The sequence below is a fragment of the Littorina saxatilis genome, linkage group LG4 (assembly GCF_037325665.1).
Source record: "Littorina saxatilis isolate snail1 linkage group LG4, US_GU_Lsax_2.0, whole genome shotgun sequence".
Taxonomy (NCBI): domain Eukaryota; kingdom Metazoa; phylum Mollusca; class Gastropoda; order Littorinimorpha; family Littorinidae; genus Littorina; species Littorina saxatilis.
Genome location: NC_090248.1, coordinates 44,541,756 through 44,681,435, shown reverse-complemented (window position 1 = coordinate 44,681,435; position 139,680 = coordinate 44,541,756). Strand labels below are relative to the sequence as shown.

The window sequence follows — 139,680 nt, the reverse complement described above, 5'->3', positions numbered from 1 at the left end:
CGTTCTTCCTACCAGTTTGAACAACGGAAGAAAGACGAGGAAAGAAGGCCACAAGACGCTGCTCGTAACAGAGCCAGCATGCAGAATCGGCAACACTGACTGGTATGTGATTACTATTGTTGTCGCTATCTTCTGCATGCTAGATCAAAAGTCATGTGCGTTTTCCACTCATCAGTTCTTGTGCTTCTGTTGGTATGTTAGCATGACAGGATTATGCTAAGCTGAGCTTTTCAAGCGTCTTGTTTTCTTACCACTTGGATATTTTACTTGGGACTGACAGTTCAGAATAAATGTATCTGCAGTGTTGCCTACACTTGACGATCTCTTTCCCCTCTGGGAATTCTAAGCACGGTTTTTTTTCCGTTTACACAACAAAACATGTTGATAGTAAGTCAAATTGCGTAATGCCATTTTCTCGTACAGAATGACATTGATGTTGATGATATTTTCACTGATTCGTGACAGTAAGACACAGTGTTTCGTTTTAGGTAATGCATGGAACCACAAAACAGTAAAAGGGAGCTTTCTGAAATGGCGGCGGTGATTTCAATATTCAGAGATCTATCTCAGGAATATTGCCTTACATGTGCCTATTCCCCTGTAACCTTTTTATGTATTTTAGATCTGCCATGATACGATTTGTAAAACGACGGAAGGACATGAGTTATGGTCTAAAAGTGGTGATTTTGTGTATTTATTTTAGGAAGGAAATCGTGCCAGAGATGTTGTTTGGTCAGTAGGGAGGTTGGGAAATAGTTTTTTCAAAGGTAGAAGGACATTTCGAGTAGGCATTGAAAATGAACGAAAGGCAATTCTGGGACGATACCAAGGATTGTTGTGAATGATGCAGATCTCTGATGCAGACAAAGCGTTTTTTTTTGTTTTTTTTATAAATCAGTGCAGAATTTAATCTTGAGTGAAGCGGTATGTTTTTGAAGAACTCTTCAAAACAATCTTCGTTCTGTTGAATAGGAGGATGTGTGTGTGTGTGTGGGGGGGGGGGGGGGGGGGTCATAATGGCGTGTGCCCGATTTCAACAGAAAAACTAGGAAGATCTATCGTAGATCTGAAAATAAATAATTCAGTGATGAACAAAGATTAATTTGTTTGTGCGTGTGTGTGTGTGTGTGTCTGTGTGTGTGTGTGTGTGTGTGTGTGTGTGTGTGTGTGTGCGCACGCGCGATACCCGTGATGAGGCGACCATTGTGTAGTGGCTATGTTCCCCAGGCTCCAACAGAAGCAGGCTGAAATCGAATTCTGTGAATGTGATCGTTTATCGTGTGATGGAGTGATACCGCTAGTCGTTTTAACAAAAGAAGCTTTCTCAGAAATATCCAAAAATGCATACACAACAGTCCCCTTCTTTTGATTGATGTTTGGTCTGATTTGTTTCGCAACATGGGACACTGTTCAAAAGACAGTGCAGGAGTATTTTCAAACACCTTGAGGAGACAGGACATTGTTTCTGTTTTACAGTGGCCAGGTCAGTCACGATGTGTGGTCAGTGTTAAAAAGCGACCCTGTTAGATTCACTCGAAGGGTACTAACACTGCATGCATTGTGAAACCGCGACTAATGGTACTGTTCGTGTTGTTTCTGTAAAGCATGGTAAGTTTTGTGCATACATAAGAATCACCCGGTTTTTTTGTGTGTCTCCTATGTGAACGGGGCATGCTGTTATGATTACAGAGTGATCCACTGTTTCAGGTGTCAGTGCGGACATTGCTGCCGGATGCCAACTTCTGTTGAGTGTGTGTGTTGCCACGACGTCAGACAAATCAAACAGAAGGTAGAAGGCATGGAAGAGCAGGTAGGCTGCATCACAGCACATCTTGGCTTTCGTACCGTGTGTCTGGACATCTACTGCCTGGAGACCGCATACTATGCGTACAAGCAGGACTACGGGCGTCTAAACTTCGATCTGCATGAGTATGTAACACAACACAAATCAGAAGATTATCATTCGGATATATTTGCATATTCTTACACTGAAAAGAGAGTGAAATACGTAGTACATTGTATTACACAAATAAACAGATCGGATACGTAAACTAGACACAAATACATCGAATCTAATTAAATCTTCATTATAAACATTAACAGTGGAAAATAACAGCAACTGGGAAACAATAGCATTTGTGTGAAATAAATACAAAACCTATTGTAAGACTGAACACCCACCCACAAACTTTTCAAGATACAATTTAATTGATGTGGGATTTTTCAGTATGTACACTTCTTACTTGCCGGTGTAGCACGATATTAATCCTACGAGATTTTTACTCCGGAGTAAAAAAATTCGTACGAATATGTTACTCTACTCATACGTGAGAAAGTTACTCCCCACGACAGGTGTACTCCGATTAAAAAAAATGACGAACAAAATTGTAACTCCCCTGACAAATAATTAACTAATACATTAATCCACCCTATCCACATAATTATCAGTATGATTAGAGCTTGTTAATTTTTCTTAAGTTTTGACATCGGAAATGTACCTCATTGCTTAGAATGGGTGTGTAGCTGATGATCGTTGGTGAAAGCCTACAGTAATAGAACTTGGCGGACATTGGTCATAGTCCGATAACTGCCTGCATACAGTATACCTACATAACAGATTCCAACACAAATTTCTAAAGTGAACATGTCATATCTTTATTTTTATGGATGAAGAAGAAAAGGAGGTTTCCGCCTGACATTTATCGAAAAAAAGGAAGACATCTTCTGGAAGGTTTTAGATGCAAAGTTTCATGAAGATCTCAGCAATCATTTTCAAGGAATCGCTCCACACGCTTTCTATACGATTTTCGTATGAAATTGTAATCTATTTTCTTGCTACGCAGGGGCGGACCTAGTTGTGGATAAGGGGGGGGGGGGGGGGTTCCAATTTGGAGCAGGGGTCCATGGGCCGCTTAGGCCCCGGTGGGGTCCAGGGGCAAAGCCCTGGGGGGCTTCGCCCCCCAGATGCTGAAGGAATTTTATTTTTTTTAGGTCAATCGGAGGCCTCTCCTTTGAGTTTTTCGTCAGTTTCAAGCATGTTGCATTTGGAAGGAAGGAAAGCACAAACCCTTTGGGGGGGGGGGGGGGGGGTCCGGGCACCCAGGAACCCCCCCCCCCCCCCCCCCCCTAGGTCCGCCCCTGCTACGGGTTATTGATATATAGATTTTAAATATTTGCCTATATTATATTTGTGACAAAAATGCAGTGCGTTCAATGTTATTCTGGGATTGCTTTACACCACTTGTTTCTTTCTTGCTTTCGCAGGAAATACAGATATGTCGCCTACAGGCAGCTGGTGCGATGGTGTTGGGGTTTTCTAGGCAAAAGCATCAGGGTGCCTCTACCAGCTTGTGCCGTGAAAACGATCAGGGACACTTTTCCAGACGGAGGAAGAGTGGGGTTCAAACTCCCCCCAGCTGGATGGAATCGTGTGACCCTGTGTTGAACAGCTTCCTGCATGGTGGGAAAATGGTACTGGGATGCCAGGTGGTCTGGTACATGGTCCACATGATCCCACAAACTTAGTTCCAGGTTCCTGGGGCTGTTGGTGTACTCCCGCATCAGATACTCTGTGAGCCGGTCAGCATAACCTGTGCCCCGCAAATAGAAATACAAATTAAATCGATGAATTTGACTCAAGAAATAACTGTTTGTGGTGATATGCATCGGTATGAATGTATAACGGGTTCATTAAATATACCCCCCCCCCCCCCCCCCCCCTCTTGTGTTACAACGTTCACTACCTTTCTTGGTTAAATGAACTGCTTGAAGTTAAACTTTTAGAAATTTACCCTCACTATTATATATTTTTCTAATTTCTAAGATTTGATTTTGTTACATATCCTTTTTGAGGACGTAGAGTGGGAGTTCCACTAAACTCAGGTCTGTCAAAACTTTTGCATCAGATAGTGAATTTATGACTCAGAAACATACTCATAAGGGAGAGATCATTGAAACTGAAAGCAGAGGTTATTTGTGGAATTCCCCAAGTCTTCGTGCATGCGAGTGTCCGACAAACAAAACTGTAGCACGTTCAACCATCTTGACAGAAGGAACAAATACCCACGCTTCCAAAGTAGGTCAGAACTGTTGCAGAGTAGTACAGGAAGGGTTTTCACACTATAACTACCACTCTCATGAAGTTTTTCACTTCAATTGAAAGCCCATGATAGTGGTACGATATCAAAACAGAAAAGCTTAAAAAACAATGATACTCGCCGGGATTATTGTCGCTTTTCTACTCCTCAAAAACTCAGCTAATATTTCGGCTGTCACTGTTTACAGTCAGGATGATTGTGGGCTATATTTATAATGTACCCATCATCCTCTGTTTTACCCCACCCCGTGTCATCCGGGTTGCTCCAAAACAACATTGTCTGCTTCAGGAGCAGACGACATAGAAATAGTATACGTCACAATCACATACGGACATGATCTGTTGCATAAATTCCCTTTTCTTTCTTTTGATTTTTTTTTTTTCTTTCGTGGGGGGTGGGAATGTTTACAACAATGTACATGAGATATAGCGAAATTCGTGATTAAGCGTGAAACGGGACATTGGGCATTTCCCCATGTTCAACTAAGAAACAGCGACAGAAGATTCATGACAAAAGCTTGTACCTTCCAGTGATGTCACAGCTCTCCTCGGATTGGTTACCGAGTTCCCAGTCCTCGTTTTCTCGGTCTGTCACCATTCCCTCCTCCTCGTCTGACTCGCTGACGGGCTCTTCCTCCATAACTTTGAAAAGATGTTCATGCACTGCTAGCGGTTGTCGGTTTCCTTTGGGTTCTTCAGGATCCGTCTGCTGGCAGAAATCAACCTTTTTCATGTGAACAAGAGGTGCTGGGTGTACCTTATCATCAGTTTGTGACCCTTTAAAACAGAAAGAACACTTCATCCTTTGCAACTTTCATGCTCATAATAAAAACATGAAATTCTATATTTAGCGCGCATGTGTGTGTGTGTGTGTGTATGTGTGTGTTTGTGTGTGTGTGTGTACATGTGTGTGTGTGTGTGTGTGTGTAATGTGTGTGTGTGTGTGTGTGTGTGTGTGTGTGTGTGTGTGTACGTACACCTTTCACATTGCTGTGGGTTGACTGTCTGTGCACAGGCAAATATTTTGATGACTGGCGGTTTTTCGTGACAGCGGCAAGTACAGCAGGGCTTGTTATGGAGTGTCCTCAGAGACTATAGAGTATACAGAGACGCTTCATTCGGCGCTGAAAATTGAAACAGGAAGCCCTGTGGCGCCACCACGCGGAAACATGTAAAAACCTACTTTCCCTTTCCACAGCAGTAGCGATATCGTGCAGCACAACCATGGCCGCACCAAAAAGAAAACACAGCGGGGCATGGTCTTTGGCCATCAATTGCTCAAACTCACATGCCAAAGGCTTCAGGATGTTCAAATTTCCTGAGGAAGAGAGCAAGTGAGGGTTGTTTTTTTGTTTTTTTTCTCTCGTTAAATGTCGGAAAATCAGTAAAAAGTGTAGCGTCGAACTGCGTGTATTCTACCAGAACAGAGAAAACACACACTGTACACAAGCTCAACAATGTGATTGCGCAGTTGTTTAATTAACATCAGGCTTAATTTTGTTTTGAAGGACAACTGAACAATTGATTCTATTCTTCGTCCAAGCGCAAAAGTCGAAAACTTCTCAAACTAGAATACTTGTGACGATGCTGTTCAAAGTGTCATCCAGTCGGTCCGTACGTACCTCGTTAATTCATCTCAATTCATGTGTGTGTGTGTGTGTGTGTGTGTGTGTGTGTGTGTGTGTGTGTGCGTGTGTGTGTGTGCGTGTGTGTGTGTGTGTGTGTGTGTGCGTGCGTGCGTGTGTGTGTGTGTGTAACTGACTCAGAGAGAGAGAGAGAGAGAGAGAGAGAGGGAGAGAGAGAGAGAGAGAGAGAGAGAGAGAGAGAGAGAGAGAGAGAGAGAGAGAGCTTTCTGAACAAGAAAGAAGCAACCGATAAGAAATAAGACAATCATCGATCGATCAAGATTCTTTAATTAAAGTCAGCTAGGTCACAATAATGTTGTTTAAGTTGCTGTATTTTACAGTTTTCCTTACATGATAATTTCTTAGCACCGTGCAATTGACTACCCATTTCACTTTAGAGGTGCTGGGACGACGCCAAGTTGACTAAATCAGTGCCTTAGTTACCGATTTGACCGGGAACTATTTCGTTAACGATTTATTCCTGACATATTTTCTCAGGCTTAAGTGACCATGTATACAGTATGTTTGTGTATTTGACTAAAACACACAAAAATAACGACGGTTAGTTCGTGAAAAGACACTGACTTGAATCATGTTTACATAACTACAGCGATGCAGCGGGTATTGCCTTAGTAAATTTGATTTAATTTTAATCTACACCATTTTCTGCGGTGTTTTTATGGTCATTTAAAAAGGATGTTCACAAACAAACATATTTTTTCGTTCAGTTACTTTTTGCAGCACTGTCAGCCGGACAGAACAGACAGTATGTTAATATAAACGTGATATAAACACAGCCGACAGCAGCCGCTATACGCGAACTTCCTTGTGCGGCAGGGAGTGGCTCTTTTCCCGCGCGCTGGCGGCCGGTCTCACTTTCGCACCGCAGCGCAAAGAAGGATGAAGCGTCTCTGTATACTCTATAGTCTCTGGTGTCCTTTTGTTCTCATCGTTTGCCGTTGGGAATCGTGACAGTTCCCTTTTCCTCTGGAAGTAAAAGAAGAAAGACACTTAGTCTAATGATAATTTGATTTGAAAGTATGCTTGGTCTGGTATTGTCTATTAACCTATTCAGAACATTGAAAATTGAAATACCCACTGAAAGACGTATGGATATTATCATGTGTGTATCCATGCGTAAGTTTCAACACATAAGCTGGTTTTACGTGTCTCAGTCAATGCAGACAAATCACATGCACGATTCTCACATCTCTCGTCTTTCAGTAGCAAAAACTGCACGCTTACAGTAGATATTTTATACATAGTGAATTATAATTCAAGCAAACACTGTCAATGTCATGGATTTACATTTGGAGTTTGCGATCATATTTACCCCACGCTTGACACATATATTGTGTAATGTCTCCACACAAAAAACTGACAACGTGTTACTCTTAATCTGCCGCACCACCCCCCACCCCTATCACCCCCACCCGCTCTTGTTCCTGCCCAGCCCCAATTTTCCACAGCTCGGCTCAGACCGTTATGCAACAGTGTTGCCTGTGGCGCTTCGACGTCAATACCTCATCTTTGTAATCCAGCAGTAATAGCCGGACCAAGACACACTAATCTGCACCAATTCACATTTGCTGCGCACCAATAAGTGGGTGCATGGTCAAAACAAAAAACATCTACTACATCTACAATCAAAGTACACTGACCTTCAAGCAGCTTTGAACGGAGGGTACTGCCAATCGCGACAATACTCTTTTCGGTTGAAACCCCAACCTGTTTTGCTCAAAGTTGATGAAGTCGGTTTGCACGAAATGTTCACTGCAAATGAACCTGCTTAGTGCTTTTGCCAGACACTTTTAAATGCGCACGCTTTAGCTGTGGAAACATCTCCCATTTCGATAACAAACTTAGGTTTTTGGTAGGAAATCTGTGGAAGGAAATGCCGCTTGTTGTTTGCGTGTTTTTGCAGTTTGCGGCTGCACACCTACGAGGCATTCTTCCGGACCCAGTTAACACTTTTACACATGTATGCATGAACACCACGCTGGTTGAACCAAAACAAACACTGTGACGTCACAGTGAACCGACGTCACAATGAACCAAAAATCACGTGACCACAACATGACCCCAGGCGGCTTGTCTTGGTTAGCCCACCAATAATAAATGTTCAATTACAACAACAACAAAATTTTTAATAATTTTTAAAATATTTTTCCTGAGATGTTTATAACATTTGGCATCCGATATTCAAGCTTTTGGAGATATTTCAAAACCTTGGACTTGTCCTTTAAAACATTTAGTCAAAACTTGACTAAATGTAAAAAGGTGTAACAGTTGATTGAAAATGAAATAAAACACCAGTTAATACAACAACAACAACAAACAAGTCGCGTAAGGCGAAAATACTACATTTAGTCAAGCTGTGGAACTCACAGAATGAAACTGAACCGTAGTCCGCCGCTTGTGCAAAACGGAGTGAAACTGACGAGCCTGTTTAGCGCGGTAGTGGTTTCGCTGTGCTGCATAGCACGCAGGCTTTTCTGTGCCTCTCTTCGTTTTAACTTTCTGAGCGTGTTTTTAATCCAAACATATCATATCTATATGTTTTTGGAATCAGGAACAGACAAGGAATAAGATGAAATTATTTTTAAATCGATTTCGGAAATTTAATTTTGATCATAATTTTTATATTTTTAATTTTCAGAGCTTGTTTTTAATCCAAATATAACATATTTATATGTTTTTGGAATCAGGAAATGATTTAGAATAAGATGATTGTAAATTTGGATCGTTCTATGTCATAAAACAAAATATATATATTACAATTTTCAGATTTGTAATGACCAAAGTCATTAATTATTTTTAAGCCACCAAGCTGAAATGCAATACCGAAGTCCGGCCTTCGTCGAAGATTGCTTTACAAAAATTTCAATCAATTTGATTGAAAAATGAGGGTGTGACAGTGCCGCCTCAACTTTTACAAAAAGCCGGATATGACGTCATCAAAGACATTCATCGAAAAAAGGGAAAAAAACGTCTGGGGATATCATACCCAGGAACTCTCATGTAAAATGTCATAAAGATCAGTCCAGTAGTTTACTCTGAATCGCTCTATACACACACACACACACACACACACACACACACACACACACACACACACACACACACCACAACCCTCGTCTCGATTCCCCCTCTATGTTAAAACATTTAGTCAAAACTTGACTAAATGTAACAAGTCGCGTAAGGCGAAAATACATCATTTAGTCAAGTAGCTGTCGAACTCACAGAATGAAACTGAACGCAACGCAACGCAGCAAGACCGTATACTCGTAGCATCGTCACTCCACCGCCCGTGGCAAAGGCAGTGCCAGTGGAATTGACAAGAAGAGCGGGGTAGTACTTGCGCTGAGAAGGATAGCACGCTTTTCTGTACCTCTCTTCGTTTTAACTTTCTGAGCGTGTTTTTAATCGAAACATATCATATCTATATGTTTTTGGAATCAGGAACCGACAAGGAATAAGATGAAGGTGTTTTTAAATTGATTTGGACAACTTAATTTTGATAATAATTTTTATATTTTTAATTTTCAGAGCTTGTTTTTAATCCAAATATAACATATTTATATGTTTTTGGAATCAGAAAATGATAAAGAATAAGATGTACGTAAATTTGGATCGTTTTATAAAAAAAATATTTATTTTACAATTTTCAGATTTGTAATGACCAAACTCACTCATTAGTTTTTAAGCCACCAAGCTGAAATGCAATACCAAACCCCGGCCTTCGTCGAAGATTACTTGACCAAAATTTCAACCAATTTGGTTGAAAAATGAGAGCGTGACAGTGCCGCCTCAACTTTCTTGAAAAGCCGGATATGACGTCATCAAAGACATTTATCAAAAAAATGAAAAAAACGTCTGGGGATTTCATACCCAGGAACTCTCATGTCAAATTTCATAAAGATCGGTCCAGTAGTTTAGTCTGAATCGCTCTACACACACACACACACAGACAGACAGACACACACACACACACACACACACACACACACACACACACACGCACATACACCACGACCCTCGTCTCGATTCCCCCCTCTACGTTAAAACATTTAGTCAAAACTTGACTAAATGTAACAAGTCGCGTAAGGCGAAAATACAATATTTAGTCAAGTAGCTGTCGAACTCACAGAATGAAACTGAACGCAATGCAACGCAGCAAGACCGTATACTCGTAGTCCACCGCTCACGGCATAGGCAGTGAAATTGACAAGAAGAGCGGGGTAGTAGTTGCGCTAAGAAGGATAGCACGCTTTTCTGTACCTCTCTTTGTTTTAACTTTCTGAGCGTGTTTTTAATCCAAACATATCATATCTATATGTTTTTGGAATCAGGAACCGACAAGGAATAAGATGAAAGTGTTTTTAAATTGATTTCGACAATTTAATTTTGATAATAATTTTTATATATTTAATTTTCAGAGCTTGTTTTTAATCCGAATATAACATATTTATATTTTTTTGGAATCAGCAAATGATGGAGAATAAGATAAACGTAAATTTGAATCGTTTTATAAATTTTTATTTTTTTTTACAATTTTCAGATTTTTAATGACGAAAGTCATTAATTAATTTTTAAGCCACCAAGCTGAAATGCAATACCGAAGTCCGGGCTTCGTCGAACATTACTTGACCAAAATTTCAACCAATTTGGTTGAACAATGAGGGCGTGACAGTGCCGCCTCAACTTTCACGAAAAGCCGGATATGACGTCATCAAAGACATTTATCAAAAAAATGAAAAAAACGTTCGGGGATTTCATACCCAGGAACTCTCATGTCAAATTTCATAAAGATCGGTCCAGTAGTTTAGTCTGAATCGCTCTACACACACACACACACACACACACGCACAGACAGACAGACAGACACACATACACCACGACCCTCGTCTCGATTCCCCCTCGATGTTAAAATATTTAGTCAAAACTTGACTAAATATAAAAAGAAGAAAAGAAGAAGAAGAAAAAAAAACACTAACTACTCCTGTTTCTTCATCTTCCTCTTCTGTTTTCTCTTTTTATTCTTCCTCTTTTTTTGCTCTTAGTAAATGTTTCGCCTTTTTCACTATCTTTTTTTTTCTCCTCTTCTTCTGTTTCATTTTTATATTTAGTCAAGTTTTGACTAAATATTTTAACATCGAGGGGGAATCGAAACGAGGGTCGTGGTGTATGTGCGTGTGTCTGTGTGTGTGTCTGTGTGTGTGTGTGTGTGTGTAGAGCGATTCAGACTAAACTACTGGACCGATCTTTATGAAATTTGACATGAGAGTTCCTGGGTATGAAATCCCCGAACGTGTTTTTCATTTTTTTGATAAATGTCTTTGATGACGTCATATCCGGCTTTTCGTGAAAGTTGAGGCGGCACTGTCACGCCCTCATTTTTCAACCAAATTGGTTGAAATTTTGGTCAAGTAATCTTCGACGAAGCCCGAACTTCGGTATTGCATTTCAGCTTGGTGGCTTAAAAATTAATTAATGACTTTGGTCATTAAAAATCTGAAAATTGTAAAAAAAAAAAAAAATTTATAAAACGATCCAAATTTACGTTTATCTTATTCTCCATCATTTGCTAATTCCAAAAACATATAAATATGTTATATTCGGATTAAAAACAAGCTCTGAAAATTAAATATATAAAAATTATTATCAAATTTTTTTTTCGAAATCAATTTAAAAAGACTTTCATCTTATTCCTTGTTGGTTCCTGATTCCAAAAACATATAGATATGATATGTTTGGATTAAAAACACGCTCAGAAAGTTAAAACGAAGAGAGGTACAGAAAAGCGTGCTATCCTTCTCGGCGCAACGAATACCCCGCTCTTCTTGTCAATTCCACGGGCACTGCCTTTGCCACGGGCGGTGGAGTGACGATGCTACGAGTATACGGTCTTGCTGCGTTGCGTTGCGTTCAGTTTCATTCTGTGAGTTCGACAGCTACTTGACTAAATATTGTATTTTCGCCTTACGCGACTTGTTTGTCTTCTTACAATGAGAAACGTGGCGGAAACGTCTTCGTCCTCATCCCCCTCCCCTTGCCCTCCTTATCTTTCTTTCTTATCTTTCTGTTTGTCTTTCTTCCTTTCTTTTCGTCTTTCTTTCTTCCGTTCTCTTTCTCATTCTTCATCGACCGGCACGGTTGGCCTAGTGGTAAGGCGTCCGCCCCGTGATCGGGAGGTCGTGGGTTCGAACCCCGGCCGGGTCATACCTAAGACTTTAAAATTGGCAATCGAGTGGCTGCTCCGCCTGGCGTCTGGCATTATGGGGTTAGTGCTAGGACCGGTTGGTCCGGTGTCAGAATAATGTGACTGGGTGAGACATGAAGCCCTTTTAGTGTATCACCAACTCATGTCCCTAAAAGGAAAATTTCCTGTGAGGACGTTAAGGACCCCCATTTCAAACATGAAGCCTGTGCTGCGACTTCTGTCTTGTGTGTGGCGCACGTTAAATGTCAAAGCAGCACCGCACTAACCCCATAATGCCAGACGCCAGGCGGAGCAGCCACTAGATTGCCAATTTTAAAGCAGCACCGCCCTGATATGGCCCTTCGTGGTCGGCTGGGCGTTAAGCAAACAAACAAACAAATCATTCTTCATCACAACAAAAATCTCTATTGAGATATTAAAGTCTTCTATGTCTATGTCCATGTTCTTTCTTTCTGGTTTTTCCTTCTTCTTCTGTTTCTTCTTCTCATAAACCCTAAAACTCTCCAATGTAATGCTTATAGTTATAAGTTATACATGTACCTAAACCCACTATATCCTCCTCTCTCTCTCTCATGCGCACGATAAAGAACCCAAGTTCACAGCGAAAGTCTCAGGGCTTGGAAACATGAATACACGCATGCAGGAAAAAACAGTAGCGCCGTATACTGTACTAGATGATTACCCGCTTCGCCGGGAAGAGGTAGAGCCGAATACCCGGCCGTCGCCGGGGACCCGGCTTTGCCGGGTGTACGCCGGCATCGCCGGCGCACGAAGGAAGGGAGATCTAAAAATAGTAACGTGCAGTGACCTTCTAAATATAAACGTACAAACGGGAATATCGATTGACGCCGGCGCACGAAGGAAGGGAGATCTAAAAATAGTAACGTGCAGTGAAAAACGAAAATCGGTTCAGCGCTGCGCGCTGAGAGCACCTGTTGAAATATCTCATCGATCAGGTTGTGTCCGGGGTCTCTGTCAATAAGCCCACCAAATTTGAAGCAGATCCATCGAGAACTTTGGCCGTGCATGGCGATCAATCACACACACACACACACACACACACACACACAGACACAAGTCGTATATATATATAGATGGCAGCTCTCTTTCCCCAGAGAGAAAGCAGCCCGAATTTCCATGAGGGTAACCTCACAGGACTATATCAATCGTATCCTTATCCTTATCCTTATATCTCAGTCTTTCTATCCTCACCAGAAATACCTCGACCTGCAGGGCGTGACACGCCCCTCCCTCAGCGGCATCACCACGCCCACAGGGGACGTCCCCAAGTACCAGAACAGCTCCTCCCCCTTCCTGGGTCAGCGGGCACACGGTGGCCTTCACCCGGAGACCTTCGTCATCACCTCCGTCTCTCCCCACTCCTCCCGCCTCTCCTTGAAGAGGTCGCACAGAGCGGACTACTCACACTCACACACGGGCTTGGCCCAGCTGAACTACCTGACCCTAGCCAGCGAAGACGACGAGGATGAGAGGGAGAGGGACAGCGGGGGAGAGATGGGGCTGGATGAGGAAGGGGGGATAGAGCTCAAGCCAATGCTTATGTCCAGTCATCTGTGTTCGGAGGAGTGGAGTGAGGCGGGTAGCACCCTTGTGTCACACTGCGGGGAGTGGGACGACAGCAAGGACGGGAACAGGGAGCAGAACTACACTTCGGGATATTCGTCGTCTCGCTCCATCCTGGCCTGACGTCACAGCGAGAAGGAGTCGGACCACTGCAAGAGCGACTAGAGTTATGTCTCTTGGTTTGGTGTCGTCGTCTTCTTCTCGCTCAGCTTTTCTATGATGAAGATAAATTTAAACAAATTCAAACCTGAGTCGGAGCACTGCGAGAGCGACTGGAATGTTGTCGTCGTCTTTTTCTTGCTCGGCTTTTCTATGATGAAGATAAATTTTAACCTGAGTCGGAACACTGCAAGAGCGACTACAGTGTTATTGTCTCTCGGTACGGTGTCGTTGACTTCTTCCAGCTTGGCTTTTCTGTGATCAAGATAAAGGTCAACCTGACTATGATAACCCCAATGACCGGATCATGTCCGGAGCCAGACGAACTATGTCGGTGAGTGCTTTTGTTTTGCACAACCTCCCCCGAAAGCGGCATATGACTGCCTAAATGGCGGGATAAAAACGGTCATACAAGTAAAATCCCACTCGTGCAAAAAAAATCCACGAGTGTACGTGGGAGTTTCAGCGCATGAACGAAGAAGAAGAAGTTTTGCACAACCCAGCTTCTGATTTTCCCAATTAGGAGAAGCTGGAAGAAAACAAAAAACTGTACAAGAATGATTATATTCATTGGCGTCACTGACCAGGATTTCGTGGTCAAAAAAAGATATATAGATAGAAGTCTGCAGCGAGAGTGGATAGAGAATTACCCCCAGCCTGACCTCGCCTACTCCCTGGCATATGACAAGCTAGAGGATTCTACAATAAAGGAAGTTCTACAAAAACAACAATTGAAAGGGGAGAAGTACTATATATCTCGTGGACTCTGGAGACACCAGTCTGATTGAAAGAAGCAAGGGAATAGCAATCTGCGTAACGGTGTGTAAAACTGTTCTTGCCGTGTAAAGATAGTTCCAGAGTCTACATGTAATCGCGCGTTAAGAGGGCAGGTTTTCTCCAAACCCAGGGCATCTGCTCTGCTCATTACTCATTCCGTTGACCAAGATATCTGTGCTATTTCAATTGTACTCATTGTATTGGAATCATTGTACAGACACGTACTTGAATGGTGGGACAGTTATTGCAGCAGAAGATTAACTCTAATGTTGGCCTACCCCCCGGTGATTCAGTCGTAGACATTGGTCAAATATCGACAGCAAAATGTTCACGAACCTCCTGGACTAGAACAAAATGAATGTATCAGTGAAAAACAGCTGTGATTCATACGCCTAAGAGGTACGATAGAGGGCAGAATTCAACTTTGATGTTTGTCTCCCCCTAGTGCTTAAAGACATTTAGCATCCACAAACGATTGTGCACGAACCTCCTAGCGCAGAGTTCATGTAACGGTGGAAAACAGCTGTGATTCATACGCCGAACAGTATGGGCTTGATAAAGCGCAGCATTCAACTTTGATGTTGGCCTCCCCATAGTGCCTGAATACATCAACCATCGACAAACGATTGTTTGCAAACTTCCTAGAACAGAATATATCGGTGAAAAAGAGATGAGATTCATACAAGCAGGCACGAGGAGACAATGAGGATAAAAGTTATTACAACAGACGGCCAGCAGTAAGTTTGGCCTCCCGTTGGTGCTTGTATAGAAATCAATTATCTACAAACGATCGTTCACGAACCTCCAAGAACAGAATGTATCAGCGGAAACAGCTGTGATTCATACAAGCAGGCACGAGGAGACAATGAGGAGAACAGTTATTGCAACAGACGACCAGCAGTAAGTTTGGCCTCCCACTGTAGACATCAACCATCGACAAACGATTTTTCACGAACATCCTATAGAACACAATGTATCGGTGGAAAACATTCAGAAGTGATTCATTCTGTAACCTGACTGGCGCCTTCTCAGAGCTTAATGAGATACGATACCGATATTTGCACAGCCTGGCAGTGACCTTACGAATATTTTCTTTTGCTGAGTCACCGAGACGAATTTTGTCTCGACATGTTTTGTCATTAACTGCGGAGACTTACGTAAGAAGTGCCAGAATGTTTTGCGTGACGGCATTATTCGCATTTGTCGTCGCTGGTTTGACCTCTCTTTATCCCAAACGTGGCAATAATGGTCCTTGTGGACTGTGGCTACCAACCAAAAGATGAAGAATGACGTCTTCTCAAACTTCACTTAACTACTTTTGACGTCGGAGATTTCCCTGTAGATCAGAGGGTGAAGAAAAGATGTCTTTGTTTGTTCAATCGATGTCGTATGTCATTAAGATTTGCTTCTGTGGACAAGCTAGATATAGGCATTGTGTGTATTGACTGTGGGCGTTCAACCGTAAAGTGCATCTCATGGCGGAGGGAGGTGCAGGGAAGGGCAGCAATAGATGGTATGCCAGTGAACTGAGTAGAGCCATCGTTAGACAGGTGCAAACCTGGACTATTAAACTTACATGAAAACGTCGTTGCACAAAGTAATTTGAATCGATTGTGTCATTGACAGGATAGTTCACATCTCGCATATACAATCAACAGTTACATTTTGTTGTGCAAAGTAAACTTACTCATTTCTGTGCTTTATTTTCATTCAGAATACAGAATATTTGATTGCCCAAGTTTGGGAATTCGTTTTGACAATTGCGGTTTTTACTCCATTCCCTTGAGCCAAGCACACCCAACATACGTACGCAGCTATAAAATAAAAAATCAACGACATCAATTACATTTTTAACGACATAATCACTATATAACAACTCACAGCCATTGACATTCATATGATATTGGGCCTTACAGGTGTCAACGACGAGGACCATCGACTAACGGTTCCATCCCGAGATTTTGAAATGACTGTATTCTATTCTTATCTTTTATTGGGCGCATGACAGGTTTGTATGAGTAAGACCATGTCTGACAGGTGCAAACACCAGATAGCAGTTAAAACGTTGTTGTACGAAGTAGATTTAATCGTTTGTTTATTTGTACTGTTGTTTTATAATAATTGGACACATGGAAGTTTGGGCTTATTCACAACCGAATGGTAGTTTTCAAACATAGAATTATTGAACTACAATTTAAACTTTGTTTTGTACAGTAATGTGAATGATTTGTGTGTTAAACAGTTTTATTATTAGTGTTATTATTTGTTTGTTTGTGTGTTTTTGTTGCGATGCGCACAGCTCACAGGTTTTGGTAAGTTGGACCGTCGATGTGTTACAAGTCATGTTTGTTTTACGAAGTGAATTGATTTATTTGGATGTTGTGTTTTCAGTGTTGTTTTTATAACGTTGGACGGCTACAACAACTACAACGGGCTTTTTTTTATGTGAGGTACGCCTGAAAGATGTGAATACCAAACACTGTGTGAAATCGTGAATCTTATCAACAATGTGTGAAAAACAAAATAACAAACAAACATGTTACTACCGTTACGTTTATGTCGTGATTGCATTCCTGCTGTTATTATTTCACTCATTTATCCGGGGATATAGCTCAGTTGGTAGCGCGCTGGATTTGTATTCAGTTGGCCGCTGTCAGCGTGAGTTCGATCCCAGGTTCGGCGGAAATTTATTTCACAGAGTCAACTTTGTGTGCAGACTCTCTTCGGTGTCCGAACCTCCCCCCGTGTACACTACATTGGGTGTGCACGTTAAAGATCCCACGATTGACAAAAGGGTCTTTCCTGGCAAAATTGCTTAGGCACAGTTAATAATTGTCTACCTATACCCGTGTGACTTGGAATAATAGGCCGTGAAAGGTAATTTATATGCGCCGAAATGGCTGCGATCTACTGGCCGTATAAAATTTCATATCACACGGCATCACTGCAGAGCGCCTAGAACTGTACCCATGGAATATGCGCGATATAAGACTCATTGATTGATTGATTGATTTAAATATCCTAACCATTTTACTCTGGTGACACTTTCTAATTGTCACTGACTGTGATCATGGAACTGCTGTGGTTAATTTCTCTTCTTCTTTTATTGTTGAAGATTGAACACTCTGCTTGTGTGCCTCTAGCATTGTCTTCTGATTCGGAGAATCTGCATTGTGGTCAAACTTTGTTCAGTGACAGACTGCTCACTGCTAGCGTAGAAAAAGCTGTGGTCTGGATACATTAAAATATGTTAACAAAGTGCTGCACAAGGACACATAATGAAAATTACACTGTGCTTAAGTGTAAACCAACGTAAGTGTCTGCAAATCCTGTGTGTCGTTTGCACAAACATTGGTAGTGTGAGCGAACTGTATTATTTCGGAAGAAAAAACATTGCAAGGGATCTGCTGTGGTGAAGATGAACTGTAGGAAGACGTATTGTCACCGAATATTTTTAGCTGAATCTTTGGAAAGAATCTTATGTGAATTTATCATGTATTGTCATGTCATGCCATCCGTCATTCCATGCCATGTCATGCCAATATCATGTGTGTTGTTCTGTTCTGTTCCATACGATATGGAATGTGTATTATAAGTGTACCTCCCCCAGCGTTAATGTTGTGTGTGTAAGACAATCTTTGTAAAGATGCGGGTAATATAGAAGTCACGAGGATGTATTGATTGCTTTGTATGCTCTTTATCGGTATACTTTTATCTTAATTCAGATGTATCTTCTTGGCAGGAGGCTGCATACATTCTTGTTACATACAGATAAATATAGATAAGATTCATATGGTCCTATGAGGTAACCCTCATGGATATTCGGGCTGTTTTCTCACTGGAAAAAGCGAGCTGCCCTACAATTCGGCGCTACCCATTTTTGTTTTTCCGGCATGTGTGTATTCGTGTTTCCAAGCCCTAAGACTTTCGTTGTGAACTTGGGTTTTTTATCGTGCACATGCGTGCACACGGGGGTGTTTGGCTACCGAAGAGAGTTTGCACAAAGTTGACTCTGGGAAATAAATCCCTCGCCCAAAAGTTGGGATCGAACTCACGCCGATAGCGACGACTGGTTTGATATGTCACATCTGTATACCAGAGATCTGTTTTCACTTGTTGTATTTTAATGGTTGTTTTGTTTCTTTATTCAAAGCATGATAGTTATGTTGCTTGTATCGTGTTTGGTAATGGTGACATGGTAAGATCACTACTGTTAAGTTACTCGAATGTAGTGTTCGTTGTTAAATGCACATTTTAAGTGCAGTCGACGGTTTTACTGTCAGATATGAATATCACTGAACAGACAATGTGAAGCATGGTCTTAATTTTTAATGCACTGTTATTAAAATATTTAAATTTAAAAAATTTAAAACGTTTCAAATCAAGAATTAAAAAAGCCCACAGGAAATGTTAAATTATTGGAACGTTTAAATCAGAGGGCTGCAACCGATGTATGTGCCATTAGTGGTAACTATGTAGAAATTATAACTGAACTGACTGATATTTCCGTGTTTTATTCCGGACATGCTTCAAGAAATCTTTACATACGAAAATTATCTTTGATGTGCCACCTCTTATACTTTAAAGAAAGCCATAATTTGTATATTATAAGCATGGCATCCTTTTCCCCAGTTGCTTTTTATTAATGTGCATTCTTATCTTTGAAAGTAAGTCGACAAAACACGTACTGCAACTAATCGGCGATTTGAAAAGCTGCCTCATCTTTATTAGACAAGTTTAACCTGTGAATAAATGCCTTCTTTACAAAACAAAGACGAAAAAAGTTATGCTTTTCCACGTTTTATTCCGGACATGTTTGAAGAACACTTTACATAACAAATTCAAATCTGATGTACCACTCCTTAGAAAGAGATCATGTGTAGCTTCAAGTATGGCATTCCTTTCCTATGTTGCCTTTTATTAATACATTTATACGCTTCTTATTTTGTGTAAGTAAATCAGCGATTTGAAAACCTGCCACATCTGAGTAATAACCTGTCAATAAATGGCTTCATCACAAAGCAAAGACAACAAAAAGTATGCTTTTGTGAAAGGATTTGATGTCGCGCTTGTCTGTTGTGGCTCCCAGTTTTACAAAATAACAATATAAATGTACTGACATAGAAACATGGACATTTAAATATAAACACGACCATGTCAGAGCCAACGTGCCAAACGGAGAGTCATTTTTCTACCCCTAACTGCACCCTCTCCGTCTCATACCCCCAGAAATAAGTTAACTCGGAAATGTGTGTTCCTTTCTTTGCACAGTGGAATCTTACTTTTCCGTATGGAATATAGACTTCCAGCGTTAATTTCTTGAAAGTCTTACCTCTGACACCGGTCCTCTGCTTGCGAGTCTTCCCAGCATGCTCCATCTTAAACCAGCATGGTCCCAAAGTGTATTTGCTGGACCATAGGACTAGCTGACAGAACTCGTTTTATTGTTGAAAAATGTGGCACACAATTTTTATGTACATGTCTGTGTGGAATGCTAGGTATAGTCTCGCTAAACTGGAGTTGATAGTCTGCACGTATAGAAAGCAGCGACTAAAACCTTGCGTTAGATGGTGCATTATGTCTGAAAAATCATGATATGAAATAGGTGACACATAGTTTTTAGACACTGCAGGTCTATTATGATCAGTATATTATATACGTAGCATGCTAGGTATAGTCTCGCTAAACTGGAGTTGATAGTCAGCGACTGAGACCTTGCAACAAATATGCATTATGCCTGACAACTCATGATATGAAATATGTGGCACATAATTTTTAGTCACAGTTCTATATTGATCAGTGTATTATAGAATCCTAGATATTCCTTCGCTAAACTGACTGGAGTTGGTGGTTAGTACTTTTCTATCTATGTCTCTGGTACTTGTAAAAATCAGCGACGTGCATACTTGCATTAGATAGTGCATTACATTATGTCCGGAAATCATGATATGAAATATGTGGCACACAGCGGTCTTATTCACAGGTCTATATGATTATTATATTATGGACTGCTTGGTATAGTCTCGCTAAACAGGAGTTGATAGTCAGTACTTCTGACACGCAGATCCAAAACCTTGCAACAGATGCGCATTATGTCCCGGCGGAAAATCATTCACGATATAAAATAGCCTATACTGAACACAGTTTGTATTCAGATATTTATGGAATGCTCGGTATAGCCCCGCTAAACTTGAATTGAAAAGCAACGACTGAAATCTAGCATCCGATGCCCACTACGTCCGGAAAATCATGATATGAAATATGTGGCACACAATTTTTATGCATAGGTCTAAATGGAGTGGTAGGTAAAGCCGCACTAAATATCTTGATAGCTTCATACCTCATAATTATGTACACACATTTTAGTGCATGAAACTGACCTGATATTATCACATGTAGTGCTACTCGTTCTCTGATTCACACGGTTTTGTAATGATTTTGTACGTTTTCATATAATTACAGATCAGTTATACCTTCAGGAATTTTTTACCCCAGGCATATTTAGCTTTTCTTGGGCTACAATTGTAATTTCAATGCCATCCTATCGCACAGCTATGTTCAGCGTATGACGTTGACTAACATTTAAAGTGGATGTCATTGTGCGCACGCGCGAGTGGATGTGCATGCGTGTGTGCATGCGTGCGCCAGGCTATTTGTGTGTGTGAGTGTGTGTGTGTGTGTGTGTATGTGAGCGTGCGTACGTGCGTGTGTGTGTCTTTTAACTTTATCGACATTCCAATCAATCCATTTTCCCCGCTAGGCTACATATGAATTTATTTTCCATACAAGGGTAACGATTTTAGAGCTTTGGTTAAGTAGATTTCCCTAAAGTAAATAGGAGTGTATTATCAACACAATTTATCAGAAAAGTGTCTGTGTACGCAAAGTTTCTATTGTCATATTGAAAATGATTTAAGTTTTGGGGATATGGGCAGTTTGCGTGAAGTTTCGGTGTGTTGCCTCTCTCGACCGACGAACACTAAGCTCATAATCAGCATTGTAGCCTGCATGCTATCATTTCTCTCGTACCCAGTGCTCAGCCTCGATCCCACACTGAACTACTCATACAACAAGCATTATTTTGCCCTTCTTGCCATGAAGAATGCTGTATCACTATACCTTTTGGTAATTTATTTGTGCCTGTATGAATAAGAATAATGAAAAACCTGTGGTACATATATATATATATGACCTCTTTCTTGTGCCCATCAGTAGACCTCAAGCGTTCGGCGAATGATTAATGCCTTTGTTAATGATGTTGCATTTGTTATTGTTGCTCAAAACTGTAAACCCAAACAACGAAAGTGCGCTAAACGCACTGCGAAAAGGGGTACGGCATGTCAATTGCTGTGTTGCTTTGTATTATTATTATTTCATAATTAAGAAAAAAAACGTGCGTCAATTTGTGAATACCCCCCGCGGGTTAGGGGGAAGAATTTACCCGATGCTCCCCAGCATGTCGTAAGAGGCGACTAACGGATTCTGTTTCTCCTTTTACCCTTGTTAAGTGTTTTCCCCCCGCGGGTTAGGGGGAAAAATTTACCCGATGCTCCCCAGCATGTCGTACGTAAGAGGCGACTAACGGATTCTGTTTCTCCTTTTACCCCTGTTAAGTGTTACTTGTATAGAATATAGTCAATGTTTGTAAAGATTTTATTCAAGCAGTATGTAAGAAATGTTAAGTCCTTTGTACTGGAAACTTGCATTATCCCAGTAAGGTCATATATTGTACTACGTTGCAAGCCCCTGGAGCAATTTTTTGATTAGTGCTTTTGTGAACAAGAAACAATTAACAAGTGGCTCTATCCCATCTCCCCCCTTTCCCCGTCGCGATATAACCTTGAACGGTTGAAAACGACGTTAAACACTAAATAAAGAAAGTTGTTAAGTGTTTCATGTATAGAATATAGTCAATTTTTGTAAAGATTTTAGTCAAGCAGTATGTAAGAAACGTTAAGTCCTTTGTACTGGAAACTTGCATTCTCCCAGTAAGGTAATATATATTGTACTACGTTGCAAGCCCCTGGAGCAAATTTTTGATTAGTGCTTTTGTGAACAAGAAACAATTGACGAGTGGCTCTATCCCATCTCCCCTCTTTCCCCGTCGCGATATAACCTTCGTGGTTGAAAACGACGTTAAACACCAAATAAAGAAAGACATTTGTGAATGCCAATTTTACACACACACACACACAAACACACATACACACGCACGTACGCACACAAGCACGCACGCATGCACGCTCACACACACACGCACACACACACACACACACACACACACACACACACTCATTCAACCGCGCGCGCGTTACTTCAATTTGTAAAATTAATTCTGTGAAACTTGTTGGGAGCGTGAAAATTCCATTTATAATACTATTACAACAAGCAGGTTCAATTTACTTTGCAAATGAAAGACTAAGGTTGCAAAATAAAAAAAATAAAAAAAGGGCCATTTGGTCACAGAGAGAGAGAGAGAGGGGGGGACAGAGAGAGAGAGGGGGGGGGCAGAGAGAGAGAGAGAGAGAGAGAGAGAGAGAGATTATTCCGGGAATAGTATGCCTCTTTCGCACACAGTGATGTTTCAGTTTTATTCGGATTATTTTCAAAGTTTGCCAGTGAAATATATAGGTACTGCAATGGCTGAAATCACACCTCAGAGACGGAATATGAAATCGAAAAACGATATAAGCAGAAGAATACAAAACCAATTTTAAAAATCGTGTTGACTGACACCCTTTACTCCTTAACATCTGCTTTGTGTCATATGAACCGCAGACGGGTGTGTTTTGCTGTCAATTTCGCATCAGCAGGTGTGGATGACTTGCACTCAATAAAACAGTATTTTTTGCGGAGATTAGATCTTACTTCAGGAATAGCTTTCAATCAGATGTGTCCCTGGACTACCACAATATCCTCCAATTACCTAGATGTACCAGAATGATATTGAATTACGTGTACATCTTTTTCTCTAGTTTTGTCATGATACAGTTAGTGATTGAGTGAGTGAGTGTCTGTGTGTGTGCGTGTGTGTGTGACCACAGGAGCTTAATTGTATCCAACCGCCTGTCGATCATTATTTACTCCTGCATGCTTACCCTTGCTACTACTATTCACAGGAATAAATAATGATCGACCGGCGCTTTGATAAAAGCTCCTGTGTGTGTGACGGTGTGCGTGTTTGTGTGTATGACGGTGTCCGTGCGTGCGTGCGTGTATTGAGACTATATGTCCAATCCGTATGTGCATGTGGAGCATGAGCAAATGTAAATATATCTTACTGTGCTCCAGCAGGCTTGTGAAATATTGTTTCTTTTGAAGAGCCCATCGTTTTCCATTTCTGTTATTTTTCCCAGTACCTTCTCAACTGATGTAAAACGCGCATTTTATTTCTGAAGAAGACATTCAGGTACACATTGGCGCAGACAGTGTAATGAAGTGTGGGTAAGAATAAGGGTACCTGCGAAAAGAGTCAATTAATTGTTCGTCATTATGAACTATGCCTGATGAATCTTTCTTGCAGGCATCTCGTGGTTATTATACATGAACCTTGATTTTCTTTGTCTCCATGTTCATTTCATTTCTTAATAAATCATCAATTGCTCTGAAAGTGCCGTCTTATCTTCGATGCGACAATTTTTACTGTCTAATGTGCTGTTGAATAAAACCTTCAGTATAACTATCAAATATGTGTGTTGGTAAGTGTGTGTGTTTGTTTGTTTATTTGTTGCTTAACGTCCAGCCGACTACGCAGAGCCATATCAGGACGAGGAAGGGGGGGATGAAGGGGGCCACTTGTCAAGCGATTCCTGTTTACAAATGCACTAACCCATTACTTGTGTCCCAGCAGGCTTTAGTAAAACTAAATTAATACCTACTGGAAGATTACCAGTTTCCAGTATGTTAAAATAGGCTTAACCTATCTACTGCTGGACTTACATCAGAACACTAACAGATTAAACTATACATGAATCGCGAGACAAGCGGCAAGAGAAGAGATTTTTGGAAAAAATACAGGTGAATGAGCAAGAAGGCAGAAAAAAGAAAAGAATTCATGAAGAAAAAGAGAGCATGACAGGAAAGAGGAACCAAAAATCTACCTAACAGTAAACTAGAAAGCTCCTGCGGTTCCAAAAACAGGAGGGGCTTTTAATTTCATAACCGCAGTGCCCCACTGCGGGAAAGTGTGTGTGTGTGTGAGAGACAGACAGACAAACGGACATATAAATTCTTAGGAGAAAGAGTCTGCCTATGTGTGGCTCATATCACAAGTACCAAAAAAAATAAAACAATTTGCAAACATACAATTATTTTTACTTACAGAAAATCAGAGACAACAAATTTTGATCCTTGCTTTTATTCCTGTACCAATCATCATAGAATGAGCAAAAGCCAAGTGTTTAGGATTTACCCCCAAAACATTTATATACAAAATATCATGAAGTGCTAGCAGAAATTCACGGCGGAGTAAAAAGGAACATCTGATATAACACAGCAGTACTGAATAACAATTGCTGGAGACTTCTGAGTATGTACAAAAAGTTAAATGTATATTACACACATGAGAAAACTTTTTTTTCTAAAACATACTCTTTTTCAGCTAATTGATGGAAGGCAGTGTCTAAATTGGATTCTCAAGAACAGAACTCCAACTGAAGTCGTAAAACAGCTGAATGTACCCTTTTGATCATGAACAAATACTTGGCCAAAAAATAGAATTGCATCAAAACCATTTGATGTATATTCTTTGACCTCCTTAGTTAAATTCACCCTAGATATTGGATCACAGTATTCTCCTTCTTCCAAATGATAGATTAATCAAAATTTAACAAAAGTAAATTTTTATCAAATCTTCTGACAAAAAAGCACAGCTACTTTTAAAGAAAAATAATCAATGCATGATGCCTCTGTTTCAAATCCAAGATTCAATAACTCTGTGTCAAGTGTAGATGTATCCGAAACCAGGAAATCAGAACATGAACAACTTGACAAACAGGTGTCTATAGTTAGGTATCATAAAGTTTGAACACAACTTGTACCAACGTGTTCTTCAGACATCAACCACAAGTAAGAGAAATAATCCAGTCGCTTTATTTCAGTATAAAAGGCATCCTCTTTTTTACAGTCTGGTCATGAAAGAAAAAACCCACTGGCACGCATTATAGCTGTGTTTCAAGAAGAAGAAATATGTAAAGCAACGCAACAAATATGTCCCCTCTGCATCAGGTAAAGGGAGAATACTGGGACCCCTCAGCAATCACCAGTATGCTTGCACGGTGAACTCCCCTGATAAAATCTGTATTTCTGATGCTGCATTTTCTCCCATGAGCAAAGACAGATTTATGAATTTAGCCGTGTCCAGGAGTTATACAACTGCCTATAATACACTACACACACACACAAACACTCCCTTAAAAGGTGTGCTGGTGGAAGCAATGGAAGTTTCAGTGAAGATAAACTGAGGAGGTAATTAGGAGCTAAATATATACATTTCATACTCTGTCTTTATGTAATTAGATCCATCAAAGAAAATAAAGTATAACTCTCTACCCGATTGCCAGCTATGGATAAATAAAATCAAAAGGGCAAAATAAACCATTCCACTAGCATTCACTTTATCAACAGAAAGGAATCCAAAACAAAACAAAATGTGTCAGAAAACAAAGTCAGATTTCTATGACACTATCACTTTAAATCGAAACATGTCACAATTGTATCAAGTCTAAAAGTGCAGTACAAATGTCCACAGCAGCACATGACAGCTCTTCAGCATTTTAAGCAGTTTCTGATCTACCTGAAGACATTTTAGGAGTCAAAAATACTTCTGGTAAGTAAATTTAATTCAGCCACTTATTTGGTTGTCTGTTCTTATGTAATTGTAAGTTAAATTCCTCTCCAACAACTAATACTGCATGAACAGAATTTTCCCTTGTAAATAAATAAATAATAAATAAATTAATTAATTAATAATCAAATACTCGAACCCTTGAAAAACAATACTTGAGTATGATCACATTGATTAAAGTATCCCTTCACCGTAAGTCAGAAATATATTGAACATGTATCACCATACCTAGTGTTCCCCTCCTTATCTTGTCTGCACCTTTGGAAAACGAAATAATAAACTTGTTTCATCTCTGCCGTTTGCAGCATAGAAAAGTGTCCTCATTATCTCTGCACATTTCTAAGAGAGAAGATATTTACTGTGTATTCTACTTTGCATTGCATGCATTGCTGCACACACTATTTAAATAAATAAAAATCTTGACATATACTTACTCATAACATTCCACAACACTGTATATATACCCACAGTACAAACCTAACAAGAATCAGTTTCAGGCAGGAAATCCAGCTGGGCTGAAAATGCTGCAAGCATTATAAGTTAGTGCAGCAAGCTTCCCGAGAGATGAGTTTCAAACTTGAACAAAGTTTACCAAGATCCCTTTTAAAAGCGGTATCGGGAAGTAAACACTAGCTTATGATACCTGTCTTCATGTGATTTTTTGTTTAACAATAAGCAAATAAGTCATCCCATTCATTGTCAGACAGCGCATCTTCACCATCATCAGCCTCGTCACAAAAAAACCAACACAAGCGTTTTTCCAGTCCCGGGGGGTCCTATTTCCTCTCTCCCAGTAGCCTGAGGATGTGGAGGAAGAGGTTGAGGATGTCAAGGTAGAGGTTGATGGCGGCCATGATGTATTCCTCTGGGGACAGCTTGTGCAGCATCATCTGGGTGTCCACGATGATGAAGAAGGAGAAGAGAACTGCACCTCCGATGGCGATGCCTCGATCCAGGAAGGGACCCGGGAAGAGGATCTGCATGACGCCAAACAGAGAAGATTTTGTTCTAAGTTATAGTAAAAACGATGAGGTAAAATAACCGCTGAACTAGTTTTCTTGGAAACATAAAAGAGAGGAAGGCAAAAGTACACACAGCATGCCTTTGACATCATATTAATTTTATTTCCCTTGACTGCTTTGACAGCAAAAAGCTGTTCACAACAAAGACTGTTTATGAACTGATTCATGCTATGACCACTCAGAAAACAAAGGTAACAGCTTACAGTTCATGTCCTGGCTACTCCTGAAGACTTCATGCAGTTGCCATTTTACTTTGAAGAATTCAACACACATTACAATCAAAACCAATTAAAAATAGATGAAGGTAACAATTGTTCATTCTGGACATATTTTTGGTATCAACGCGAACAACTTCTTGTCTATAAGAGTTAAATGTTTATCTAATGAAGATTTATAAGTAAATACCTGAAGAAAGCCAGCCAGGATAAGGATCCACAGGAAGGAGAATAGGCTGAAACAAACATGAAATACACTTTACTTTGAACATGCATTCTCACATCTTAAATCAAACACATGCAGGTTCACCCCCCCCCCCCCCCCCCCACACACACACACACTCACACACACCAACACACAGATCGACCGCCCCACAACACACAGATGGAAACAATCGCACAGCAACTAACACACACCTCTCTCTCTCCCTCTCTCTCTCACACACACCAAACACATACACCCGTTCTGTTCCAGCACACACACTCCCTCCCTCCTTCAAGGCTATCAGTTTATAATCTCACCAGCCATAGTGGACAGTGAAATCTCTTTTGGTCTGAAACGTGTAGATAGTCAGTCCTGCCGTCACAGCCAGTGTTAAGACAAAGGCTTCCAAAACTGATGACACTTCATACATGGTTACTGCAATAAAAGAAACAATACAAATCTTGTGGCATAAGAGAGATTAAAAAAAAAAACCACAAAAAACATCTTGAACAGTGGTAGAAATAAGGTAGGACTAGAAGGTTAAAACTTTGTGATTAACCTCTTCACTGCCACAGTATAACAGCATTTTGGTATTGCTGTGTGCCAGGGCAAAATTTCGCTTTCTTCGGTAGGTTCACTAATCTGTTCACTGCTCGATCATTTATTGAGATATCTCTTAGATCTTTGGCATGTGGTTTGCTTATACCCTTGGCTATTATAGGATGACATGATCATTGGACTTTGTTTGTGATTGTTATAGTAAAAATTGATATAATGACCATTTTCGTCAAAAATTACAGTTTCCGGACTTACACACACATAGTGACACACATTGCAGCACGTAAAACCACACAAAACACTGCTAAAACTGGTGTCAAACATCAGGTACTCACATTACAGCCCATAAAAGTATTCTTCTGTGTGGTAATCCATAAATCACTTCTTGTAGAGCTTCCAGAACACTGTATCGCTTGAAAACAGGTCTACGAGTTGAGGTCGGACTTTCGGCCGCCATTGTGAATGGCGAGAATGCTAACACAGTTTTCAACACGTGGTAGAACGTGGTAGCAACTTTAGTAACTTATCCGAACGGTCTATGGGAAAGAACTGTGTTTAGAACCCCTACAAGTACTTGGACAGTGGTTACCTCCCATTTAATTTTCAGAAATGTCCTGAAATGTTGGTGACACAAATCCCACGTAGTCGCGTAAGGCGAAAATACAACATTTAGTCAAGTAGCTGTCGAACTCACAGAATGAAACTGAACGCAATGCAATTTTTCAGCAAGACCGTATACTCGTAGCATCGTCAGTCCACCGCTCAGGCAGTGAAATTGACAAGAAGAGCGGTTTAGTAGTTGCGCTGAGAAGGATAGCACGCTTTTCTATACCTCTCTTCGTTAACTTTCTGAGCGTGTTTTTAATCCAAACATATCATATCTATATGTTTTTGGAATCAGGAACCGACAAGGAATAAGATAAAAGTGTTTTTAAATTGATTTGGAAAATTTTATTTTGATAATAATTTTTATATTTTTAATTTTCAGAGCTTGTTTTTAATCCAAATATAACATATTTACATGTTTTTGGAATAAAAAAATAATGGAGAATAAGATAAACGTAAATTTGGATCGTTTTATAATTTTTTATTTTTTTTTACAATTTTCAGATTTTTGATGACCAAAGTCATTAATTAATTTTTAAGCCATCACGCTGAAATGCAATACCGAAGTCCGGGCTTCGTCGAAGACTACTTGACCAAAATTTCAACCAATTTGGTTGAAAAATGAGAGCGTGACAGTGCCGCCTCAACTTTCACGAAAAGCCGGATATGACGTCATCAAAGACATTTATCGAAAAAAGGAAAAAAACGTTCGGGGATATCAATCCCAGGAACTCTCATGTAAAATTTCATAAAGATCGGCCCAGTAGTTTGGTCTGAATCGCTCTACACACACACAGGCACGCACGCACGCACGCACGCACACACACACACACACACACACACACATACACCACGACCCTCGTTTCGATTCCCCCTCTATGTTAAAACATTTAGTCAAAACTTGACTAAATGTAATGACCACGTATTACATCGGGGTGGGCAGTGAAGGGGTTAATTAAGCTGCACAAAAGATCTAAACACCTCCTGTGAAAACAGGCTTGCTTGTTGCAGTTCAATGGCTGATGCATTTTCATGTGTGTTCATATGTGTGATTTTATCAAGAGAAGATTAGAGCAATTTAGCTACTTGATTTACTTTACTCAAACTCATCACATATTTATACCAAAACAAACACTTACCAATCACACCAATTGCATAGGCCTCCATTAATGTCTGCAATAAAAGAAAGAAAATGCATTTACTGTACAATGCAATAGCTAGCTGACAAATTAATAGACGATGTTCAGAAATAAGTCTCACGGAATGAAAGTTTACTCAAACTCAAAGAAATGTTAGTGTACGTGTGGAAGTTGTATAATAACCTGCAAACGCAGAATAAGAAGAAGAAAGAATGCACCAATCAACTAAGCATCAGAACATGCCTGACTATTTAAGTTTAACATTCCTCTAAAACCAGTTGGCCTATATCTGGACAGGTATTGGTAATACACTGAGGATATGGTGTGATATTTGAGTCGATTAAGCCCACTAAGGTTTTCTTTTTTGACACGCCAACATTAGACTGGTATCCTCAAAGTATCGAGGTACGATCATGATAATGAGAGATGATGATGAAGCCCAGAGACTTTCGGTGTGAGCTTGGGATTTTTTTCGTGCGCATGTGTGCACACAGGGCCGGGGGTGTGCGTACACTGACGAGAGTCGGCACAAAGTTGACCCTGAGAAATAAATCTCTCGCCAAACCTGGGATTCGAACCCAAGCCGATAGCGACAGACTGGTTCTTAAGAAAGTGCCCCACGGACTGAGCTACGTCCCTACCCCTACCACAACTTACAAAGACAGCCAGCAGTATGTAGTTGGTGGGAGTTTCCTTTCGTTTCCACATCAGTCCGAAGAGAGACGCGAACGTCCCGATCAGAGACACCAGCATCATCCAGTTGCTGGAATCAACAACATCACACATCAATAAATCAATCCATTGTGGAGGTCAGTCACGATTTCAAGTACCCCTTTATTGTACAGTACGTTTTAGTTAAATCTACAGTATACATTTCGTCCCTTAAACACTCTACAGGCACAATGATCCACATATATTTATAAACTTTACAATTTGTTTTACATACAAGTTTTCATGGTTTACGTCACTTGTAAGTATGCCAACCATCGCAAGTCCATATATCATGCGTGCATGCTGTTTTATTAACTTAGATGAGACACACAAAAATAAAAAAAACTATTAAAAAAACACACAAACACACACAATCCTAATCAGTGTTGTTATTGGGATCCTGTCTTCGATCACTGCCTGATGCATACTTCTTTCTTTTTGCATTTAGTCAAGTTTTGACTAAATGTTTTAACATAGAGGGGGAATCGAGACGAGGGTCGTGGTGTATGTGTGTGTGTGTGTGTGTCTGTCTGTGTGTGTGTGTGTGTGTAGAGCGATTCAGACTAAACTACTGGACTGATCTTTATGAAATTTTACATGAGAGTTCCTGGGAATGATATACCCGGATATTTTTTCGATAAATGTCTTAGATGACGTCATATCCGGCTTTTTGTAAAAGTTGAGGCGGCACTGTCACACCCTCATTTTTCAATCAAATTGATTGAAATTTTGGCCAAGCAATCTTCAACGAAGGCCGGACTTCGGTATTGCATTTCAGCTTGGTGGCTTAAAAATTAATTAATGACTTGGGTCATTAAAAATCTGAAAATTGTAAAAAAAAATTTTTTTTTATAAAACGATCCAAATTTACGTTCATCTTATTCTTCATCATTTTCTGATTCCAAAAACATATAAATATGTTATATTTGGATTAAAAACAAGCTCTGAAAATTAAAAATATAAAAATTATGATCAAAATTAAATTTTCGAAATCAATTTAAAAACACTTTCATCTTATTCCTTGTCGGTTCCTGATTCCAAAAACATATAGATCTATGATATGTTTGGATTAAAAACAACGCTCAGAAAGTTAAAACGAAGAGAGGTACAGAAAAGCGTGATATCCTTCTCAGCTCAACTACTACCCCGCTCTTCTTGTCAATTTCACAGCCTTTGCCACGAGCGGTGGACTGACGATGCTACGAGTATACGGTCTTGCTGAAAAATTGCAGTGCGTTCAGTTTCATTCTGTGAGTTCGACAGCTTGACTAAATGTTGTATTTTCACCTTACGCTACTTGTTTTTATATAGCATTCGTCTGACCCCTGCCCAGTCAAGTGTCTGATAGTTTTGGTCTTTTGACCATCACTTTTCCAAACATACGGACAAAGCGCAGACATTTGGAGCCTATACATATTTTCAATCCAGGTCTAACAGACCCATTGTCTTCAGAGGCTGGGAACAACACTACTCATTGCTCAATTAAACAGACCAAAACATAATAAGCCCATGCATTCACACTGCCTTTAGAAATTGGAGCACTCACTTCTGCTGGACAAAAAGTTTGGCGGAGTCATTGAGGAGAAAGACTGATGCCACGAGTGTTGTGGCCAGGATCTGTGCTGACAGGATGCCATACACCTTGCGCAGGAAGCCTGTGAAAAATATATCCTCACAGTAACAATTACAAGAAGCAATGATGACATGTATGCAGAGTGAAATAACACCCAGTACAGAAATGTTTATACTCCATGCGGGTGTATAAACACTTCAGTCTTGCTTGAAATATAAAACCTGATCAAGCAGTGTTTAAAAGTCAAATTAAAATAACAACCCAACCCTGATCCGCCTGTTTCTCCATTATTCTGTGATGTATAACTATAAACCTTTTCGGAATCTGAGCAGCTCTCGCGAGATATCCGCGAGACACGCTCTTTCAGTCTTTGTTATGCTTTGAACGTCGCGAGAACTTCGAACCTCGGCTTTTGCAGCTTGTGCGAGATCGCTGTACCATGTACATGCTTTGCTATATGCTCTGAAGTTTGCGAGAGCTTAACTGGAATACCGATAGGGTCTATTGGGACAAAGTCTGATTTCTTTGATAGAATAATTATCCCCGAGTACGCTAGTACAAGGGCTCAGCAGACTTTAATTGTGTGTCTGTGTGTCTGTGTGTCTTTCTCCACTTAACAGCTTATTGCTGGGAAACTACTGGGCGCAGTTCGTTCAAAAGTTGATACACTAACTTGATAATAGGTCCGATTGATCGTATTAAAACTTCATAATGTTACCTGGGACCTAAATGCGAAATAAACCACAAAAACGACTTGGCCGTAGGAGGAGTTTACACCGGCGGGGCAACACGCAGCCATTGACCTGATAGAACAGCCGAACGCGTCACACAAAAATACGTCATGACAAAGTTACACGCAAAGCGAAAGAGACTTTGACGTCATTTACTTTTGTTCGGAATTTTCCGTCTGTTCCTAGCTTGTCAGTGAAGACCTGACGTGAGTAAGCTTACCCAAAACGTCTTTGTTCTCTATTCTCATTGCAGCTGTGAAATAATCAGTCTTGTGTCTCGGTCGTGTAGGTACAGAGTTTACTTCTGCAATCATTGTGTCCGTGTTGATGACGGCTTCATAAGACAAAATAATAAGCGAATCTATCGCGAGGAAGACGTTTATGTACAAATCACCGAACCCAACCCATTTTTTGTGTGCATTTTTCTGAAGAATAAACTGCATGTGGTTAATTTCATCCGTTTAATGCTTGTCGAAACATATCTGATCACAGATAAGGTCGCAGTTTGTAGGTTGAATCTATGAATCGGCCAGAGATAGATCTGCATTTCTGGTCAGAAACCAACATTCACACCACAGACATTCCAAACATTTATATTTATTGAGCGAGCCAGTCTGAAGAGTACTCGGGTCCAGCGCGAGCGTTTTTGATTTAATCATATATTTGCTCTGCTTAATCTAGGGTAGATATATCGCATGCAAGCTAGCACACACACACACACACACACACACTGATTAAATGATTCCCACACAAGATACACACACACACACAGGCACACCGACAGGTTTACCAGTACATTCAAGTGTTTTACTGGATTCAATATATATATTTACATATGTTTTAGTACAGCCTATGAACATCAACCAGCTTTTTCCACCTTTTCGGCAAAATACCGGAATCGTCTAGAACACTATCACTGTCAACAGCGTACGTATACATGTCATGCTGATCACTACTGCCAGTACAGGCATATCCTGTTGTTTTGAAACAGCCATGGGTCACATGTATACTATCCTGGTTTGAACTGAACCTGCCAAAATGTACATATGATATGAAACTTACCGAGACGAATGTAAACATGTGCTGTAGCGACGTTGGTACCGTACATGAAGTCATCGACGATGCCACCTGTACCCTTCGCTGTTTTGTTTGGGTTTTCTGTGTGAGCTTTTGAGTCTGCCATTTTGGTCGTCTGCTTCAACTCCCTTGTGTGTGGAAAATATGTTCTGTCAGAACGAAAATGATGAATCAGCCACCTTAGCTTTGAAATGGAGACTATGGACACGCAATACGAGTTCTAGATTAAACTAGGGCGAGCTTATCTTAGCCTTTATCCGGAGAACATGTAAAATAGTAGACCGAACAACAGACTGTTACCTGTCGTCGACTTCCGGTTGATGAGAAGCTAAGATTAGCATAGAGTAACGTGTCGTTGTCATGTGATCATGGTGACGCAAGCCATGCTACTTTCGGTTTCTCGAACGACGGCTCGCGCAAGTCACAAGTGCACAATAATGGTGTGTCACTTTCCACTTGCTGTGTTGTGTGTGCGTTCTCTGTACTCCCGAACAAACATCTTTGTGTGGTGATGTAGGGAACTGAGTTTAACTGTTTCACACTCACAACCAACACTGCACATACAAAGCATATATATAATATGTCAACCAAAATGAAGTGTGTGAAGAGTCATAAACACATGCAACAAAAACAAGTCGCGTAAGGCGAAAATACAATATTTAGTCAAGTAGCTGTCGAACTCACAGAATGAAACTGAACGCAATGCCATTTTTCAGCAAGACCGTATACTCGTAGCATCGTCAGTCCACCGCTCATGGCAAAGGCAGTGAAATTGACAAGAAGAGCGGGGTAGTAGTTGCGCTAAGAAGGATAGCACGCTTTTCTGTACCTCTCTTTGTTTTAACTTTCTGAGCGTGTTTTTAATCCAAACATATCATATCTATATGTTTTTGGAATCAGGAACCGACAAGGAATAAGATGAAAGTGTTTTTAAATTGATTTGGACAATTTAATTTTGATAATAATTTTTATATATTTAATTTTCAGAGCTTGTTTTTAATCCGAATATAACATATTTATATGTTTTTGGAATCAGCAAATGATGGAGAATAAAATAAACGTAAAGTTGGATCGTTTTATAATTTTTATTTTTTATTTTACAATTTTCTGATTTTTAATGACCAAAGTCATTAATTAATTTTTAAGCCACCAAGCTGAAATGCAATACCGAAGTCCGGGCTTCGTCGAAGATTACTTGACCAAAATTTCAACCAATTTGGTTGAAAAATGAGGGCGTGACAGTGCCGCCTCAACTTTCACGAAAAGCCGGATATGACGTCATCAAAGACATTTATCAAAAAAATGAAAAAAACGTATTGGGATTTCATACCCAGAAACTCTCATGTCAAATTTCATAAAGATCGGTCCAGTAGTTTAGTCTGAATCGCTCTACACACACACACACACACACAGACACACAGACACACGCACATACACCACGACCCTCGTTTCGATTCCCCCTCGATGTTAAAATATTTAGTCAAGGTCAAGGTCATCCAAGGTCATGCAACACAAAGCTGTTAATTCAAGACATAGGAAGTACAATGGTGCTTATTGGCCCTTTCTACCATGAGATATGGTCACTTTTAGTGGTTCACTACCTTATTTTGGTCACATTTCATAAGGGTCAAAGTGACCTTGACCTTGATCATATGTGACCAAATGTGTCTCATGATGAAAGCATAACATGTGCCCCACATAATTTTTAAGTTTGAAACAGTTATCTTCCATAGTTCAGGGTCAAGGTCACTTCAAAATATGTATACAATCCAACTTTGAAGAGCTCCTGTGACCTTGACCTTGAAGCAAGGTAAACCAAACTGGTATCAAAAGATGGGGCTTACTTTGCCCTATATATCATATATAGGTGAGGTATTGAATCTCAAAAACTTCAGAGAAAATGTGAAAAATGTGAAAAATAGCTGTTTTTTAGACAACATTTATGGCCCCTGCGACCTTGACCTTGAAGCAAGGTCAAGATGCTATGTATGTTTTTTGGGGCCTTGTCATCATACACCATCTTGCCAAATTTGGTACTGATAGACTGAATAGTGTCCAAGAAATATCCAACGTTAAAGTTTTCCGGACGGACGGACGACTTGGGTGAGTACATAGACTCACTTTTGCTTCGCATGTGAGTCAAAAAAACATTCAGGAGGATTTTGATTTAGAAACAATGTTGTTCAGTTCAAGTTCATTTCAACAATGCTGAATCGGTTAGGCAAAAGTAAACTTAATCTGATTGCTTGCAAGTATATATGTGTGCATGCCTGCATTAGATCCGTTGTGTGTTTGCGTGTCGGTGTGTCTTCACAAAATACATGAATGATTTAAATTAAAAGCATCTGTTTATAAGTTTATTTTAGACTAGTTTTGGTTTTGGTTCCAATGTCACTTTTTCATTATCACCATACAGACTACTTACTACCAGTACCAAATCTTTAGAAATTAGAATGTAGCATTTCACAATAATTTCAAAATATGAGTTTGATTGTGTTGTACATGTACTGTATCCTTACTTTCAACAAACATGCACGTGATCATTTCATTTTCTTTGTCATTGATATGCAACCTCTTTCTTTGAATCAAAACGTGAAGAACAACTGTCTACTCCACTTACTGTGCATCTCCCAAGTGGAAAACAACAAAAATTACTGAACCAGATTTAAGACACAAATAAGAATAAGACACCAACATGAAACAGCCTAGAGTAATTACATTACAATTGCACTTTAAAGTTCATTAACATAATACTTTCAGTGTTAAAGCTGTGTGCACAAGTCAAGTAACCAGCACTGCTTGATCATGACTAGCTCTTTTATTTTTCTATTGGAAAAAATACAATAATACTGTTTGTGTTAAAAAAAAAAGCAGTGTGCGCCGCGCCAGTCAAATAACCGTGGTGACTGTGTGATTATCACTCAAATAAATTACACCCGTAATATAATCGCCATGCAATAAATATGCGTACATGTGGCAAGCAGTCATTTAAAATCCAAAACAAAAATTGTGCGTGCAAAGGAATACAAAGTAGATGCTGCATTGATCTTAATTGGGTTGCAGAGAAAGAGAAAGACAGGGAGAGTGTGTGTATGACTGTGTGTGTGTGAGAGAGAGAGAGAGAGAGAGAGAGAGAGAGAGAGAGAGAGAGAGAGAGAGAGAGAGAGAGAGAGAGGGGAGGGGGAGAGAGAGAGCGAGAGAGAGAGAGAGAGAGAGAGAGAGAGGGAGGGGGAGAGAGAGAGAGAGAGAGTGTGTGTGCTTGCATGTGTGAGTGTGTGTGTGTGTGTGTGTGTGTGTGTGTGTGTGTGTGTGTGTGTGTGTGTTTTGACAGCTTTAAAATGTACAGTAAAATATTTGACAGCAGTATGTAATATATATATATATTATATATTAATATGGCATAATATGCAATAGTAAAGTTTATTATCCAATCTCGCTCAGAAATATATATATTTCATAAGCAGAGTTCACCTTCCAGCAAAAGATCAGACACATCTATGTTTACTTGCGGATAAATTTCATGTTAAACAAAAGTTGGACTTAAGACTTGACTAAAGCAACTGCTATAATGTGTAGATCTAAATTTGATTTTTAGTAACTTTCTTATTCAAACATTTTTTTCCTGAAAATCAATTTTGTAACACTTTTTGCACATATATTTTATTCACTGTTTATTTTATATATATATATGCAAGCAATCCATCTTTCTTTCTTTCTTTCTTTATTTGGTGTTTAACGTCGTTTTCAACCACGAAGGTTATATCGCGACGGGGAAAGGGGGGGAGATGGGATAGAGCCACTTGTTTCTTGTTCACAAAAGCACTAATCAAAAATTTGCTCCAGGGGCTTGCAACGTAGTACAATATATTACCTTACTGGGAGAATGCAAGTTTCCAGTACAAAGGACTTAACATTTCTTACATACTGCTTGACTAAAATCTTTACAAAAATTGACTATATTCTATACAAGAAACACTTCACAAGGGCAAAAGGAGAAACAGAATCTGTTAGTCGCCTCTTACGACATGCTGGGGAGCATCGGGTAAATTCTTCCCCCTAACCCATGGGGGGTAGCAATCCATCAAAAGATACCAAGGAAATGACAGTACACGACACTGATAATAATGTACAGGAGATGCCCTAAACAGCACTCATCCGTAAGGCAGTAAATACACCTTGAAAAAAAGGAACTCACATTGTAAAACATGTTGTATGTTTCTTTTATACCCAATTTCATTTTACTTTATTTGTTATATATATCATAACAATCCCAGGACCCAGAAAAAAAATGGAAGTACATGTATATATAACATACATCTTCAATTAAAAGTAAGAGTAAGTTAGTAAGACACATGTAAGTGTATTGACATACATTTAAAATATCAATGTATCATTTATTTCCCACTATGTGAATTGATGCTGCACAATAAAATAGCATGATCTGTAACATACATGTATCATGTTCAAATGCATATGAATTGTTGAATAAACACTGTTTAAACCAAAATAGCATAGTCATATACTGTTGTATGCCTTTGTCACAGAAAAGCTAAAAGATTGTAAATTAAAGTCCAAAATGTAAATTAAGTGTCTTGGAAATGAATTTGAAAGAATAAATAAATGGGCAATGATTTATGTACAATCATGTAGACATGCACATGGGTCTAAAAAGTCACACCTATGAAAGAAAAAATTAAACACACACACACACACACATAAAGTGTCAACTCTACAGATGTAGGCTAAACTAGTCTATAGATTATGTCCAAAGCCAGACACGATGATAATGATATGCAGACTCCATGCATACTTGAGCAGGTACATCAGTAGACCAATGCACAGAGCACATTTTTAAAATGAACCCTTTCATGTAAACAAAACAAAAATATTTTTTCCAAAAGTATACAATATAAAGTACACTCTAACTTAAGGACAAATTTTAAAAAAAAGACCAATTATAACTCAAATGAGGTAATAAACTGGTTTGAAGATCTGCTGGTCCTTTAAAAAAAAAACCCACATTAAGGAGCAAGCCTACGGTCTATATTCTCCATATCGGTCATGCCCTGTTTTCAAGGCATGCTGCTGCGCTTCGCTCTGGCCTTTGAATGGAGCACGACAGACTAGGCACCTTAACGCAAACTCTGCCATGTTGGTGAACTGTCCACTAGACTGGGCCTCGCGGGCAATGTCCATAGCCTGAAGCATGACGGTATCATCTGTGGAAGAAAAGCGAAGTTCTAGTATGGCACCACTTCCATCTGGAGCCTCCAATACCAGAGGGTCATAGTGAACACCATCATACAAAAGAAAGACACGCTTGGGAAAATTCTTGTCCTCTCCGAACCGGTCAATACGGGCGGACTGGCAGTCCACAACGGCTATTTCTGTTTCATAGTAGTTCGAAAGGATGGCAACCTCGATCCCACCACCCCAAGAATCTGTGTTCATAATCCACATGACATAGTCTTGGTTTGGACGACCCAGGTATCCTTCGGAGTAGGTCTCCGGGTCGCTGCTCACAACACCAGCAATCAACTGTCGCAGTTCTCCGGCACTCTCCAGGCTGATGGAGCCATCCGTCATGACAGCATGGATGGAGGTGAAGAGGCACGAGTTGTCGGCAGGCACCACTTTTCTCTGTAAGACCCCTTTCAATCCAGTGGCTAGCTGCTGCTGTAGAAGACGATCAGCTTCAGCTGCTCCAACCCTAGCCTGGGGTTGTGAAGGAGAATCGCCCCCAGATATGGAGGTTTCTTCATCGACGGTGATCTTGTCACCTGACCTGACCTGGAGGTCGGTCAAGCTGCGGTGAATGTCCGTGGTGTCAATGGCTTTTGGAGGAAATCCCACCTTGATCTTAAGGCGGGCGGAAGGGATGGCTGTGGCCTTTGATATAGCTAGCACTAGGTCAGCTATGGTTGAATTCGGCTCCAAACCTTCTAAAGATTTCAGTCCAGCTTTTGTTTGACATCGTAGCCTCAATGCAGCAGCCATACTGTGTGGAGTTGTCGTGGTTACAGCTTTGTGTGAAGACTGTTGATCGCTTTGCTTCTGGCCAGGGGGGGTGATCCTGAAACATCAGATCCCATCTTTAACGATTAATACAGCTTTGCTTGTTCCTAGTACATCACAGCAACTTTTAAGAAAAAAAGAAAGAAAACAAAAAATGAAAAAATTAAATAAATGTTGGAATTATAAATAATGTATGAAAAATAATCTTCAATGTTGTACGTAAGACCACTTCATACTCATAGTCATTTAACATTTTACACAGTTTCTATTAGTTATAATTGTTTATATAACCAGTAAATATATACAGTAGTATGTCTTTACTTTCTTTCTTTCTTTCTTTATTTGGTGTTTAACGTCATTTTCAACCACGAAGGTTATATCGTGACGGGGGGAGGGGGAAGATGGGATAGAGCCACTTGTCAATTGATTCTTGTTCACAAAAGCACTAATCAAAAATTTGCTCCAGGGGCTTGCAACGTAGTATATATATATATATACGACTAGTGTCTGTGTGTCTGTCTGTCTGTGCGCGATGCACGGCCAAAGTTCTCGATGGATCTGCTTCAAATTTGGTGGGCTTATTCAGAGAGACCCCACAAAACCTCATCGATGAGATATTTCAACACGTGCTCTCAGCGCTGAACCGATTTTGGTTTTTCTCTGTTTTTCTCTGGATCCATTCCCAGTAACTCTTCCTTATCTTCTCCAGTGTTTTCAGCGTTTATCTCCCTTCCTTCGTGTGGTTTCAATCCATATTCCCGTTACTACCTTACTCTTTTTAGAATGTCACGATTGCACCCGTAAGTTGTTCTTACTGTAAAAGTAAAAAGGTCGAATCAATTTATAGCCACGCGAAAAATACACTGTCATCTATCTCTATATATTTATAGATATAGATATATATACGGCTTCTCTGTGTGTGTGTTTGTGTGTGTGTGTGGGCAACACCTGTGGATTGTAGAGTTCTGTTTGTGATGTGGTCTAGCGGCATTGGTGTGTCAGTAAGTTCAAGCCTTCCTTCGAGAAGCCATAACAGTTAATCTCAATCCCGTTTGAGTGGACTTCGCCTTCAAAGGTGATTGTGGTGTTTAGGCACTCAGTTACAATTGGCGTCGTCGACAGCGATGGGCCACTGAATCATTTTCGTGCTGTTCCCATTCCACCTGGGAGTGACCTAAGTTGAAACAGAATCCGTTAGTCGCCTCTTACGACATGCTGGGGAGCATCGGGTAAATTCTTTCTCGTCCCAACCAATATGGGACTCCCCCTAACCCGCAGGGGGGTGTATGTCTTTACTGGTAATCTTGTTTTAAGACAGGTATAATAAATTTATGTGCTCCGGTCCAGGTGTTTCCGACAGACCCCTTGCTAATGATTGGTCCATCCTTTGTTTGTCCGAGGTTTTGCAAGAAAAGGTCACTCTTCCACAACATGCACAGGTCTACAAACCTAAACGTTCGAGTTATTCAAAAATCGTCTATTGAATTTGAAATAACATGATCAATTTAGCCCTGTGTAAGGTTCACGTAGAACTTTCACTTTCAGTATGTACGTGGTGTCACTTCCAAGGAGTTAATTCGGTAAGTAACCCCAGGAAATCACTATTTCTTGATATTTTGGTGAACAGGGGCGGATTTAGGGGGGTGTTACACTTATAGGGGTTCCGGACCCCCCCCCGCTGTCAAAAAAGAAGAAAGATTTAATACTAACTTTAAACGAAATAATGAGTGGCTGCTGACACCAGTTGAGGGTCCTGCTAATTACCGTCAACTGCCGTTACGGAACTACCGCCAACATTTTGTGTGTCCTGAACTTCTTTTTTTTTTCCTAAATGCAGGTGGCTCACGAGTTCAAAACTTGCGAAGGTAGCCGAATCGCCATTTGGGGCGATAAGCACCGGATTTTTGTGATTCACGAAGTAGAAGTGGATGACTATAAGGCAGATTTTGATCTCACGAATGTGAGCGACGCTGGGATTTTATACTGGAGCGGCATCATTTGTCTTGCTGTCCGGGCTGACAACTAGTGTGAGCGACAAGAAGAAGAAGACTGTGAGCAACGCTGGGATTTTTAAATCAGTAATTAGCAGGACCAATCGCACGGCTCGCCTGAAAAAATCACGAGCTCGCTCCCGCCTAGTCATCCACTTCTACTTCGTGAATCACAAAAATCCCATGCTTATTTAACCAAATGGCGATTCTGCTACCTTCGCAAGTTTCGAACTCAGCCACCTGCATTTAGGGGAAAAAAAGAAGTTCAAGACACACAAAAAGTTGACGGTAGTTCCGTAACGGCAGTTGACGGTAGTTGATGGTAATTAGCAGGACCGCCAGTTGATCATGTTTAAAATCAAGGATAAACCACAAATTGTTTATAAAATAGCTAAAATTCTTCAGCTTCAGGGGGGCTATGCCCCCCCAATAGCCCCCCCACCCTCAGACCCCCCATAGAGGCGTTTTCTACCGACCCCGGACCCCAGGTTGTAACCCCCCCCCCCCCCCTCACCTCTGGCTTAACTGCTCCGCCCCTGGTGAAATTTCATTACCATGCAGTCATGATCTTTCACTTTCACTGAAAATTTCCCAATTATCATGATAGTTCCTTCTCAATACATGTTTAATCTGATTTGAGTTAGCTAAATTGAGCAAACCACTCATCAATTAGATTACTCCAGAAAGGTACCTGTCCTGTGGTTCAAAACATACATAAGTCATGATCTATCAAGCATGTATTGTACATGATGTAGTGCCTGTTGGGTTAGCATTCCATGTTGACCGATATTAATTTTGTCGAAATTACAACAAAAGTCACAATTTTACGATCAAAACCAGCCTTTAAACATAAAAACATTGCGAAAAAGTATACCTGGTTCAAGAAAAACTTTACTGTACCTTTGGTTTCTACACAAACTGAGGTGACTTCACGTTACCTGACATAATCAGCCGTCTCCCTCTCAACTTGACTCTTGAGACTCAAGCCACACTGCATAGAAAACGTTATCTCCCTTGGACCGAGAACAAAGGGGCAAAGCTAGGCCCCCAAAAAACTTTCGGAATAAGCTTTATCGTCAAAAATTATGGATTAATATTGTTGCTGCTGCGAAACGAACTGTTCCAAATTTATTCAATAAAATGTACCCTAACACTGGATATATCGCGCCATCTGAAATGTGGTTAAAATGGGAAAAAGAACGTTGAAAGTTTTTGAGTGCTGTCCCTTGTTGAGACTTTCTTGCATTGAAAACGCATAGAGTGCCTTCAGTTCTCGCAATGGAAGACCTCAGTTTGTCGTTTGGCGGCCCAAAAATCGCTACAAAGATTTACATCGACGCTCGTTCTTGAATGGTGTACCCGCCGTTTCTACTGAAAATGAACAAGGGCTGGCTTGAACTTGAGAGTGACCCTGGTATGCTGTACAGTTTTTATAAAATCCCTACTGAGGGTTGTGTTGTTCATGTGTTGTTGACAATTGACAGCTGATGAACGTATAGTATACATCATTACATGTTATAAGTTATGAAGCGTCTTTTTAGCGCAGTGTTTGTGATTCGGCACGTCTCCAAATTTAAAATGGGTGTCAGATTTGCTGTTTTGATACACCATTTTCTTTTGTTTTGTCCGAGTCATTTACTGATTCAGAATATAACCATCACCCTATCACTAGTATCAGTATCGCTATCAGAACTTATTACCAATAGACCCTATCGGTATTCCAAGCTCTCGTAAGCTCTCGCAAACTTTAGAGCATAGCAAAGCATGTGGTACAGCGATCTCGCGCCAGCTGCAAAAGCCGAGGTTCGAAGTTCTCGCGACGTTCAACGCATAACAAAGAACGTGTCTCGCGAGAGCTGCTCAGAATCAGATACCGAAAAGGTCTATTCAGTGCCCCATATGGGTTTTTGACCAATCAGGACGGATTCTAGGTGACCTGTTAAATGTTATAACGTTCAGGCAGGGACCCTTTTTGTATATCAAGCTAAAAATTGACAAAACGAAGTAAAAATGTAAATCAACAATATCAATGATTTATTCTACAGAATGACACTTCAAATGCTGTCAGATGATACTCTCTTTATCTAAAAAAAAAATACCGATAAGCGAATTTTGTCGGTGGGTGCTTTACGGAATAGCAAGGTGCCGCCCATCCTCTGAGTGTGAAATGCCGACCCGCTCACTTGAAATCTAAATTACCTAAGTTTGGAAAATCAAGTGAAATTGCGTCACTCGCGTTACGTCAAATGTATCTTTACGTCATTTCCCATCCGTCTTGAGTCGGTTCTAAATCTGTCGCTCTCTATTCAACAAGAAAAAGCGAAGCAACCGAAACGCATGGTTTATCATGTGAGATTGTTGTGTGTCAAACGCATTTGATCTGTGAATATTCATCACGTCAGGAGTAATTACTCTGATTGGCTGACCCAGGTCACGAGAATTCTTTGACTGAAGGCATAATCAGGTAGGAGCGCTCAAGTTGCCATTGCGGCTGTTCTGTCTAATTCACGGGGTCGCTTCGAAATTTGTTTTGGTCGAATTAAACGGTAATAAAACCGTTATTTCTATATGCGGACTGTTAGCAAATGACAACAGTCATGTCTCACAAACGATATCAGCATTCGCCTAAAAGGCTCATGCTTGATATCTTTTTTCTCGACATGCCTGTTATCATTTGCTAACAAACAGTCAGCATATTAGAAATAACTCATAATATTAATAATGATAATGTAACCGAATTACTGGTAGCTATGTCCCCTGGATACTAAAAATAATACCAACATGTCAGCGATTATCTCAGAAAAACTCCAGTTTAACAAGGTTTTAATGTACTGGCAAGACCTAAATTTCATCCTCTACTATTTCAGTGTTTGTACTTGACCGCTAGAACAAACCAAAAATAATGATCAATCAAAAAATACAACACAAGGCTGAATTTCGCACAACATTTTGGAGTTGGATGTCTCATGCGGTCAATGTCAAACTGAGAATAGAGAAAACGAGACAGAGCTTCATTATTTGAGTTTGATTGAGCAAGTAGAAAAAATAGCCTTTTAGTTCATAATGCCAGAAATGCCTCAATCTGTGGATTTTACATCCACCACAAGCGAAATATTAATTTTCAAAAATGATAAGGCAGGTCCCCGGTTTCTTTGAGAATTGGCGAGTGGGACGAGTAGCATTTCTCGGTCCATATAGTCGCTGCAAGGAAAGCTAGGATTTGGCGAGAGTAGGCTTTGACTTTGAGGTGTTTGCTTAGTGAGAAAAAATGGCTGCCGCACGGCTGCCAATCCGATCGGCTGTTCATGGCTGTTTACCGACTAGTGCAGACAACCTTTTTGGTATCAACCAATTGTGTTCTATTCTTGCGTACCGAGCCATCAAACCATTTCAAACTTTCATACACTCTGACTCTCGCCTTCTAGTCCTACTACTCCTAGCTCAGCAAGCAGCTATAGTCACAAGCAACTCGCGTTTAACTTTAAGAAACCTTGTAAGGTGTAACCTTTAAGTGATCTGAATTAATTGAGTGCACAACTGTTTCGCGGATGTATTTGTGCGCAATCTGGCAAAACAAGAACAAAGATGGTTGTCACAATGTTAGAAGGCTAAAAATGTCCTGTATCTGAAAAGTTATAATGAAGATAGGCTGGATTGACGGAAAATGGCTAAGCCAGATTGCCCCGTGACAAAAAGGCATGACCATGGCCACCGCGTATTGCATTTGATTTTATGTTAAGGCCACACACAAAATTATGTTGGGTTAGGGTAACCCGACCGACCCTAAAACTGTTCTGTTTTTCAAAAAATTAATTAATAAAAAAATTGGCACAATTTGCGAACCATACCAAGACTAAGGGAAGTAACTTCCTTTGAGCTTGTGAGTTGCAATGGCGGCTTCGACTTAGAGCACCTGAAGAAAAAAAAGCCTACCTACCAACCCTATTTTTTTTGGTCATGTTGCCCTAAACTAACTTTTTGGGGGGGTGGCCTTGATGGTTTGTATAGAGTCCTGTAGGCTGTACCTTGACTGATCATTTTTCTTTCTTTTTCAGGACTATTCACCCTCCTCCTGGAAGACTTTGGTAATATCTATAATTATTTGTTAATAACATTTAATCACAATCGCATGAAAACTTCCCTACTTTTGTTGTTGATTTTTCCCCTTTTCACAAGGGTGTTAGGAGATTGACCAATCTGATCAGTAGTGTTTCAAAATCAATTTTTGTACAACACTTTTCCCATGATTTCTTTGTTTCCATAGTCATGATTTATGCACTGCAGTTTGTCGATAAATGCTGTTTCTAGACTTTTGACTTAAGTGGTGATAACCGTCATCTCAGACCAAAAAAAAACTATTTTTAGAGCTAGTCATTCAGTTGTGGTTCTGTAACCAACTCATTGCTTCCAGAGCCACTTCATTGTTTTTAATTTGGAGGGTATTGATGATATAATTTGCAGGTGTTGAAAATAATTTGTGTGTGTGTGCATACATGTGTGTGAAAATTGTTTTTAAAAAAAACGGAAGCGTTCGGTCAGTCACTCTGTGCAGTGAAAATGAAGCAAGATTTCTGAAAAGCTAGGCATCAGATCTTCTAAAATGATGTTTGATTTGTGTACAGTACATGCGTGTATGCATGTTAATTCTCTCAACATTTACTTTTATTTTCAGGAGTGAAAGGGGTCCAGGTGGAAGAGATCTATGACTTGACGAAGTCCATGGAAGGGTCAGTACTTTGAGTTTGTCTTTGACTTGAGCAGAATGACTTGTAAATTTATGTAATTTAACTTAAGTTGGAAAGGATGGAAGTCACATAATGTTTAACATAATTCTCATTTGAGTCAAATGCTAATGAGTTTATGTTCATGAATTTTATTTTGGTTCATGACCCCATCACAGACAATTACTTTTTCAATACAAAAAATTCTATGTTTATAATGTTTAACTTAATTATGTTACGAAAAAGAAGGTAGGACTATGTGGCAGTAAAAAACTAAACTCTTTTCTACTTCAACTTGTTCAAGTATGTGTTGAACTAAACGTAAAATGATAAAGGCTTACGATAGCACCAGCAGGTTGCTGCCTGCCCCCATGCTGTCAGTATTACATTGAGAGTGACTGAAGGTGACAGTTGCAAATTTGACTGAAGTATGTAAAGAAGTCGATCTCTTGAATGCTAATTGCATCAAAGCTCTGGTTCTGTTTAATGTGATGCAGACTGCTTGATGGTATTATGAATGTATAATAAACATGTGTGTCAGGAGAAAATAAAGCAATAGTCTGAAGCAAGACACTTTTGAAAGAATATTGATCATCCAAGGATCTGAAAAACGTTCAGGTCGAGTTTTCATTCTGCACATGCGCCCACAATTATATGAGAGGAAAGTTGGACTTGGAGTTTGTTGCCGAAATTTAAATCCTATAATTAACATATTAAATTTAAAAGTTATTTTAAATACCCATTACCAATCTTGATTTATTTCTATCAGGCCAGTCTATGGCTTCATCTTCCTGTTCCGTTGGATTGAGGAACGCCGCAGTAGAAGAAAGGCGAACCCAGAGGTGGACTCTTTCGTCACAGATGATGATGCTGTCAACAGTATTTTCTTTGCTCAGCAGGTATGTCAACTTGTCGGCTTTGTGCCAGTTACTGTTTGTGAATTTGAAGTAAGTTCATGGATGAATGGAGCAGGTATTGAATCTTTCATAATAAATGTAGGATGAATGTTTGCCAGTCTGGTGAGAATGGGGTCAGGTATGGTATCTCCCTGTAATCGTAAGTGTAGCATAAATTGTTGCAAGCCTGCTGAGAATGAGCTTCAAAAACTTAAATTTGAAGTCTGCACCCAAAATTAAGTTACTAAGCAGGGTTCCACACAGGCTCTGAGGTCAAGGGTATTCATACCCTTTCACCAAAAAAGTAAAGGGTTTTCATACCCTTTCCTGATTGATCAAAGGGTATGGCATGTTGTCGGCGACTCGGTGTATTGCTTTGCTGTTTTACCAGGTTCTTGCATGTGCATGATGTCAATGTGTGCAAATTGCATTGTCAATTTTGAGAGTGCTTTGAATAAAGGAAATAATTTATGACCATTGTGAAATGTCAATGTGTAAATTCTTGCTTGTAGCATTACAATAAGTGAATAACACTTACACATTTACAGCAATTACCGGGGTATCAAAACACTAGTCAGAGGCTGAGAGCTTTCACAAAATGAACAAGTAAACTGGCTTGAAATTCTGAACAGTAAACTTTTATTAATAACCCAGAACCCAGCCACCAACTGACAATTATGAGTTCAACAGTGCAGTGCCACACAGTTTTTTACCCCACAAATTCAGGGTAATGCTATGAAAAGTCAGTTCAGTTCCACAACAACAAAAACATTATTATGAGTGTCAATAAGTTTGAAATTATTTGCCTGTTCAGTTGTTGGTTACAAATTAACAACACACCTATCAAGTGCCTGTTGAAATTCACATCTGCAACACACTTGTGACTGTGTCTCGACTCCACAACAACAGTTCAATCTAAGTTCCAACACACTAAAGCGTGGCATCATTGAAAGGGCGTTGCAACTGTATGGCTCTAATATTACTCAGTCTTTGGGTGAAGTGGTGTTTTGCTTTGCAAGTCACAGCCACTGTCAACAGATTTCCTTTTCCTCATGGCTCCGTGCACTTGCAATGCCCTTCCAGTGATGTCACGCTTTAGGTCAGTGCCTACGTGTTTAATCATCATTTTTTTGGCCAGTCTCTCCACTGAGAGTCGGTTCCTTAGCTTTGACTTCACCCGGTTCTGTTGACTAAAGCCTTTTCATTGTTGTAATTCATGCGATTTAAAATCTGACATGATGAGAGAGAGAGAGAGAGAGAATTAATTAGTTACCATGTGTTCGACAAGTTTGGGGAATTTGATATCTGGGATTTCTTCATTAATCATGAACTGTACGGTCTCCATCAACACACGTCTTGCTGACACGTTTCCGTCGTCTGCATGGCTTTTGTTTCCGGCAGTCTGACTGGCTTAGGCTTTGTGTATTGTTTGTCTTTTGCCATCACTGTTTGTGAATGTCCCTGTTGATATGCGATGTTGGTCACTCTCGTTATGTCTAACAAGAGCAGATCGTTGAAAATTGCTTGAGCCGTCCCTTCCAAAAATGTTTGAAGCCTTGGTGGCTCGGCAATCTTTGCACAGCATGGCCCCGGTGTCATGGTCTCTCCTCAGCCATGGAAACTCAATTTTCCACTTCTCCTGAAAAGTCAGATCATTTGAACTGGTTTGAGCACTTTCAGCAGGATCAGGTATCGCAAACGTCAAAGTTCGTTGTTTTGGATCAACTGCAGCAGGCTTTCTTGGTCGTGGCATTTTCAAACACAAAGTCAGTGACAAAACTGATCGTCTGCAAACTTGCACACTCGCGGTCTTCGCGGAACCAACAGAACCGAAAATAGCGGAGGGGAAGTAACTCTGGTCACGCTGACAGCGCCAACTTCCTGGAGACAGTAAACACGTGTCGAGATCGCCAGTGAAGCTTTCCAAAATTAGTCTCCCGCGAAAAACAAAAAAAAAATCGAGCGTCGCATAACCAGTTGTACCGTTTGTAAAACGATCAAAGTCATACCCTTTTGCCTTTCAAGTCGTACGTTATTATACCTCTTGGCAAAATAATTGTTACTTACTGACACCCTTTCAAAGAGCGTCTCGTACGTGATTTGGGGGGTCAGAGGGTATAATACCTCCAATTTTACGTGATGTGGAACCCTGTACTAAGTAAATGTGTTTTTTGTTTTTTTTCTCCCCCCAATGCAGTATTGTCAGCTGTGCTACTTGTATCTGTTGACATGTGCACATAAATGTAGTAAGCTGAAGGAAACATTAATTGTGAAGGTGGTCGGTCAACCCTATACATGCATATTATTGTATTGTATGGGGAGATTTATATAGCGCTTGACGTTCTCTAAGCGCTTTACATATTAATTTCTGCCATGTGAGATGGAATTTTTTACACAATATATCACGCATTCACATCGGCCAGCAAACCTCAAGCCTATTAGGGCGAGCATTCACCTTTCACAGCCTTTATTCCAAGTCACACGGGTATTTGGTGGACATTTTTATCTATGCCTATACAATTTTGCCAGGAAAGACCCTTTTGTCAATGCCTAGTGGTAAGGCGTCCGCCCCGTGATCGGGAGGTGGTGGGTTCGAACCCCGGCCGGGTCATACCTAAGACTTTAAAATTGGCAATCTAGTGGCTGCTCCGCCTGGCGTCTGGCATTATGGGGTTAGTGCTAGGACTGGTTGGTCCGGTGTCAGAATAATGTGACTGGGTGAGACATGAAGCCTGTGCTGCGACTTCTGTCTTGTGTGTGGCGCACGTTATATGTCAAAGCAGCACCGCCCTGATATGGCCCTTCGTGGTCGGCTGGGCGTTAAGCAAACAAACAAACAAACAAACCCTTTTGTCAATCGTGGGATCTTTAACGTGCACACCCCAATGTAGTGTACACAAAGGGACCTCGGTTTTTCGTCTCATCCGAAAGACTAGCACTTGAACCCACCACCTAGGTTAGGAAAGGGGGGAGAAAATTGCTAACGGCCTGACCCAGGGTCGAACTCGCAACCTCTCGCTTCCGAGGCAAGTGCGTTTACCACTCGACCACCCATCAAAGGTTGTAGTGCTTGGCATCTGATGAAAGTAAACTATTTTTTTGCCTGAGATACTGCAGGGATCTGACTAAAATTTTATTTGTAAGTTTATGCTGCAAAAATGCCATCAAATATGTACACAGATACATAGTACTTGCAGTCAAATGTTGAAAAGTCGATTATGCGGAACAAAATGATAAACCACTGAAAACATTACCTGGAAAGTGTTAGGGACCTGTAGTGTTGATCATTTTATGCAATAATTGGCAATACGATGAAATAGACGAACCCCTGGACAACCCTCACTAGTACCAATCTGTTGGGAATCTTCAGTGTTTGTGAAAACTGAACACATACTTTAGGTTTGCCTAACGTTCTTTCAGATTATCCCCAACTCATGTGCAACCCATGCCCTGCTGAGCGTGCTACTCAACTCCAACAAGGTGCATCTTGGTGACACACTGACAAGGGTCAAGGACTTTACCAAGCACATGAACCCTGAGGACAAAGGCTATGCCATCGGCAACATGCCGGACCTCGCTCGGGCCCACAACAGTCATGCAAGGTAGCTAAGTTTGGCAGCTGTGCAAGTCATGTAGTTGTAACAGTTCAACATCATGAAGCACATTATTATTCGTTTGTTTCTGTATTTGATAAAGGTACAAGCTTACTTGGTCTTGGGTCGTTTTCTTTAGGAAAATTTGTTGCAGTAAATTTTTACATTTCATCAGTTTCACTTTCAGCTGCTGGGGAAATCTTACATCTTCAGTGGTGCAAACAAAATGTGTACTTGCTGGCTTCAGTTTTGTTGTGTCCATTCTTTCATGTTTATATCTCATGTCATCTTGTTAAATTAAGTCATCCATTCTGCATGAAGACTGATGTCTTTCTGTGGGTTGCAGACCTGAACCAAAGCAGTTACCAGAGAAGCAGTCTGGGATTTCCACAGTGCGGACCATGGATTCAGAGTCATTCCATTTTGTCAGCTACGTGCCCATCAACGGCCACCTATTTGAGCTGGATGGCTTGAAACCATACCCTATCGATCATGGTAGGCTTCAGTTTTATCTTTGTAAATAACAGTAGTAGCTTGCAATTTCTCAAATGATTTTCATTATACACCAGGTTTTTTAACCTTTTTCCCCCCCATGCTTGTAGGTGAATCAAAAGACAAGAAGATCCGTTATTTGAACGTTTAATCATAAACAAATCATTCACTAGTACCTCAAGCTTGTGGTCTTTATTGTGGACAGACTTAGAAATAAAAGAAATTAAAACCTTAGCTCAGTAAAGCATTGACTCTTCGACATTTCATGCTTGTCAATGTTAGTGTTCCCTGATGTAGTGATAATGATATCCATTATGTGCATGTTGGGGTATTATAATGTAAATTTCATGCAAAAGAAGTCAACACTGAGTTGAAAGTGGTAAACTTGTTCTCTTGTCTGTGATCAGGTCCTTGGGAAAAGACTGAGGACTGGACAGAAAAGTTTAGACGAGTAATCACTGAACGGCTGGGCATTGCAACAAGCGGGTAAGTTCAGTTATTTGCCCTTGGTCTGCAACAAACTTTCACTCAACACTGTGAGCAGGCTTGGTTTAAAAACCTGTCTTAAACAAACTAAGATTTTCATTGTTTCAAGAGAGTTATGTACTGTGGTATGCAGCTCGCTTGTTTGGTTAACTGGTGTATGATAAACTTATGAAACTGACCTACCACGTGGCCATGCAGTTTAAGACTTGATCTTAGCGAATGAGAAGAAGACTTGATCTTCAGCTTTCACACTTCCCCATTCCATGCACACACACACACACACACACACACACACACACACCCACGCACAAACACACACCTTCTCTCTCTCTCTCTCTCTCTCTCTCTCTCTCTCTCTCTCTCTCTCTCTCTCTCTCTCTCTCTCTCTCTCTCTCTCTCGCGACTCTCCCTTTCTCTCTCTCTCTGACAGGTTGTTAGACAAGGCAATGTGCCTTAAGCCTTTATCCTTGTAAAATAAAGTTCATTCAGACGTTCTTTCTCTCTCTCTCTCTCTCTCTCTCTCTCTCTCTCTCTCTCTCTCTCTCTCTCTCTCTCTCTCTCTCTCTCTCTCTCTCTCTCTCTCTCTCTCTCTCTCTCTCTTTCTCTCTTGTTTATACATAATGATTTGTTCACAGGGAGCCATACCATGACATCCACTTCAACTTGATGGTGGTGGTCCCAGACAAGCGCCAGTTGTATGAGCAGAAGTTGTCAACGTTACGCACTAATCACAAGATTGTCCTGGAGGCCATGCAGCAGGTAGAGGCTATAGCTATTGTCTGCTTGCACTTTCATTGTTTGTTTAATTTAATTGTGCATGTGTCTTATCTTGTGAACGCCATGTCCACACAGTAGTAGTGTGTTTGTCCTGCAAGAGTGTTGATTCTAGTTTTATTTGAAATATCCATTTGCTTGATCAGATAGAGGACGTGGTTATTTATCGAGGGATTGTGTTTGGAGCAATTGACCTTGAATCTATTTGTGGACGTGTGTGTATGTGCGTCCGTGTGTGTGTGCAGGCACACCTCTCGAGGAGGTTCTGAGTGACTTATAAACAAGATGTTTCTTATTTGCTACAGAATCCACCTACATTTTATTTGTACAGTGAAACCCCCATTTTATGACCTTCAAAGGTGTAAATAAAATCAGGTTTTGAAAGGGAGGGAGTCTTAAAATGCAGGTACATTTTTAGAAGCTTCTTCTTCGTTCATGGGCTCAGACTCCCATGTTCACTCATGTTTTTAGCATGAGTGGATTTTTACGTGTATGACTGTTTTTACCCCGCCATTCAGGCAGCATACGCCGATTTCGGGGGAGGCATGCTGGGTATTTTTGTGTTTCTATAACCCACCGAACTCTGACATGGATTACAGGATCTTTTCCGTGCGCACTTGGTCTTGTGCTTGCGTATACACACGAAGGGGTTTAAGTCACTAGCAGGTCTGCACATAAGTTGACCTGGGAGATCGGAAAAATCTCCACTCTTAACCCATCAGGCGGCAGCGACTGGGATTCGAACTCACGACCTCCCAATTAAGAGGCCGACGTCTTACCACCACGCCTCTGCGCCCGTCAGAGGCCATGAACAGAACGTCTGAGAAAGGAGGGTATTTAAAAGGAGGAAGTCTTAAATTGGGGGATCTGAAAGGGTGCTTCTACTACATTTAATTGTAACATTCTTTCATGATGACCAGAGCTTGCAGCAGCAGTCGTCACAAGAATCCAGCCCAGCAAGTATCCCGGAGTGCATGGTGCTCTCTGCCAAAGGCAAAGACAGTAAAAGCGATGACAAAAGCCTAAGCGCTTCTTCTGTAGACACTCTGTCCTTGAAAACAGAAAGCGACTCCTCTTCCACAGAGGCTTCGCAGGTCTCCAGCCTGGACAAAGCAGAGGTCGGGGATACAGCATTGGTGGTAGAAAAAATAAAGCGGGAGTTTATACCTGATGTGACCACTCCCTTGACCATCGAGACCAAGTTCATTGGGACGTCGTCATCTGGTCCAAGCAGTGAGAGCACAGACACAGCATCTGAAGTGGGAAGCGGGTTCAGTTCTCCCGGCAGCAGTCAGAGCAGTCCTCACTTACAAGGGGAAGGTTAGTGTTGACAGTGATATGATATAACCATAGTTTGCTCACCATTAGGTGGAGAGAGAAAAAGGTTTCTAGTTCCAAGACTTTTTTTCCAACTTTAAAAAATAAAAAATGTATTAATTTTAATTACCAAACTATCTATCTCATTTGTTGGCCTTGTCACTGGAAACTAAAAATTATTTTCTTTTGGCCTTTAACAATGGTGATGGTAATCATAAAGTGACAGCAATGTGTGTTGTATTTACGAGTAAGTGACATAAATGGATGAAAATGTTTGTACCATTCTCTGTATTAGTAACTAGATGATTACCCGCTTCGCCGGGTACCGGCTTCGCCGGGAAGAAGTAGAGCCGAATACCAGGCTGTGCCTGGGACCCAGCCGCCGGCTTTGCCGGCGCACGCAGGAAAGGAGATAAACGCGCAAAACACTGGAGACCTTCTAAAAATAGTAACGTGCAGTGACCTTCTAAAAATAGTAACGGGAATATGGATTGACGCCACACGGAGGAAGGGAGATAATCGCGGCTGAAAACACTGGAGAAGATAAGGAAGAGTTACTGGTAGTGGATCCCGACAACAACAACAACAAAAAATCGGTTCAGCGCTCACAGCGCTGCGCGCTGAGAGCACATGTTGAAATATCTCATCGATGAGGTGTCCGGGGTGTAGCTGAATACGGTGTCCAAATTTGAAAAAGATCCACCGAGAACTTTGGCCGTGCATCGCGAACAGACAGACAGACAGACAGACAGACAGACACTAGTCGTATATATATATAGATGTTAAAGTACATAGAATTCAAGGTGATCTAGAGCATGTGGTCTTTTGTTGAAAGTGGAAGAAGACAGTACTAAGGTTTTATGTTTTTGGTTGTCTTTATTATGAACTGGGCCCATGGTAACTGCAATATCTTTTGTTTTCAGGAGATGAGTCGTGCAACAAAGATGGTGGTGAAAGAAAAAGAAAACACAAATCTAGTCATGGTGCATTTACTCCCAAGGTAATGGAAATTTTGATAGATTCAGCATTACAAATGTCTGATATTTGTGTACAATTTTATTTCAAGTATCATTGTGTTAGTGTTGACATGGTACACACAGTGTAGTGAATACCATGTAGGCCGGAAGGTAGTGTAGACAGCAAACAGCAACTGCTGCGAAAATGATAGATTTAAGACAAATTACATAGAGTTGAGTGGAGTACTAACTGCATTGTAATCATACCATTTGGTTGGTAATATCTGAAGCTTGAAAACACACACACACATGCAGTTTAGACATTTTCTTACTACGTGCAATAATTTTTATTTTTTTCAAATTATGCTAATTCCCAAAATTAATCGAAAAATAAAGTGCAGACATTTTTAACGTAATTAAAAAGAGGCATTTTGGGACACAATTGTGATAATGTTGCAATTAAAGAGACCTTCCTGCTAGTGTAAAAGATAATGTACACCACCAGACGCTTACATGGGATCAGACTTGGGATTCTTCCGTAAAATTACGGAATTCCGTAAATTTTTAGGCTCCAGGGATCATTCTTGAGATTCGTGCAAATCCGCTGAGAAAATGTTGGGGTATATGTAGGTAAAGACCCAAGTTTTTCGGCCGGTCCGCTGATCGCGACGCTCCATTCCATACTATTCTTGAACGGTTGGTTCCTAAAACGGTCAGACTGTTGCTGGTCGATCCGTATGGGAACGCGCTCTGTGTCTTTGTCTCCTACAGTCACCGTTTCAACGTAGCTATCGGGGATTCAGTATAAGCTAAAGCATACCGTATGAGAATGATTCGGCGCCATTTTTACATCGCTTCGAGCCACTTGCCAAAATGATGAGGAAGCTAAAGCGAGACGAAACCGTTCTATCCCGGGAAATTGACCAGCAGAAGTACAAGAAAAATCTCTGGAGATTCGACTGGCTCGATGAAGTTGTATCATTGAGCTGGAAATACGAGAAAGGCCAGAAGACACAAGACGTGAAACTGAAAGTTGGCGATGCTTTTGCTAAAATCAACTTGCCGGGAAAAGCTTAGTGCACTTTGTGCAACGATGTTAATGTTATCAACTACGGTTCCAATGGAAAGACTGCCCTCAAAAGCCACTTGAAAAGCAACAAGCACCTGACTATCCTGAAAACCCAGTCGTGTAATCAGTCACTGGGGTCGTTTGGCACCGACAAGGTAAGAACATTGAAACCACACCGTCACACGCCACCACCACCCCCCCCCATCCCCGCCTCTCTCTCTCTCTCTCTCTCTCTCTCTCTCTCTCTCTCTCTCTCTCTCTCTCTCTCTCTCTCTCTCTCTCTCTCTTTCTCCTCCTTATTTTGAGTCTTAGCGTAAAATTAATTTGAGAAACATGGGAAGGAAGAGAAAGGGAGGGGGGGGGGGGCTATGATTAAGCTGAAATATGCATTTCAGGGCCATTTTTGTGTGTCTAAAATACTAAAAACCTTCAGCTTCTGGGGGCTTTGCCCCCAGATCCCGACCAGGGGCGTTGCCCCTGGACCCTACTGGGGGCCTTCTGCGGCCCCCAGACCCCCACTTTTTTTTTCCTTAATTATCACTTTTTCTGAATCCCATGTCTGATGGGATAAAGCTAGACAGATCTGTTGTGATTTACAAAATATCCGTCTATGTGGGCAAGAAGATACCTGAAAGGTTTTGCATGTGGCAATGCAAGTGTGTAATAACTAATATTGTTTGACAGAACCTGCTTGAGTTGCTGAAGAATGTGGAGAATGAGATTGAGCTGTGTGAAGCCAACCTGAAGGAGGAGATAGAGAAGAGGAAAAAGTACAAGGTAAGTCTGTTTTTATCACCTTGCAGGACAAAAGTTGGAAAAGAGGACATCAGGGAAATATAGCAGGGTTAGCAATATAAGGCTTTATAATCATCGTGTTTTCTGGCATTGTTTTGAACTTTTATGTTTTAGAACCATTGCGGTTTGTCTGTGGAAGTGTTCATGGACTGCTGGGTTTGTAGAAAAGTTACAAGTATAGACTGCCATTGACAGAATATTTTTGCCTGATCATTTCCGATGGCAGCTACTCCGCAGACAGAGTAAAAGCTTTACCGTATTTGACGGATTACAAGACACACCGTTTTATAAGCCGCACCCCCGACTTTTAAAAAAAAAATTGGGACGAGCCACGTATAGGCCGCGTCACTATATTAGCCGCCGTTGAAAAAAATATAATCAGATCGTGTCAATCAATCAAAACAACCAGGCAAACGAAAATACGGCCGTTATTTGGCGAAATCGGCTCCGAGAATAAACAAGTGAAACAAAGAAGAAAAGTGAAAAAGTTTGAAGAAAAATATCACACACACAATTTGTAACCAACACACACATGTAGTCCCGCCCGGAATAAGCTTTTTTGGGATGATTTACGACTTTTGCGCACATTTTGAGCAGACGAAAACACAACATGGCGGCTCTCGCTCCTCCAACTATCGCGAGACACAAAAAACCGAAATCTTGCGCGCGCGAGATCCTGATACATCCGGTGTTTCTCTGTACGCTATCTTGTCACGACGACTTGTTCACAAACGAAGATTCGCGAAAGAAAGAGAAAAGCGCCGAGTCTTGAGTAGAGAGCTAATAAAGTACCGGTAATCGCTAATCGAGCGAAATGAAAATCTGCGGCGACTTCCATTAGGTGAATGCTATTCAAGTTTAGGTAACGTTTTAGCCGCATCTTTTTATAAGCCGCAATGCGATTTTTTTTTTTTTAAAGTCGCGGTTTGTAGTCCGTCAAATACGGTACATACACACCACGATCATCCTCCCCCCTCCCACCCCACCTTCATTTACATGGGAGAAGGAGTGGTGTATAAATGTACAAAGTAGTAATGCAACAAACAGTGATAATGCATCTATACTTTGGCACCTATTAATTTGAAACTGAGCATGATAATTGAGATAATGATTATGTTTATCTGCTTGATGTCAACATTTGTTTCTATGCTGTGTAAATGCATTGTGAATCAACTTGTATTCTGTCCAAAATGAGTTAAAAGTTTATTGCCATTCTTTTTCTAAGAATTTTGAATTCGCCTGTCTTTTTCAGATTGATGACTGCAGGCGCACCCACAACTATGATGACTTCATCACCACTTTCTTGACCATGCTGGCTGAACAGGGTCACCTGGCAGAACTTGTCAACGACAACCTGATGATCCAACGCAAGCCGAGCAACACTCCAGCTCGTGCCAAACACACTTCACCCTCCTCAAACTCTACGTCCAGGTCCATCACCAAGACCACCACTCCCCCTGCCGCGGCCAGGAGAAGACCAAAGCCCAAGCGAAGGCGCTGATATTGTGAACTCTGTGTCCGTCTGCAGGTGTGGGTGGGAGTCTGTCGGTTGGTGCTCATGTTCTGTTGCAGTATTAACTCTTGTCAATCAGTTTTGTTTTATTCCTTCAGTTTAAGCCTGTCCTTAATTGAGCCCGAAGTGGACTTCATCAGTTCATGAAGACTTTGCGAAGTCCTTTTACAGAAAACTCAGTGTTAAAGCTTTGTGCGGCCAGCTTCACGCAGTATCTTCACGTAGTCGACTTCGCCAAGTTAAGGACAGGCTTTAATCATTTGTTACTGTTCGGTTGATACTATCCTTTATGCAGACTGAAAGCAAAGCTTGGTGCTAAGAAGTTTGATCAATCACGTTTTATGCAGATGCAGACTTCAAAAATGCTCATTAATTCCTTCATGTTCCTATTTGTCAGAAGACACTCATCAAATTGTTGCAACTTTGTTTGGTGTTATCATGTACTTTCTTAAAATGTTCCTGCCCAGTGTAGTGTGTAAACTTTGAATGATCTGCTACATTAGTATAGTTGTGGAAAAATGACTACAGTGTTTTGTGATCATCATATAAACACTGAAGCAGGGCCATCATGTCAAACAGTTGTTGGAAATGTACGTTTGTTTGACATCCAGGTGTAGAAAAAGATTATAATTTATTTACTGCATCCACAATTGAAATAATGCAAAGACTAAGTTTGACTGTTTGTGACTCAGCTGGGCTGTTGGTTGAAATCAAAAGTTCTTTCACTGTTCACCATGTTATTGTTGGCTTGCTCCTTTTCTTTGCTGCATTGTTTGTTCATATTATTTTTGCAGTGGCTATCCGAGTTTTCACAGATTTCTGCAACTGTATATTTGACAAAAAGCCAATGAGATATGCCTTGTAACAAGGCGTTCATTTGGGTTAAAGTTAGGTTTAATGAAGGAAAGTAACTTAAAAGTTAGAAGCGTTTGAAACGTACACCAAACAGTAGTGCAGAAACAGTCTCCCAGACTCGGTGAAAAAAACAGGAAGTAATAAAATGAATGAAACTGAAAGACTTTTATTCTCTTTGACTTGGGTTAAAAAAACAAACTGCAATGAATGTTAAAAATGTTTTGAGAAATGTGTAAATAACACTTAAGTAATAAGGTAGAAACAATATAAAATAAACTGCTGAGGTAGATATGTCAGATATGTTTTGATTGGTTTTAATGAACAACTATACAACTTGTAACAAGGTTTTTAAAGCATAGTATTATGTTTATCCTATATTCTGCACTAACGGAAGGAGCTTTAAAATGTATGGGACTAAAAAAAATCAGAAAAAAGGGGAATTAAAAGGGAGGGAGTCTACAATGGGGAGGAGGGGGTATCTTAAAAAGGGATTCCACTGTAATACATGAGAAAAGGTGAGTCCTACAAGCTTTTGTTTTTTTTATCAAAGTTTTGTAACTGTTTTGTCACAGTTGAGTTTGCCGATTTGTTATTATTTATGTTTCATTGTCTATTCATTCCTTCTGTCCATATCTTAACTAGTTATGCAATGTTCAAATACAAAGATGTGTACATAATAAATGTTTTGTGATGACGAACTTGATGTGTTAGCTTCTTGTTAAAGGATAACAATCCCAGTAGGTATTTAGGGAGAATATAATTATAAGTTGTTCAGGAGTTTGTCAACAAGTTTTTGTTTTTTGCAAGACTCAATACCAAATGTAACAATTCGATTGTCTCTGATGCTTGCAGCAGTATCTAAAGCATTTGTTCACGAGTCTTGGGGATGCTGCAGTTTAGAAGTTGTTACATATTCATCTTCAAATAAATTTGGGAAAAAAGGACAGACCAATATGCACACACACACTCACACACACACACGTGCAGACCCTCTCTTTTATGCTTTCCATGTGGCCAAAGTGACTGAGATTATTAAGGTTGTAGTCAGAAGTTGCAAAAAATGCCATCTGTAGTATGAATGAGTAAGGAGAAATAAATTGAAACTGGAGAGAAAAAATCCAGACAATTAAGGCTACATGTAAATTTTGAGTGTATACATATAAAATGTGTATGCTTTGAGTGAGTGTGTGTGCGTGTTAGTGCTGTTACAAAGGGAACAAGTCGCGTAAGGCGAAAATACAATATTTAGTCAAGTAGCTGTCGAACTCACAGAATGAAACTGAACGCAACGCAACGCAGCAAGACCGTATACTCGTAGCATCGTCACTCCACCGCCCGTGGCAAAGGCAGTGAAAGTGGAATTGACAAGAAGAGCGGGGTATTCGTTGCGCTGAGAAGGATAGCACGCTTTTCTGTACCTCTCTTCGTTTTAACTTTCTGAGCGTGTTTTTAATCCAAACATATCATATCTATATATTTTTGGAATCAGGAACCGACAAGGAATAAGATGAAAGTGTTTTTAAATTGATTTCGAAAAAAAAAATTTGATAATAATTTTTATATATTTAATTTTCAGAGCTTGTTTTTAATCCGAATATAACATATTTATATGTTTTTGGAATCAGCAAATGATGGAGAATAAGATAAACGTAAATTTGGATCGTTTTATAAATTTTTATTTTTTTTTACAATTTTCAGATTTTTAATGACCAAAGTCATTAATTAATTTTTAAGCCACCAAGCTGAAATGCAATACCGAACCCCGGGCTTCGTCGAAGAGTACTTGACCAAAATTTCAACCAATTTGGTTGAAAAATGAGGGCGTGACAGTGCAGCCTCAACTTTCACGAAAAGCCGGATATGACGTCATCAAAGACATTTATCAAAAAAATGAAAAAAACGTTCGGGGATTTCATACCCAGGAACTCTCATGTCAAATTTCATAAAGATCGGTCCAGTATTTTAGTCTGAATCGCTCTACACACACACGCACACGCACACACACACACACACACGCACATACACCACGACCCTCGTTTCGATTCCCCCTCGATGTTAAAATATTTAGTCAAAACTTGACTAAATATAACAAAAACCTGGCAAGAGTCAACAACCACAAATCATCAAATGGAACAAACATCTAAAACAACCACAAAAGCGAAAGCTTGAACAAAAAGCACATGCCCATTATGAATAGGAATCTGAATAGCAAGCATTTCACAAATACTCGTATGGATTTAACATTGATCAATACCATTGGCAATTTGCCACTTCTTTTATCTGCTGCGTTTCTTTTTAAAGGTGGTTCTCGCCTTCCTGGTGTTTCTCTTTGTCTCTTTCCCTGTACATTTGTTAGATTTTGGCCTGAATTTCCCATTCTTGTCTTTATTCTGAAACATGACAAACAAGGACACACGCATTACCAAATTCTTGTGCATTTCTTTGAACACATGAACAGCCGAAAAGCATGGAAATCAGTACAGACTAGCATTCATGTGCTGGCTCTCTACCTCGCAAAACTTTAAATATTTCAAAACATCTGCCCACTTGATTCACAGAATTAATGTTCTTGAAAACATCTCTTTTTATTCAGCTTCATGTTCAAACTCCGTCTGTCTGTTCAAGTTGGCTTTTTTTGTCCAAGAAACAGAGACAGATAGCACTCTAACTTTATTTGAAAGAATAAAGGTTTTAATAGGGCCTAATCATCCAACCTGTCAAAAAAAATACAGTGTATAGATGAAAACGTATATTAAAGACTGCACACACACACACACACACACACACACACACACACACTAAATAAAATCGAAACGCACACACGCGTATCTGCCGTGTGCTGAAAAAATAGAGTAGGTCCATTTATTTTCAAAACTGAGATTTTTCGTTCATCTGTAAGTAGAAATCAAGTCGCAGCTTGATTCTTGTGTGTACATTTTGACTTTGTAAAATTCTGAGATACGGAGATATGAACAATAAATAAGTCCACAACTTAAAAACATTTTTAAGTACATGAATGTTTTGGTAAAGCCACGCAAGTCTAAGGGGTTTCCAATCTTCGTATTATGCTGACACTCCATCTTCTCGGAAAAATATTAATGGAAGGGCGCTGTTCTCGTACGACGCTTAGTTTTCGAGATAGGTGTGTCATGACGATCTCACGTTGATCTAGGGATGACATTACAATTCTGAAGAGTCAATTCATACAGACAAAAACTATCAGTTCAAAGCTGAGTGTAGCTCCCGTTCTGTAACGTGAAGCTTCACTGAAACTGTAAATCAGAATAAAACCCAATCGGACGGTGAATCTTATAGGTCCCATCTCAAGATGGCCAACCTGCAAATTCGATTTTTTTTTTGAACCCGAGTCAAAAAGGTCACACAGGATGATCAGACATTCCGTACCCACTGTTGAAGTTTCAAGCATCTGGATCTACGTATAATGTACACAGTAGTGAATGACAAAAATGCGGAAGTGATTGCAAGCGTTCTCTTGATTAAAAAAAAAAATTATCATGTCTATGAGAGGGCCTCTCTTCTGTCATATCCTGTAGCGATTCGGCCATGCTCAGAAAACCACAGTCAGGAAAGAAACAGGAATCGTCCTACCTTCTCAGAACGTCTATAGAAGTCTAGAATAAAAAAGTGGACCCATCAGCGTGTCTGGATCTGGATCTGGATGTAGTACATTGCAGTAGCCAATAATGGCTGTCGTCGCAATGGGCGAGAGAGCGCAGCGTGACGGAGTTTAAAAACTTTCTATACATGCATGCCCTTCCAGGTTGGTGGTGTCAACTGCGTGAAACGACTATGGTCTTCAGGGTTTGTTTGTCTCTGAGTTTTCATATTGCATCTCATCTCATGTCATTTCCCTCCACTACGTATGAGGCAACAGCGATTGCGTTATGGGCAACATGGTGACAGTCTTGTTATCAAACTACCAATAATTAGCGAATGCTTTGGACGGAGGCTTGATTTTTCTGTTCAAGACTTTTCAGATTCCTTTCTTTCTGACGCCTGTGCACATAATTGCCATATTTTGCAAGCATACTTTGAATCTTAATTAACATCATGTGGGTAGCCTAGAGGTTCTTGTCTCGGAATTGGAGATACGCACGTCACATCGCCTCGTTACGAACCTACCACACTCTTTACTTGGAGCATTGAAAAATCATGGTGATTGTGTAGATGTCTGGGCAGAGAACATATAGGTCATCGTTATACCATGATCTGCACAGAATGAAACAATTAGACAGGCGGCGTTTGCAAATGATCTTCCGGATACTTTCTTTGGTAATGACTTCAGGTCAATCCTGTTTCCGCTGTAGCATTAATCTTTCTCCTAAGAGCAGATACTTGCTGTCGTTATCGGAAGAGGGGGTATACGTTGGCCGAAGGAAATTCGCAATGGGCAGTCCTTGAATTAGTGTTTGCAGTTGGATGGGTATCACTTTCTTCTTCTTCTTCTTCTTCTTAGTTCATGGGTTGAAACTCCCACGGTTTTTACGTGTATGACTGTTTTAACCCAGCTATTTAGGCAGTCATACGCCACTTTCGGGGAAGATTGCTTGGGTATCCTGACCTGACCAACACCGCAGGTGCGGCAGTTCTCGGGCCTGGTTGACACCAGGATATATTATGACAGTAAGCGTAGAGTGCTGCCCTGTCACATAGTCTCAAACCAAAATTGGAAATCCATAGCATCATCATTATAATCATCCTCATCTCATTAATCATCCAAAAATTATAAATTTTCCTTACACCTTCTTCAACCTCTACTCCCCTCCGACCAAACCTCTGCATCTTCAGCATCTTCAGCCTGCCTCCGAACATTGGCTCATTGCAGGAGATTTTAACAGCCACTCTCCTAGTTGGGGCTATGCTGAACTGGACAGGAAGGGTGAGGACCTTGAAGACTGGATGTTTGAAAACAACCTGATCCTCCTGAATAGACCGGATGACCCTCCCACCTACTACTCCAGGTCCTGGCGCACCACTAGCACCCCAGACTTGGCCATCGCTACAGACGATATTGCCAGCATCGCACAGCGAGAGGTGAACCAGCAGCTTGGAGGAAGCAACCCCAAACCAGTCATCATCCAACTTCAAGAACAAGTGAGAACCACAAGGCAGAAACTGAAACCAAGCTGGAACTATAAGAAAGCCAGATGGAACGATTTTGAACGAAAACTGGATGAGAACTGCAGGAAACTAGATCTCCAAGATGAAAACCTGAACGACCAAGCAGAACACTTCACAGCAGCTGTCCTGAAAGCAGCAAAAAAGACCATACCTAGGGGACGACGCCGCGACTACAAGCCTGGATGGAATGACCATCTTCAACAACTTCATGATGCTGTCTGCACAGCCAGAGAAGCCATGGAGGAAAACCCAACTGATGAACTTGTGACAGCCCACAACAAAGCCAAAGCCGAATTCACCAAGGTGAAACTACAGCAACTCAGAAACAGCTGGCATGAGAAAACACAGTCCCTTAGCATGGATAAAGACACCTTCAAACTGTGGCAGCTCACCAAAACTCTGAACAACGACCGACCAGAGAAGAGACAGACAGTCTTAGAAGCCAACGGAGAGTTTCAGACGGGCAAAATAGCAGCCAACACCCTTGCCAGGATGTACCAACAAGACAGCACAGTAACTTTGCCCAGAGAACGAACCAGAGCAGTACGAGAGCAGCTTCAACAGACTCTCATTCACGACAAGGCCAACAGTTGCATGTCTTCTGCACTCCGTATGGATGAGCTCGAGGAAGCCATCAGAGCCTTGAAATGCAAGAAAGCTCCGGGTCCAGACGGCATCAGCAATGACATGATAAAGCACTTTGGAAACAACGCCAAGCACGCCCTGCTGAAACTCTTCAACCACTCTTGGAGATCTGGTGCAGTTCCTTCATCATGGAAAAGAGCACACGTCATCCCAATCCACAAGAAAGGAAAAGACAGAAAGAGCCCAGCAAGCTACAGACCCATCAGCCTACTTAGCTGCCTAGGAAAGCTGATGAAGAGGATCCTGAACCGCAGACTCATATGGCATCTGGAGTCTAGTCCAACAACATCCTTGCCGCCACTCAGACAGGCTACAGAGGCCAAAGAAACACCGAGGACCAGCTGACGCTCCTGGCGCAAGACATAGAAGATGCGTTTCAGCAGAAGCACAAAGTGGTCGGCGTCTTCTTCGATCTCTCGAAAGCCTTCGACAGAGTGTGGAGGGAAGCCCTGCTCCTGAAAGTGCGCCAGAGCGGCGTCACAGGGAGGATGTACACATGGGTCAAATCCTTCCTTCACGAAAGGTCGGCAAGAGTTGTCCTGGATGGCTACCACAGTGTGAGCGTCAAGATGAGGGAAGGTGTGCCTCAAGGCGGAGTAATTTCACCCACGCTCTTCCTCATCTACATAAATGACATCACCAGCGCCATACCTCGCCATGTCTCCAACACGCTTCACGCAGACAATCTAGCCATCTGGAGCAGCACTGAACACACCACCTCAGCCGCTCACCGAATCCAGGACGGTGTGAAGCGCATCCACCAGTGGACCGAAGACTGGGGACTACAACTCAACAGAGTCAAGTCCGTTGCGACCGTCTTCTCCCTGTCCACATCCAAAGAAAAGGTCAACCTCAAGTTGGGAGAGTCGGCTCTACCACAGGTCGAAACGCCTACCTTTCTCGGCGTCAAGCTGGACTCCCGCCTCACCTGGAAACCACACCTTGAGGAGATCGAGGCGAGAGGCATACGACGACTCGCAATCATGAGAAAGCTCTCAGGAACAACATGGGGCGCCAACTCCCAAATCCTGAAGACAGTGTACACTGGGGCGGTGAGGCCTGTGTTGGAGTATGCATCAAGCTCCTGGAACACAGCAGCCAGGACCAACAAGGCACGACTGGACCGAGTCCAAAACCTCGGCTTGAGGACTGTCCTTGGAGCGATGAAAACCACTCCCATCTCTGAGATGCAGAAGGTGGCCAACATCGAACCGTTGGAAGACAGACGACAGGCAAAGCTTCTGATACAAGGAGAGAAGCACAAGAGACTCGAGAGCCATCCGCTCCACAACAAGTTCCAAGCTCTCACCAAGAACCGCTTGAAGCGCCAGAGCCCCAACCATCAGCTGAAAGCACAGCAGAGGGAGAATGCTGACATCCTTCAACCCAGCCCTGACCAGTGCGAGAGGCTCAATCCAAAGCCGTGGTCTCCCCAGAGTCAGAGATTCCATGTAAGGATGTCCATTCCTGGCATCTCTGGAAAACAGCAACAGAGTGATGCAGCCCTCCGCTCCCTTGCCCTGGAAGAAATACACAGGAGGTACCCAGCCAGCAAGTGGACCCACGCTTATACAGATGGTTCGGCAGAGTGCGCAACCAAGAACGGAGGAAGTGGCGTCTTCATTCAAATGCCAGGAAGACCCCCAGAGACACTGACCACACCATGCGGTGTTCTCTGCTCCAACTTCAAATCAGAAGTTGTTGCCCTCCATACAGCTGCAGACTTCCTCACCTCTCTTGAGGAAACCCCACCCAAGGTTGTCTTCCTCTCGGACTGCCTGTCCGCACTACAAGTCCTCACAGCCCCTGCAGAACACCTCGTGGAAGAGCTGAAGAAGTCCCTGAACGACTTGTCCCAGAAAGCCTCCGTAGTTCTGCAGTGGATTCCAGCGCACTGCGGCATCGCTGGAAATGAGAAGGCGGATGGTCTGGCCAAAGATGCAGGAAGACAGGAACAACCAGAAACCTGTCCTTCCGAGAGACCAAAACCCTCATCAAGCATCGCTGGAAGACAGCATTCAAAGAAAGAAACGGGGGCTACAAGCCAGACCAAGACCCCACCCACCGCCTCAGCCGTGCAGAGCAGACTGCCATCTTCCGGCTGCGTACAGGGCACTGCGGCTTTAAAGCGCACCTGAAAAGGATCGGCGTAGCAGAGTCGGCATTGTGCGATTGTGGGGCGGCCGACCAGACAGTAGAACATGTATTGAATACATGCACAAACTTCACCCTGCTGCGGAACCAGATCTGGCCAGAAGGAGCTACACTGGAGACCAAGCTCTGGGGAACGTCAGAAGACCTGAAAGCGACGTTCCAGTTCACGACAGCAGCGGAACTACGACCCTAGACACAACCGTCGAGACCTGAAGTAAACTCACTTTGTGAGGCAGGCAGCTCGAATTTTCAAGTTTATCATAGCTTGCTTTTAATTTTCGGAAGCTATGACGAACTGTTTAGATTGATTGAATGATCTATGAATTGATCGATCGACTAATTGATTGGCTTATTGGCTGATTGATTGGCTGGCTGACTAATTATAACTCCTATTTTTCCTTCGTTCTTTCCTCTTTTTTTTTTGTTATAAGGAGTGAGGCTTCGCCCGGAGCTGGGATGATTTCTCTATGTTGATGTCCTTCAAACTATGAACTTGGTTTACCTCACGGGCCTATCCCTATAAATATCAAATAAGCTCGTAGATGTAATCAGATCTGACAGGGAGGAGGACTTGGATTGTCCTGGAAGCACTTGATCGGTTCTTTTCTGAGCTCTGTAACTGAAGTTGACGGAGCGTGCCAAAGTCAGCGTTTGCCTCATTTGCGGTAGCACATTGCGTGTTTTTTGTTCCCCGAGGAAAGGTCATTGTGTGATTGATCGGGGGGGGGGGGGGGGGGGGATAATATAATATTGGCGATTGCAGTTGCGTGTAATTTTATCCGTGGTATAATCATTTGTATTTAGTCTACAGCGTCGTAGACACACATTTTTGTTGGTGATTCTGCAGGCAAAAGCTGCAACGGGGATAAGGTTCCAAAGGCCGTAAACAGAACTAAAGGGGATTTAAATAGGCTACCGTGGGGTCAAAGCATTTACCCATCTGCAAGGAAAGAAAGAGACCCTTGGGTGATTATGAGGGATTGAAGAGACGTAGTAGATTAAATAGATATCGACTAACCTTTGTGATGCAGCCAGTTCAGACAAAATAAACAGAACAAAAGAAACGATAACAAGTCGCGTGAAGCGATATAAAAACATTTAGTCAAGATCAACACCACAAACCAATCATCGCCGAGACTACATTCAGATAGTCTCGGCTAACCATACGGAAGACCGAGACGGGACACGCTCGCCGCCGCGAAGCACCCGTCCGTGGTACTTACTGAACCTATTTTCTTTCATTCTGAGCACATTTTGGAGTAAACATGACGTATCTGTATATTTTTTAATTCAGGAGAAGATGAGGAATACAATGCAATCAATTTCAAATCTGTTTGCAAAAAATCGATTTTAATGACAACTTTAATGAGCAAACTCATTAGTTAATGTATAAGCCTCCAAGCTAATATGCAATACCAAAGTCTGGGCTTCGTCGAAGATTACTTGACCAAAATTTCAACCAATTTAGTTGAAAAATGAGAGCGCGACAGTGCTGTCTTAACTTTCACAAAAAGCCGGATATGACGTCATCAAAGACATTTATCAAAAAAATTTAAAAAACGTCTGGGGATATTATACTCTGGAACTCTCATGTGAAGTTTCATAAAGATCGGTCCAGTAGTTTTCTCGGAATCACTTTATACACACACACACACACGCACGCACACGCACACACACACACACACACACACACACATATATACACCACGACCCTCATCTCGATTCCCCCTCTATGTTAAAACATTTAGTCAAAACTTGACTAAATGTAAAAAGAAAGAAGAAAGCTGTGAAAAGGATATGAGCACACGCACGCTCGCGCCCTATTTGTTCGAGCAGCATTCAAAACTTATAGTTTAGTCAGCACCTGAACGTCGTATTCAGGTATTGCTGCTGGAGTTCGGAAGAGGGCAGCATCTTGAACTTTGCTTAGTGTTTGTGGGACTGCTTAAGAACCAACAGTGATGCTTTGTGTTACTTTTCAAGCAGAGATTTTTTTTAACCCCTCGTGACAGTTCGCCTCAGCGTCTCAGATGAGATCTGATAAGGCCGCGTTTACATGGGATAAAACCAACCCTCTGCTTGATCACATACCAACAATAAACAGCCTGAGTGCTCAATATGCACACCGTTTGTTTTTGACTCACATGCGAAGCAAAAGTGAGTCTATGTACTCACCCGAGTCGTCCGTCCGTCCGTCCGTCCGTCCGGACGTCCGTCCGTCCGGAAAACTTTAACGTTGGATATTTCTTGGACACTATTCAGTCTATCAGTACCAAATTTGGCAAGATGGTGTATGATGACAAGGCCCCAAAAAACATACATAGCATCTTGACCTTGCTTCAAGGTCAAGGTCGCAGGGGCCATAAATGTTGCCTAAAAAACAGCTATTTTTCACATTTTTCACATTTTCTCTGAAGTTTTTGAGATTCAATACCTCACCTATATATGATATATAGGGCAAAGTAAGCCCCATCTTTTGATACCAGTTTGGTTTACCTTCAAGGTCAAGGTCACAGGAGCTCTTCAAAGTTGGATTGTATACATATTTTGAAGTGACCTTGACCCTGAACTATGGAAGATAACTGTTTCAAACTTAAAAATTATGTGGGGCACATGTTATGCTTTCATCATGAGACACATTTGGTCACATATGATCAAGGTCAAGGTCACTTTGACCCTTATGAAATGTGACCAAAATAAGGTAGTGAACCACTAAAAGTGACCATATCTCATGGTAGAAAGAGCCAATAAGCACCATTGTACTTCCTATGTCTTGAATTAACAGCTTTGTGTTGCATGACCTTGGATGACCTTGACCTTGGGTCAAGGTCACATGTATTTTGGTAGGAAAAATGTGTAAAGCATGTGAGTCGTATGGGCTTTGCCCTTCTTGTTTAATTAAATCGTTTCGTAAAAGGCACTGGTCATTTTTTCGGCAATTATTTCATCAAACACCAAGGCAGACAGTCAGAGTGTAAATTTGTTTTTGGTATGTGACGAAGTGGAGGGCTGGTCTTTTTCCATGTTAAGCCCTGGCCAGATCTGAGACAGTGAGGTCACCTCTTTTCACGAGGCGAAGTGGGCCTTTAAAAAAGAAGACAACCTGTGCATGCCTTGAGCGTTTGTCAGAAACTTTCAAAAGACTGGAATTATCTTAGTCGAAGATTCTGCAGAGGGTGCAGAAAATGAGGCAATTTGAGTGACATCAAATTTCTGAGGGCCCTTTTCCAAAGCGTTCAGGGTTATTACCTCTAGCCACTTTTCGGCCCACTCGCAGAGGAATGTTCTGTGCAACTAATGTCAATATTATTTCATGTTGCATTGTCTCCGCATGTCTGTTTTGACGCCGCCGTTGGGAAAAATTCGAAATGTACAACTAATAATGTTATATGTTTTATATGTCTATTTTACTCGTTTAAAATAGACGAACATGCGCCCGAATCTTGATCTGAATCGTTAATGCTTTTCTTTCGACCTTTCAGTATATATATTATTTGACAGACGATTTCTTTTGTTATAATATAATATAATATAATATAATATATACACAGGACGCTATGTGGTATTCTGTTTATCCTACATTCTTTACTTCTGTGCTAGATCTAACTCAAAGTCAACGCAGTGTTGCTTTTGAATCAACCCGCTTTAGAAAACCAAACACTTCACTCGATTTGACATAAGCTTACATTCCTCCGCCATGACTCACACTCTAAAAGTCGGACAAAGTAGTTCGCCTTTTCAACATTGTAACGTTTAATTTTAAACATGGAATAAATAACTTTTAACACAGAAATTATGATAAGTTCAAAACATAACAGATCACTAGGGAAACACTTAACAACGGACAACAGAAACCAAAAGTAATGAACATAAAATGGAAAACCTTCCGCGAGTCGACAGCTTTGAAAGTTCAGCTTATGTTAGTTTTTGATTTGGTGGCTGCAGAAATGTTGGTGAATGTGCATTGTCCCACTGACGTGAACCGGTCCAGCAAAAAGTGTTGTCAAAGTCTGCTGAGCTGTAGTCGTGGAATTCTGACTGGATACGGCTGTGGCTAATGAGTCTGAAGTCGAAGCGGGCGCGGGCAAATCCTAAGTGTCGTCTGTCGACAGCCTCGAGACCGGTGTCACGAACTGAAAACTCTGCCTGAACAATCCTTCTCATTGTGGTCAATGCGCATGCGCTAACATGGAGAGATTAATCAGGTCGTGAACAACCTAACCCTTACCCTAATCCTAATCCTAACCCTAACCCATGGTTCGTTCGGTCAAAGGGTCGCGTTTTTTAAGTCCAAGATTGGCGCATGCGCATTGACCGCCATGAGAAGGATTGTTCAGCAGAGGTTTCAGTTCGTGACACCGTACCGGTCCATTAAAATCAGGCTGAAGTCCTAAGTGCTCCTCCTGCGAAATACTACTGTAGTTGTTTAAGCTCTGGATATTCTTGTGACCAGACAGCTGCATAATTTTGGTGGGAGGAACTCTGTTCTCTGACAGTTTGTGTATGAGGAATTTGCGTGCAGAGTGGTTTGTGTAGCGTGGATTGATAATCCCAGCTGTTTTGCACATGTTCTATATGATTGCTGACAGCTTGTTGACGCCGACAGGTTGACGCTTGAAACAAGGAAATTCTGCAGATGCTACTTTTGTGTTCGTTTCACAGCAGAATGAAGAACTTGCCTCTCAGTTTCTGAGTCTATCCGTTCGTATTTGTGTACTGTTCTCTTTATCTCACTGTTCGAGGCAAGCTAAGTTAATAACTGACCCTATGCTCCCGTTCACTTCGTATAAGTTTGGAAAGCAATATCAAGTAGAACAACCTATCACTTTATAAAAAAAAAGTTCTTAATATGAGCATTTTTAAGTATTTCAGTGGGCACACTAGCTTTGTATGCTGACATAATTGTTACATACTAATAATATACCGTTATCAAAAAAAGCCACCTTACATCACTTCGATGCACGTAACACTACCCGCGCTTACATCACTTTGATGCATGTTAAGTAACACACAGAAACAGGACTTTGAGGAACTACTTCTTAGAATGTAATACGCCTTGCAACTTGTGTCGAGTTTTCAACTGGTTCATTATTAAAACAAGTCGAAAAGGAATTTGTGTTGAAAGTTGTTTTGACCCTTTGTGATCGTTAAGGCTTTAGATTTTTTGTTCAAACTAATCTGTCGATCATTCTGCTGATTCCGATTGCGCAGAAATCATCAAATAATCTCTGCTAAGCCGCCACAAGCCTAGGATCGATTTGTGAAGTGTGTGGGGCTTGCAGGAATCACTTCTGGGTGCGTTCTCAGCGTGTTTCCTCCCGCATTGCAACGAATGTTATAACGCATACGACCACCCACACACAAACACTTGCACACCGGAAGGGATGTACAAGAAGCAGGGAAAAGAAAGCCATAAACGTGTGTTGAGTTTCGACATCCTTGTGTTACTTATATCGTCGAACTGTATCTTTTTTTGTGCTTGAATGGTTTGTACGGTTGGTTGTTCTTTCGGTTTGATTTTATCATGGTGGGTTTTTTAAGACCGAGGCAGGAACGAAGTGTACATGTCCATACAGAGACGACCTTTTGGGGTCAACCAGCTAGAAGGTTAATTTGCCGTGTTTTATATCTTCCAAACACAAACCTCATTCTTAGACTTTGCTATGTGTTAAATGTTAAGAGTTTGATTGTGGGTGGTGTAATTAAAACAACAACAAAACCATTTAAATGGGGGGGGGGGCGGGGTGAGATGAAAGCCCTCGGATGACCCTAAAACGTTGATCGGGCCCCCTTTACACAAGCAAACCAGCCCACCCTATCCCCCACAGTTCTGTGTTAACAATCACGTGATATGAACCTTACGTTGTCACCACATTAGGAAAGTGGGATCCAGGATGAGGATTCGTGCGCTAGGAACCACAGGTATTTGATTATTTAACAGATATGGGCACGATTATTTGGTACAAAGTCATTACTTTGTGTGGAACTGTTTACAGCTCTGATTTATTAGCTACTGCCGCTGTGATGCATTCCGGTAAACGAGTTCACTAATGTGTTGTTTCTCATTCAGGCCCATTCGTCCAGGGTTCGTCCTGCTTTACTGAACTCTCATTATTTTACGCATGGCCGGAACTTTAAAAAGGTTTGTATAAAGAACAAGTCGCACGGAGCAAGCCAGACTCTGTGAGTGGGTGAGTGTGAGATGGAAGCAAGTGCACCATTTTGTTTGCATAGCATTGCTGCACGATGAGACCCTGTAAATATTTCATCCCTTAATTGCTATCAAACGGCCGCCCGTGGTTGCATGTATTCACGGTGAATATGTGCTCGTGCAACCTCACGACACAACAATTTCCAAGTTAATAGTAAAAATAAAAATAAAATAATAATGATAAATACATAAATGTGCGATATTATGTTGGGTTTTTTTACGTTCAACCCCACAGATCCCCTCTGGATTTTTTTTTTTTTTTTTTACTTTTGCATTGTTGCCATTCACAGTATGCATAGTGTTATTTGCTCCTGAGTAATCAATGAGTCATATTTTTGAGTTGTGTTTTGACTGACGGCCGACCGACCATTGTCGCGGATCTCGTTGATCAAACTCGTTCACTCTTATTACTGATCAGTCCACCTCACATACATTCCGGCACAAACGTTGTCTCCACAACACTGATGCGTTTGCTCTTCGCAGAGACACTCCAAACGCCCTCTCCTTCTTCAACCCCGCCCACGTCATATTTCCCATCACGTCCGAATACCCCAAAACAGCGTCATTGCTCACGCAATAGAACACAAACAAAAAAACACGTGGAATAGACTGTCTAGACGCCTAGCCTGAATGCAACATCCATACTTGGGGGGGGGGGGGGGGATTTTGTCAGATGGTTTTGTATCAGAAGCAGATTTGAGCGAGGGTTGTTAAAGAAAAGCAAATAAACCCGTTTGCAGCCCCATGACTTTTTGTGATTGTTAGGACCCCGAACATCCAAGAATCACAAAGTTAAACACTTGTTCATTTAAATCTATAGATCAGCTGCCAGATTTGCTGTTCCTCTGTGTAAGGATGTCTGTTATGTCACCAAAAGAAATAATTTATCCCAAAAAAGTTAGTTAATAGACAGTTTGAATATCTATAGACAAAACGAAACATTCACAAGAACTTCAGGCGATCGCCGGTCTTGAAAGTGTGTGGACGTGTTAGAATTTCGTGACACACTCTGATGATAACACTATACATTTTCAATAAAGAAAGACTTCATTTGGTTGTCTGCTTTCTAATCATGGTTGTGTTGACGCACATGGCAGTGAGCTCTGCAACTTAGAGAAACGGGTAATTGTTTTAGATTTATTTATCCACCAGAAGAAAAACGCTGCTGTGTTTGTATCAACACACACATAGGCGTACACACACCCTTATTGACGCACAATACTGAGGGCTCTAGTTCACATCAAACAACAGTTTCTAACGCATTGTTCCTTGATGCATAGCCTGCATAGTTGTTCCCATATGGACCCTTGAGTGACAAGTACGGCAACCAGCGTGTAGCCTCAGGGTGTGGAAAGTAGTTCACCGGAGGAGGGATCAAGTTGGGAATGGCTGCTTGGTTGCCCACCAGGCATATCCAGGTGGTGGTTCTCTTTGCGATAGCAGACCCATAATTAACCACCACAAGAAAAACGCTTCTGTGTTTGCACACACACACACACACACACACACACACACACACACACACACACACACACACACACATTTATATCCGTTATATTTTAAAAAAAAGTCCAACTCCAAAATAGATCACACAGCTCGAACTCGCGATGGACAGTCTATCTCGACAAAGAGAAATTGACACTCTCATTGAGACTTTCTAGTATTCTACATCTAGGCGTGGTTTTCACGCTTTCTCGCAACTCAAGACGTTTTAATTACTCACAAAATATTCCCTTGGTTTCTCCAAGATACTGTTTCGGTCCGTTATTGAGATTAATTAATTTGTCTCACCTGTGCAAGTAAGTTGTTTGTGACTGTCAGCTTTTTGCTTTTCCTGCACGAATTCATACCTCCACAAGCAGGCAATGAAAATCTGACAGATGACAGTTATACAATTCTGGGACAAAAAAGTCACTTTAAGTATTGTCACCATGTAAAATTAAGTCACGCTCTGGTGTTTAGTTTCGATAAAGCAACGTTTTGTGCGACGTTCTTAATTTGATTTTGCAGTTCGTCGTCCTCGATTATGTAATATTTATGACATACCATTGTACATCATCACAAGGACATTTTTGATTGACGCGAACAACTTGTGAATGTTAACTCTTGCTTTTCAAAATCTCTTTTATCTCCGTTAACTTGGGGTCGCGGTAAGCAATCAGTTGAATGGACTAATTACTACCTTATAACCCGAAGCTGAGCGTTCGTTTATGAGGACATTGATCAGCCAATAAATACACATGCGACCAGCTGAATTGAAATGAAGATAAAGACATTTATAATAGCTCAGTTACGTCCCTGAACTTTGAGATTGCGCGTACTTTTCTTGCGTTGTTAACCTATGTGTGTTAATTGCTCTGTTAATTGCTCTTCCACATTTTATTGTGACGTTTTTACATGTTGCTGAAAACTATGTCTAATGATTTTTAGTCAAACATACGAAGCCTTCTTTCGATTTCTCGTTAGATTGTTTAGACTCATTGCCTAGGAACGAGATTGACACACAAAGAGACTTGTTTCAAGCAAAATTGGTGCAGGAGAAAAATCTTTTAAATGGCGTCATGATGACCCAGTGAGGTTGAAACGAGCCATAAACAAACAAAAAGAAGAAAAGGAACAAATTTAGGAAAAGAAATCTAAATCGGAAACGCCAAACAATTCTTTCTTTCAGAAGCATGGCTACAATCAGGATGTTTATAGTTTCAATTTGGCTTTAATGGGTTAGCTACCTTGAATTAATTTGCTGCATTTCACGAGAAAGTGGATACAAAGTAAAAAGAAATAAAGGTAAACTTCTTGTAATCTCTGAACATTCTCCGTATTATTCTTGATCCAGCAAAGCCTGCGGATTCCCAAGTCAGTGGGTGAACAAGAATAGAAACATCGACTTTCTTTGGACGAGCCCTCGCGCTCACTCTGCCTTCCCTCCCTCACTATACCCCCTTTTAAACACAAAAAGAAGTAAAGAAAGAGAAAGAAGAAGAAGAAAGAAAAAGAAAGAAAAACACGCGCCTGAAGTGTTAATTATTATTGTACTGCAACTTCAGAACACCTCAGAAATACGTCAGTCTGGTTGATTAAGTGTAGGATGATGTACATAATTAATCTGAGTTTCATAGTCAGCATAGCTTTGTTTAACGTCTTTGGTCTGTGCTAGAACACCACCAAACAAGAGGCAAAGCCTTCAAGGCTCACGTATTAATAAAGAAGAACATTAACGAATGTCATTCCTACTGTTACAGTATCTTTATGTTAAACACACACATACACACACAAGCACCCACATACACAAGCAAACACACACACACACACACAAGCAAACACACACACACACAAGCAAACACACACACACACACACACAAGCAAACACACACACACATACACAAGCACCAACACACACAAGCAAACACGCGTGCGCGCTCGCACACACTAACGTCGAAAAAAGAAGGGATTCGCCGAACTTGCGAGATGAGATGCTGATCATGTTGTGATGTTTATTGTTCATGCAATATTCGAAATACATAGATACATAAAAAATTAAAGAACAAACTCACACTGCTTTTCCATGACAATCAGTCAGTTTTCTCTAATTACTTCTCACAAAACACACACACACACACACTTTCAAAATTACCGTGTATCAACTTCAGGAAACATTTTAAAACAGGCGAACATAGAAAGTCTAACAGGACACATGTCCGCATTAAACTGCTGCTCGTCAACAATAAAATTTGCCCCATGGAAAGGGGAAGTCAAATGCTTCTGCACTGGGTAGGCTTCTTATCCGTACACATAGTAAGGGGCACCCTCACCATCTCTGAAATGATTGGTCGTCAATGGAACATGGTCGGCCTGGTTATTGGCCTGTGTGTACCGTCCACAAATCCCAAACAGTGGTCATGTGCTGCTTCTTTATCATGCATCCCTTGTAAAATAAAATAAATACAGATTTGCACATCCCTTGCCATTCGCGCTCAATCTTGCTGCTGCAGCCATCAGACGATGCTGGTAATGTTCGTGTGGCCAATCTTCCATCGCATTAAACAGTAATGAGAATGAGATCTCGTGTTTCGTTTTCCAAAACGTATCACAAATGCCAACGAGCCGATTTGGATAGGACAATGCATAGACCTTCCCTCCCTGAAAAGAGATCAACAACAATAATACGCAGAATTTTATAAAGTAGTGAAAAAATATTTTGAAATCGCTTGACACGACTTTTATTACTTGTTTCGAAGAACTCATTTTATCAACCTTTGTCGCCTGTTGCAAAGATGCCTTTATGACCAGTGTCATAACCGCCTGGAATGCAATACAATCGGCAGATGTCTTTGCCCATTACGTCAGCAATCACGTTAGTAAACGGAACCCCCCTGGCTTTGGGTCCTCCGCCGGTTCCAGGGCGCTCTCTCTCGGAGATATCCTTGCATGTGTCCCTTTTTAGTTTGCCCCATTTTCTTTTCACCTGGTGTGGTGTCCTTTTAACACCACAGACAGCTGTCACCTGTAATTTTTTTTATTAAAGATTTTTTTTTTAAATAGGTGAAAATCATTAACATATAAATATGGCTTGTGTCGTACCAGATTTACTGACACGATTTCTTTAGTTTTTTGAGTCACTTGAGAAAAAGTGACTCTATGTAATCGGTCAGTGTTAGTCTGTCCGGCCGGCCGGCCGTCCGGCCGGCCGGCCGTCCGTCCGTAGACACCACCTTAACGTTGGACTTTTCTCGGAAACTATCAAAGCGATCGGGCTCATATTTTGTTTAGTCGTGACCTCCAATGACCTCTACACTTTAACGATGGTTTCGTTGACCTTTGACCTTTTTCAAGGTCACAGGTCAGCGTCAAAGGAAAAATTAGACATTTTATATCTTTGACAAAGTTCATCGGATGTGATTGAAACTTTGTAGGATTATTCTTTACATCAAAGTATTTACATCTGTAGCCTTTTACGAACGTTATCAGAAAAACAAGGGAGATAACTAGCCTTTTCTGTTCGGCAACACACAACTTAACGTTGGGCTTTTCTCGGAAACTATAAAAGTGACCGGGCTCAAATTTTATGTGAACGTGACTCCCAGTGACCTCTACACTTTGACGTCTGCTTTGGTGACCTTTGACCTTTTTCAAGGTCACAGGTATGCTTCAGGTATGCATTGTGTTGTGAATAGCAATTTCTTCCTGTCCATCTGATGCCTCATATAATATTCAGAACTGCGAAAGTGACTCGATCGAGCGTTTGCTCTTCTTGTTTTAAAGTTTTTTTATTATAGATATTGATCTGCGAGCGAAAACGAGCTGTTCACTATTTGAAAAAGCAACGAGTGTAAATCTGGTACTACACAGCAAGCCATGTAGTATTCTGTTTATCCAACATACTGTGTGCACGCAATATAATAACGCAATATTGTAACGCAATTATGCAACGCAATTATGCAACGCAGTATCGTAACGCACACTCAATTACGGTCAATAATAATAGTATTTTGCGCGTTATCGCTTGTGTTCTTGTGAGATTGATGAGTGTTGTATGAGTAACAGCTTCTACATTTAAGGCGCGCACATACCGTGTACTTACGTGTATTTTACTCAAAACGTCCCGCAGTCGAAGCGGCGCAGTCAGACCTGTTTACCCTTACGATTTTGGCGTAATTTATTACGATTTTCTGCAAAAAATACGCCATTCCGCTATCCGTGTCAAAACTACGATTTTCATAAATGATAAAAATGTAAAACAAAAATAAAAAATTAAAAAAAAATTATTTTTTATTTTTTATTTATTCACATGTTTGCCATTGTTTTTTTCAATGGCAAAATGGGGTGAAAAAGCACAGGACTGACCAGAGATCATGTCTGTCTGATGAGACGCTAGAGAGCCTTCTAGTGGTGAAATCTCGCCCTCACTCTTTCGGCAAGCGCAAGTACAGTAGAGAAGCGCTTGACACACTGAAAAAGGCCTACTACGAGCAAAAGAAAAAGAATCAGTGATGCATGTGCTTTTGATGTGATCTTCTTTGAAATTATGATGACTACAAAAACTGACTGATGTGTTTTGTTTGTGAATGATGGATATATGTGCATGATTGCGTTTCGCAGACACAGTTGTCATGTGCGTTGTAATTGGCGACGAATGCTGGATGATTACTATTTTTGTGCCAGGATTACTATTTTTGGGGCTGAGCATTACTCCAAAACACTTATGGGGGTAAACAGGTCTGGGCGCTTCTTTTGGAACCTCGATCTCTTCCAAAGCCTCGTGCAATCTCTTACTTCAAAGCAAAGAAACATCACCCTGGAAAGTGTAGCGTGACGTGTTAGTTCTAAAAATTCATCGAGGGGAATTAGCGAGCGCAATTTTTTTTTTTCGTAATGACGTTTGTCTCGGTGACTTTGGCTTCATAAGCAGTAAAAATTTAAAAAAAACAGGTCCCTGCCAGACTTGCTTTACATTACCTCATTTACATGATATATGTACACACATGTGGAAGAACGATATTGTTATCTAACGAGTGGTCTCTCTCGATCTCACGTATGTAGGATACTCAGGATTATCAACTATCACACCAGATGTTCTTGGTTATGCCATTAACATGTTTTCTCACTCTGTTCACTGCATTCAGTTGTTGTTGTTGTGGGTTTTTTTAAGGTGTGTCAACAGTAAGATAGGCCCCAAGGAAAGGAGAAATCAAATGCTCCTGCACTGGGTAGGCTTGATATCCGTACACATAGTAAGGGGCACCCTCACCATCCTTAAAATGATTGGCTGTCAAGGGAACATGGTCGGCCTGGTTATCGGCCTTTGTGTACCGTCCACACATTCCACACACTGGTCCAGTGGTGCACCTTTATCAAGCACAGCCCTTGCCATTCGCGCTAAATCGTGCTGCTGTAGTCATGGATGATCAAGTTGTGTCAGACGATGCTGGTGATGTTCGTGTGGCCAATCTACCATCGCATTTAACAGAAATGAAATCTCTTGTTTCGTTCTCCAAAACATTTCACAAATGTCAACGAACCGATTTCTTACCTTCCCCAACAAACATCTCCAAGGCTGCGCCCCTTTCCGTTGCCTTCGCATACCCCTCATGGTAAATACGGCATTTTGGTTGGTGTTGCTGTCCCCCCCCTGCAGTTGTTGGGCGAGGGTCATTCCGTCCAATTTCTCCTGGTTCATTTCACGTGTGTAACAACAGTATGTGGATTTTTCACAGGATTACAAAAAAATCCCCCCCCCCCCCCCCCCGAGCATGTGAACTGAAAAAGGAAACAAACTTGCATCGGTCTCGAATAGCATTACAATGCTGAAGAAACAATACAGAATAATAACCAACCAACCACACACAATCCTCTACCAACTTTCTGACAGCTATAATCTCAATGCGGTCTGAATAGAAGAATGAAGACAATTCTCGGTCGTCTTCACATTGGTCACAGTGACGTCACACATTGTATACCTGTTGAAGGGTGAAGACCCACCTTACTGTGTGGAATGCGATGAACCTTGGACCATTGAACAAGTACGTCTTGATCAAGTGTGTGGACGTGAAAGAACTTCGTAAGACACACTGCAGTGCAGAAAGTCTGAAGGTTTTTATAATGGGATGTCTCCCCGGACAATATTTTAAACTTTGTAGAGGAGATCAAGATTTCGTTCAGAAGATTTGAAGTAACAAGTGTAAAACGACATGAACTTTGTTGAACCTTAATGTTAATAATTTCAAACAAGAAGACTGTCGAGTGAACTGGGAAAGGAAACACACTTGCAACGGTCCCGCATAGCCGTTTCGGTTGAAGGGACGTTATAAAAATAAACAAACTACCAACCAATCACACAGAAATCTAGCAACAAACCAGTCGGTAAAGAGTTCTAGATGCACTACGTGTAGCCAAGACGTGTACCTAAACGTGTAGCTATGACTTCACCCGTACATGTACCGTGAACATGGTCAAGATCCTCTACACTAGGAAATGAACGCGAAACAGACGATCTGATCTCAGAGAATCACTTTAATGAGAGAAAGCCCTTCCAAACTTATATCTGTGTTTTGTGTTTACGCAACACATGTGTATCTGAAAGTGCCATAGAATAACTATTATTTGGAAAATTGCACGATTCACTCTGACTAAAACGTGTGCGGGAATACCTTCTCCCTTCGTTGCGAATGAATGCACCCATACTCACCTTTTATTTCCTGAAGAAGAAACAAACACATACAAATACGCTATTGCTTACCCTGAGCCTTTTCATGTTAGTTTACTATGCTGAAATTGTACAGACGGAGAACATTTACAGAAACGTATTCGTCTTCAGCACGATCACTTTCCTCAACCCATTTACACTTCGTGTTGTTTAACACTTTCTACCCCATCTATATTGACCAAGTATCTTTTAGCCGAGACCAGCTGTGCTGCAGCAGGTCACTCAGTATTGTAGTAACTGTGTACCATCTGTGTATCAACACGCTGGAATGCAGGCGTTAGATCGACGTTACAGGGAGCGACTGAAGCTAACAGTCTGAGCGGATATATCCGTACCTGGTCAGATATGAGTGGGTACGGATATATCCGTACCTTGGAGACAATGAGTTAACGCAACTTGTGGAACTTCAGCCCCAATAAATGCATTCTTATATCACAGAAGAACCATTTCTTACCTTTGGTGGAGTTCTAGCTTGATTCTGATAGCGCAGAAGTCAAAAAGAAGTTTTTTAACATATTGAACTGGGAGCGAAAGCGAGCTGTTCACTATTTGAAAAAGCAACGAGTGTAAATCTGGTACAAAACAACAAGCCATGTAGTATTCTGTTTATCCTACATACTGTACTTACGTGTATTTTACTGAAAATGTCCTGCAGTCGAGGCAGCTAAATTGAAGACGCTTGTTTTGGAACCTCGATCTCTTCCAAAGCCTCATGCAATCTATTACGTCAAAGTAAAGAAACTTCACTCTGAAAGTATGGCGTACGTGACGTGTTAGTTCTAAAAATTCATCGAGGGTAATTAGCGAGCGCAATTTTTTTCTTCTTCTATAATGACGTTTGTCTCGGTGACTTTGGCATCATAAGCAGTGGAAAAACAGGTCCCTGCCACACTTGCTTGACATGACCTCATTTACATGATATACACACGTGTGATTTGAACGATTATTATCTCACGAGTGTCTCTCTCACGTATGTAGGAACCAACTGTCCAAAGATAAGAATTGGTTGGAATCACTTGAGATGTCCAAATGGATAAACTCTAATTTCTCACACAACGGAACCAACTGTCCAAAGATAAGAATTGGTTGGAATCACTTGAGATGTCCAAATGCATAAACTCTAATTTCTCACACAACGGAACCAACTGTACATAGATAAGAATTGGTTGGAATCACTTGAGATGTCCAATTGCATAAACTCTAATTTCTCACACAACGGAACCAACTGTACATAGATAAGAAGGGGTTAATGGAATCCCCGAAGATGTCCAAATGCATACAAATCTTATTTATCACATACCAAAGTATCACATACACACCATTTTTACATTTAGTCAAGTTTTGACTAAATGTTTTAACATAGAGGGGGGAATCGAGACGAGGGTCGTGGTGTCTGTGTGTCTGTGTAGAGCGATTCAGACTAAACTACTGGACCGATCTTTATGAAATTTGACATAAAGAGTTCCTGCAAATGATATCTCCGGATTTTTTTTTTTCGATAAATGTCTTTGATGACGTCATATCCGGCATTTTGTAAAAGTTGAGGCGGCACTGTCACACCCTCATTTTTCAATAAAATTGATTGAAATTTTGGCAATCTTCGACGAAGGCCGGACTTTGGTATTGCATTTCAGCTTGGAGGCTTAAAATTTAATTAATGACTTTGGTCATTAAAAATCTGAAAATTGTAATTAAAAATATTTTTTTTATAAAACGATCCAAAAATACGTTTATCGTATTGTTCATCATTTTCTGATTCCAAAAACATATAATTATGTTATATTCGGATTAAAAACAAGCTCTGAAAATTAAAAATATAAAAATTATGATTAAAATTAAATTTCCGAAATCGATTTAAAAACAATTTCATCTTATTCCTTGTCGATTCCTGATTCCAAAAACATATAGATATGATATGTTTGGATTAAAAACACGTTCAGTGAGTTAAAAAGAATAGAGATATAGAAAAGCGGGCTATCCTCCTCAGCGCAACCGCTACCGCGCTTTTCTGTATTGTTAATTTCACTGCCTTTGCCACGAGCGGTGGACAGACGATGCTACGAGTGTACGGTCTTGCGGAAAAAATGCAATGCGTTCAGTTTCATTCTGTGAGTTCGACTGAGCTTGACTAAATGTATTTTCGCCTTACGCGACTTGTTGTTCATTTCTGATGGACTCTTAAAGCGTAATTGTTGTCCTTTTCAGTTATTGCCTGTTATTTCCACATATTACTCAGCTTGAACCTAAATCGAACTTGACTAAATGTAAAAGGGATGCCGTTAAGAAATGGATGTTTCAAAATTGTAGGAACATGTGTGTTGATCCTATTATTATCCTAAACGTTTTTCCATGACAGCATGCATCGGTCTTGAAAAGCATTAAAACGCTGAAGAGACAATAAATAATATTGTCATCATTTTCACGAGTTTTCATTCACAAACACCTGGGAAATAAATCATGTTCCCCATGCAATAAATCGAGGTGGTGATTGGGTTTGAGCTTTCAGGTGAAACGTGGATTGTCAAAGTAAAAGCCAATCAGGCTGATTGTTTGATGTGTGGAACAATCGTGGCTTTGGATTTGTGTCTCCGAGGACAACGATTGTAAGCATTCACTCTCAAAGACCCAATCAATGTTGATAATTACCGCGGCGACTCATGGTCAATTTGCAACTTATCTCTGTAATAGCAAAATCCACAACGAAAAGTCATAAACACTTAAAAAGAAAAGAAATATGCTCAACACTTACTGAACTCACACGTATGATCGCAGCTCTGTACATTTTCAGACTGGAAGAAAAGCGTCAACAAGCTACGTTTGACGTCACATACAAGGTTGACGTGTTATCTCGAGCTACTGTGACGATGCTTTGTGGCCCGGAGTTGGATTCTAAAAATTCGTCTCCCTGTGGGTTATTGTGCACTTTGTTAAAAACTAAAATGATGACAAAAACGATGTTTGGTGGCTTGTCGTCAGACCAGCATTTTGTTGTTGGTCCTCGGGGAGCATATCGCCTTTTGTCTCATATTTATCAACCGCGGCCTTCGGCCTTGGTCGATAAAGATGAAACAAAAGATGATATGGTCCCCTTGGACCAACAAAAAAGCTGGTCTGTCAACAAGCCACCAAACATCTTATAATATCCAACCAACCATCCATGACAGCATTTTAACCAATGTGATTCAATCTTTCAGAAGTTGACTAAATGTCAAAAGTATGCCTTTCACTTTTTTGTGTTGACACACTCTTAATTTAATTCAATTCAAATTTCAATTCAATAAAACTTAGTATCTGAATGCAAGAAACGGACATTTTTCTTTTGGCTCGTGTACGAAAGAACATCACATAAAAACACACTTTCGGAACATATAGACACAAACAAAGTACACTCTCACACAGCAAACTTCAAGAACTGTCACAGCTGCCCTGTTGTGGTCAGTGGAAGAGTTTGCCTCCACCTCACTGATGTTTATCCTGTTATCATTCTAAACCTTTTTTATGACAGACATCGGTCTCGAATAGCATTTACTGCTGAAGAGACGATACACAAATAACCAACCTTCTATGACAGCATTTTAACCGTTGTGACTCAATCTTTCAATAGTCTAAAGAGCTAACAAAGATACTACTTTGTGCTTTGCTTTGGTGCTTCCTAGCCATTCAAATCCAAGGATGGAATATTAGCGGACACATAGCAGGTCAGATTAGGGCAAGCACACTCATTTCATACTAAAGCTGTAACAAAAATAGCATCTGGAAGAACTTTCAGATTCAGGATGTTGACAAACTCTCAGATGGCAAACTGGAAAGACTGTTATAGCTGCTTTGCTGTGCTCAGTTGAAGAGTACCTGTATCGAAATCATTTTAATGATAATGACCGTGGTAGATATTGTCTGATGTAGTTGGAAAATGTGTTTTTCCAATCATTGTTACATTTCATTGCAACGTTATTTCGTCGAGTCATTCATTATTTCAAACATAACTCACAGAAAATTAGACTTAAAATGCAGAAAATATAATTGCAATTTTCAATTTTACAGCTACCACTACGAAACCGCAATCGATTTTATTCTTCAAAGTCAAACCCCTTCATAATTAGCACCAAAACAGGAAAGTAAACTTGCAGCATAAAGAGAATATCTTTCATTCGTCCGTTAAATTTCAAAATGCCCACTATGGCACAATAAATGCATGTAAAAGGACAACGGAAAAGGCACAAACTAACCTTCCGATGACCGTTCTTCCGACAGAAAAACCGAAACCGGATGTTGACGACAACAACAAAAAGTGACGCAGTCGGAATCATTAAGTCGGCATCAATCGGTTTCCTTCGGCCATCTGTGGAAATGCTCAAAACGTAATTGGAAGTACAGTAAACATATGTTTCCTTCCGGAACGTTTTCCCGGACAATGTTTTAACTGCGTCAAAGAGATCAGGAATTTTGACAAGGTTTGAAGTGCCAACTTTGAAAGACTTGGATATATGAATATTATGGAACCTTCTAACTTTTACTGTGAGAAACTTTGAATGTGAATTGTTTTCTAAAGACTAAGAGTGAACCAAGTCTAAAACAGATGGTAAGTTTATTTTTGACTAGCTAACGCTAGCTAGTACTTTACGCGACAAGAAAAGATCGAATTTCTCATTTCTTTTTTTTCTTTTTTTTTACTTTAATGAGAGGATTTAAACATGCTGGCGGGTAGTGGAAAGAAAAGAATGTGTTGTCTATAAGATCAGTTCGCGAAAATCCTTCCTTTATTGTCATATGTCGTGAGGATGGTTGGAAAACCAGAAGATGATGAAAGGCCTGCCGCGACGACTTCCAATCAAAACTTCAGAAACGTCCTTTCATGTCTCCCTACACATGATAGCTTATCCCTGCCTTTACGACTGAGCGGAAGGTCGTTCTAGGCCATTAAAAACGCATCTGGTTCCAGAGGATCTCTCTGTGATGGAATAAACCCCGAACATTCGACAATGCTCAGTCAGAGTTGTGCTGACAACTACGACACTGTAATGATTCTGAAGGCTTTATTCCTGGCTTTCCTCCCGACAAAAGTATTAATGTTTTGAAAGAAGCCGGGATTTATTTGTTTAATTCTGAATTTGTTTCTTGCGACAATTGTGCTTTGTTATACCCTATCTAAACGCAGTGACATATTTGGACTGTATTTAGATTTAGAATGAGTCAGTGTTGAAACATAAAGGGGAAGATGTCACGGTGCTAACTTACCAATACGGTTCCAGAGGAGAAATGAATCAGTCCTTAAATAAATAAGGTAATAAATAGACAAGGGCGGACAAGGAAAAGCCGTAATAATTAAAGGCACAGTAAGCCTACCGTAAACCATCACAGATACTGTCAGGCTTTTACACACAGTACAAACACCCTTCCATTTGAACGCTCACCAAACGGGAACATTCTAGGTGCCTTACGTAAAGAGCGAGCAATTTTCAAAGAATTAATTTTGCGGAGAGAGTGTCAGAGACAATCGGACCGTGGTGCGTTTTGGCGCTAGACCTAACTTTTAAAATCTAAATAATAAATTGACAGCTTGTTACACAAACATTCTTAAATCATAAAAGAATTCTTTTTTCATCACCGCCCTGATATGGCCCTTTGTGGTCGGCTGGGCGTTAAGCAAACAAGCAAACAAATCTTTTTTTCATCAAGACAAGATCAGTACAATTCGAAGTTTTGAAAGTTTGAAAAAAGAAAAGCCCGGAAGCAGGGTCACGCAAGGTCGTGGTTCTCGTAGCAGACGACGGTTTATACCTATCCCCCTTCCTCTGAACAGTCAAAAGCCATCACTAGAGTTCTTGTGAACCACAGCCGTTTGTTTCGTGCATAGTCAGAGGTACTTAATAACGTGCTATTGCAGATAAGCTCACAGCGAGTCTCATTCAAATTACTAACTGACGACTACATTGTGAAAAAGGGAAACTTGATCATACGGGTTCACGATGGCTCAGGGGTAAGATAAGCCACGCAAAAATAAATTCTTTGAAAATTGCTCGCTCTTTACGGAGGGCACCTAGGATGTTCCCGTTTGGTGAGCGTTCAAATGGAAGGGTGTTGGTACTGTGTGTAAAAGCCTGACAGTATCTGTGATGGTTTACGGGAGGCTTTCTGTGCCTTTAACAAACTCAATACATAAATAAATAATCAATAAATACTTGTTTTGATAAGCCCCCTGCTGGACAACTTCAGGTTTTGCCTATTTTGATCTGATACTATCCTTGTTACAACATGCTTACGGGACGAATAAGCTTTCGGTCGTAAAAACGCTAGCGTTTGTAGCGAAGCACGTACGCGAATTCAGATAACTGTTTGAAGAGACCGAACGTTCGGCTGTATCATCAACCACACAAAATGCTTGAACGGCATGCTAAGCGGCATTATGGGTTCACTTTTGTTATATTAGGTTCAGTTCGGTTAATCATAGGCAAGTGTGTTGACGTAAAAGATATTCGTGACAAATACGAGAGTGCAGATATGAAGCTTTTATTCCGGAACGTCCCAAACTCCCCGATACCCCCCCCCCCTTCAACCTGTCCCTAACTCCCCGTTATCCCTCACGCACAACCCCCGGGCAAGGTTTTTAAATTTTGAAATAAGATTTAATACTTTTAACCAGATTTGAAGAAACAAGTGTGAAAATATCTGAGATTTTTAGAATCTTCTTCGCTTTACTGGGACCTAAATGTAAATTGTCAAACGGAGACAACCATGTGAAGTGAGTAAGGAAACAAAATTAAATCGATCCCGAATAGCCAAATAGATTGAAGGGAAATGGAAAAAACCAACAACAACCCAACCAAATTTGGTTTATAACAATCATACAAAATGTATATAGCATTCACTACAGCACACAGCTCTGTACAGAGGAGAAAAAACTGGTTCAAAAATAGTCAAAACTGAATTATTGGCATTGGAGGAACCTATTGGTATGCAGCTCACTGTAGCTTACTAACCATCTTATAAACGAGTTTCTGATGAGCCTTTGATGCTTATCGTATTGCCAGAGCTACCGTAAAGATCTCTTCCTGTCGTTACGTCTGCAGATGAAAGAATGTGGAAATGACCATCTACTGTTTGCTCACAAGACAAGGAACAAGAACACAAACATACCCATGTCTCGATTGATTTTACTTATTTTGGTCATTTTGCTGACATGCTAATCGTGCTGTAGCGTAATTAGCTACAACATAACTCGTCTAGTGGTGCTATAGAGAACTCATTGGAGTTGCGTAGCAACATCCGTACCATCTTTTTTTATTCGTTTACGTATTCGCATTTAACAAGCGGAACAATAGCATCTTTGTTTTTGTCTTTGCAAGCATTTACTGTGACAATGCCCGCATAACCAAGTGTATATGTCGTGCCGAATTCACGTAATTGCCGAATTCGCGAAATCGGCAACATTTTTGCCCATTATTTTCACGTAATCTGCAACACGCTGCCCATAACGCGAAATTGGCAGCGTTTTGCCAAAAACGCGTAAAGGCTTGTAAAATATGTCCGTTTTGTGAAATCGGCAGCCCGTTTTGGGCTTTTAAGTTCTCAAATGCCTGGGATATCATCACACTTAGACAGCTAGATACTGGAATGGATAAATGTTGCAATAATCGATAAATTATGGCAAGCTTTGGCAAAAAGTGTAGTTTTCGTGCATTACCGGAGTTATGCTTGACACAGACCAACACAGACCATAAAAACTAAAATAGGGAGGTAAAGCAATGTTAATGCAATGTTCTGGTGACCAAAAAAGTAACTGACTGGCTGTCACTTTTGCGAAATGGACACATTTTAGGATCCTTTACGCATTTTCGGCAAAACGCTGCCGATATCGCGTAATAGGCAGCGTTTTTCCGATTACGCGAAATGGGCACAAATGTTGCCGATTCCGCGCTGACATGATGTTGTTCGCTAAAACATGATCACTGATCGGCGTGGCAAGTTCGTCGATAAATGTGTATCCGAGAATAAGTGAACAATCAGACACAGGGACAGAGTGGATCATATTATGAGTTATTTCTAATATGCTGACTGTTAGCAAATGATAACAGACATGTCGAGAAAAAAGATATCAAGCATGAGCCTTTTAGGCGAATGCTGATATCGTTTGTGAGACATGTCTGTTATCATTTGCTAACAGTCAGCATATTAGAAACTAGATGAATACCCACTTCGCCGGGTACAGCTTCGCCGGGAAGAAGTTGAGCCGAATACCCGGCTGCGCCGGGGGACCCGGCAACGCCGGCAAACGCACCGCACGAAGGAAGGGAGATAAACGCGCAAAACACTGGAGAAGAGTAATACCCGGCTTCGCCGGGACAGTGACCTTCTAAAAATAGTATAACGGGAATATGGATTGAGCGTTGTGGACAGTGACCTTCTAAAAATAGTAACGGGAATATGGATTGACGCCACACGAAGGAAGGGAGATAAACGCTGAAAACACTGGAGAAGATAAGGAAGAGTTACTGGGAATGGATCCAGAGAAAAACCAAAATCGGTTCAGCGCTGCGCGCTGAGAGCACGTGTTGAAATATCTCATCGACCAGGTTGTGTCCGGGGTGTACCTGAATATGGCCACCAAATTTGAAAGAGATCCCTAGAGAACTTTGGCCGTGCATCGCGGACACACACACAAACACACACACACACACACACACACACACACACACACACACACACACACACACACACACACACACACAAGTCGTATATATATATATCTACTAGATGAATACCCGCTTCGCCGGGTACGGCTGCGCCGGGAAGAAGTCAATCCGAATACCCGGCTGCGCCGGGGACCCGGCTATGCGCACCGCACGGAGGAAGGGAGATAATCGCGACTAAAAACACTGGAGAAGATAAGGAAGAGTTACTGGTAGTGGATCCAGACCAAAAAAAACAAAATCGGTTCAGCACAAAAAACAAAATCGGTTCAGCGCTGCGCGCTGAGAGCACGTGTTGAAATATCTCATCGACCAGGTTGTGTCCCGGGTGTACCTGAATATGCCCACCAAATTTGAAGCAGATCCATCGAGAACTTTGGCCGTGCATCGCGCACAGACACACAGACACACAGACACTAGTCGTATATATATGATAGATAATGGTTCTATTACCGTTTAATTCGACCAAAAGAAATTTCGAAGCAACCCCGCAAATTAGACAGAACAGCCGCAATGGGAATTGGAGCCTCCTACCTGATTATGCCTGTCAGTCAAAGAATTCTCGTGACCTGGGTCAGCCAATCAGAGTAACACACCTTACGTGATGAATATTCACAGGTCAAATGCGTTTGACACACAACAAACCATGTTGAACATGCGTTTCGGTTGCTTCGCTTTTTCTTGTTGAACAGAGAGCGACAGATTTAGAACCGACTCCAGACGGATGGCAAATGACGTAAAGATACATTTGACGTAAAGCGAGTGACCCAATTTCACTTGATTTTCCGAACTTTGATAATTTAGATTTCAAGTGAGCGAGTCGGCATTGCACACTCAGAGGATGGGCGGTGCCTCGCTGTTCCGTAAAGCACCCACCGACAAAACTCGGCTTTTCGGTATTTTTTAGATAAAGAGAGTATTATCTGACAGCATTTGAAGTGTCATTCTTTAGAATAAATCACACTGATATTGCTGATTTAAATTTTTACTTTGTCTTGTTCATTTTTAGCTTGATAAACAAAAAGGGTCCCTGCCTGAACGTTATAACATTTAGAGGGTCACCTAGAATCCGTCCTGATTGGTCAAAAAGCCATATGGGGCACTGAATTGGTAATAAAACTAGTTAACGATAATTTCAAAGATGCCTTCCTTGTCCAAACATGCAAGATGCTTGAAGCTTTAGGCAAACAAAATCAAAAGCTGTTCATGCTCAGAGTGACATATACTAAGACTGTCAAGTATTGCGATTATGCCATAACAGTGTCATGCAACATTTTTAAATAAATTAGCCTATAAACACCGAAATTATAAGCGGTCAAAAATTCGACGGGCGGACGGACAGACAGATATACACATGCCTTAATAATACAGATGTGTTATTGAAGTGAGCTGATTTTCATTTTCTTTCTCATTTTCATTACTTTATTGTCCCATCGCTGGGAAATTCGGGTCGCTTCCTCCCAGTGGAAAGCTAGCAGCAACGGAGTCGCGCTACCCAGGTGTCTGCGTGTTTAGGTGTATTCAGCCACCTGCACTTATGGCAGAATGACCAAGGTCTTTTACGTGCCATTGTGATGACACGGGGGTGGGACATGGCTTCCGTCTCTGGGTCTGCACATAAAGTTGACCCGTGTCCGTCCCGGCCCGAATTCGAACCTGCGACCTTCCGATCACAAGTCCAGTGCTCTACCAACTGAGCTACCGGAATATAGAGAAATTATGTATGTCGGTCCTGAATTACCCTGCCGGGTTCGAAGAAAAAAGACGACCAAAACATGCAACAAGACAAAACTCAAGAAATGATAAATCAATCATGCTGTTTGGAAAGGACGACAGCTCGGGTACTTCAGAAAGTCCCTGAAAGGGGTTTGTAGCTGATGGAAGATGACAATGGCCGCTGACAATCATAAACATTCATTCTGTAGAATAGAAACGTTCTAGTCTTTGCAGTTAGCTGACAGATTATGAATTGGCTGTGGGATGCATTCAAGACAAGTGGAAGGGTGCGCGTAGTGTATGTGGAAGCTTGGGTGGATCCGCGGTGGTTTACTCGACGGTTAACACGGACACGAAGGCATCAGGTAAAGCGTTCAACAAAAAAGGTAAACAGGGAATAATTGTTTCGGTACGCAGGGTACTCGATAAGTTCTTAATCTTGGCATTGCTTTGTCATCAATAACCGGAGGGGAAAAACACAATCCAACTTCTGAAGGAATGTCCCACCAGTCTGCATGCATTGCGTCATTCTTTCGAACCTTTTGGTCATGACGTCACACCAGGCTGCTTCCTCGATGGTGCAAATGACGTCCTCTAAGTACCCTTGATCGTCTTCAACGGTCTCAAACAACCTCCATCGCGGCTGTTTTAGTCTTGACAAACGGTAACCAAGAAAAACCACACGGGGCTAGATCGGGAGAATGAGGTGGATGTGTGAGAAGCTAAACATTGTTCTCGGTTAGAAACTGGAGATTTATATCAGTAGAGTGTAGCAGGAGCAGCTCCCAGGTTCCTGTGTGTTGGTGTCTGTAGCAGCCAGTTGTTCATATGTTCACATACCATGCAGAGGTGACCGCCTTCCCCTTCACAAGCTGTCCTGGTATAACGAAAGAAACATGCCACCATGTTTTGTAGAGCTTCCAGAACGTTTAACATTCACCTAGGAGGGTCTTGATCTTGGAACAGCCAGACTGAAGATTGCTGGTTCGTGTCTTGATCATACCAATATAAAGGGAAAGTGGGCATTGTATTCCTCTTTTTGTTTCGTGGTGATTATTAATTTTGGTAGTTGTTTTCTCACGAAGAATGCTCATTTTGTACTTGGCCCGTGGTCTCTGTCAAGTTGATCGTCAGGCTTAATGGGAGCGAATCACCTGCAATAGACAGTAAACAAAATGCAATGTATGTAATTCATGTTAGTGGTTCATTCAATGCAGCAGACATGGACGCAAAAAGACACTAATACCAAATTACAAACATTAAGGCACACCTACATTCAAACCAACTTTCCCGTATTGAAGAATACGTATCACGATCACAAATAGGGAGCACCAGACCTCTCTACACGCGACATAAGTTGCTGACAATGCTAAGCACGCCGCGCAAAACCATTTCATTACTAAATAAGGTAATACAGAAGATATTATAGGCCACTGCGTATTCAACCGATCAATAAATCAATGGAACTTGTAGCTCACTTTTAGCCAAGTATCACAAAGTTGTTGTTTTCGCCTGTAATGCTGTCTTTGAAGTTGGTATTTTTCTTCTGAATCACTGAATGGGCCAATGTCGTGCAAAAGATGATCGGTCGCCATCCATACGCGCAAAAACCGTCTCAACTGACGCTGGTCTTCAATGCACCCATTTCATGTCTTCTCAATACGTAATGTCAGAGGAGCTCTCAGTTGAATCCTCCTTGCTTATTCGTCTTGCGTACCTCAATGCTGTTGCTACCACCAAATTCTCAACGTCGTTTTGAATGCGATCAGCTATTGCAAATATCACATGACGCTGGCTGAGACTTTCTTCCCCTGGACTTAGGCTTCGCTATACTTCTGCGATTCACCCATTTCGTGCCTTCGAAGGACATAATAGAGACATCTAGATTTGCCTTCCTCAAAAGTTCGTGAGTTCCGATCTTCGCGAGTTTGTTGAAGTGGTGACGTCACATCCCGTCACGGTCACAACTTTCCAATGGTCGACGTTTTGGATATTATCTCCCTTGCCGCCGATTGGCGTCGCTTCGGTTGTAAGGGGCTTCGAGCAGACGCTTCCATCTTTATCCCCAGTCATTTTTGATTTTGTCTATCGACGTTCTGCGACTCGTTAGCAAAGATTAGGATGCCGAGCGGGTGTTGTTGTGTTCCTGGATGTTCAAGGCGTGGCGGCCATACGTTTCCAGAAGATGAGGAGCGAAGGAAGAGTTGGATGCATGCTGTTAGACGCGGAATAGAGTCGATCGTCGACGAGGAAACAAGTGAACTCAAGAAAAAAAAGTTTGCACCGACGAAGCACAGTATCGTTTGCCATGGGCACTTCGTAGAATCTGATTATCACAACAAGAAACTCACAGTAGATGGTATGTACATTTATCTGTAAATAATCGGGAAGATTGGTGGGGAATCATGAAAAATATGCACACACAACACAGCTTTTTGTTGTCACTTTTTCCATGTGTGTTACAGGCTCTCGTCATTTTGCTTTCATGCGCCTCTGTTTGACGCTCGGTCTTCTCTCTTTCATAAGCCCTTGGTGGTGTTAGTGTTTGTGTGTGTGTGGGGGGGGGGGGGGGGGGGAGATGCCAAGTGCAAATCTAAAGATAGATTTTTTTGCGATCAAAATTTTGAGAATGAATACATGTATAATTAATACAGTGGAACCTGTGAATAGCACCCCTCCAAATAGGGCCAAATCTGTGATTACGCTCAATAGCACTGTCAATTTTGGACCAATTGCTGCGTCACATGGCAAACACAAACACCGAGAGGCGACTGTTGTAACATGTGAGGAGCAAAAACAGTGTTTTTGTTGGCCGTGTGACGCACGTCTAAACGTGCCTGTGAATACCTCAAAGTAGCACTTCTTTTGGTTCGGTCCCTTGGGGTGGTACTAATTGCAGGTTCCACTGTACTAAGAAAAGATGACCTGGTGACCCTGAAGCAGTTTTTGAAGTACATGTATTATAGGCCCTGCTGCGTTCAGTAGTAGGCTGACTAATGTCATGATTATATATTATTATATATGCCAAAATCAAACCCTGCATGTGTGCTGTTTGAGTTTGATGACAAATGCATTAAAATGCTAGTTTAGAACATGGCGTTCTGTTTTACTTTAAGTGGATTTGACTGTGAATGTGTTCGTGTGAGTGTGTGTGTGCAGAACGAATGAAATGAAATTAATCACAAACTGAAGTCAGCAGTCGCTATTTGTACTTGGATTCTTATAAAGAAAAATATGCAAGAAAACTATTTAAAATGTTTATTATTTGAGTTCAAAGGATGTATTAGGTGTAAAAGATGATCCCTCATAGGCCTATCATAACAGGAGAAATCCATCAATGTGAAAAATCAGTTTTTGACACTTTTATATTATATTGCTCGTGAAAGTAAGATAATTATTTCTTTCTAAAGATACACCAATCTTCTAGCTTACATCATTTTCAATCCAGGTCAAAAAGCGGCTGCTGACGTTCAGTTTTATCTACAGGAATAAGACATCCTCAAACAACATTCACACACTTCGCACCAAGACCTGTTACTTGATTGCACACCTGACCTTTACTTCAAATTTATAAATTTTCAAGCTTACATTCACATACATGTACCTTGCAAAACAAAACAATATTCTTTGAAGCACATTATCTAACCTTTACTTGAAATCAGTTATCAAGCATGATCATACACTTTACGTTCTTCGCATACATGTACTTGGCATGGACAAAAAATATTCTTTGGCGCACATCTGATCAACTCGACACCTCAACACAACCTCCTTTTATCCATCGTGTACAGGAAAATAAATTTCAATCAAACAGTAAAAACACAACACAAAAACACTGGCTAACACTTGGATCCACTTTAAAAAAAAAAAAATCCACTACAAAGGGAGGTAAATTGATGCATTCACACATGCCGTCATGCCCACATATTTTATAACCAGTAGTACAAACATTCAATCATGCCCACTATCGTAACATAAACAGGCTCATTTTGAGGCACGCAGCCAGCGACCGTCCGGTAGTTATGTAGGTAAGACTGTAATATTGCTAGCAGTAGCAATGAACATAAACAAAGCGCTTTACATTCTCATGCATTGGGCTATCCTGTACCTGGTTAGGACTAGAGTCACAGCTACCAATCCTGGTGCAAGATCAGTCATTTCCTTCAATTTCAATTTAAGAAACACAGTCCAGCACTATGCATAAGTAGAACAGCACAAAAGTTAATTCTCCATGTCAGATTCCATCTCCTCCTCCCCTTTGTAGGTTCTGTACAGGTGGGTTTCCAGCAAAACGTCACGGAAGTGATTGTCGATACTGCAGGTAGGTCTCCTCATACAGTGATTTGCTGACCTGCAACACAAATTGAGAGAACAAGAATTAAAATCAATCTAAATATTTCTTAAAACAACTAGAAATAGCTTGGGCAATCTAAATATTATATCTGATCTGGGGTGATATCTTTGTCATAGGTACATCTTTTTAACCCTCGAGATAAACTGGGGTTAAAATAACCCTGCGTCACAGATACAGCACCAGTGCTCAGATAACCCAAGGTTAGGGGATAACCCGAATGTTAAAAAATATAAACCTGCAACAAACATACCCCTGGGCTGGAATTCATGTCGGTCGGTTAGTTGATTTTACCAACTGATATGGTAGGTTAACATACCAACATGAATTCCATCCCTGGTTGGTAACTTTTGTCGGCATACGTACGTGAAAAATCTGGTAAATCATTTTATGAGCTGATGTTGGCAGACTGTTGGAACTTGAATTTACTGTATATGTGTTTATTTTAAATATTTTACATCACTATTGAAATGAAAGAAAAGTTGACTTCCTACCCCGTCGGCCCCCTCTCGGACAAGATCAGTGCCACACAGATGTATAAAAAATGAAAAAAAAAATGTTACTAACCTGCTTCAGATCAGCATCTCCCGACAGTAGATATCCGTCAACAAGCTTCCTGGTTACTGCTGGCAACGGTGTGTCCAGGTTGATGTCCCGGTATGTGCTAGGTTCTGGAACATCCAGAGAGAAGGCCTTTTCTTGTTGATCATCTTTTCGTCCAAAGTTGGCATTCTTCACATAGGCTTCCAGTCTGAAACAAAACACAAATGGTAGCCTTGTGATTGATGATTCTTCTTTTCAGCACAGAGTAACCAAATTCAACACTGAACAGGCTTGATAAGTTGATTGATGCCACTCCCCCACCCCCCTCCCCCCAAAAATATCAGGACTTCATATATAATTTATTAACACTACCTGTAGAAAGTATGTGTTGAGAGAGTTCTAGTACTACTACACAGTAGGCCTAAATACTAGCTAGGTCATCATCATGCCAAAGCTACAGGAAAAAAAAATAAAAAAATAAAAAAATATTTGGTAGACGTTCCTCTTTTATTATCATTAATGTTTCCCACAACTGAAAAAGAGCCAAACGTTGCAGAAAAGATTAAAAAAAACTTCTCTGCACCGTACGACACACACACGCTTCAACTCACCGATCAACAAGATCGTTTTTCCGGCCATCTTGCTTTGCACCCCTTTTCTTGCATTCTGTTCGAAGGTCAGCCAGCGTCATGTCACCAAATTTCTTCATTTTAGCTCACTGAATGTCGACAAAAGCCCAACAAAACGTTGAAAAGCTTGGGTCACCACGCGAACAAACAATGGTGGATTGCTGCGGAGATTGAAGAGTAAGCCACTTACAACGACAGCGCCGCCTAGCGGCTGCTAAGACTCGGCCTATCGGCAATGTCGCTCATTTCGGTCCAGATCTACGCGAAGTTCTTCGTGCGCGTTCGTCTGTTTTTTGAAACAGTGATTACGTGTAGTGTTACATATGACGAGTCTTTTTTATCGGAATATTCCAGACATCTGAATATGCTGGGTACACAAGCAACACTGAAAAAAAAATTCTGAAAAGCGAACCACACGCAGCACTGGCAGGATATGTCGCCCGTCGACTCAAGTTCTGAGTTTTGTGTGGGTATCCGTGTTCATGCACTAGGCCTCCAAAATGAACAGTTTACAGATGCGCAGTCCACAGAAGCGTCGTAAAGATATTAAACTTTAACACTGCGCACATAAAACATATTTTTAACATTATGAAAAGGACTAAAAGTACTCACGAAGATTGCTGATTGAGGTTCGTCAAACACGCCTTTTTCACCACGCAGATCCCGGTCTTCGGCAAGCAGTGGTCAGGGGCGGACGAGGGGGGGGGGTGCACAGGGTGCAGGTGCACCCCCCCTCCAGCAAAAAAATAAAAAATAAAAAAATTTGGAAAGCTGATTCTATGACCATTTCTAAGTTCAAATGGCACCAGATGGCACCATTTCGCTTCTTAGGGCCAAATTTTTTTTCGGGGGGGCATGCCCCCGGACCCCCCTAGCAAATTCGGGCGCTTCGCGCTCATCACATTCACTTTCAATTCAAAGTGCACCCCCCCTTACAAAGCAACTGATCCGCCCCTGGTGGTGGGCGCGAAAAACCAAGCGCATGCGCATTGAGGCACAAAGTTAAAAATAGAGAGGAAATCCCCACCACCGACGAATGTTCGTCTGACGAAGGTTGAATCTGGATGTCCCTAATGTTGCCTCCTTTGCCATCAGTTGCGTCTTACTTGATGCAACGCTAACAGAATAACAAAATTGTCCACTACGTTACGCATCAGACCAGCCATTGAGGATTATCACGTGACACTGAGTTATTTACCTTGAACTTCTTTTTCTTCTTTTTTTTTATACAAAATTGGAAGTAACAAATGTGAAAAGACATGAGCTTATTTGAACCTTCTTTTAACAGAGATATACCTAGAAGGAAACAGCTTTAAGTATGAAGACTGCCACGGGAGCTAATAGAAGAAACAAACTTCCATCGGTCTCAAGAAGGAGGGATTCAGACAGAGAGGTGGCACCCAAACAATCGTCTATGAACCTTTTGTAGAATTCGGGAACAGAACAGGACTCCAGGATTAGGTGCTCGAGGTAACCAATGAGAAGAAAAAAAGACGTATACCCATGGCGACTCCACTGATCTGTGCCAACTCTGTCCGTCAAACTCAAACGTGTTCAATGTGAGGACAATCTCAGCAAGACGGACAATTGTAGTTGTTGGTGGGTTGGCAGAATCGATTGGACGTCGGTGCGTCAGCGTGTACAAAGACACAACATCCAAGGTGCACAGCAATTGAGGCTGAAATCTAGGATGGCTGATGAGGTGTTCTATAAGGTTGAGGGTATGGGTTGTGTCTTTTATGTATGTCGGTAATGACTGCACTATGGGCTGCAAGAGGATATGTCAAAGTACTCCGAAATGAGTTCTGTTGGACTGCTGCAGGCAGAAACGATTGGTCTGTCTGGAGTGTGAGTTTCTTTCTTTTCGGTAGGATCGAGGTAGAACGTGGTTTGTTTAGCGTCAGACTTAATCAGAAGTTTAGCCCTGCCAGGAAGGTTGTTTTATTTGATTTGTTCTTTGACAGTATCAGCGATCAGTTGTTGGTCTCGAATAGCAATATCAGCTGAAGAGCCGATACAAACTATTAACTCCTTGCTTATTCTTTCTTGCGTACCGTATTGCTTTTACTACCACCAAATTCTCAACGTCGTTTCGAAAGTGATCAGCTATGCGAGACTCTGAGAGTCACTTCTCTTGGACTTTGGCTTCGCTATCGTCCCCATTCCATTCTTTCAGGATATTACAACTTTCGTCGTCACTGAAAGGGAATGGCTCGAATGCTTCGCTGGTCCAGCTTGATGTTGAGGACTGACTTGCTGGCTCGGTCAAGTATTGGTGAGCAGGCTGTTTTTGACTACTTTCGGGAAGTGGTACTTTAAACAGACTGGCTAGCTGACTTGTCTCTATGCCTTCATGGTCTGCTCAGCATACATAATATGCATTTGGATCTGACACTTAGCAATTTGGGTAGGGCTTCAGGAGGTAGGGTTTCAGGGGGAAGGCGTCATCGCAAGCAATGTAGTGGGGCATGGGAGTCAACCGATCGGGCTGAGTGGTTGGAGGTGGGATGCTAAGCGTATTCGATTTCAAAGCTTGGGACAGTGTGCTTTCGCGAAATACCCCAGCATCACCAGCTTTACAATTGGCTCCAACAGTAACATAAATAATAAGTAAAAGTTGGTCCCACTGGATTTATGGTATTCTCTTGTAGTTCTTCAGTAGGAAATGCAGGATGACCACTGGGAAAACACACACACACACACACACACACACACACACACACACACACACACACACACACACATATTCATATAGGCAATCTGAAACCGGATTTTTTAATTTTAATTTTTTTAGAAATCCTTGACACGTAGGGTTTCGATTTAGCTTTTATGTTCCCTTCGGGTGACGTTTCCTAATTTTGTTTATTAAAATTGGTTTAATTTAAATATGTGTAATGTTGAACTTGTGGGATCCTGATTTGGCCTATATGGTCCGCTGGACCCAAAAAGCAACAACTAACTAACTAACCGGGTTTTTTTCTCTAAATGTTAGGTTTAACCAGATTTGAAGAAACAAATGCGAAAGGACATGAGCTTTTAAAACCTGCACTTTTACTGTGATATATAGACATAAACGAAACTAGTCTCACAATGTTAACTGAGAAAGAAAACAAACTGGCATGGGTCCCGGATAGCCATTTTGGTTGTGGGGACGATAACAAAAAAACAATAACAAATAAAAACAAAATCGATATTCTCAGACTCGCTCATCGCAGTTTTTTGGTTAGTTTTTTTTCTTAATTCAACACAACAAGGTTAACAAGTATGTGATGATCACATGCTGACAGTATTAGGTGACTATTAAACCTTTTTTTTTGGGGGGGGGGGGGGCCCAAGGACTGTTATGCCGGGGTGGAAGTAGAGATAAGCGCCTACTTCCCAAGAAATGCTCCATATGGCTTCGTGTCTCCAAACACCTCTGACAGTCAAATCCAGCTCCTGGCCTTCACGTGGCGGGCCCTGTCTTCGACTAACAGGAGAAGGGATGCAGGCGGGTCACTGGCGCCTTAAAACCAGCTGCTTCGGGCAGATGGGGCTCGTTAACCTTGGATGGTCGCTCATCTAGGAGAAGGACAACTCCGATTTCAAAACCCGCACTGCCTTGTGTGCGCCTTGGGAAAGGCAAAGGCTACGAGAAGGAAAACTTCGACGTCAAACCCGGGTAGAGTGGACTCGACAGCCCAGCAAGGCAGCTACTCTTGGGGAGGAGGCAACCCTGAGTAAGAACCTCAACCACCGAAGACGGAAGACAGCAGCCAACTTGGCGTGGGGAGAAAATCGGCTGTCTACGCTTCCACGATAATATGGCCGTCATCGAACGCAGAAGAAGAAGAAGAAAAACCTTTTTTTTTAAGAAAATCCAGAGAGGTTTCCTATTTTTAGCGCCTAGTTTCCTCCAGTCACCATCAATGACATCATGAGTGATGCTGTTTTCTCTGTCTAGGAAACTGGGGGGCAAGAAAGCCTGATCAGTCTTTGATCTTAAGAAATTGTGCAGCAGTATGCAGGCCACGGTGATGGTTCTTGAGAGTGATTCATGGTGGTCCTCAAAGTGCCAAACATGGCTACAAGAATGCCTGAAAAATTCTCAACGATGCGCCTTGCTCTTGACAAACGATAATCAAAAATCCTCTGCCTCCTTCTCACCAGCTCGGGCTCTGCGTCGTTTGGATTTGACACAGAGCAATTTAGGTAGGGCTTCAGGAGGTAGGGTTTCAGGGAAAGGCGTCATCGCCGACAATGTAGTGAGGCATGGGAGTCACCCGATCCGGCAGAGGGGTTGGAGGTGTGATGCTAAGCGTATTGGATATGAAAGTTTGGGTCAGTGTGGAAAGAAAACAAACTTGCATCGGTCCCCGATAGCCAGATAGGTTGTAGGGACGATAAAAACAATAACCAACCAACCAACCTTTCTACGTTAAAAACTAAATCGGTAATCTGAAACTCACTTGTGCCGTCGCGATATAACCTTGAACGGTTGAAAACGTTAAACACCAAATAAAGAAAGAAAGAACTCACTTGTGGCAGTTTTGGTTGTTGTTGTTTTGTTTTTAAAATCCAACACTAACAAGGTTAAAACAACCATAACATCAGACAGAGGTTTAGATTAACACATGCTGACAATATTAAGTGGAGAGGAAACATTTGTTTAAAGAAATTCCAGAAGGGTTACCAATTTGTTATTACAACTAAACACCAATCGTTCACCCACATAAGTTCATCGCGGACGTCCCTGGCAATCAGTAACGATCTGCTTGCAGTGGTGCCTAAGCCGTGCAGTCCAGGAGCGGCTAGTTCCCTCCAGTCACCATCAATGACATCATGAGTGATGCTGTTTTCTCTGTCTAGGAAGCTGGGTGGCAAGAAAGCCTGATCAGTCTTTGTTCTTAAGAAATTGTGCAGCAGTATGCAGGCCATGGTGATGGTGGTAGCTCGTTCTGGAGAGTGATTCATGGTGGTTCTCAAAGTGCCAAACCTGGCTACAAGAATGCCGAAAACATTCTCAACTATGCGCCTTGCTCTTGACGAACAGAAATCAAAAATCCTCTGCCTCCTTCTCACCAGCTCAGTTTCTGCGTCATTTGGATCTAACACAGAGCGATGTCAGTCCCGCTGGTTTTATGGTATCCTCTTGTAGTTTTTCAGTAGGAAATTCTGGATGACCACTGAGAAAACACACACACACACACACACACACACACACACACACACACACACACACATTCACATTCTAAAAGTACGTTTCACTAGATTTGAAAAAACAAATGTGAAAGGACATGAGCTTTTAAAAGTTGCACGTTTACTGTGTTAGACATAAACGAAACGAGTCCCAATCATGGAGACTACAATGTAAACTGAGAAAGGAAACAAATTTGCATCGGTCCTGGATAGCCATTTAGGTTGTGGGGACGATTAAACAACAACAATAACCAACCAACCAACCAACCTTACGCGTTAAAAACGAAATCGACATTCTCAGACTCGCTTATAGCAGGTTTTTAAAAAGGTTTTTTTTTTATTCAACACAACAAGGTAAACAAGTATTTGATGATCACATGCTGACAGTTTCAAGTGAATATTAACTCTTTTTTTTTAAGAAAATCAAGGAGCTTCTTATTTTTAGCGCCTAGTTCCCTCCAGTCACCATCAATGACATGAGTGATGTAGAGGTTACATGCCGAGTCTCAGTGATTATCAAAAATAATGGTCAAAGTTAGCGGATCATGAAAAATGCGAGCTTCAGCGAGCTTTTTCATGACCGCGAACTGAGACCATTATTTTTGATAATCACTGAGACTCGGCATGTAACCTCTTTATTCCTCCTTTCTTCAGTTATTCAAAGAAAAGAGGAGTTTTTGTGCGAAAGTTTGATCGAATCGTATTCACCCAACCAGTCTACCTGCGCAGGCGATCGATTAATGCGCGGTTGTATAGTTCCGTGCAAATCATTCAATTTTGTTAACACTTCTTGTCAGTTTCCATGTTTTGAACGAAAATCAAGTACACAGTTATGTTGTCATTCTGCTGTGGCGGTAAAGGCAGATAGTGTGTGTTCTGTTCATGTTTTGGTATCGCTCAGGAAATGTTCTTTCCTCGAATGTGACTAGCAGACGAAGTTTTACACGCGTGTTCCAACGTTAAAAACTGTATGAAGTTCAGTTTTCTGGGGCAAAATAGTGTATGAAACCGCTGCATGTTCTTTAAGTTGATTACATGTTTGCAATTGATTGCGTGTGATCTGTTTATAAAATGAAATATTGTTGAAAGCTGACCGTCGGATTGCAGTCTTGTCGATGCAGCCGAAATCTGGAAGAGGAACTACTCGTGTCGCTAGACAAAGCATGAGAGTTACTTTTCCTTGGAATCTTGCTAGCGATAAACGATTGTGCACGGCAGATCTGAATTCAGAAAACAACCAAACTCATGGATTTTATATTGAGATTCATGTGTTCAAGCCTGTAGTTGCTGGTTTAAATGCGGTATGGTTGTATTGTTTGCTCCAGAAATGTATATTTTGTACATTAGAGTGTTCTGAACTTTTGAGTCGCAAAAAGTAGATCCACAATGTGTACAGTCTCTACCCATGAGCTATCGAGGATTCAGGCCCGTTGTTGGGTAAGTGATTTTGGTTGTTGGGTAAGTTACCGAAAAATAACTAGCCCTACAAGTTTACAGAGAGAAAGAAGCAGAGGGGGGAATAAGCTGTTTTCTCTGTCCAGGAAACTGGTTGGCAAGAAAGCCTGATCAGTCTTTGACCTTAGGAAATTGTGCAGCAGTATGCAGGCCATGGTGATGATGGTAGCATTCTTTTCATAGACTTCTCTTCTGCCTTCAACACTATCCAACCCTGCCTCATGGCCCGGAAACTTCTCCTCTACAGCGTGACTCCAAGGCTTATCCTGTGGATTATCAACTTTCTCGTTAACAGAACCCAGTCAGTCCGCTTTCAGACAGCTCTCTCTTCCCTTAGGTCCACCTCCATAGGCTCTCCACAGGGTACAGTTATCTCCCCTGTGTTGTTCACACTCTACACTAACGACTGCAGTGGCACTGACTCCACCCTTCTTATCAAATATTCAGATGATACAGCGCTAGAAGATCTGTCCAATAGTGACGCAACTTACTTTGCAGAAGTAGAACGTTTCAACGCCTGGTGTAAAGACAACTTTTTAGACCTAAATGTGACAAAGACCAAAGAACTTCTGATAGACTTTAGAAGAAACCCTGCCCCTGTCCCTGACCTGATGATTGATGGTGTGACTGTTGAGCGTGTGACTGAATATAAGTATCTTGGCACAGTTATCGATGATAAGCTGTCCTTCAATGCAAACACCACCCTCATACACAAAAAATGTCAGTCACGCATCTACTGCCTTCAGAAACTTAGGAAGTTGAATGTGAACTCTTCTATCCTTCAAACTTTCTACCGCTCTTTCATCGAGTCTGTCATCACTTTTGGTTTTGTGTCCTGGTATGGAGGTCTGAGTGTGAAGAACAGGAATGTCTTAGTGCGAATGGTGAATGTCAGTAGCAAGGTGATTGGCAGGCAGCAAGCAAGTGTGGAGTCCCTGTATGAAAAGCGTTTGGTGAGAAAGAGTAGGCGGATAGCTTCAGATAGGTCCCATGTCCTAGCCCACCTCTATGAACTCCTTCCCTCTGGCCGTAGACTTCGCACGCACAAAGCTAGGACACTCAGGCTGCAAAACAGCTTCATCCCCAAATCCATCACCCTTAGCAACATGTAAACACATCCACATACCCGACTCAGCCCCTCTTCTGCCAGTGCAATCAGTAGTAATGTACATGTATGTATTGGTTTTATGTACAACCGTATATTTCCTGCGATATATTGTATGTTATGATATTTTGCAATGATGTTTAGCCATAGTTCGTTATACGCGTAGGTGTGCGAGAATATGTAAGCGCAGTGCTTTAAAGATGTCCATGTTATATAGTGCTATATGTTTTATGTAAAATCAATGTCTTGTTTGTATTATTGTTATGTACCACCCCTGAATTTCTCTATGAGATAATAAAGTATTCTTATTCTTATTCTTATTCTTAGCTCGTTCTGGAGAGTGATTCATGGTGGTTCTCAAATTGCCAAATATATAATTTTATGTGATGATCTGACTAAATGATAATAATTACGTGTACTACTTACTTTTAAATGGATTATAATTTTTAGGTATTGTTCTAGTATTCACTAATGTTGCATTGATATTACTGGCACCCCTTTTAAACTGATATGGTTTTTACCTTTACAAGGCGACGATGTGAATTTGTGATGTAGATATGTGGCTGGTTATGTGTGAGTATGTAAATAATTGTGTGTGTGTGTGTGTGAGTTGTGTCTGTGTGTGCATGACAGTGTAATGTACGTATGTATGCATGCATGGTGATGTGTGTCTGCATATGTGTCTGGTTGGTTTTTATTTTATTTTTACCGTGCCGTGCCAAGATGAAATCCTTTTGCAAAATTGGTGAATAAATATCGTGTATCTTGTATCTTGTACAAGAATGCCTGAAAAATGTTCAACTATGCGCCTTGCTCTTGACAAACAGTAATAAAAACAATCCTCTGCCTCCTTCTCACCAGTTCGGGGTCTGCGTCATTTGGATCTGATTCAGAGCGATTTGAGTATAGCTTCAGGAGGTAGGGTTTCAGAGCTAAGGCGTCATCGCCGACAATGTAGTGAGGCATGGGAGTCACCCGATCCGGCAGAGGGGTTGAAGGTGGGATATGCTAAGCGTATTGGATTCCCAAGTTTTGGCCAGTGTGCTTTCGCGTAATACCCCAGCATCACCAGCTTTACCATTGGCTCCAACGGGAACATACATAAGGAAAGTCGGTCCCTCTGGTTTTATGGTATTCTCTTGTATTTCTACAGTAGGAAATGCAGTATGACCACTGGGAACACACACACACGCACACACACACATAGACAACAACGAAACTACTCTCAAGCATGGAGACTTCACTGACAAAGGAAATAAACTTGCATCGGTCCCGGATAGCCAGATAGGTTGTAGGGACGATAAAAACAATAACCAACCAACCAACCTTACTACGTTACACACAAACATCGGTAATCTGAGACTCACTTGTGGCAGTTTTTGGTTGTTGTTGTGTGTGTTCTTATAAATCCAACACTAACAAGGTTAAAACAACCATAACATCAGACACAGTTTTAGATAAATACATGCTAACAATATAAGTGGATAGGAAACTTTTTTTTTAAGAAAATCCAGAGGGGTTTCCGATTTATCATTACAAAAAAACACGAATCAAGACCTTGAAAAACACGAAAGCAGGTCTTTCTTCTGCATGAGTAAAGTTGGATTGTTTTCATCTATACATAAATTGTACACATATGCCAATTGTTCAACAATGTTTGCACTCCTGTGTGTGTGCACAACACTGTGCTCAGCTAGGTAGCTGTGACTTCCAAACTCTTTGTTGCAGGATTGCTGGAACTGTAATGCATACACCCCTTTTGGGATTTGTGTTGCGCTTGTTTGCAAATTGCTTCTTGCAAATGTTGCTGTCAAAGGACTTCACATGAACGCTAATGTGCGAGTGAAGCTCCAATCATTTGACAAATTGCTTGTACCCCAAATGACATAAAAAGACCAAAACAATACTGTACTCGCGTGTTAACGAAGACAATACAAATCACAATGTTCGAGAACTACAGATGTCACGATTCACGAACCAAAAAAACCGAACAGATGAGTAAGGGAGGCTATTCTAGATTCAGAAAACGTATACAAATTTTTAAAAAACACTAAAGGAACTGAATCATACGAGTGAAGCATGATCGAAGTTTAACTGGGTCACAGTGAATTAACAACAAACAAACAAATCAATGACAGGAAAAGTATGTCTACAATGAACAGAGCCTCCTCGTGAGGGAGCACTTGTTGGGGTAACCTTTTCCACACTGATGGCAAAGGAACTTGCTGATTTCAGGCTCAGACACACACACACACACACACACACACACACACACAATCTTGTGGCAGTATGCAAGATCAGTGAAATTGGCAGCATAAGTAGGCCAGTCAAGTGTCTGTATATTGGATATGTACAGTTACAAGTCTTTCCCTGTCGCGAGTTCGTTATCCTACTTAAATTGATCTAAGAAGAGCAAGCAGCGCATATCTGCTATCCTACGGCCGACAACCCCAATAGTTTGGGAAAAAAAGGAAACAAAGTTGCATCGCTCCCGCTTAGCCTACTAGGTTGAAGGGACGTTAAAAACCAACAACCAACCAATCTCAGTGAGTCTCTTGAGACCTGTCAATTCCGGTCCCTTTATTTTCCTTCAGCAACTTTCTGGTTATTACACGTGGTGTACGCTAAGAGAAAGGATTGAACTAAATTTATCTTATCCTCCGCTTCTTCTGGTTATACCCGATGTTGAGCAGTATTCCATGTTGGTACAGTACCATGCTTGTTACTTAGGTGATGCTTCAAAGTCGCTGCTTTATCAAACATACATCATTCAGAAATGATTGAACACAGTGTCACAATCCGCTGTGAGGATTTTTACGTGTCCGGCTCTTTCAAGATTTAATCTGGAATTTTGTTAATGTTGTCTAGGGTATGATTATTTGGCGGCTGTTCGCTTTTATAGTTAGTGAAGTGATATGCGTGGTTCTTTTCACCTTAATTGAACGATAGACAGACTCAAATGTATCGACAGAAAGAATAAATACTGGAAGCAACTGGACAAACACAACTACAATGAGTGAAAAACGGCTTTAATTTTGGTTACTCATCTTCATGCATCGACGTACTCGGCGCTACAGGTCAAGGATCAGGTATTTAGAGTTTGATCTTGCCGAATGTGCGGCTGTAAAGCTCTCGGAGTGTTTATACACGACGTCGGTGATGAAGATGATGTCTTTAACGTCTTGACGATGAGATCAACGGTGATGATGATGTCCTTGATGTCTTGACGATGTGGCGAACGGTGTTGATGATGCCCTTGATGTCTTGACAATGAAGTGAACGACGATGATGATGCCCTTGATGTCTTGACGATGAGGTGAACGGTGATATCTGTTCTATATCACGGTCCCATCTCTCTCTACAGTTGGCGTCCAAACCACCTCCAGCGTGCATCTACACGAGCATCTAAACCAGCATCTAAACCTGTCGATCAAAGTGAAAATAACATGTTATCATCAGCTTTATGAGCCTAACATCTATCTAATCATTCTGACCCATGGAATTTTGGATCTCGTCCAACTGCTTCGCCTTTGAAACACACAAAAAACAGATGAACGTAGGGATGAAAATGTGCCGCTCTGCTTCTGAAATGAAGAACGATATTATTGCTTCCTTTTTTTCTACTTTAGCAGTTTCTTACCTGCATAATTCAGGTTTGTGATAAAAACATAACTCCCGAAACAAATGCTTGAGTGTTCTCCAAAATGGAACGAGAATCAACTGATCTTGGTGAATGGACTCAGAGTAAAACTCTACGCTACGAATATAGGCCTTCGCACGTGTCTCAAAACAATTCAATAAAACAATTCTTCCATACATATTTTAACGCGAAGTACAAAAGACAAACATCTCAAGTCTTCATTGATAGAAATCATCTTATGAATTCGTAAATCTGATAATCTTTCATACGGTGTAGGCGTACATATCTGTCAAAACCATTTCCAACCTCGTGTCTCTCTCTGCGTCATTCTTTCTTTTTGACGTCACGCTTTTGACGTCATCTTTCTTTACGGCGTTCCGCCTCGCAAGGAAATGACTTAAGGGTGTCACCCATGGTAATAAAATCCAATGTTACTATAATGCGTAACACACAGTTAAAAAACCCAAAAGATATCTGCACTCACCGATACAAGAACAGCACAAGACAGTACGAATGTTCGCTTATGTAAGCTTCATCAGGAACAAACAAACACAAAAGGCAACAAAAAGCAGACGCAACAGGGAACGAACAAGGTTTGACAGGAATATGGAGGGGAAACACAAAAAATGGAAGGATCTCTAGGAACGGAAATAAATGACAGGGGAGAGAAGTGGTTGTTGGATGATGTCAAGGGCACCCGCACACACACTAACAATATTACACATTCATTAAGGGGTGTGTGGCGCACGTTATATGTCAAAGCAGCACCGCCCTGATTCGTGGTCGGCTGGGCGTTAACCTTCATCGTGGGTCGTGGACGACCCAGAGCCTCACAAAATCGTCTTTATCTCTGACACTATTTGGAGTTTTTAATTGAGACTTCATGTAATCTCCAATCATCATATGTATGACCTTCCTATTGCCCAACTTTTGAAAGATTATCTTTGTAAACAAACAAATAAACAATGACGTAATTTGAACTACACAGTCCGGATGTTGTGGGTCGTGGACGACCCATATGGAATTACGTAAGGAATTTTATGTTGTTTATCCTTATTCGGATGGTGTGGGTCGTGTACGACCCATACTCTACAAAGAGGCGGCAAAGCGTTTATTCCTATTCGGATGGCGTGGGTCGTGTACGACCCATACTTTTTACGTTGAATCTTTCTTTGCAAAGTATGGGTCCTACAAGACCCACATCATCCGGACCGTCGCGATATAACCTTCGTGGTTGAAAACGACGTAAAATACTAAATAAAGAAAAAAAACATCATCCGGACTGTGTAGTCCAAAGCGTGATCCGGTGAAGGTTAAGCAAACAAACAAAATTCATTAAGGGGGGGGGGGGAGAAAAAAACACGCACGCACGCACACACACATGTATACGTACATACACACACACATACACACACACGTACCGCAAATCCACAGTGTTTTGGGGATACATGTACATCACATTTGTGCATTCAAACCGTCAGGTGTGGATGTGCCCAGGGATAATATGAAATCGGACTCTACTTGTTGACTCACATGCGAAGCAAAAGTGAGTCTATGTACTCACCCGAGTCGTCCGTCCGTCCGTCCGTCCGTCCGTCCGTCCGTCCGGACGTCCGTCCGTCCGTCCGTCCGTCCGGAAAACTTTAACGTTGGATATTTCTTGGAGACTATTCAGTCTATCAGTACCAAATTTGGCAAGATGGTGTATGATGACAAGGCCCCAAAAAACATACATAGCATCTTGACCTTGCTTCAAGGTCAAGGTCGCAGGGGCCATAAATGTTGCCTTAAAAACAGCTATTTTTCACATTTTTCCCATTTTCTCTGAAGTTTTTCAGATTCAATACCTCACCTATATATGATATATAGGGCAAAGTAAGCCCCATCTTTTGATACCAGTTTGGTTTACCTTGCTTCAAGGTCAAGGTCACAGGAGCTCTTCAAAGTTGGATTGTATACATATTTTGAAGTGACCTTGACCCTGAACTATGGAAGATAACTGTTTCAAACTTAAAAATTATGTGGGGCACATGTTATGCTTTCATCATGAGACACATTTGGTCACATATGATCAAGGTCAAGGTCACTTTGACCCTTATGAAATGTGACCAAAATAAGGTAGTGAACCACTAAAAGTGACCATATCTCATGGTAGAAAGAGCCAAAAAGCACCATTGTACTTCCTATGTCTTGAATTAACAGCTTTGTGTTGCATGACCTTGGATGACCTTGACCTTGGGTCAAGGTCACATGTATTTTGGTAGGAAAAATGTGTAAAGCATGTGAGTCGTATGGGCTTTGCCCTTCTTGTTTTCTGTCTGTGGAGGTGCTGTACATTTGCCAGACATCTCTCACACGGGCATCTAATGAGGTGTGGTTGCTGCTGTTAAAATGTTGGGCAACAGACTTACAGCGGTGATGTCGAATATCTGCCAGATGTTCGGTGAAGCGGGTAGAGAGAGTTCTTTCGGTCTCACCAATGTAGAGTACTTTGGGGCATTTAAGGCAGGATATGGCATAGATGAGGTTGCGGCTTGTACAATAGAACGTGCGTTTAATTTTGAAATCTTTTGGGGGGCTGGTCAGAGTGGTAGAATGGCAAATGTGGGGGCATGTGTGGCAACGGGGTTCTGACATGAGTGTGTGCCGGGTTGTTGGGGAACTGGTGGACGTAGAGAGAATCGAACCAGGGAATCTCGAAGGTTGCAGTCCCGTCGGGAGGCCAACAAGGGTTGCAGATTAAACGTATCGCCAACAGAGGAGCTAGAATTAAGAATGAAACAAGTTCTGATTGAACACAAATTAAAATGTTAAGCAAATGTTTATGACAAACGCCTTCTCCTCCATCACACACACAGCACACTCAAGACATCACCAATCATCCATACATCCTTCACACACACACAGCACACTCAAGACATCACCAATCATCCATACATCCTTCACACACACAGCACACTCAAGACATCACCACTCATACATACATCCTTCACACACACACAGCACACTCAAGACATCACCAATCATCCATATATCCTTCACACACACACACAGCACACTCAAGTCATCACCAATCATCCATACATCCTTCACACACACACAGCACACTCAAGACATCACCAATCATCCATACATCCTTCACACACACAGCACACTCAAGACATCACCAATCATACATACATCCTTCACACACACAGCACACTCAAGACATCACCAATCATCCATACATCCTTCACACACACAGCACACTCAAGACATCACCAATCATCCATACATCCTTCACACACACAGCACACTCAAGACATCACTAATCATCCATACATCCTTCACACACACAGCACACTCAAGACATCACCAATCATACATACATCCTTCACACACACAGCACACTCAAGACATCACCAATCATACATACATCATTCACACACACAGCACACTCAAGACATCACCAATCATCCATACATCCTTCACACACACAGCACACTCAAGAACCGCTTTACCGATCCGTATACCCGTTTTAAAGTGTTTCATATTACCCGTTGATGACGTCTGTAAGATGTTGCTACAGAGGGTCGCCATAAGTATTGCATACTCGAGGTCGGCAAACTGCAAACCGAAATTTGGAGCGTCGCGCAAAACTTCGCCTCATCGGAACGAAGCAACGCACAGTCACTAAATTTCACATGATGACAGGACATGTTGTCACCTTCATGTCCAAGACGTTTTTGGCTCACGTAAGTGTAGCCTTTGCGATGCTAACTTTTGTCTGTCTGTGCGTGCGTGCGTGTGTGTGTGATAGAAACTTTAACATTTCCGAGTCTATGGATAAAGCTCGCATAAGAAGATTACGTCTCGGTCAAAAGTGTTTGACGTGTGTGATAGAAACTTTAACATTTGAAGACGTCACATTATGACGTAAGAGGGTTAGACGTCACGCGAAGGAATTACTGAAAGTCTCGGTCATTGTTATTGTGAGCGGGCCGAGACTAGTTGGCAGATCTAGTGTCTCGCTTTCTTGCACAGTTTCACCTATGCTTACTGTGTGTGTGTGTGTGTATGTGTTTGTGTGTGTGTGTGTGTGTGTGTGTGTGTGTGTATGTGTGTGTATGTATGACGGAGTGATTGAGTTTGTGTTACTGTTTGTCGACTTCTTACGTGAGCCTTGAAGGCTTCGCCTCTTGTTAACTGTCGTTTTTGACTCACATGCGAAGCAAAAGTGAGTCTATGTACTCACCCGAGTCGTCCGTCCGTCCGTCCGTCCGTCCGTCCGGACGTCCGTCCGGACGTCCGTCCGTCCGTCCGGAAAACTTTAACGTTGGATATTTCTTGGACACTATTCAGTCTATCAGTACCAAATTTGGCAAGATGGTGTATGATGACAAGGCCCCAAAAAACATACATAGCATCTTGACCTTGCTTCAAGGTCAAGGTCGCAGGGGACATAAATGTTGCCTAAAAAACAGCTATTTTTCACATTTTCCCCATTTTCTCTGAAGTTTTTGAAATTGAATACCTCACCTATATATGATATATAGGGCAAAGTAAGCCCCATCTTTTGATACCAGTTTGGTTTACCTTGCTTCAAGGTCAAGGTCACAGGAGCTCTTCAAAGTTGGATTGTATACATATTTTGAAGTGACCTTGACCCTGAACTATGGAAGATGACTGTTTCAAACTTAAAAATTATGTGGGGCACATGTTATGCTTTCATCATGAGACACATTTGGTCACATATGATCAAGGTCAAGGTCACTTTGACCCTTATGAAATGTGACCAAAATAAGGTAGTGAACCACTAAAAATGACCATATCTCATGGTAGAAAGAGCCAATAAGCACCATTGTACTTCCTATGTCTTGAATTAACAGCTTTGTGTTGCATGACCTTGGATGACCTTGACCTTGGGTCAAGGTCACATGTATTTTGGTAGGAAAAATGTGTAAAGCATATGAGTCGTATGGGCTTTGCCCTTCTTGTTAACTGTTTTTGGGGTTTTTTTGCTGCCTGATTGTGAAATTATGAACACGACCAGGTAAGGTAAAATATATAGTGCTGACAGTGAGGTGTTAATAACGTACTGTACATGTACAAAAAAGGTGAGTAAACTTAATCATGAACAGCAAAAATGTTTGGGAGAAACCAAGAAAATGTTCCATAATTGTCCAAACGGCTTTAGTTGCGAGAAATACTAACTAACAATCCTAGATATAGAAAACCTTGGTGAGAGCGTCAATATCCATTCTTCGAGGTACACTGTCAATTATGATATCGGGCTGTTTGATCCATATTTTATCAGGAATTTTGAATATGTTGGATCGAAACGTGATCTGTGAATACAAAAACAAGTTATTTATTGTTTCAGTTAAAAACTTTGAAAACAATGCCTTTTTGTTCAAGATGCCCACGTGCATTAGCACAGCTGTGATTAGAAGACAGATAAACAGACGAAGAGCCTTTCTCGGCCATCCAAGTGCCGACATCTCAATTTTATTTAAAATGTATGGTTTTATTTTCAAACTCGCCTACAACGCATTTTCACCACCAATCAATCCAAACCAAATCTGAAGACATCTGTCAGTCGTCACTCGGTAGCCTTCCCAATCCACTCTCTGTCAGTCGTCACTTGGTAGCCTTCCCAATCCACTCTCTGTCAGTCGTCACTCGGTAGCCTTCCCAATCCACTCTCTGTCAGTCGTCACTTGGTAGCCTTCCCAATCCACTCTTTGCCGACTGTGTACGTATCGCTTTCTTGTCGATTGTAATCTGTTATAAGGAACAAAAGACACACAACTACATACCAAAAGTTCGAAAGCCTGAAGCAATTAACATATTTTTTGAGCGATTCAAAAATCTACACCAAACTTCATCAGCCTAGGTTGTTGGGTTTTTTTCGGTTTTATTGCTGGTGGTTTTTTTTCATGGCGAGTGGTATAGAATACATGAAGAAGGAAACCCAAGCTGCCGATGAAAGTTATGTAGGCATTTTGTTTTCTTCCACACCCACCCATTAGCTGAGCATTAAGTTGATTAACTACAAACCATCATCACCATCATGACGTTTATGAACACTCGGACCGGGGCTGCAGTGTCGGGGGCGGGCTTCTAATGTCGGCGTAGGAGGACGCCTCAATTGCGTTCTGATTGGTGGAGAACTGTCTCCTCCACACGGCGCGCGTGCTACAACTACTTATGGTGTAGTCAATGGGTCTCACAGTGGATGCCAGGCGCCCGTCTGCAACTCTGGAACTTTTGCTTTCTGCTTTTGTTTCTGACAAGAACGCCGCCACCGCTGTTGATACCAGAGACGACAGATAATTAACGAGTCGGGGAGCGAGAGCGACTGTTACACTTTGTCAGACAGATTAATATTTCTCCTTGCTGACGGAGCATTTGTCATCGTAAAGATAGGAGCATTTGTCAACGTAAAGATAAGCAGAGAGATCGTGTTGAACGTTGAAATCAATCAAAATTGCGTGTGTGTTTTTTGGAACGATTACATGATTTTTTTTAGTGTGAAGGCTTATAATCGTGTGGCAATCAAGATACTTCTAATGTCAGAACTGACAGTGAGTAAGTATACGTGTGAATTACGCGGAGTCTAAACTTTCCTCGTAACGCGGCCATTCACATTTATCAAGCTGGAAGTAATACCCACTGTTTGTTCTACTACGACTGATTTATTGCACACTCCTTCGATCACAATAGACCATCAGACCAACGGATGGTACCACTGAAAAAAAATATCTGTAAGCATTTAAAGAAATTGAAACGAAACAGTGTACCGTCTTGTCATCGGCACGGACATCAAGATAAATTACTTTTGTTTGATATCGACTATTCCGTTTCGATGCTGGCACGCTTTTCATCATTTATCTTTTGCGCCCACTAACATTGTAGAAGAGTGGGAGAGTTAGGCATTCGTCTGATCGCTTAATTTCTTGAGTCTGTCATTTATTAGACTTGTTGGGGAGAGTCAGACATACAGCAGCTGTACGGTGTATGAAAAATCGAAGACAGTCTGAAGGCTAGAAAAAAAACTGACAGACAAGACTGTCTAATCCCAAGTCCTATCTCCAAGGCCACGACAGCTAAAACAACGATTTTCTGACAATTTTGACAGCCCCACAACGGCGGAGGAGGCTGATTAAGTGTGACAGAAGGAACAAAAGGAGCGATTTAATTAATACGATTTAAAGATTTTATTGCTGTATAGGGAAACTTCTGTTGACAAGAAAACAGTTCTCTGAACAGATACTGGTGACACGAGTTTTGTCAAACTATCTACACGACAGACAAGGCTGTTTTCAGTGAAAAGTTATCGGGTAACAACACGACGTCCATCGGGCTAAACGAGTCGCACTGCAAAACTGCTGCGCGCTGTGACGTCCTTCTTTTCACAACTCCCGGACTCGTGCAACACACCTTTGGCAACAAAACGTGTTCGGAGTCGTAACAGGTAGGATTTCGGAGTCTGTGTTGCTTTGCTGTGGAAAGCAGTAGTAGGTGGCCAAAGAATCTTCTCTCTCTCTCTCTCTCTCTCTCTCTCTCTCTCTCTCTCTCTCTCTCTCTCTCTCTCTCTCTCTCTCTCTCTCTCTCTCTCTCTCTCTCTCTCTCTCTCTCTCTCTCTCTCTCTCTCTCTCGTGACTGTGAACATTTTCAAAGATATTTACCTATTTAGAAAAATTAACAATACGTAAACAGATATGTCTGAAGTTTTCTTCTCCTTTTGCTTGATTTGTTCTAAGACTGCTGTGTGTTTTTGATCGTGTAGATTTTGTAACAAAAGCTGTTTTCTCCCTTTTCTAGCTCTTTTTTCCGTTGTTTCTTATTCTTTTAGAAGACCAGGTGTGACAATAAAGAATGTCTGAAGCAACCAAAATCTCATTTTTACATTTAGTCAAGTTTTGACTAAATGTTTTAACATAGAGGGGGAATCGAGACGAGGGTCGTGTTGTATGTGTGTGTGTGTGTCTGTGCGTGTGAGTGTGTGTAGAGCGATTCAGACTAAACTACTGGACCGATCTTTATGAAATTTTACATGCGAGTTCCTGGGTATGAAATCCCCAGCCTTTTTTTCCATTTTGTTGATAAATGTCTTTTATGACGTCATATCCGGCTTTTTGTAAAAGTTGAGGCGGCACTGTCACACCTTCATTTTTCAATAAAATTGATTGAAATTTTGGCCAAGCAATCTTCGACAAAGGCCGGACTTCGGTATTGCATTTCAGCATGGAGGCTTAAAAGTTAATTAATGACTTTGGTCATTAAAAATCTGAAAATTGTAAATAAATTTGTTTTTATATAAAACGATCCAAAATTACTTTTATTTTATTCTTCATTATGTTCTGATTCCAAAAACATATAAATATGTTATATTCGGATTAAAAACAAGCTCTGAAAATTAAAAATATAAAAATTATGATTAAAAATAAAATTCCGAAATCGTTTTAAAAACAATTTCATCTTATTCCTTGTCGGTTCCTGATTCCAAAAACATATAGATATGATATGTTTGGATTAAAAACACGCTCAGAAAGTTAAAACGAAGATAGGTACAGAAAAGCGTGCTATGCAGCACAGCGCAACCACTACCGCGCTAAACAGGCTCGTTAATTTCACTGTCTTTTGCACGAGCGGCGGACTACTGTCATTGTGAAAAAATGCACTGCGTTCAGTTTCATTCTGTGAGTTCCACAGCTTGACTAAATGTAGTAATTTCGCCTTACGCGACTTTTTTTTCTGTGACTTGTTTTTTTTTTCTTTTTTTCAAACAGCTATTTTGATCTGAAAGTATTTCCTGGGAAAATATTTGAGAATGCATTTAATATTTCTGGACGTCGATATCACATTATTTTTTTTATTGATTTGTGGACGAGAAGTTTCAATACTTCATTTTCGCCATACCCTTCGTTTAAAGGTAGAGCCCTTCTCCTATAAACAGTTCAGCTCGCCATCTCAGATCTTGCAATGCTTTTACAGTGGATAAGAACATCCCCACTTGGTCACATAATTATACACACACTGGTGGCTTTTACAAAAATGTATTCATCAAACAATTTCCACTGCGTACAGAGAGCAGTCAGGGTGTTGATTTTTGGCATGTTACCAAGTGGACGGATGGTCTTATTCGATGGAAAAGCCTGACCACATCTGTGATGGTAAGGTCAACTATTTACACGGGAAGGAGCGTGCCAATAGTTATTGCAACAATATTGAAGCTTTACCTGTGTAGCCATGGCTACATCCGCAAGATTCATTTCCTCTGTGTTGGGCTTGAAAATATCAGCTCATGTGTTTATTTTTAAGAGAAGTTCTCGTTTTCTGTCGTTGTGTGGAAACTTTTGATTGTTCTGTGATAACTGTTTGATTGTGGTAAGTCATCATTGCATGCAGGTTCGTACATAGGAAGAAGGGGGGGGGGGGCGGGGGTGTGGGGTGTAAGGATCCAAATAGACCCGTCGTGGGTTTTTAGGTCCAACAAAATTCAAAAAAGAGCTGCATATTTTTTTAAGCTACATTATAGAATGATTTTAAAAAGAAGAAAAGACAGGGAAGAAAGTGAAAAGGAGATCATTGAGTGTTTGCAAATGCCACTTTAAAACGGACAATTCGCTAGCGGGAAGTAAGATGGTTCAACACAGCGTTTCAATGTTAGCTAACGTGTTTAGTGTATCTTGTTTGAAAAGGGTAGTTGTGTCATCGAAGTACATGGATATGATCGAAAGTGTATTGCTTAGAGGTTAGCCGAAACATTTGATCTTATGCCAGCGACTTATACCTTTTGATCCCGGGGAATTGTCTTTCGAATTTTGAGATGTACGATATTTTATCAATTCAAATGTTTAGACAGTGCCATTTTTGCCAAACTATCTGTTTCGCTATTGAAATTGTACGGATTTGTGAAAGTACCGTTCCTCAACAAATTACCAGACTTATTTATTGTGTCAAATGTACTTGTTATACAGTCTCGGAGAAAATAGTGTGCGTTGTATGTCACAATCCAGCCCCGACATACTATTACTCAATAACGGTCGTGTAGACTTTCAGCTCCTGCGTAGCATTTCTTCAAAGTCAAACTGTAAACAAAAAGTATTCAAGAACGACCAACTTATTGCCCGAAAACGAAAGGTGCAGATTCAGTGTGTCCATTATGATTTTCTTGCAATACGTTTCTACGGGCCGACGAGAAACTCTGTCCGCTGACCAAGGAGAAGCACTATTCACGTATGTGTATTTTGATAATTAGAACTAATCGTCTGATTATCTTTCACCAGACGTTTGCTCAAATAATACAAAGCGAACTTGATATCCGAGGACGTGTTACGTCCTTACATATACAACGGTTCCAACAAAACGGAAAGTAATCTAGATAAATAGACAGGAAAACTTCCTGCAACACCTCGCGATATTTGTTATATAATTAAATCTACTTTAACTCCACGCCGCCTTTGTATCATCTTCAAATGACCATGGGACTCTTTCTAAATTGTGTGTCACGGAATTAAAACCCTACAGACTGTTCAAATTCAGTAGCTTCAGAAGTCATTACTAATTAAGCTGCTTCAACGAATTGTGATCTGCTCTGATAGAAAACGCCCGTCAAACGCCGAAACTCAATGACCAAAAGTCAGAAAGCAGAAATGGGATTGGTCGGGTTACTCAACAACGGCTGATTAGATTTGTGCAAGGCTGTTATGATCGGCAGTCACGAGTGAAGACCAGTCGACTTCTGTCCGATCACTGAATTCCATGCTCGTTGCAGGGTTTCACACAGTGAAAAATGGCGAAGAAAGGACACAAAGATCCCAGCAAAAACACAGCGCTAGCAGTATAGTTAACGGTTGATTTTCACAAACCAGACAATACCCATTTGTTGAGCGCAGCAGGTGATGTTGGACAGCTCATTGACAGCTCGACGCAGGAAGCATTCAATTTTATCGAAATATGGTGGTTTGATGACAAATGATTAAGTTGATTTTGAATGTGTCCTCGGAATAACCAGTCACACGCCGTTCGAAGAGCAGAGAAACGGAATTGCGAGGAGAGGTGTTTGTCTTTGCATTCTACTTCGTTCATGCATACGTCGCATTCGGGGAATGCATGCTTGGTATATTCGTGTTTCTATAACGCACCGAACTCCGACATTGGTCTTTTCCGTGTGAACTTGGTCTTGTGCTTTCGTGTACAAACGAAGGGTACAAGGCACTAGCATGTCTGCACATACGTTAACCTGGGAGATCTGAAAAATATCCACCCTTAAAAACCCACCAGGCACGGCCGGTCTTCGAACCCACGACCTTCTGCTTGGGAGGCCGGCGTCTTACCCACTAGGCCTTTGCGCCCGTCTGTCATTACATAAAAAGAGCAAAACAACTTGAAACTGCCGTCAAAAGACAGCAAAGGCTCGGCTCGGTGATGAATGCAATTACCCCCACACAGCTACGGAAGTTCGTTATTTGTCCTAATCCCATCCACTACCATTTATCACTGTAGATTACTCACGCTCGGAAGCGAAAAATCCCTGTCCTGCTGGCCCGGGGCTGTAGATCAACGACTTTCACTTGTCCACTGATCAGAAGACAGGAACCCTTCTTTTCAGCAGTAGAGAGACTCGAAAGTACTGCCATTTTCATTTTAAGTGTAAATTGAAAGAAAGAGACTCTTAACGCTAGTCGCGATTTTCAGTTTTGGTTCAAAATCGAAGAAGAATTTTTGAAAGAGGTATCCTAAAACCAGGATGAGCCACAAAGCAAGCATACTTGTTTATCCCATGTTAAAAAAAAGAAAAGAAGTGCAGATCTGCGGTGGTTTCATGATCGTCAATTCATACGGGTAGGAAGGTGCCTTTAACGTATGCATATTCACAGCTGTTAGCACACCTTAATTGTTCATTCACGTTCTCTCAGTAAAATCGGCTCTGAATTACCGTCATGGGTTCAAAAGGTATAAAAACTCTAGAATCGAACAATCCTAGCTTAAGGGATCTGCCTAGTTATGGTCAGAATAATTAGAAGTTGTTAATACTTTTGTGGGAGAAAGAACATTCTGTCTACATTATGTATCTGCAGAGAACTTTTCTAGTCCCAGGCACTTTTAATTTTTTTTGATTTTTTGAAATAACCTTGTGTCTTCTGATTTTTTGAAAATGGGTACATAAAGATAACCGCTAAGATTGGACAGTACGCATGTAGTAGCCACTTGCTAGATAATTGTGGGGGAAGTGAATGCTATACCTATTAGAACATAGCAAGAAATTACATTTCAAAGCACTTTGGTATGTTTTATACCGTCTTTTTTAATTAATCTTACTTAGCGCAATTACATTTCTTCATATAGAGAAGAAAAAAAAGCCTCTGAATAATTCCGATTTCCCTACAAATTGATTTGTTGTAGCTCACTCATTTCTCGAGCTATAGTGAAAATTTGAATATCAAGTCCCATGCCAAAAAATGAAACTGCAGGCAGTTTCCCAACCCTTACCCCTAAATTTTGCGGTCACCATTTTACATTCTCCACTTTCATAGACATCAACACATTTCAGAGCTGAAAACAAGCAGCATTCCATGACCTTGACCTTCACACAAGGTCACTGGCGAGTAAGTGTTGTTTGAATGGAATGCAGCAAGATTGTCGCAGTACAAAGACGTTTGAGTCTTTTTATATGCATTTTTCGTTGCGCTATTGCAGTTTTTCATTTAAAGAAGTAAAAACAGAGCCTCGGAGATATTGAAAATGCCTTATAATGTAATATGTTGCGGCCCCCTCATTTCAAGAGCTGTGGTGAAAATATGAACATCAAGTCCCATGCCAAAAAATGAAACTGTAGGCAGTTTCCCAATCCTACCCCCTAAATTTCGCGGTCGCCATTTTACATTCCCCACTTTCATAGACATCAACACATTTCAGAGCTGAAAGCAAGCAGAGCTTTCATATTGCACATACTGATAGCAAACGGTATCAACAATATGTTTACCAAATTCCATGACCTTGACCTTCACACAAGGTCACTTGGGAGTTCCAAAACGTGATAACCAATTCAGTATTTTGCAAAAGCACAAACAGAGAAAGATTTAAAATCTGTACTAAAAGGGTTTTAAAATCTGTTTAAGATCCAGAAAATTGAAGATATGCGTTGTTTGAATGGAATGCAGCAAGATTGTCACAGTACAAAGACGTTTGCGATGTTTTATAGAGTCTTTTTATATGCATTTTTCGTTGCGCTATTGCAGTTTTTCATTTAAAGAAGAAAAACAATGCCTCAGAGATATTGAAAATGCCTGATAATGTGATATGTTGTAGCCCAGTCATTTCAAGACTCAAAAAACGCCAATCACGATCACGATTTTGGGGCTCTCAAACCTTGCGCTGACATACAAACAAACGTGTACAAAAAGAACGTAAAAGTCTGCGACGGTTTGGCGCTCGATTAAAAACACGAGGTTTTGCGTCATTTTGTCAGCACTTTGTCATGTTGACGTCAATGAAATTGCGTAATAGTGACGCAAATGACCAAATCACGACATAAAGAAACCATTGCAGCATCCGGTCTCGTTTCATCTGTGACTGCCAATGAGAGTTATTGAACGAGACAAAGCTATGCAGTTGCAACCGAGACTATTTCATAAGTAGGCAGCCTCCTTAACTCCTGTTCCAGAGTTTGAAACTCTAATCGTGATCTTAAAAGGACAAAACCTGAAACGTAATTTAACAGACCCAAAAAATTAGAGCTCACCTTGAGTTGACCCTTTGATGTGGCAGGCGGCGTAATTCACGCACACGTCCGATAAATAGAGAATACTACATGGCTTGCTGTGTCGTACCAGATTTACACGAGTTGTTTTTTTAAATATTGAACTGCGAGCGAAAGCGAGCTGTTCACTATTTGAAAAAGCAACGAGTGTAAATCTGGTACGACACAGCAAGCCATGTAGTATTCTGTTTATCCTACATACTGTACTTACTTGTATTTTACTGAAAATGTCTTGCAGACGAGGCAGCTAAATTGAAGACGCTTGGTTTGGAACCTCAATCTCTTCTAAAGCCTCGTGCAATCTATTACGTCAAAGCAAAGAAACGTCACTCTGAAAGTGTGGCGTGACGTGTTAGTTCTAAAGATTCATCGAGGGTAATTAGCGAGCGCAATTTTTGTTTCTATAATGACGTTTGTCTCGGTGACTTTGGCATCATAAGCAGTGGAAAAACAGGTCCCTGCCAGACTTGCTTGACATGACCTCATTTACATGATATACACACGTGTGATTTGAACGATTATTATCTCACGGGTGTTTCTCTAACGTATGTAGGATAATACAGTGTTCTAGATGGTCAAACGTTTACCCTTGTTAAGTGTTTCTTGTATAGAATATAGTCAATTTTTGTAAAGATTTTAGTCAAGCAGTATGTAAGAAATGTTATACAACTCCTGTAATGCAACCGAGGAGTGGAATAAATCTAGTTGATTATTTTTAGACAAGTGAAAAATTAGAACGAACTACTTTACACCCAAAATTCACACGTGGATTATTCGAAGTTAGAATAAAGAGGGCCAAAAAATAATCAATACTAGAATTTATTTTTAGAACATGACATCATTTGAAACCTAGACGATTGGACCCTGTTGCGGAAGAATACAACAATGGCTGACGTGTATAAAGTACACGCATACCTCGCCAGGTTTGATTTTGTGACTAGTCGACAGACGATGCCATTTGCTTTGTGTGTGTTTTTGTTGTTGCTGACTGTACATGACATACATTACGTGTAAAATCCAGTTCTTTAACAGGCAACAAACCTTGCAAATTTCCAGAAGCTGCAATCTGAAGCGACCTGTCTCTGATTCTAGCAGACGATCTCTCCAATGTTTAACACAAAATCAGCAAACTCTCCTGTCACATAGAACGTCCATTTTATAGACTAGTGCAATGTTGAAATAAAGTTACCGGTCTGAAACATTTAGTCGTTTCTTCTAAGACAATCATTGTTCTCTTATCATCTACAGATTTACCGCAGTCTTCACCACGCGAATTCCCAACAGAAGTCATCTTTGCATTCTTTCTTTCTTTATTTGGTGTTTAACGTCGTTTTCAACCGTTCAAGGTTATATCGCGACTTTGCATAGTGCTTTTTCTAGACGAGTAGCATAGTGCAGTGGTTACGGATTCGGAATTTCAATCCGACGCTCTGGGTTCAAGTGCCGCTGGGAGCTACAAAAAAAAAATAAAAATTAATTAACCTTTTTCTTAATAGACCTCAATTGCATTCAGACTGCAACAACCGGTTTTTGCCTCTGTGTTAATTTTTGACTCACATGCGAAGCAAAAGTGAGTCTATGTACTCACCCGAGTCGTCCGTCCGTCCGTCCCGGCGTCCGTCCGGAAAACTTTAACGTTGGATATTTCTTGGACACTATTCAGTCTATCAGTACCAAATTTGACAAGGCCCCAAAAAACATACATAGCATCTTGACCTTGCTTCAAGGTCAAGGTCGCAGGGGCCATAAACGTTGTCTAAAAAACAGCTATTTTTCACATTTTTCCCATTTTCTCTGAAGTTTTTGAGATTCAATACCTCACCTATATATGATATATAGGGCAAAGTAAGCCCCATCTTTTGATACCAGTTTGGTTTGCCTTGCCTCAAGGTCAAGGTCACAGGAGCTCTTCAAAGTTGGATTGTATACATATTTTGAAGTGACCTTGACCCTGAACTATGGAAGATAACTGTTTCAAACTTAAAAATTATGTGGGGCACATGTTATGCTTTCATCATGAGACACATTTGGTCACATATGATCAAGGTCAAGGTCACTTTGACCCTTATGAAATGTGACCAAAATAAGGTAGTGAACCACTAAAAGTGACCATTAGTGGAATGCATGAATGGAGACTATTATAGTTAGCAACTAAACGTAGGTTCGAACTACGCAGTTCGTAACTAAAGATTTAGTCAGTCTGCAATGCATGAGAGCGAACTTGGTCGAGACTACTTAGTTACCAGCTAAAAGAGTAGGTCATAACTTTCAGGTGACGTCATAGGGAAATCCCCGTCATTGCGCAGGCGCGGTGAACTCTTCACCTTCGAAAGTGGTAAACAAACCAGCATGGGATTCGGAGCATGGTAACAGTGCGAACTTGAGTGGTTGATCGATGCAATATTATTTTGGCGAGCAAACAAGACAAACATAGGCAGAACGCAAATGTTTCTCTCGGTTCTTCCGCACATTACGAGAGCTAAAACTGCCCGACCGGGGAGATGTAGCCTACGCAGCATATAGGCTGAGTCAGTGTCGTCGAAGATTTGAGTGATGGCTCAGTCGGTATGTACTGGGAAAAAGTCCGTGTCCCTCATACTGATTGTGCATTTTAAAGCAAAGCTGGAACTTTGTAACAGACAATGATGTATGGATGTATTTAAGTTTGTGTTTCAATTTATGGGAGCGAAACTGACATTTCTGAACTGAAAAAAATCGTGTTTTGTGGAGTTTAGAGTTGTCAGTAGAGACCGAGTAATCGTTGAAGAGAAATAATTGCTTGGTTCACGGATGGAGAGAAACGACCATAAAACCGCACCACAGGTATGTCACGAAGCTGTCTAAGTTCTACACTATACAACAAAAGAAAATTGAATGAGGGAATCAAGACAATAGATCAACTCTCTCTTTCTTTCTCTCAGTCTCTATCTCTCTCTCTCTCTCACACACACACACAGGCATACGCACACACTAACACACACACACACACACACACACTCACTCTCTCCCTCTCTCTCTAAACCGCTAAGAGGGAGGGACAAAGTTGAGAACAAGAGTGCCAGATAAAGGAAGGAATGTAATTTGGAGCGATCATTAAACAAATTAAGAAACAAGCAAGTTAGCAAGCAAATCCTTGAAAATGTGTGATGTCATACAAAAGGAGCCAACAATGTTTTGGCCTGGTGTTCTACTTACAAAATAAACTAGTAAAAGAATTGTGAGATGTAAAGAGAAAAGATTAACTGGAAACACTACCGAATTACAAGACATCATCAGTGATTTGAATCATGCACTTATGATTTTCTTCCTTTTTTCCAGATCGGGTAGAATACTTTATGTCAGTGACATATTTATTTAAATGATTGCAATTTTGTGCTGGTCTTTAACATGAATAATTAGATACAATGAATACATTATTCAATGAGTAGGAAGTGACAATATTTTAATGTGTATGATCTTGTTTGATGAATGCCGCAAACACTCTGAGAAGTTCTTCTAAGCAAGCAAAGAAACAGAGGTAATGAAGTTGGATACTGAGATGACTATATTTTGTAACTTAGACACTCTGTCTATAAGGAAGCTAGCTGTTGCTTGAACATCATTTGAAAATTAATCTGCGCCAGTTTAAATGCATTGCTTCGGTATGGTAGAGCTGATCATCAAAATGCATCTCATGTGTGAAATTTTAGCTTTGATGTTGCACTGACTTCAGAAGACTAACCTGTTTCGTGAGTAAAAACTGCAAACATTTCAAGCTGACAAGAACAGAACGATGTTAAAATATAAGATATGATAAGGGAAATGTGAAGGCTAAATTAAACAAAGAATGAAATTGTAACCCACTCTGTACAAGTGGCGCGTTTTGCTGCATTGATCATCTTTTATTCTTTCATGTGTTCTTTTGAGTTTCCGACAACATTTGTTGTGTCATTGTGTATGAACGTTTTAATTTAAATGATGATAAACAATGATTGCATATTTTGTGTAAACGATTTCGCTCAACGTCTCAGATGTGGCATGCAGGCTTCACGTGGAATAAAACCATCCCTCCACTTTAACATATACCAGCTGTCAAAAACACGTGTGTTTACTTTGAAGTGTTGGAATGTTTGATCAATTAATTTGTTTAACTTCTACTGGCATCAATCCGCAAAATGTATTCATTCAAACATTCCAACTTTGCACATGACCCAGTCAGAATGTAAATGTTTGGTATGTATCAAAGTGTATAGATGGCTTAACCTCATGTAAGAGCCCATGCAGATATAAAATAGTAAGCCAAACTTGGCGTTTGCAAGAAGAACGGTGCCTTGAAACTGACAGCAGCAACAACAATTTAATTATCCACAATCACAGTGTCACTCAGCTTTTCACCCCATCCAAACCACCAGCCATCCTCTCACTAAAAACCAAAACAAACTCCCCAAAACACACACACACACATTAAAACACAGAGAATCATGAGATTTGTTTGTTTGTTTATTCATCCTGTAGAATGTTTCTTTAGCCACTGAGCCAACTATAATACTCGTCATAAAAAGTAGGCAGATCCGTTTGAGGGCAAATCTTTATGATGAGGCCGTTTATTAAAAAAAAACAAATACAGGTTGACCCAAAAACAATGCAACCCACAACAAGTTAATAACCTACATTTGTGGACATAAACTTCAGCCTATGCATGACCCTTCTACAAAGTGACAATTTTGAAGATCAAATAGGCTGACTTTTGTGCAATTTTAAATTAAGTTCCCAATTTTGGGGATCGACTCAACGGTACGGGTTTTAAAATTGAGCGGTAGCCAAACTTGCCCGATCTAAGCGCTCAAGATTGTAACATTCGGGGCAATTCGAATCACAAAAGTATACCTCAATCAACATTCAGACCTGGGAATCCCTGTTTTGGACTTGGAGTATTCTCAAACAAACTTGGTGTATTGTTTTTTTAAATGAGCGTACTCCACATTTAAACATGCTTCACACGCGTCCGTCTATGAGTATATAACTGCTTTCTTCAGGTCACCGATGATCTAGGGGGTGTATACTCAGACATTCAGATAATATAAAAGCTAAAAGTCTGGAGGGTTTAAATTAAGTAAGTATTGATACCGTTCATGGTCAAACTTCGTTTTAGTGAATCGACCGCCGAATTTGGAATTTATTTTTTGAAATAGAGCACAAAAGTCAGACCATTTGACCAGTTACATTTGATCTACAAAATGTCCACTTTGTGGAAGGGTCATGCACTGGCTGCGGTTTATGTACCTTAAAAATAAAGTGATTCGGTCAACAGATGTAGAAGTTATTAGCATTGTTTTAGTGTTACATTTTTTTGGTTTATCCTGTATATGACTGAAAAAAGCCATTCATTCCTCAAACCTATTCAGAAAGCAGATTGGGTTTATATGACATAGTGTTTATACAGTGGAACATACAACACAGACACCCTGCAAAATCAAATTCGCAAAATCAATGTTCCCGCGTTAAAATTGACAAAAAATCAGAACTGCCAAAACAAAACATCTTCTGCACGTCAATAGAAAAAACAATCAAATCTGCATCCAAATCAGTCAGTTTTGTTCACATATCTGGTCTAACACTGACATTAAGGCATGTTGATTTGTGTAGGTGTCATTCCTCTGAGAAGCTGTAAAAGGCAGTTTTAGTGGGTAATGAGACAAAAACCGGTACGTTTTCGTAACTCCTCAACGCATTGCCTTCAACGTTGCGGTGATTTGTGCTAACAGTAGTAACACATGTGGGAAAGTTCATACGGATTTTAAAGTCATTTGAGACATTAGTCTGCTGTTAATTGACATGCCAGAAAGAGTTCTTAAATTGATGGTAGGTCTTCGCTGACTCATTGAAAAACAATTAATTTGTTGTTATCTTCAAGAACAATAACAGATGCGCCACACAATTAAATTTCATGTACATATTTTATCAGACATTGGCGGTATGAGGATTTCAACGCGAACATTAATATTTTGCCTCATTCAGAGCGCTGAGCGCAAATGTAGGCCTACGCCTAGAAAAGCTCACGGCTGACACGCTTAACTGATCATGGCTCTTGAAAGAGCATTTTCCAAGAATGTGTGTGTGCGTACAAGTGCGCTGTGAACAGTCATAGTTGAAAATGTATGAAATTAAAGGTAAATTGAAGCTTTCATTTTTGTTAATGCATGCTAATTTTTTTTACAAATTCAGTTCATTGGACAGGGTACATTTTTATTTTTAAAATTCGTTCTGGCATGTCGCGCAACAGCAGAACTAATATCTCACATGACTTGAGATTCCGTGTGTACTTAACGACATGTGTTAGCCCAAATCACTGACAAGTTTTAAGACAATGCGTTGAGGAGTTACTGAAATGTACCATTTTTTGGTCTCATTTTTGTACTTAACGACGTGTGTTAGCACAAATCACTGACAGTTTTAAGACAATGCGTTGAGGAGTTCTGAAATGTACCATTTTTGGTCTCATTACCCGCTAAAACGACTTCAAAAACTGAGAGGATTGACAACTACACGCTCAGCATGCCATAGCGCTCATGTTAGACAAGATATATGGTGAACAAAACGGACTGTTTTGGATAAAGATTTGATTGTTCTGTCTAATGACATGCAAAACATGTTTCGGTTTAGTTGTTCTGATTTGTGTTGTTGATTTTAACACGGGAAGCTTGATTTTGTGAATTTGATTTGTGGGAGGGGGGGGGGGGGGTGTCTGTGTTGCAGGTTTCACTGCATAGACACTACGTCATGAAAACCCAGTTTTGTTTCTGAATAAAGTAGGGAAATTAATGGCCTTTTCAGTCATATACTTGGTTTTTCAATCAACAGCCTCATCAGTAAGATCTGCCCTCAAACGCATCTGCCTACTTTTTATGACAGGTAGTGTAGAAACCTCTGCAAGCATTCTCAGCCGAATCAGATGGAAAAGCACAGAATTGTGATGGTACTCTGAATTTGATCATCGTCACAAGCGAACCCAGGAACCAAGGTGCAAACAGCTTAATGTAGCGGTCCTTCCTGAAACATAAAGAAAACATATAACTGAGCACCTTCAGTATTCACGGGGATGGGTTTTGGTTAGCGAGGGGAGGGTGTGTGTTGGGGGGAGAAGGTGTGTACGTGTTGAGCAGTGTGTGTGTGTGTGGGGGGTGGGGGGTGAGGAAGCACTTGCTCTTCACATGACCATTGGGATCGGGGATGGTGTGAGTGATATTGTAATCTAAACTATTAAAAAAATCTGTGCGTGTATGAACTTTGTGCTCGGCAGAAATGTTTCTTGATTTTAGTCAAAACAAGTGTGCCCTCAACCCACACACTTTCGCTCTTCAGCATCAACACTATACAGTTTGAGTTTCATTGGGAAATGTGTCTCGATTTCAGTCCAAAACAGAACTTTCAGGATCCAAAGCACTCGCCTGTCAGCCTTTTTATTAAAATACATTCAACCCACCACATTTTCCAGTGATGAAGATTCTGGGGATGTGTGTTGATCCCATTGATTTTGGCCATTTCAGATCTGGCCAGTTGTACATGGGATAGGAACATAACTTCACCCAGACACATAAAATATTGACACCCTGACAGTCAGTGACAGCTTCATGTGCATAGTTGAATTTTGTTTATGAACGAATTTCTCAAAAGTCACTCGCAGAAGTAAAGAAGTAACATTTTTGTTAATCTGAGAGTGGTTTCCACAACAAAATCTAACTCTGAGCAGGAAGAAGCCAGGGTGTTGAATGTAGAAGTATCCGAGTGAACAGATTCATTCTTATTCCATGTAAAAGCCTGGCAAGATCTAGGATGGCGAGCCAAGGGAAGAATAACTGTATGTGCCTTTAAAATAATTCCAGTAAATTAGTAATGATTTCATTTTATCTTGCAATTTTGTTTTACTTTCCTGTGCTGCATTAGTTCATTCACACTGTGTAATTTACTTTAAGAATAGTGGCAAAGGATTTGAGAAGAGAAAGAGAACTAAAACCAAGCTTTATGTACCATTTTGTATAAATAGTACAAATTGTACTATGCAACTGCAAGGATACATACAGATGTAAGAATTTATTTTATACAAAGCCGTAATGTTTTTGTGTCAATAAACTTGCATCTCCTGCCACTACTCTTAGATTCAGATGTAACAAGTGTTGACATAGCTGAATGTATCTATCTAGATTGTAAGTGCATCTAATGTGAAACGCAGATCTCTTTACAACACAACGTACAAAAGTCTGCCAAAAACATCTACACAGCTTCAAACTACTATCACCAGTGCCAATTTACATATCATAAATCAATTTTACAATAACAATTTAATAGGCACAAGCAGGTACTTGGTAGTGGTACAGAAATGTGTGACTTACTCTTCATGGTAGTCTGTAAAGCAGCATGTCCACTCAGTCTGAATCCTCTCCAGAATCCATATATATCTGAATGCAAGAGCTGTATGAACACTTCATCACACATCATCTCTGGTTTCTTAGGAGGCCTGAAAAAACACACCATAAAATAATTAATTAACAATAAATAATAACTGTATTATAATTAAACCACTCGCTCATTGATTCTTTTATCCCCTCTTTCACAATCATAGTTTATACAGCAGCATTTACCTCTGACTCTGTTCATGCAGAGTAAATATCAAGTATTTAAACAGAAAAATAAGTCATTGTTGAATAACCCTTCTAAAAATACACAATAGACACACTTTCAGTGGCAGTGATTCAAGTGAAGTCAGTTTCTTTCTTCATTTGTATATATGCACACAAAAATTGTTTTGGGCCAGTTAGTGTTACTCTTGGCTTTACACACTTACTATATCAAATTATACATGCATTCAGCTTAGAAAACATACTTCTAATGTTGGGAGTGCAGTGTGAGCCAGGACATTTACAGCAAATAAGGATACACAACAGTTCATTCAGAGATAGATTTGCCATTCACTGCATTATATTAGTTGAATGAGATAGATCTACAGCGATGCTTCAATGCATTAGATTAGCTTTGTTTTAGTGTCTACTGTTCATTGCTCCACCGTGGGAAATTCAGTCAACAGTGCACAGTTCCGAAGAAACCGATGCTGCTGTGCATAATCATTGATGCATTGACGATCGTTCATTGTCAATGTCACTGTCAGAAAAACAACAACTGTATCTTTCATCGTCACCACTACACCATGGCTCGTAGGCCTATTTTCCTATGACACTGAACACGGTTTCGGACACACTCAGACAGTACTGCCTGGCCCATAGATCTAGATCTACCCGGCCTTGCTCTCACTTTCTAACAAATGTATTATTGCAATATAATCTGACACACACTCACACACCGAGGCGCACAAACGAACACACACACACCGTGGGACACACAAACTACACGCACACAACGGATGAATCTTGCTCTTACCTGTTGGATGATCCAAACCGATTAAAATCAGCGACAGGAAGATGTACAAGCCAAATTTGTACAGTCGCTGATGTAAAAAGTGGAAATTTAGTCAATGTTCATAGCAAATCTCCCGACTCAAGGTAGATCGTGTCCCAAATCAGCTGTGCCGGTCACTTCACGACTTGTATTTGAACCCCCTCCAAAGCGCAATCAATGTTTCAACTTCTTTGTCGACATCATTCTTTGGTTCATGCGTCGGACTGCCGAATATTTGATTTTTTTGTACAGCAAAATCAAAGACTGTCATGGCGGCCGCCATTTGTATTTTTGCAATAGTTCGAAACTAAGGAATTTGGTCCTCCTCGGAGGAGGACCAAATTTAGGCAAGTTAGTCACCAACTTAGGTCGGAACATTTGAAAATATCGTGCCATGCATTGCGCACTAGAGCGATAGTTTCGAACTTTGGATTTAGTTCCCAACTAGCTTGATAGTCTCCATTCATGCATTCCACTACATATCTCGTGGTAGAAAGAGCCAATAAGCACCATTGTACTTCCTATGTCTTGAATTAACAGCTTTATGTTGCATGACCTTGGTAGGAAAAATGTGTAAAGCAGTTCTTAGTGTATGATGTCATTGCTAGGTTTAGCTGAAGGTCAAGGTCATGTAAAGGTCAAGGTCAAGCATGTGAGTCGTATGGGCTTTGCCCTTCTTGTTTTTTTTAAACGCGTAAAGAAACTGTCCTATGCTTTCAAAAAAAATCGAATCTTGACTTTTAACTGTACATAACCATGCATCGCCATCGTAATCAAAAATTAACGAGGGAAAACAAATGAAAACACCCATGAACAGTATTGTTAAACTTCTTGACAGACATTTCCCCAATAAATATGGAACAAGTCACTAAACTTAGTTATTTACGGTCTACTGCATAATGTTCTTCCTTTTAAACTTTACCAGTAACTTAAAGTTTCCCTATAACCAATCTATGTTTGTCCAACAAAGAGTTTTACCGATATAAAATTATTAAACACAAGTTCAACATACAGTAATTGTTGTACTTATTGTGAGAACGAAATTGATTATACTGATTTTTATTTTTATTTTTTTTGTGCCCCAAAATTATGTTCAGGCAGGTTTCACGGTAATCAGACTCTTTGATGTGTGTAAACTTTGCCTTCAAATTACTTGCTTACTGTGTTGATTTTCATCATTTTTTCTGCTTGGCATGAGTAAGTATGGTATTTGCAATACAAAAAAATAAATAAAAGCTAAAATGTTTGTGTTTGATCAATTATTTGAGCGAGTTTTTCGAAGCGAACGTGTGAATCCTGACAGACACCATTTCCTTCTGTCACATGACCCCATCTCAAAGTGTGATTCAACAGACACGAAAATAACACACAAAACTTATGATAATGGGGTTATTAATTCAATTAATACACAAGGTTAGTCTCTGACTAGATAAAATAGGGAAAAAATATCAAATGGGAGCATAAAACCGTTTCTGGAAAAATTTTCAATCGCCACCGAAAATGTCAGTAAAAAAACACACGTGCTTTGTTTGCAAAGCAAAGCCTAATTTTACACATCGCGTGCTTTTGTCTGTTATTCTTGCTTGTGAACATCAATTTATTGATGTTCTTCACTGGAAAGCAGGTGTATCATCAACAGTATCACGAAATCGCAAAGAATGAACATTTTTGTTGTGATCCGACCGGTGTCTGTAGACTGAATCACACGTTCGGCAAACTTTGTTTTTAACGGAAATAACCGAGCCTTTCATCGGAAACGACGTTTCAACCGCTTCAGATCGTCTGCAGGAAGAAAATGAGGAATGCGATACCCAGTGAGTAAAACATTTAATCGTTTTTAGTGCCTTTTGATCAAGTTTTGTTGCGTCTGTCAGCAACGTTCGTCAACCCAACGTTCGACACAGCGACGCACGCATACGGATTTGCAGCGTTTGCATTCGGAAAGTGAGGGATTTGTGAGTTCGTTTGCATAATTTCAATCGCTAGTAGGTTTTCCCTTCGTCTCCCATTGTTGTGTTTGCATGTTATTGGCATTTCATTGTGTAAATTGAAAGTTTGTGAGTAACAGTAGTACAATCTGTCGAACGTTGGCGACGCTGACAGACGGAAATATCGAACGTTGCCTTCAATGACAGAAGGGCTTGGCGATCGTACTTTCGATTCGTAGGAACACAATATGGAGACAGCAATGTGCGCTCGTTACCACAACGGTCATGAACCGGTGTAACACAAAATTTTTACTCCACGAAAAATTGACTCCGGAGTAAACTTCCAGTAAAAATCTTGTACGAAAAAAGAACTCCACAAGGAACTAAATTTTTACTCCCCAAATATTTACTCCCAGTAAACATCTCGTACGAGAAACTTAGGGCCTACTCCTTCGTTTATAATTCGCGCAATATCCCATTTACGTGCAATCCCGTTTTGCCGCCGTCCCATTTTGGCGACATTTCACAAGCCAAGCGTCATCTTACTACCGCATCCCATTTTGGCGCAATCCCGTTTCGCCGCTATCCCATTTTTTTTATTTTTATTTTTATTTTTACATTTAGTCAAGTTTTGACTAAATGTTTTAACGTAGAGGGGGAATCGAGACGAGGGTCGTGGTGTATGTGTGTGTGTGTGTCTGTCTGTGCGTGTGTGTGTGTGTGTGTGTGTGTGTAGAGCGATTCAGACCAAACTACTGGACCGATCTTTATGAAATTTGACATGAGAGTTCCTGGGAATGATATCCCCGGATATTTTTTTTATTTTTTTCGATAAATACCTTTGATGACGTCATATCCGGCTTTTTGTAAAAGTTGAGGCGGCACTGTCACACCCTCATTTTTCAATCAAATTGATTGAAATTTTGGCCAAGCAATCTCTGAAGAAGGCCGGACTTCGGTATTGCATTTCAATTTGGTGGCTTAAAAATTAATCAATAACTTTGGTCATTGAAAACCTGAAAATTGTAAAAAAAAAATATTTTGTTTTTAAAACGATACAAATTTACGTTCATCTTATTCTTCATCATTTTCTGATTCCAAAAACATATAAATATGTTACATTCGGATTAAAAACAAGCTCTGAAAATTAAAAATATAAAAATTATTATTAAAAAAAAATCCGAAATCGATTTAAAAACAATTTCATCTTATTCCTTGTGGGTTCCTGATTCCAAAAACATATAGATGTGATATGTTTGGATTAAAAACACGCTCAGAAAGTTAAAAAGAATAGAGATAAAGAAAAGCGTGCTATCCTTCTCAGCGCAACTACTACCCCGCTCTTCTTGTCAATTTCACTGCCTTTGCATCGAGCGGTGAACTGACGATGCTACGAGTATACGCTCTTGCTGTAAAAATGCAGTGAGTTCAGTTTCATTCTGTTAGTTCGACAGCTTGACTAAATGTTGTACATGAACAAAGTATGCAAACCAGATGATCCAGCGACGTCCTTCCCAATTTATGTCCAATGGACGTCTACCCACAACACGCCACTGGATGCCGCGTGGTCAGCCAACCATGTGGTGCCAGTCGTGAAAACCAGGTTCTTTGTCCCACAGTGAGACATTCCAGTTGGGGACTTTTTGACCGCTGACTTTGTCAGCATGGATGGAAAGGTGGAGAGATACAGGGCGGTGATCATCCCCAAGTCAACCCATTTCCCCGATGGGCCAGATCGAGAGGAGATCTGTGTGAAGTGTTTGCGCGCAAAAGACAATGGGAGATACTATGTCTTTCCTAATGTTGATGACATTTCATGCTTGCCAATGGCTCAGATAAAAAAAAATCCCACCAACCAACCATGAACAACAGGGGGCTTACTTTTTTTGACATGTGACCAAGTCTCATTTGAGCGTTCACAGTGTTACCTGAGAATAGCACACCCCCTTGAATTGGGACCAAAGAAAAAGCGTTGTATATATGCATTTTTGAATGCTTTTCTAAAGTCATAAGTTCATTTGTGAAAAAAAATGTTTTTTAGGGATTGTTTTGCTGAATGCATGCAGTTAAGAAATTGACCCCGTTTTCAAATTTAGGGGGTAGGGTTGCCCCATAGCCCACGTATGTCTGTGTGACTGTGTCAAATATCAATCTACTTTGCGTACAAAATGTATAGATGTTTGTTTTTCGATTTTAGAATGATTTCTTAAGCTGGCTAGAACTTCTGAGGTCTACAGGAAACGATAAAGATAAACAAGTCGCGTAAGGCGAAAATACAATATTTAGTCAAGTAGCTGTCGAACTCACAGAATGAAACGCAATGCCATTTTACTCGTAGCATCGTCAGGCCACCGCTCATGGCAAAGGCAGTGAAATTGACAAGAAAAGCGGGGTAGTAGTTGCGCTAAGAAGGATAGCACGCTTTTCTGTACCTCTCTTTGTTTTAACTTTCTGAGCGTGTTTTTAATCCAAACATATCATATCTATATGTTTTTGGAATCAGGAACCGACAAGGAATAAGATGAAAGTGTTTTTAAATTGATTTGGACAATTTAATTTTGATAATAATTTTTATATATTTAATTTTCAGAGCTTGTTTTTAATCCAAATATAACATATGTATATGTTTTTGGAATCAGCAAATGATGGAGAATAAGATAAACGTAAATTTGGATCGTTTTATAAATTTTTATTTTTTTTTACAATTTTCAGATTTTTAATGACCAAAGTCATTAATTAATTTTTAAGCCACCAAGCTGAAATGCAATACCGAACCCCGGGCTTCGTCGAAGATTACTTGACCAAAATTTCAACCAATTTGGTTGAAAAATGAGGGCGTGACAGTGCCGCCTCAACTTTCACGAAAAGCCGGATATGACGTCATCAAAGACATTTATCAAAAAAATGAAAAAAACGTTCGGGGATTTCATACCCAGGAACTCTCATGTCAAATTTCATAAAGATCGGTCCAGTAGTTTAGTCTGAATCGCTCTACACACACACACACACACAGACACACACACAGACACACGCACATACACCACGACCCTCGTTTCGATTCCCCCTCGATGTTAAAATATTTAGTCAAAACTTGACTAAATATAAAAATGTACAAAATATAAGTAGCGTCCTTTATCTTACCATTGTTCTGATCAATGCTGTCCCTTTATTTGCAAGTTAACCATTTTTCTTAATGTGTTCAAGGAGTATGTTAAAAATTATTATCAATGGTTGCTTTAAACAGCACCTTTGGGCAGTTATTATGCACTGAAGTTGTAAAAGCATGTTTTGGGGTTTTTAGGATATAGCGTCTTGGAACGCCAATCATCTTGGAAATACGAATGTTCATATAATTTTTTTTACTGTTTTGGATAGATAAAAAGTTGAACTCTTGGTGCAAACTGTTTTTTGGCCCCTGTTTGACTATTTATTATTTTGGAATATTGTGTGTGAGGGGGAAACTGCAATCCTCAATATCATGAAACGTGCCTTCACTTGGAAATGCATTGAGGATAAAGTGATTTGTAAATATAATATGATTATTAAAAATTACCGTAAAGGAAGTTTTTTGGGCGTGTTTAAAATACATTTAGAAATATTATTGTTAACGATATAGGTACATTTAAAGTAGAAAAATTAATATAAAAAGCAGAAAAAAAGAAAAGAAAAAAAGATCAATGAAGAGGGATACTCCCCGCAAAAAAAAACAAGTCGCGTAAGGCGAAAATACAATATTTAGTCAAGTAGCTGTCGAACTCACAGAATGAAACTGAACGCAATGCCATTTTTCAGCAAGACCGTATAATCGTAGCTTCGTCAGTCCACCGCTCATGGCAAAGGCAGTGAAATTGACAAGAAGAGCGGGGTAGTAGTTGCGCTAAGAAGGATAGCACGCGTTTCTGTACCTCTCTTTGTTTTAACTTTCTGAGCGTGTTTTTAATCCAAACATATCATATCTATATGTTTTTGGAATCAGGAACCGACAAGGAATAAGATGAAAGTGTTTTTAATTTGATTTCGACAATTTAATTTTGATAATAATTTTTATATATTTAATTTTCAGAGCTTGTTTTTAATCCGAATATAACATATTTATATGTTTTTGGAATCAGCAAATGATGGAGAATAAGATAAACGTAAATTTGGATCGTTTTATAAATTTTTATTTTTTTTAACAATTTTCCGATTTTTAATGACCAAAGTCATTAATTAATTTTTAAGCCACCAAGCTGAAATGCAATACCGAAGTCCGGGCTTTGTCGAAGATTACTTGACCAAAATTTCAACCAATTTGGTTGAAAAATGAGGGCGTGACAGTGCCGCCTCAACTTTCACGAAAAGCCGGATATGACGTCATCAAAGACATTTATCAAAAAAATGAAAAAAACGTTCGGGGATTTCATACCCAGGAACTCTCATGTCAAATTTCATAAAGATCGGTCCAGTAGTTTAGTCTGAATCGCTCTACACACACACACACACACACACACACACACACGCACAGACACACATACACCACGACCCTCGTTTCGATTCCCCCTCGATGTTAAAATATTTAGTCAAAACTTGACTAAATATAAAAAAGGGTTGAAGCAAGCAGCTGAGATTTAAAAAAAAATTAAAAAAAGTTCAACATAATCATTTACTCTTCTCCTAACATTCAAGCCAACAAAGTCATTTGTCATAGACAGTCATTCGATTCCAAGACAATCATCACAGGTTTGAACCGACCCTTTCGTTTAACCATTCAAAAAAACAACAGCAATAATGCTGTTAGACTTAGTACTACAGCGCGCTCAACGTTCGCCTTTTTGAACTCGCGATGAGATTTGTTTTTTCTCTTGGCAAGCTTACCGTTAACAAACGCATGCGTACTAGTTAGGATTCCCCCAATTTTCGCGACCTTGACCGAATACTCTCGAAGTCACCACTCCGGCGTTCATGCATAGTGAACAGTTGGAAAGTTAAACTTCAGGAGTTCCCACTTCCGAAAGAGGCCTCTACTTCCAGTGTTGCTGACTTCCTCCTCATGCATACGGGCCCAAAAGAGGCCTCTACTTCCAGTGTTTCTGACTTCCAGTTCATGCATTCGGGCCCAGTTCAGCCTCTTTATTTTCTTCATTCGCTTTTTGTTCCAGGATGTTTTCTTCAACGCCTCCAGCTGTCTTTGTTTCCTGTATTTTTTGCACTCTTGTCATTACACATTTTCTCTTGTATTTGTGATTTTTGTTCACCAATTTATGTCAGGGGAAAAAGTTCAACGCTAAAGGAAGCCCCATCAATCACCTAATTCAG

General features: G+C 40.8%; 5 protein-coding genes and 1 long non-coding RNA gene across 9 annotated transcripts in view; 2 read left to right on the top strand and 4 right to left on the bottom strand.

Moving 5' to 3' along the window:
• The window catches only part of LOC138964854 (uncharacterized), a 3,853-nt gene extending 278 nt beyond the window's left edge, over positions 1–3,575 (top strand). Inside the window, exons 1-3 of the mRNA XM_070336912.1 lie at positions 1–102; positions 1,708–1,929; positions 3,265–3,575. The exon at positions 1–102 is cut by the window's left edge and continues 278 nt beyond it. Of these exons, the coding sequence (XP_070193013.1) occupies positions 1–102; positions 1,708–1,929; positions 3,265–3,445 (505 nt within the window). The 3' untranslated portion in view covers positions 3,446–3,575. The remainder of the gene's footprint in view (positions 103–1,707; positions 1,930–3,264) is intronic.
• Positions 3,576–24,805: 21,230 nt separating this feature from the next.
• Positions 24,806–34,585, bottom strand: LOC138964859 (protein lifeguard 4-like). 2 transcript variants are annotated; one of them, XM_070336922.1, is made up of 8 exons: positions 34,447–34,585; positions 34,132–34,295; positions 32,312–32,420; positions 30,712–30,817; positions 30,055–30,088; positions 28,069–28,186; positions 27,737–27,782; positions 24,806–27,286 (listed from the first exon to the last, which is right to left on the bottom strand). In XM_070336922.1, the coding sequence occupies exons 1-8, from the start codon at positions 34,506–34,508 to the stop codon at positions 27,086–27,088; spliced, it is 840 nt and encodes a 279-aa protein (XP_070193023.1). In that variant the 5' UTR covers positions 34,509–34,585; the 3' UTR covers positions 24,806–27,085. The 2 variants fall into 2 exon arrangements, with proteins under 2 accessions (XP_070193023.1, XP_070193024.1); XM_070336923.1 differs by lacking the exon at positions 34,447–34,585 and having other exon boundaries at positions 34,132–34,440.
• Positions 34,586–36,949: 2,364 nt separating this feature from the next.
• LOC138964858 (ubiquitin thioesterase OTU1-like) lies at positions 36,950–43,334 on the bottom strand. Of its 3 annotated transcripts, XM_070336921.1 has the most exons (3): positions 43,053–43,332; positions 41,110–41,335; positions 36,950–40,219 (listed from the first exon to the last, which is right to left on the bottom strand). In XM_070336921.1, the coding sequence occupies exon 3, from the start codon at positions 40,141–40,143 to the stop codon at positions 39,181–39,183; it is 963 nt and encodes a 320-aa protein (XP_070193022.1). In that variant the 5' UTR covers positions 40,144–40,219; positions 41,110–41,335; positions 43,053–43,332; the 3' UTR covers positions 36,950–39,180. The 3 variants fall into 3 exon arrangements, with proteins under 3 accessions (XP_070193022.1, XP_070193020.1, XP_070193021.1); XM_070336919.1 differs by lacking the exon at positions 41,110–41,335 and having other exon boundaries at positions 43,091–43,334; XM_070336920.1 differs by lacking the exon at positions 41,110–41,335 and having other exon boundaries at positions 43,053–43,331.
• Positions 43,335–43,404: 70 nt separating this feature from the next.
• Positions 43,405–60,317, top strand: LOC138964856 (ubiquitin carboxyl-terminal hydrolase calypso-like). The gene is made up of 12 exons (XM_070336916.1): positions 43,405–43,566; positions 46,208–46,237; positions 46,825–46,879; positions 47,643–47,772; positions 51,190–51,371; positions 51,709–51,857; positions 52,262–52,340; positions 52,976–53,099; positions 54,035–54,434; positions 55,355–55,431; positions 57,141–57,233; positions 58,504–60,317. Exons 1-12 carry the CDS (start codon positions 43,503–43,505, stop codon positions 58,750–58,752), a joined length of 1,632 nt encoding a protein of 543 aa, XP_070193017.1. The 5' UTR covers positions 43,405–43,502; the 3' UTR covers positions 58,753–60,317.
• A 35,598-nt stretch (positions 60,318–95,915) lies between these two features.
• On the bottom strand, positions 95,916–98,141 carry LOC138964853 (uncharacterized). Its single transcript, XM_070336911.1, has 3 exons — positions 97,883–98,141; positions 97,296–97,479; positions 95,916–96,728 (listed from the first exon to the last, which is right to left on the bottom strand). Exons 1-3 carry the CDS (start codon positions 97,978–97,980, stop codon positions 96,672–96,674), a joined length of 339 nt encoding a protein of 112 aa, XP_070193012.1. The 5' UTR covers positions 97,981–98,141; the 3' UTR covers positions 95,916–96,671.
• Positions 98,142–129,757: 31,616 nt separating this feature from the next.
• On the bottom strand, positions 129,758–132,940 carry LOC138963583 (uncharacterized). The gene is made up of 3 exons (XR_011454873.1): positions 132,440–132,940; positions 131,398–131,522; positions 129,758–130,057 (listed from the first exon to the last, which is right to left on the bottom strand). It is a non-coding gene; the product is annotated as an uncharacterized lncRNA (long non-coding RNA).
• Positions 132,941–139,680: the final 6,740 nt, after the last annotated feature.

Coding starts and splice junctions, on each gene's coding strand:
- LOC138964859 (XM_070336922.1), bottom strand. CDS start 34,508: ATGACAACGACACGTTACTCTATGCTAATCTTAGCTTCTCATCAACCG. Junction 32,421..34,131: donor ACATGTTTACATTCGTCTCG/GTAAGTTTCATA, acceptor TATTTTTCACAG/GCTTCCTGCGCAAGGTGTAT. Junction 30,818..32,311: donor AAACTTTTTGTCCAGCAGAA/GTGAGTGCTCCA, acceptor TGTTGATTCCAG/CAACTGGATGATGCTGGTGT.
- LOC138964856 (XM_070336916.1), top strand. CDS start 43,503: ATGGTGTACCCGCCGTTTCTACTGAAAATGAACAAGGGCTGGCTTGAA. Junction 47,773..51,189: donor GTATTTTCTTTGCTCAGCAG/GTATGTCAACTT, acceptor ACGTTCTTTCAG/ATTATCCCCAACTCATGTGC. Junction 55,432..57,140: donor ATGGTGCATTTACTCCCAAG/GTAATGGAAATT, acceptor ATTGTTTGACAG/AACCTGCTTGAGTTGCTGAA.
- LOC138964853 (XM_070336911.1), bottom strand. CDS start 97,980: ATGAAGAAATTTGGTGACATGACGCTGGCTGACCTTCGAACAGAATGC. Junction 97,480..97,882: donor AAAAACGATCTTGTTGATCG/GTGAGTTGAAGC, acceptor GTTTTGTTTCAG/ACTGGAAGCCTATGTGAAGA. Junction 96,729..97,295: donor GAGATGCTGATCTGAAGCAG/GTTAGTAACATT, acceptor TTTGTGTTGCAG/GTCAGCAAATCACTGTATGA.
- LOC138964858 (XM_070336919.1), bottom strand. CDS start 43,149: ATGCAGTGTGGCTTGAGTCTCAAGAGTCAAGTTGAGAGGGAGACGGCT. Junction 40,220..43,090: donor GAGACGGCTGATTATGTCAG/GTAACGTGAAGT, acceptor CTGATGTTTCAG/GATCACCCCCCCTGGCCAGA.